The 144,179-nt window shown below is 38.0% G+C and overlaps 3 protein-coding genes and 2 long non-coding RNA genes across 6 annotated transcripts in view; all 5 read right to left on the bottom strand.

Moving 5' to 3' along the window:
- Positions 1-864, bottom strand: part of LOC100376511 (uncharacterized) — a 6,579-nt gene extending 5,715 nt beyond the window's left edge. Inside the window, exon 1 of the mRNA XM_002733407.4 lies at positions 711-864. The gene's annotated coding sequence lies outside the window, so the exon portion shown is untranslated. The remainder of the gene's footprint in view (positions 1-710) is intronic.
- A 9,137-nt stretch (positions 865-10,001) lies between these two features.
- On the bottom strand, positions 10,002-13,058 carry LOC146730616 (uncharacterized). Its single transcript, XR_014927425.1, has 3 exons — positions 12,969-13,058; positions 10,747-10,942; positions 10,002-10,309 (listed from the first exon to the last, which is right to left on the bottom strand). It is a non-coding gene; the product is annotated as an uncharacterized LOC146730616 (long non-coding RNA).
- Positions 13,059-41,300: 28,242 nt separating this feature from the next.
- Positions 41,301-63,001, bottom strand: LOC100373598 (palmitoyltransferase ZDHHC6-like). 2 transcript variants are annotated; one of them, XM_002741801.4, is made up of 9 exons: positions 62,458-63,001; positions 51,849-51,940; positions 49,921-50,077; positions 46,223-46,357; positions 45,390-45,443; positions 44,592-44,741; positions 44,051-44,092; positions 42,605-42,750; positions 41,301-42,050 (listed from the first exon to the last, which is right to left on the bottom strand). In XM_002741801.4, the coding sequence occupies exons 1-9, from the start codon at positions 62,695-62,697 to the stop codon at positions 41,909-41,911; spliced, it is 1,158 nt and encodes a 385-aa protein (XP_002741847.1). In that variant the 5' UTR covers positions 62,698-63,001; the 3' UTR covers positions 41,301-41,908. The 2 variants fall into 2 exon arrangements, with proteins under 2 accessions (XP_002741847.1, XP_085350220.1); XM_085494094.1 differs by having other exon boundaries at positions 51,849-51,937; positions 62,458-62,788.
- A 15,856-nt stretch (positions 63,002-78,857) lies between these two features.
- LOC146730615 (uncharacterized) lies at positions 78,858-81,614 on the bottom strand (the record flags this gene model as incomplete). Its single annotated transcript, XM_085493736.1, has 1 exon — positions 78,858-81,614. A coding segment is annotated over one exon (2,757 nt), but the record flags the coding sequence as incomplete, so codon positions are not given.
- Positions 81,615-81,662: 48 nt separating this feature from the next.
- LOC144343503 (uncharacterized) lies at positions 81,663-93,082 on the bottom strand. The gene is made up of 2 exons (XR_014927468.1): positions 92,994-93,082; positions 81,663-81,941 (listed from the first exon to the last, which is right to left on the bottom strand). It is a non-coding gene; the product is annotated as an uncharacterized LOC144343503 (long non-coding RNA).
- Positions 93,083-144,179: the final 51,097 nt, after the last annotated feature.

The raw sequence follows: 144,179 nt of genomic DNA, 5'->3' as shown, positions 1-144,179 counted from the left end.
TTAAAAAAAATCAAAAAAGTTGCCCCTTATCTATGCAGGGTTTTGAGGCGCGGGCGGGCTTGTCATTCTATTACTAGCTCAGTCTAGAAATGTGGCACCCAAAGTCGTTTATTCCAGACACTGTTGTCAGTTTCACTATCAATCTCTGTTGTTATTTTTAGTGCCTGTGTACATTCCAGGGGCGGGTCTCGCAATTTTCTAATGGAGTATCAACATTTGCTGTTACTTGCATAGAAGTGCAATACGGGTATTTGTGCCGCCCGACTGGGGTGTCATTTCACGTTATTTTGTTTAGAAGTGGGTAGTCATTTATCAATGGTTTGGTTTAGAAGTGTGTGGCATTTATTTACTTTTTCAGAGGTCCTTATATTCAAAGCCATATACTGGAAAAGGCTGAATAAAATGCATCGCCCGGATGCGCTCACTGGTTGCGAAAGTTGTGAGCTGGGTGTTTTTTTTGCTGAAAACACTTTAGAAATTTAGAATGTTTAGAAATGGGTATATAAATTGAAAAAAATGGTTTAGAAGTGAGTATGGTTTACGAGAGGTGGGCTGCACACCCTTACCCATTTAATGTGGAAGTAGTCTCCCCCCCCGGTCTGGTTGAGGCATCATTGGCACTTTTCTATCACCCATACACCTCGTCCTGGAATCACGTCCCGAATACAAGCACTATCAATAGTCGGCAATAGTAATGTTTTTAATCTTACCTGATACTAGGCCTAAGAGTAGGAGTTACCCGGTATCCGCTCCTCGACAACACGTACAACCTTTATATAGCTTAGCGCGAATGCAAACACGATACAGAATCTATTTCAGAGCAATAAGTATAATCGGGGATTTCCAATTTGTGACGAGATCTCGCGTGGAGTGAGGTTAGATGGTTCGGGATCAAATTCATTTGACAAAATTTCACTTCACTGTCATTGTTATCCACAGTAGCTACTATGTTCGATATTACAGAGAGCAAGGTCATCTAACATTTAATTTATATTTCTGACTTCTTCCGCATTGTCGATTGCTTCAACTTGAATACCAGTCGCCAAAGCTGTGTCACGTGATTTCAGAGAAAATACTAGTGGCGGATTTCTTCGAAGTTGTCGCGAGATTTTAAATAATATATGAGTCATATTCTGCTGCATACTGCAACACAAAGACGCGTGACAGAAAGTCAGGTCTACCTGTCATTTTTTTGCAAATGTTTGAGCATGGGTCCTTATGCACCAATTCGAGTGCGCCCGGGGTATGGTTCATTTCGTTTGAAATACTGACTCCGAATCGTGATTCATTGCTATAATTAAGGGCATTCTACTGTTTAATATGATAGTACCTCGTAATACGAATATGGATTTTAATTTTTTTTTTTAGAAAAAATTAAAAACTGTTTCGTTATAATATTCGGCACCTCGAATACACCCCCCCCTTTGAAACGTTTTCACTGTGTTTCACGCATTGCACCCCTAGACAAGGCGTTGTATCTGCACAGAAGGACGCCGACGGCGTCAATGGTCGACACCGTAGGCATTCTTAGTTTGATTTGGCCACGTGACTTTCAACTGAAACTTCCGAGATCGACACGTTTTGCGTTGTACAGTGCAAACCACACACAGTGCACGATATTTTGCACAGAATGGCAAAATAAATGAACCGCAAAGTCAGACATCATAGAAGTAGAGTCAAGTCTGCAATTCAGTGTGTTGTGTATTTTCACCGAATAAAATTATAATCAAAGAAAGCTTAGAAAGAACTCCCGTGTGCTGAGAGTATTGAAGACACATTAAAAATTAATTCAAAATTACTTGTACATGAGATATTTATGGAAAAGCTGAAAACTAATTATGTAAATCAGGTAACTAATATGAACAGAACAGAACAAAAAAATTGTGAATTATGCTAATTAGAGAATTAATTTTAATCAAAATTAATCAGGCCTGTCTGAACAGAACAGAACAAAAAAATTATGAATTATTATGCTAATTAGAGAATTAATATTAATCAAAATTAATCAGGCCTGTCTATTGTCCTAGAGAATTTATGTACCAAATTTTATTCAAATATGATGATCAGTAATTGAGATAACAGTGTTAATTATGTTAATTAGGTGATTAATAAGCATAAATATTTACCAAAAACTAATTGGGGTTCTGCATAGTTCTCTTTAAAAGTTTCATTAAAATCCAATTTGTGGTTCTTTATATATCAGTGGAACATTATGCAAATTAGGTAATTAATATCCAATTAAAACTAATCAGGTGTCTGCATAATCCTAGAAGATCTATGTAGCAAGTCTCATTGAAATATGATGATTACTACTTGATATATCAAAAGCTGAAAATTAATTAATTATGCAAATTAGCTAATTAATATGTACTCATATTACCCTAAAAACTATCAGGTCTGTGCAGTGTCCTATGACATCTATGTACCAAGTTTTATTGAAATGTGATGATTACTACTTGAAATATCAAAAGCTGAAGATTAATTAATTATGCAAATTAGCTAATTAATATATACTGATATTACCCTAAAAACTATCAGGTCTGTGCAGTGTCCTATGACATCTATGTACCAAATTTCATTGAAATGTGATTACTACTTGAAATATCAAAAGATGAAAATTAATTAATTATGCAAATTAGCTAATTAATATATACTGATATTACCCTAAAAACTATCAGGTCTGTGCAGTGTCCTATGACATCTATGTACCAAAATTCATTGAAATGTGATGATTACTACTTGAAATATCAAAAGCTGAAAATTAATTAATTATGCTAATTAGGTAATTAATATGTACTCGTATTACCCTAAAAACTATCAGGTCTGTGCAGTGTCCTATGACATCTATGTACCAAGTGTCATTGAAATGTGATGATTACTACTTGAAATATCAAAAGCTGAAAATTAATTAATTATGCAAATTAGGTAATTAATATATACTGATATTACCCTAAAAACTATCAGGTTTGTGCAGTGTCCTATGACATCTATGTACCAAATTTTATTGAAATGTGATGATTAGTACTTGAGATATCAGTGGAAAAGCCGAAAATTTATTAATCATTATGCAAATTAGGTAATTAATATTGCACAGATTTTTACCCAAAACTGCGCATTAGTTTGGAGCATCTGTGTGCCAAGTTTCATCAAAATCCAATGAGTGGTTCTTCAGATATCAGTGGAACAGTCATGGAACAGCTAAAAATCAGCTAATTATCATGCAAATTAGGAAATTAATATGCATGGATTTTTACCAAAACCTAATCAAATCTGCGCATTGGCCCAGAGCATCTATGCACCAAGTTTCATCAAAAACTGATGTATGGTTCTTGAGATATCAGTGGAACAGACGGACACACATACACACACACACACACACACACACACACACACACACACACACACACACACACACACACACACACACACACACATACAGACAAGCCGGTAGGCTGGTTGGCGATCCGCTCCGCTCAAAAACAAGCAACATGTTTTTGGCTGTTTCCATGGTGTGACATAAACGTGAAGCTAACGTCGGTTTATAACTAATACAAAGTTCGCAAACACCATTCAGTCTTTAGAAGTCACTTAGTTAATTACTAGGACCACAGTCACTCTCCTAGTAGAGTGACTGTGCTAGGACGTATTCTGCTTTTACATTTATTATTTCCAACCGTTTTGCGATAGCATTTTCTAAAATGAAGCGTTTCCTGTAAATGCTGGAAAGCGAAATAATGAAATAACGAAATGATAAATATTTACCTAAAGTACAGTGTGTTGACCTTCATAATAATATACTTCATAATGCAAAACACTAGTCACGGTGAGATATTTAAATATACGACTCCTAATCGAAAAATATGACCACAGTCCAGAATTTCAGACGGATATTAAGCAATGTAAGAGCATATCAGAAGCATTTACTCTAAAATATAAAAAAGAACTGCAGTCAAAAGTCAAGAATGCCAGCAAATAAAGAACTCTGTTCCACAATTCTTTGTGCGCGTTATTACGGACACGCGCAAAGAACTGTACCACGCTTGTCAAATCTGGGTCAAATATACAGTACGCTAATATCTTGCCACAGATTGTTTAGTACCGTAGTGGAGTGTTCGGTGACCATTGAATTAGCCAGTGATTCATATTTTATGTGTATTAATTTATTCATCAATTTTCGTGACTGACAGTACTGCCCACATTTTAGTAAAAAAAACGCAACTGGTGAAACAGAAGAGCATCGCCAGGCGATGGACGCGGGGCTCTTTGGCAACGACCGCATAGAGGTCAAAATACGCGTTCTATTTTTACGCGTTAAATTTGGCTATTGCGTTTTGCCCCCTCCGGAATGTTCTACTTTCGCAGCCTAATCGCACGTTTTTCGAAAAACGTCGAAAAAACACAGGAATTAGTAGAAATGTTTCTGTTTTGGGCGGATTATTGATAGAGAATAATGTCTTTATTACAAAAATGCTGAAAAACCGTGAGTTGTTGCCCTAGTTATTTTTATTGGCGAAAAACTGCGAACTCGGCAAATTTGGTTGCACAACTTCCCTTTATCATATACACCCAGCGACACCGATGCCAGCTGACTGTGTACCAAATTGGTAGGAGGTAATACATTTGGGGCGAAAGTATTGAAAAATCAGTTTTTGGATGTTGCAATGGCAGTGGTGGGCCAGGATTTTTTTCCAATTAGTGACGGCACGACCTACCTGTGAAGTATGAACAAAACCAGCCGAGCCGTTGCTGGTGAAAAGTTACCCCAACTTTGGGGTCAAATTTCTCGGTATTGAAAACAGATATTAAAAATTCAAATAGTAATTTTGTGCCCACACTCAAGCTGAGTAGAATGAGCTATGTCTGAAGTGTTTTATCCCAAATTTGTAGGAGGAGATACATTTGGCGCGAAGCTATGCAAAAACCAGTTTTTTGGCTGTTGGTATGGCAACGGTGGGCCAAACATTTTTTTCAGAGTTTTCACCCCCCCCCCCCCACACACACACACACACATCATCAATCTGATTAAAATAAGATCCTGGTTGGCTTAATTTTTTTTTTTTTATATAATTACTATAATTATTATTTATTTTAATTATTTACTATAATTATTATTATTTATTTTTAATTATTATTAAAAATTAATTTAATTATTTTTTAACGTTACAATTATTTTGCTGCAAGAATGGTTTTGTTCGTGAAAGCCACCTGGATCTGAACAACCCGCATAGGAACTCTCGTTCCAGTCTCGCAATTTACGAGAAAAACAGCAGCCAATCAAATTCGTTGCAACATGTGCAAGATTACGCGAGTGTAATTGTTTTTGTTATGGTCGCCAATTGATTTTTCGTCAGCGTGAAGATTTCGGAGTTGTTATTGGTAAGTATATTGTGTATTTATAGATTTGTTTCTTGGTAAAAAAAAAAAAACGACAGACAACTTTAGTCAACTGACAGTGTATGTATGACATGATATTGTGAAAATTAAAGCAATTTTGTTTGTATTCATTCGTAATGATGGATCTAATTCAATCACTTTTTGTTATTTTGCGTCGGAGGTTAGCTGCAGTTCTGTAGCTCAGTTGGTTTCGCTGTCGGGTATTTCGTTCCTCGTGGTGTTAACGCGAAATCAGAGAGCTACAGTTCTATCCTATGCGAGTTGCTCTATTTTACCCACAGGCGCCTGTGATTTTACCGACCTGAAATCAGCGCGGGCCGTAACAGCAGTTTTTTTCATTATTTTCGCCTCAAGTTTCTACTGTCGATGGGTTCCGAAACTTTTTCATCAATTATTTTGAGGACGATGGTTCGAAATTGGTCGATTTCACGAAGAAAACCGCGGAAAATAGGAAAACTACAGAGAAATCCCAGTGTTTGCCGCCATAATTGAATAATTTATCGTGACGTAACGTGAATTGGAGCTGTAAATACAAGTGAGCTAATTATTAATTTTGTTTTTCAGTTTCAGATTGTTAGCTACTATGTCGTATGTAGCTTTGGTTTTAAAAAGGAGTTTTTGAATAAAGCTGGAAACCTTGCCAGTGGATACACCAGAAAAAAATATTCTCCGGAATACAGATGAAATTATTGGATTGAAAAATGGTTGGCTGTGCCCAGCAGGGCTGATATGATATGTTTTTAGCCTGTTAGAATCAATTTTTGGTCAAAAAATAAAATGCAGTTGTATTGTCTACAAGGATCACCCTAGGTACATGGTTTTATAGTTCTAAATGTGTGTAGGAAACAAAATATAAAACTGTTTTCACAGCAATTAAGACACATTGGCAATTGTTAATAATTTATTAAAAAAATATAACTGATATCTCTCTCTGTACATGTTTTCCCAGCTTGGGGACAGATCCAATAAAGGAAATTTTGTACTACAAGTAATAATACAAGCCGGTAGGCTGGTTGGCGATCCGCTCCGCTCAAAAACAAGCAACATGTTTTTTGGCTGTTTCCATGGTGACATAAACGTGAAGCTGACGTCGGTTTATAACTAATACGAAGTTCGCAAACACCATTCAGTCTTTAGAAGTCACTTAGTTTAGTACTAGGACCACAGTTACTCTCTCCTAGTAGAGTGACTGTGCTAGGAGTATTCTGCTGTTACATTTATTATTTCCAACCGTTTTGCGATAGCATAAAAAGAACTGCAGTCAAAAGTCAAGAATGCCAGCAAATAAAGGACTCTGTCCCACAATCCTTTGTGCGCGTTATTACGGACACGCGCAAAAAACTGTACCACGCTTGTCAAATCTGGGTCAAATATACAGTACGCTACTATCTTGCCACAGATTGTTTAGTAGTGGAGTGTTCGGTGACCATTGAATTAGCCCGTGATTCATATTTTATGTGTATTAATGTATTCATCAATTTTCGTGACTGACAGTACTGCCCAAATTTTAGTCAAAAAAACGCAACTGGTGAAACGGAAGAGCATTGCCAGGCGATGGACGCGGGGCTCTTTGGCGACGACCGCATAGAGGTCAAAATACGCGTTCTATTTTTACGCGTTAAATAATTTTCCATTTCGCCCCCTCCGGAATGTTCTACTTTCACAGCCTAATCGCAGGTTTTTCGAAAAACGTCGAAAAAACACAAGAATTAGTAGAAATGTTCCTGTTTTGGGAGGATTATTGATGGAGAATAATGTCTTTATTACAAAAATGCTGAAAAACCGTGAGTTGTTGCCTTAGTTATTTTTTTATTGGCGAAAAACTGCGAACTCGGCAAATTTGGTTGCACAACTTCCCTTTATCATATACACCCAGCGACACCGATAAAACTGGTAGGAGGTAATACATTTGGGGCGAAAGTATTCAAAAATCAGTTTTTGGATGTTGCAATGACAATGGTGGGCCAGGATTGTTTTCCAATTAGTGACGGCACGACCTACCTGTGAAGTATGAACAAAACCGGCCGAGCCGAAACAATCACAGAGGAGTTAAAAGCCGTTGCTGGTGAAAAGTTACCCCAACTTTAGGGTCAAATTTCTCGTTAATGAAAACAGATATCAAAAATTCAAATGGTAACTTTGTGCCCACACTCAAGCTGAGTAGAATGAGCTATGTCTGAAGTGTTTTATCCCAAATTTGTAGGAGGAGATACATTTGGCGTGAAGCTATCCAAAAATCAGTTTTTTGGCTGTTGCTATGGCAACGGTAGGCCAAAAATTTTTTTCAGATTTTTCCTTATAACTAGGGTTAAGGTGTGACCTACCTGCCAAGTTTGAACGAAATCGGCCAAGCCAAAAAAATCACAGAAGAAATAATAGTGAACACTGGAAATGTACACACACAGACACACACACACACACACACACACAAAACGACAAAAGTGATTATAAGGGCAATCCTAGCGGAGCGGATCGCCAACATATGCAAGATAGAGCTTTTAACTACAATTTCTGTAGTCAATCACAAATAACATGTCTGACTCATACTGAGGACAAAATGGGTAAAAAAAAAGGTTTTACAAATTTAATTAGTTATTTATTATTGAAGTTTGTCAAAATCTACTTGGCATCGTATCAACATTGGATTAAAAATATCCCCAAAATAAGAATTTTCATATATTCAGAGATATTTGTTTGAATCTAGAGATCCTCATGTCACACTTTACAATTATGACATTGTGATCAATTCTTGTTTACCACTGAATAACATTATGAAAATGCTTATTCTTTAAATGTTTTTAATCAGATGACAATAAAATACAATGCCAATCTGATTATACCAACTTCGCACTGCTATTATCAATGGCACATTCAGTCCTCTGTACCAGTGCTTGATGAGCTATTCTCAATTATTGCAATAGACTCTATACTGTCACTGCTAACACTATCACTATCTGTATCAGCACAGTAATGAATAAGATGTCTTTCAATATAACTACTCTCATCTTTGCCATGTCCACATGAACACTTAGATACACAAATATCACAACAACTGTGATATAATATTTTGTCTTTCAATTGATTTATTTCCAGACTTGAAGAAAAATCTTCATAAAGTTTCACCCGTCTGCATACATTGTGTTTCTTCAGTATGATACAAAACAAGTCATTGAAAATGACACAGTCCCCGTTAAGTTCTCTTTGAGCTCGTCATATTAAAGCGGAGGGGTTGTCGCGAGCGTGTCCTTGAAACTTGAGTTCCAAGTGGCGTATACAACAGATTGTTTATTTACATCAAAACATGTGTTCCGTGTCATAGTAATATGGCCAAAATAAAAACAGCCGTTATTCAGCCATCTTTGATCTGATTATGAAACACACTGATATGTATGATGTATGTGCCAAATACGAATGAAAATGGTACATAAATTGTGGAAACATAGTAGTAAGGCCAAAAAGTCAGATGGCTGTTAATCGGCCATCCTTGACCAGATTTTGAAACAAATTGTCATGGATATGCATCCTAACATGTATAAAGTACATGTATGTGCCAAATTTGAATGAAAACTGACAGAGCACGTCCAAGATACCGCATAAAAAAACAAAAACAAGATGCCTGCCAGTCGACCATCTTTGATCCATCATGGACATGTATCCTAACATGTATAATCTATGTACCAAGTTTGAATGACAACTGACAAAGCATGTCCAAAATACAACATTTTCAAAAAACAAGATGGCTGCCAGTCGGCCATTTTGAATCGAATCACTAAACCACTGCATGTGCATATGTCCCACATGAGGTACTAGGCACATGCAAAGAATGAACGGAATCGGTCCACAGGATTCTGAAATATGACGTTGGATAGACTGACGCACGGACAGACTCAGGAACTCACGGACGGTCGGGGACATGTATTCTAACATGTATGATCTATGTACTAAATTTGAATGAAAACTGACAAAGCATGTCCAAAATACGTCATTTTCAAAAAACAAGATGGCTGCCAGTCGGCCATCTTTGATCCAATTGTGAAATAAATCATCATGGACATGTATCCTAACATGTATAATCTATGTACCAAGTTTGAATGAAAACTGACAAAGCATGTCCAAAATACAACATTTTCAAAAAACAAGATGGCTGCCAATCAGCCATTTTGAATCGAATCGCTAAACCACTGCATGTGCATATGTCCCACATAAAGTACTAGGCACATGCAAAGAATGAACGGAATCGGTCCAAGGGACTCTGAGATACGACTCCAGACGTCCGAACGGGGACTAATAACGAAATGAGATGGTTTGTCATCTCTCCCAAATTCCTGTACATACAACTCTATATAAAATGAAGGACCATAGTGAATAACATGATGAAAATTTTTCATATCAATTACCCGGTAATACCCATTCTAAGAGATGTTGTACAAAAAATAATATGCAACTCTGTATGCGACACTTTCGTCATTTCTTTTAAGTGAGACTCTTATACCACAGAATCAGTTTCGCGTGGTACATCCCAATGTAAGAAATTGAGGCAGGATATTCCCCTTCAAGGTAATCATATAATCTAGATGTATAATCAAGTGATGAACAGTAGACAAGTGTACGTGGAAACTGGTCAGTTTCATCTCTCAATTTATTAACCATCCAGTAAAAAGTTGAGGGGATATCACATACAATTTTCAAAACACCATATATAACATTAGCCTTATTGGGACAAACATTTATATTATTACAGTCTGAAATGGAGACTGTCCTTGATCTGTGACTGTAACAATTTGGATGCTGTTGCGGTCAATGCACATCAGGAAAATAGGATCATAGTTCTCCTAAATAGGAAAAATACTCTCTAAGTGCACATTCCTGCTCTTTGCGCCTGCCTTTGTTACTTTGAGCAATAGTCTGCTTTCCCCTGTAATGAGCAAAAATGAAGATACTCAACATGTGTAACTTGAGGATTTGAAACTTGGAAGGAGTGTGAACAAATTTTTGTAAAGCATTATTTAACTAATTTGTACCATGGCTGTCACAAATTGGGCAGTTTTGGCAAATCAAATAGTTATGCGTGTAGTTTAAAGTAGAGAATAATCACCTGCGCATGGCAGATGGCCATAGCGTGTCATTGTTCACAAATAAGCATCTACTCATAAGCCTACACATTTTTAACGTGTTGTTTATCATCACTTGGGACTCAATTCCTGCATGTGCACAGGTGACAATCCTCTCGCTTTAATTTGTAGCAAATTTGATGATGCCTATGCTTTGATCTCATATTCGATGGTTATGGCTTTAAACAACAAATTCTAAAACGCTGTGGTACAATGTGTTGTTAATCAGTGATATACTTACCACTTTGGAACTGTATGAACTTCATCAACCACTAATAAAATGATCTTGTTACCATGTTTTTCCTATAACATTTCAATATTTTGTGTATTCTTTAAGTAAGCCTTTGGCGACCAAAAATATATTTTGGCAGGTCAGCATCGAGATATAATTTTGTTATTGTTGCTGCTGACAAACCACAATTTCTGATGAAAAATATCTAAAGAAAAAAAGGAGCACATTAACATTAATTTGTAATTAATCAAGTTTGTATCAATCAATTGAATTATTTTTTTTAGGGGGAAGTAAAGTAGAATTCTACTAAAATCATTTTATTAGGTACATACCTGGTTTTTTATCAGGGACACCAAAGGTGATACAATTATGATTGCTCCATCAGTTGGTGATTATAACATTGAAAACATTTCCTATATCCAGTTGGCAGAATTGCAAGTACATCATTTTTACCTAAAAGATACTTTATAGCCAATTTTTGTTCTTCTTTCAACTGTGTGGGACTTCTCACAGACATTAAAATTAAATAGTAAAAAAATAACATAGGTCACAGTCATGTACCGGTATAAGTAATACCACTCGAGCAGTGTATTACCAGGTTTTTAATAAGACAATAACACGAATTGAAAGATAACTCTGACTACTATAGAACAGATGAGCATTGGTCAGATACATTTGTTTGGGGGCTTAACTTTGTAATCAAATAAACTGATGTGACTTTACCATAAGGGGATGTTTATTATTTTATTAAATGTTACAAGATACCAGGTAGTGTGAGATGTACACATTCTCTAAGACAAGCCTACGTCACAAACTGGTCAAAATCCCCCAAACATTGCCAGCAACCAATCACAGACTACTGTAAAGGGGGTAATTATTCACTGGGTTTTAATTTAGCTTATTTCGCTGACTAGAAAAGTGCGCTAAACTAAAACACAGTGAATATGTAAAATTTAGCATAGAACACATTATCTAAATGACGAAACCGTGAATTTAAAACCCACTGAATATGCCTGAAATGGTAAATCAGTGAAATTTAAACCCAGTGAAAATTAGTCATTTTACAGTAGCTTAAACAATAGCTTTCCTTGACGATAATACTTAGCAACGTTATTTCCCCCACGCTAACTTGAAAAATCTTTTGTTTTTGTCTCGTTTCCGTTTCCGGTCTGTCTTAGAGAATAGTCCCTCTATCCCTGGTCTGGAAATGAGGATAGAGGGATTGTGACAGGGAGTAGTATTAGTGAGATCCTAGTTTATTTCCTTTTTTTTTTGGTTAAAGATTGACAGTACTGGTAAACACTAGCCATTGTCAGATGCAGTAATACAAAATACTAGTAATTTGCGACTTGTGTATATTGAATAAAAAAGAAGAAAAAACATCAAAAACTGGGCGGACCTGGATTAAATTGACAACATCCCCTGGATTTTACTCATCAAGCTTTGCAAAATTTTAGTTTTTGTCTGGTAATTTAGGGTAGATAATCAAATTTACCTAATTTTTCCCTTTTAAATATCTATGAAAATACCCTTTTGGTTATAGGTATGCTAATGTTGTATTTGTTCAAGTAAGCTCTTGTAAGGGTTGAACTGGCTGGACAACAGGAAGTGCTCTGCCTGCCAAGCTTCAAATAATGACATAACATCAGTACTGTCTATCTTTAAATAATCTCCACAATTGCGACAAAACGTATGCAAGTTATTGCAGCTTCCTGTTGAATATTAAATGACTTCAATCGTTAATTGCGTGAGTATATCAAATTTTCATACGCAATGTCCACAAAAAAACTACGAAACGTTCACACAACACTGTCGACGCCATTTGACCTTTATATGCGAAAAATCAAAATAATGACAAATACTGCTATAAATTTGCTCACTATAGATATCGTAGACCAAAGTAGAAGATACTGAAAATGCTGCGACTCAGGCGAAAATTGGCTGACTTGAATGACATTACGAAATGACATTACGAAAACATATAAAACAGATGAATGCGAGTGCGTTCTGAAATCTTCGGGTTAACGTGTGTCAACAAACTAACAGCAAGTTCTGCCAAGGCACGCATCCTACGGGCGTACTACTAGTAATCTTAAAGTTTCAAGTCTGAGAAGCTAAAGTTACGCTGCAGGACAACAGCTACAAACAAGACAATATGTGAAGTATGCAAGGAAACAACGATTGTTTGTCAGTAACAATTACGAAATTCATCGAAACACGCATAAACCTACCTCGAACTTCACCTCTGCAGCAGTACATGTGTGGTCAGCCATTTTTTCATCAGGAGTTCTACGCTTGCGCAAAACACGCTTTGTAAGACGCTCTGTGTAGGCCTGGTTCTGGAACGAGAGTTCCTATGCGGGTTGTTCAGATCAAGGTGGCTTTCACGAACAAAACCATTTTTTGCAGCAAAATAATTGTAACGTCAAAAATAATTAAAATAAATAATAATTATAGTAATTATATAAAAAAAAAAAAATTAAAAAAAAATTAAGCCAACCAGGATCTTATTTTAATCAGATTGAGACATCATAGAAGTAGAGTCAAGTCTGCCATTCAGTGTGGTGTGTATTTCGCCGAATAAAATTATAAAAATGCAGTTTTCAACGTCTTTTTGATGTTAAATTTGTCATCTCTACTCAAACTCTCAAAACATAGCAGTGATGTTAGAAATACAACTCTTACTACTCTCGTTCGGCCGAGGATCCCAAATGGGAACTATTTACTCATATAAAGTGGTATTTAGTAACTTCTCAGTTCAGACGTGGGACCAGGTTCAGGTCATGCTCATTTATTTGTCTGTCCACCTGCAGCCCGTTAACTTATTATGCGACCTTTATTTTGTCCACGCACTTAAAATTTCCAGACTGCTTGTGGCAGAGTTACTATTGTGTAAAGCGCAAAGACTTTTGGGAAGGGGACTCAAGCTAGTTTTGTTGAGCGTGTTCCAAGGTAGGATTCGAAACCCCGCTGCATGTCGGGAGTTAAGGTATTTCAGATACAAAAAATAAATCAAGTTTTGACACCTGTATCTCGCAAACGCCATAACTGATTCCAATTCATAGAAATGAAAAATAAATAAATAAATAATAATGTAAAAAAAAACGGTTAAAATACACAAAATCAGTCTTGATTACTGAGATTTACAATTGGCTGGTTCCCGCCTCAAGTGTCATGGCGTACCAAGCCACAACTACCTGCCATTCGCAAAGGACGCCGGGAACCAGCGAAAGATTTACAAACGACTGCTTCAAAATGTTTCAGTAAACTTGTAAACAGCGCCGCCAAGCGGTAGTTGTTGTGCAATCCTCTTAGAAGCTGAGGTGCGACAAGTAGTTCAACTCTTCGGAAATTCAAAGTAAGTTGGTATGTTTACATGTATCTGTCAGTGGGAAAGATTATTATTCAAATAAAATGACTAACACGTACGCATTTGAGAGGAACTGTGATCGCTCGGACCGAAGTTCGGACATGTCCGGTTATGATCGGGTTGAATAAATTATGCAAATTTACCCTTCTTGTCACATGGCGCGCTAGTTTTTATCGCTCCGTCATCTTTGTGTGGCTTTAAAACTGTGAACGAGAGTGCAGAATTGGTGTTTCCCGACCAGGATAAAGTGTTTGGCGAAGACTGTACCTGCCGTTGGGAAATTGAACTGGAATTTGGAGTAGTTCGGTTCGGAACTCTTGTTGAAGATCCTGGTTGAACTTCAAGATGTCATGTTATTAATAATGACGGCGAACTTTTGAAAAAATCGAAAGGAATTAACAACTGGCATCGTACCCTTTTGAACTGTTTTCACCAAACTGGGCAAACTTACGCTGTACAGTTCAGCAGAATTTAACTGTGTGTCGGTTTTAGAGCACTTCTATCAATTTTGGTAGTATTTATTTAGAAGAGTCTTGAATTCATTCCTGCAGTACTGTGTGGGGCCAAAAGGCGATCCATCCGACGAACTGTGATAACCGATTACAGAATTGCCATCGACCCTAATCGTTATTTATGTTAAATGATATTGCATGATGGCAACAAAAAATATCAAGAAAGGTACGTTAATTTTGAGTATTTGAGATTGTTTTCAACCCGGATGGGAAATGAGCAAGTGTGTAGTTGACATAACGCCACCTACGATTGGTTCATTGGTTGATCGCGTCATCAGCAATTCATTGAATAGCCAACTTTTCCTTGCGCTGGTACCAAATGTAAAGATGTGTTCATGGAGTTTTAATGAGAAAAATGAGTTTTCCCGCAGTCAAGAAGGAACTAATGTGAATTCAGCCAACATGAAGCAATTATTACATTTTGTGCAAGACTGAGAATAATTTTGCAACTTGCAGTACACTTTAATTATGAAGTTTGAAAACGGCGCACTGCTGGAGTTCTTTTCTGCCACTGGGTGTGATATAGTGAATGCATTTTTGTATAAATAACAGCGCTTACCTCTGTTGAATTATGATGTAGATATACTGGTACATGACACCTAATGTCAGATAAAGAATCACTACTGTATTCTGTGGTTTTTCAATAGAAAAATGAATATTTAAAGCATATTCAAACCTGGTACAAGTGAATATTTTACATGCGTTTCCAATCAACACTGGAAAATAAGGCAAACTACACATGTATCTCGACCTATAATGTATAATTAGTCGCATATACACACAATTTCACAGCTTGCACATGCTGGAAATTGTAAGTTTTCATTTTTTTTGCAGCGTATACTAAGAACAGGATGTCAGCACACATTTTTTTTTCAGCCACATTTAAAACTGCATAATGCATGTATACACATTTTTCAGCATGTATGCATTATTTTACAGTCTATACACACTGACACACAAAGCTGCATGCATGTACACACATTTGTTTCAGCATATTTCACCGAAAAATGTGGCTCATTGTGATATATTCACAGCCTACGTGCTGAAAGTTCAGCGTATGCAAATTAGTTTCAGCCTGCACTGAAAACTACACATCAGTGGCATGTACTTGCATTTTTTTTCTGTTCATCAAGTGAATGCTTGGGTAAATGAAGAATATTCTTTCTTCTACGCATTAGGTTTCAGAAACCAAATATTTGGTGAAGAGCAGAACAAAATTTCAGCTCTGATGAAAAAATCCTTCTTGGAACAAGAGTATGCATCAGAGTATGAAAAAGACTGGAAACTTCAGAAAACTGAGGTTATTTCAAACGTGAAACTACTATCCAACTTCCTGACAGTGAAACTTGAAACCGACCGTGAAGAAGAACTTGGGTTTGTGCTACTTGGATCAGGATCATGTACAGATTTGGATCGTGTCTGTAACATAGGAAAGATTCCTTTACACAGTTTTGACAACACGCTTGGTGATCCAAAAAAGGGGATGAATTTATTAGTACATGCAGACGTGTGTCTTAAATGGGCAAAATTTAAGAATTTTGATAACCCCAAGCTTTTAGTGTACAAGGTTGGTATAGCATGATCTATCAAACAGTATCTTTTTTCTCTCATGTTAATAGCACAAAAACATGCATATAAAGTAGCAACATTTGCATATTTACACTTGGAGTGTCATGTGTGTGGAGTAGAATGTGTGGCTGCCTATAGTGAAGTGTTGGCAAAACCATTCAAATGAGGCAAACTAATTTGTATTACTTTGTTTCCCCAGTCATACATTGTGAGATTTTTAATGGGGATTTAAAATGCATTTTAATGGTAATTATACCCATAAAATTAAAATGCAAATGAATGCATACTTTGCTAACTGTGCTGGACAAAATAAAGTCGGCCATGTTAGAACATATTCTGTAGTATATATATAGTTTTCATGTTTTAATGAAGTCTGATCTGAGAACGCGATTGATCACAAGAAAGGTAACTAAGAGTTCTGTAGATCAGAGAATGGAACAAATGATATATTTAAACCTAATGTTTATAAAACTGAACTTAAAAACAAAAATGACGCAAATGTTCATACACTAACGTATACGTCAGCTGTGGGATTCCCTGCAGTAAATAGGAGAAAAGACATGGTATTGCTGGCCATGTTTCTCGGCTGCAAACTTAAAACTTGCCTGAAACTCCCAATGTTGAGGGGGTTGAGGTATTTATGTCAGAAAAGTTGTGAAATGTCAGGTTTTGTGTCAACAGATTGTGGAATTGGACATTACTGTAAAGGGATTTTAATAATTAATTATTCACTGTGTTTTAATTTTGCTTATTTTGCTGACAGGAATATGTAAAATTTAGCATAGAACACCTAAATGATAGAACCGTGAATTTAAAACCCACTGAATATGCCTGAAATGGTAAATCAGAGAAATTTAAACCCAGTGAAAATGAGTCATTTAACAGTAGCTTGTTTATGCGAACTGTTGACATTCCCCATAGTAACGCATTACATGCTGAAAGAAAGCTAAAATTGTTCGAAAAATGCTGTCAGCAGGTAATATGTTAAATCGAGAGATTGTCACCTGCGCACGCGCGACGATAACACGCGCTAAAAAACGCAAAAACTCATGGTTAGACGCTTGTTTGTAAACAATGACACGCTATGGCCATCTGACGCATGTGCAGGTAACGACTCTCCCGTTTTAAGTTGAAGCAACCAGTGTACAAGTAATGCTATAAGACCACAGTCAGCTGGTGCACAAGTGATAATAAAATAAATGCAATATTTACTATGTGGGGGCTGCCATCTTAATACGTCCTGAAGGTAAAGAGATAAGTTGTGAAGCGTGTTTGTCAGATTCCTACAAATCAGAAAAAAATGCAAATCTTTCACAGCCATATTGTAGTAAATAACTGTGGCTTTAAACTGAAATGGGCTAAGATGAGAAAAACTGTTGATATGAAACCTACAGCATTTACTGTTTTCTGAAAAGTTTTTGCTATAATTAATTGCTCACTTGACAAGCTATATATAAATAGGACTTTAAGTGTCAATGTAGTTAGTATGTTAACAATCTTTTTTGAATATGTCTGTGGGTCGAAATTGTTACTGTAAAATGACTAATTTTCACTGGGTTTAAATTTCACTGATTTACCATTGCAGACATATTCAGTGGGTTTTAAATTCACGGTTTTATCATTTAGACAATGTGTTCTATGCTAAATTTTACATATTCACTGGGTTTTAATTTAGCTCATTTTCCAGTCAGCGAAATAAGCTAAATTAAAACCCAGTGAATAATTAACCCCTTTACAGTAGTTTTAAACTACCACTTATGTCTTGAGGCAATCAAATCTGAAAATTGGTCTCAGATTTTGTTGATCATGAACATTAATACAGAAATCGCGATATTCTGCGTTCATGTGTAGATTTAGCAGTTGCATGAAAATCCAGAATCTAATGCGTCTTGGTAGCTGTGAATGTGATACATTGGCTACACAAGTTGCGGCCTGTTTTTAAAGACCAAGATGCCCTGGTGTAATAAACGGTGAATGTAGAAACACTGTTAAATTATTCCATTGAGGTATTATCCAGACCAGAACTCAAAATTAACAACCACCATGGAAACTCTTTCGACCAGGACTATTGTACGATAGTTATTATAACTACGTACGAACCAACACACATCCTGCCAGTTGTGGATTATAATTTGTAAACAATAGACCTAGTCACACAATGCAGTAGCGGCTAGTAAATTTTGTGAAATTAGCACCGCTTTGTTTGTAAATAAATACTTTCTGACGATAGATACAGTCCTTAAATTGGAAGCTGGAATTCTTTCAAAATCAATTCCATCCCAATATAACATGGTCAAAGCAGAGTACACTATCAGTTTACGCTACTCAAGAAGAAAAAAAAAAAAACGTTTATTGCGTGATTGGGAAAAATGCATTTTAATTGTTATCATCGCGAATCGTCAATCAAGACTTCTTTTACCTTTAAAAAATTGCTAATCATCTTTTGAAAACCATGCCAACACGTGCTATGACATCGCTTTACTTTCTCAATGCAATTTTTATAATCACAACCATTCGGAGAACTTCGGTTCTACCGGCATTACCATGTGGCATTCTGATTGGTTAATGGCATTCTTGACTCATTGGGTCAAAGGACACGTGCAGGTCAACTAACGCAACCGTCATGGCGGGTCTGTTTTTTAACGAAGCAATCGAGTGACAAAAAATAATAACTCCCGATAAAATTTTACTTTAATTTCATATAAAAACAAAGAAGTAACAATTTTTGCATCTCATGACTGATTAAAAGCAATTATTAGTCCCCGTTCGGGCGTAGTCCGAAAACAGGGACTTGTGGTTTGCCCTCCGTGCATCCGTGATCACCTGTATCTCGAACAGGCATGGACCAATTAAGTTCAAACATCACTCATACATCACACATTATATGGGACATATTCACATGCATTTTTTTCATGATCTAATTAACGATAGCCGAAAATGCATTGAAATCGCACATTTTCACCATTCCGGACCCAGATCTCAGTTATGCATGGACGGATTTTGTTCAAATTTGGTACATACATTAAACATAATAGGATCTTGATGCACGTCATTTTTTTTTTCCGGATCAAGTTCAAAATGGCCGACTGGCGACCATTTTGTTTTAAAGAATTCAGTTCCGTATCCGAGACATGTCTGGTTTGATAAAGTTCAAATTTCACACACACATGGTACATCATGTCACAAATAGATATGTGCATTTGTTTCATGATCCGCTTAACAATGGCTGAATGATGGCCATTTTAAGGCCGAAAATGCATCAAAATCGCGTATTTTCACAATTCCGGAACCGGATCTCAGTCATGCATGGATGGATTTTTTTCAGATTTAGTGCATATATTAAACATAACATAAGCTTGATACACACCAATTTTTCTTCGGATCAAGTTCAAAATGGCCAACTGGCGGCCACTTTGTTTTAAAGAATTTAGTTTTCGATCCATATCTCGGACATGCCTGGACAGATAAAGTTCAAACTGCACTTCATGCATACATTGTACATTATGGTACCTTGAATCACATTGTTTTGTTTTCCAAATCGGGTTTTAACTGATTACAGTTCAGCATCCATATCTCAGGCATGCCTGAACCGATCAAGACCACACTTCACACACACCATACAATGTGTTGTACATATGCAGGTGCATTTCGGATCAGACCACTGAAAGTGGTCTGAGATTTCGGTCATGATCTGCTTTGAATGTATATGTCACTCAAATATGAACGGAACGGGGACGTGTCATTGACAATGACTTGTTTGTATAACTGGTGTTCAAAATCCCCAAGTAATTAAGTTATGTCATGTCGTAACTGTGATAACTTTGTTCGTTCATTACTGTAAATGTAAACGTTTTATAAATTGATGGTATGAATATTAAATTACTACGATATGCCAAATAATTATGTGATCGATTTTTTTTTTTTTGAAGGAGAATGTTTTTGGAGTAAATAAGATCATGGAATTTGTGAACGTATTCCTGGCTGAAACGTTTCAAATGCATTTCATTTTACAATAGACAATAATATTTTAATGTAGCCAATAAGTCATGTCGAAGAATAGTTTGCTCGGTCACATTCATGAAAGTCTCATTGGAAAAGTAAAATGATGTTCAATAAACAGGTTTCAAGATGCGACGATCATGTTTTTGGTGTTTTTAAAACTACTACAGTCAAACCTGTGTTAACGGCCATGTGGATACAGCGGCCACCTGCCTATAGCAGTCACAACCGAACAGTCCCTACGAAATTTACATGTAAAGTACCTTGTATATAGGGGCCACCTGTCTAACGCGGCCAACAGCCAGGCTTTAGCGGCTGCAGTGATCAGTTGAACTGCATATAACGGACATAGTTCCCGGATGTCTTGCAGAGTACTGCCTTAAACCTCAGTCAACTAATAAGCTCCAAAGATCACAAAGGACAAAGTTAGCACGTTTTCACACCTTTCATTAAACCGATGGCTTTGTTTTATTTAGTTTACCACGGCCAGCACATCGTACCAATGGCCTGGGAATGCAAAAACATAATAATTTGAAAGTGTTCTGATAAAAACATTAATGTTTTGTTGAAATATGTATACCACGGGAATAACTTGGACAGAAGTGCTTTTTATCTGGGTTTTGTTCAATGAATTGAGCAACCACAACGATGACGACCCGCAAACGTTTTGTTTATCGCCGGGGCACAGTCCCTATGTGGCCGGGGTGAATCGGAATGCCGACTGTGAATCCCCGTTCGAATTGATTACCAACAAAAAACATAACTCACTTGTTATTTAGTATCGATATTTATTCACTTTGAACTCCTATAAATATCGACAAATACGCATGTAACTGGAACTGATAGCAAAAGGAAAAAATCAACGCAACGGCCATGCCTATTGTTTATCCATTCAAATAAATTATGCTAATTAGCCTTGCGCATGTGCGTTCTTGTTCTTCAGGGGTTATGATAACTCGGGTCAAAAAGTAGTCGCTTCCGTTACTGTGTATCTTTTACTGTGAGGGAATGTGTGTGCATTATCGTCTCGTTGTCCAACTAAATTCATTCAACAATTTTTTATTCGGTCGCTACTGCCTCGGTACATGTAACAAATTGACCTCAGTTCACTGGCCAAAGTCGCCAGGCATATTTCACATGTTTCTATTGTTGCATCAGTACAATGACATTGAAGTCGCACAGATTTCGATTGCGCAAAGTAATGTTTTGATTAGGGATCAACCATTTCGTAAGTGAGGTAGGTCAGGAAGATTTTTTAAAAAATAAACAAAATGTTAAGGGTATTGTGATTAGGGAGGAAACTTTCAAGTTGTGACGTAACTGGAAGAGATCCATCACTACAATAGATAAGTGTTCTTTTCGTATACATTGTAGGGATCAATAAATCACTGCTAACTGCCTCTCTCCCTTCTCATTGAAAGAATTTGCTATAGCCCAGAGACATTCTGATTTATTAGAACAGTTACTAAGTGTACGAGACACAAAGTGGCAATAATTATTATTATAATAATTAAGAAACATACAAATTCAGAATAGCTAAGCAAAGCAAGCTGAGTGATTTTTTTTCAGTAAGAAATGAGACTAAAACTGCTGCTTTTCGATACTACTCATTATTGTGCAATGATCGATTTTTGTCAAATGATTTTAATTTACATAATACAATTTAAAATTGAATAAAAAATCAACATACACACCTGTCTATAAAGGCCAAAATCTCAACGTTTCATGGGTGGCCGCTATAGACAAGTTTGACTGTACTCAAAAGAAATATGGATTACTTTAGTATTGCAACATCGGGGCTCATCCTGAGAAAAGGTGCGAACCATGTTCCATACGTTCGCCGGCCATGCACTCTGAAATTAATGCGAGTTTTCTTGTAAAAGCAGGAACCAAACAACCGTACCAATCACGATTATTATGCAATGAAATACACTTTTTACGTGCATATTTGTAATACCGTATTTGTCTTCAATTAGGCGCCACTTTGTTACACTTTCATTTCATGGTGGCGCTTATTTGTGGTTAAATTTGAGCAACTTTGTTTCAAATGGCGCTTATTTCAAGCACTTCAAGTTCTAGTACCGGTAACTGTTTCAAGCCATTGTTCTTGCTCCATTCTGGTGATAGATTATTGGCAATATTTTACATTACAGTCTGACGCTTAGTCACTGTAGCCTGTATTTTAAATACTGAGTAAATGACCCGTTTTCAGACAGTCTAGAAAGTTATACAAAATTTATGATCCTTTATAAAACATTCCTAGTTTGCTGTACGATCAACAGAAAAATAAAACAAACACAAATGCATCGCTTAGTAGTAAATGATCACGGTAGCAAAATCCGGTCATGCTGCATTCCACGGTTACGATTATTACTCAGTAGTAATTATAATAACGTACAAAAAATAAAATGCAAGTAAAATTCAACTTAATTTCATCGTAAGCGAATGATTATGGTCGCATGTAAACGCTCAATGTCGCGATGTCTGCCATGCTTCCTGTCTAGGACTTTACCTGAAACGTGTTCTTTGACCTGATAGGTCAAGTCGTTAATTAACCAACCAAAATGCTGGATGATGCCAACGTGATCAAATTACCATAGCTCATTTAAATAATGTATGAACACAATGCGGAAGTGATTTGCCGATTTGCATGATTTTTTTTCAAATCAAGAAATTAGTTATTTTTGGAAAGTAAACTGAATATTTAAAGAATAATTTAACACTGTTTACTGTGATAACAGCGCATTTGAAACAGAACATTTTCGCGTTGTTTTAATTTCGTTTTTATGGACTTGCTGTGAAATTAAAAACCACGTGAATATTTTCTACAGTGGACTAAAAAGACATGTTTCAAGAGATTATAGACCGATTTCTCAAAATTTGTTAGAAACAAAACCAATTGTTTTTTACATTAAAGTCATTCGTACAGTAACAGTGAGAGACTTCCGCGATCGCGTCTATCGCTACTAACCGGTAACCTGTAGTCGATCCGCCGGCGCCCAATTCACGATCATTACGTCCCAAAATTTCAACTCTGTCTGGCGCTTAATTGAGGTGTAAAATACGATGTTTTCGTGGCACTGGCGCCTAATTGAAGGTGGCGCTTAACTGAAGACAAATACGGTAAATGTCGTTGACGCCTGGTAAAAACACCCTGGGCCTACACTCGGGATACCTCAACCTGTTAAATGTCTAAAAACAGAGGGTGGGCTTATACTCTGAGAGGGGTTTATGCTCGGGGAAGTACGGTAGATGATCTGTGATAATGCGCAAACCCGGTTAATGGTAGAAATCTGCATATTAATTAGCCATTTTTCAGCTTATTCACTAATATATCAAGACCCCTCAGCTGATTTTATTGAAATTTGCTGCATAGGTACAAGTATTCTAATTTAGACATTGGGTGAGAGTGAAAGGCCTTGCACTTGATTCTGAAATGGGCATCACAAATAGTTGAAAAGTTTAGTCCCCTCCACACACACACACATGCACCGAATTGTCAGAATTATTGTGATAAAAAAAGTAGTGGAATGTGCATTGGCTTTAATTTTGTGATGTCATGTCACAGTAGTGTTATCTAGTTGCACTATTTCACAGACAAATAACTTGTTTTTGAGGTGTTAGAAAATTTGATTATTACTCAGTCATTCTAACATGCAAAAAAATTGATTTGTTAGTTGGTTGTGAAATGCAAGTAAAATTTGACTTGGTTTCATTAAAACAGAATGTGTTTGTATTCATGCGTTGCAAAACAATGTTTGTCAGGGTTTTTTTTCATTCGTGAATGGAATTCTGGAATTATTAATACCTAATTAGTTTAGGATAAGATTTTGTGCATATTAATTAGATAATTTACATAAATTAGCCAATTTTTTGTTGCTCTGTTTGTATCAGTTGAAATATGTTAATTAGCATAAATTTAGAAAGTTTGATTTTGAGAACCACTCATTTGATTCAAATAAAACTTGGTAAATCAGTGTTCTCGTGTTAATCTACAGATGTGATAAGTTTGGGTTGAAAAAAAAAAATTCAACAGTCCATACATGCACCTCTGACATGCCGAGACTGATATATTCAAAATTTACACACACAGTACTTGTGTCATGTGCACATGTACTTGTTTTCCAAACAGAGTTGAGAGGGCACCATATTCAATGCTTAGATTTATCAAGGCAAGTCAATTTTGTCACTGTTTCTGGAACTGTATCTATTGTGTATGAATGCTTTTCGTTCAAACTTGGTACTTTTATTAAAACATTAGACCGTGATTCACATCACATTGTTTTGCACATGGACTTCAAAATGGTAACTGGTGACTCTTAAAATTTGTTTTAATGGATGCTGTTTTGGGAGCCATATCACTGACATGTTTTGGCCGCTCACGTTCAAATTTTTTGTATTCATCATGTTCCCACATATACAAATGTAATAAAATTTAGTACATAGAACATTCTGATATACTAGTAATACACAGACCTCGCTAATTTTTGGTTGAAACTTGTGAATAACCTAATTTTCAGCTGTTCAATGATATCAAACAAGTATTGGGTATTCCATACATAATTAGTTATGGGTCAAAATCCATTCATATTACCTGATTTACCAATTAGCCAATTTTTAACTGTTCTACAAGTATTGCAATAACCAGCCATTAGATATAATTGAAACTTTTTATTTAGCTGCCCCGAGGTAATCTAGACGTGAGTAGTTTACGATAATATGTGCTTAAGGGGTAGTGGTCTTCGTGGCGTGTCGTGTTGCGCTGCACATGTGTGACATTTGTGTTGAACAGTGATTTCCCCACAATTCAATGCGCTCTTCTAATGACAAAGACAAATATGAGATTTGACCTGGGTGCAATGTGCAATAATTATTGCTGGTAACTTCTTGGATACCTTCCAATCACCAAAGAAATTATTTAGTTGAAGCTTGATAACGTCTGTTTGTTAGTCCCCGTTTGGACGTAGCATGGACGGATTTTGTTCAAATTTGGTACATACATTAAACATAATAGGACCTTGATGCACGTCATTTTTTGGGGGGATCGGGCTTGTAATGGCCGACTGGCGGCCATTTTGTTTTAAAGAATTCAGTTCATTTGTTTCATGATCCACTTAACAATAGCTGAATGATGGCCATTTTAAGGCCGAAAATGCATCAAAATCACGTATTTTCACAATTCCGGTACCGGATCTCAGTCATGCATGGATGGATTTTGTTCAGATTTAGTGCATATATTAAACGTAATATAAGCTTGATGCATACCAATTTTCCTTTGGATCAAGTTCAAAATGGCCAACTGGCGGCCATTTTGTTTTAAAGAATTTAGTTTTCGATCATGCATGGCGAGATGACAATCATCTGTTAATGATAAGCATTATGAATTAGGCAACTTTTTGATGTCTCAAGAACCTCTTAAAAATGTTCAATACAGTCTCACTTATGTGATTATTGGGCACACAATTCTAGTCTAGTTTGAATATAGTCTTGTGCGAGGGTGAACATAATGCTGATTTGGAGAATTTTTTTTTATATCTCAAAAATTTGGGAATTTTTCTTTTATATGTATTGAGTGAATTAATGAATCTCTGTAAAAATGATAGAAAATCTTAAATAAACATTTTATTATACTACCGTGCGTGCGAAATAAACAAGGGACTTATGACCCTTGTAGAAGCCCACTTACGACACAGGTGATGGTTGTCACCGGCCTGGGTTCAGAGCGTGGTGCAATGATTGACAGGTTCATTAATATTCCACCAATCAGTGTCAAAATTGAAATTAGATTCGTCCCGAAACTGGAACTTCGCACTGTTGCATTTCACATTTTTCTTGGAGGTTCTTTTCTGATGGCATTGCAAAACTGCATCAAAGGTGCACTAAAAATATTTGGTATACAGCGCTTCGAAAAAACTATCAATGGGTTGTTGATGTGTACACTTCTGTTTGCGCAAGTGTTGGTCAAATCAATCACTGACTGCCTGAATTTTCTGACTGGAATGAGTCTTGTGCTCAGTATTGACCAGTCTTCCAGGGTTATCAGATTTTTGTATTTTTGACCCTCATACAATGCAAGTGCATTCTCGAGTTCTCGCTGATACAACAGTTGTGAAGGTTGTTTTTTGTCAGTTTATATATGTTTCTTGTGGTATTTCTATTGATTGACAATAATTTGTTCAGTTGTGTGCAGTCCCAGGCTTATGAATTGAAATCAGTCCATCTGAGACTTTTTTCTAAACATTTGCTCCCTTGTTTCTTTTTTGATCAAATTTTAAGTATTTAAAGGGGAGCCGCTCAATCCCATGGATTGCACCACGTGCTTATGGGTAATTAACTCTGCCTCTGTTCACTAAGAAAATGCTTATTATGCTCGCTTACTCTAACTGTGATTGACAGGCATTTTGCATTCATTAGCAGTCATTTAAACTCATGATTTCTACATGTCGCGGTATGTTTCGAACAAAAACAACATTTATACATCAAAAGCCCAACCAGATGAGTGTAATTATGAGTACATAATCATGCCCCCGTAAAAATGTACTTTGAATCACAGCTTAATCTCTAAACATCGTAAATGGCACAATTCTCGGAGCTCCCGCAACGATGTTTGGATTAGCATACTAATTACGATGGCCATCTTGCCCCTACTTATAGTTTCGATTCCTCTTTAACTTTTATAAAAATACATGTGTGCAGATAAGTTTTTGACTCCCATGTGCGAAGCACATAATGGGAGTCTTTGCAGTTAGTGTGTGTGTGTGTGTGTGTGTGTGTGTGTGTGTGTGTGTGTGTGTGTGTGTGTGTGTGTATGTGTGTCCGACTGTTCCACTGCTATCTCAAGAACCATACATCGGTTTTTGATGAAACTTGGTGCATAGATGCTCTGGGCCAATGCGCAGATTTGATTAGGTTTTGGTAAAAATCCATGCTCGTTAATTACCTAATTTGCATGATAATTAGCTAATTTTTAGCTTTTCTATGACTGTTCCACTCATTGGATTTTGATGAAACTTGGTACATAGATGCTCTGAACATATGCGCAGATTTGATTAGTTTTTTGGTAAAAATCCGTGCATATTAATTATCTAATTTGCATGTTAATTAGCTGATTTTTAGCTGTTCCATGATTGTTCCACTGATATCTAAACAACCACTCATTGGATTTTGATGAAACTTGGTACATAGATGCTCTGAACATATGCGCAGATTTGATTAGTTTTTGGTAAAAATCCGTGCATATTAATTACCTAATTTGCATGATAATTAGCTGATTTTTAGCTGTTCCATGATTGTTCCACTGATATCTAAACAACCACTCATTGGATTTTGATGAAACTTTGTACATACATGCTCTGAACTAATGCTAGGTTTTGATTAGTTTTTGGTTATAATCCGTGGATACTAATTTCCTAATTTGCATAATGATTAGTCAATTTTCGTTTTTTCCACTGATATCTCAAGTACTAATTATCACATTTCAATGAAACTTGGTACATAGATGTCATATGACACTGCACAGACCTGATAGTTTTTATGGTAATATCAGTACATATTAATTACCTAATTTGCATAATTAATTAATTTTCAGCATTTGATATAAGTACTGATCATGACATTTCAATGAAACTTGGTACATAGGTGTCATGACACTGCACAGACCTGATAGTTTTTATGGTAATATCAGTACATATTAATTACCTAATTTGCATAATTAATTAATTTTCAGCATTTGATATAAATAGTTAGCATTACATTTCAATGAAACTTGGTACTTACATACTCAAGGACTATGCAGAGATTGATTGTTTTCGATAAATATTTGTGCATATTAATCACCTAATTTGCATAATTAGTTAATTTTCAGCTTTTCCACGGGTATCTCAAGTACTAATCATCGCATTTCAATGAAACTTGGTACATAGACCCTTTAGGACTATGCAGAGACCTGATTAGTTTCAGGGTAAATAATTGTGCATATTAATTACCTAATTTGCATAATTATTTTTCAGCTTCTCTACTGATATCTAAAGTACTAATCATCACATTTCAATGAATCTAGAATTATGCAGAGACCCAATTAGTTTTTGGTAAATATTTGTGCATATTAATCACCTAATTTGCATAATTAACCAATTTACAACTTTCACACTGATATCTCAGGTACTAATCATAACATATCAATGAATGTTTATACATGGATGCTGTAGGACAATAGACAGACCTGGATAATTGTGGGTTAAAATCTGTACATATTAATTACTCAATTTGCATAATTAACCAATTTTAAACTTTCACACTGATATCTAAAGTACTAATCATCACATTTCAATGAATCTAGAATTATGCAGAGACCCAATTAGTTTTTGGTAAATATTTGTGCATATTAATCACCTAATTTGCATAATTAACCAATTTACAACTTTCACACTGATATCTCAGGTACTAATCATAACATATCAATGAATGTTTATACATGGATGCTGTAGGACAATAGACAGACCTGGATAATTGTGGGTTAAAATCTGTACATATTAATTACTCAATTTGCATAATTAACCAATTTTAAACTTTCACACTGATATCTAAAGTACTAATTTCCATTTTAATGAAACTTAGTACAAAGATGCTCTAGGACAATGTACAAACCTAATTAGTTTGGGGTAAAACTCTGTTCATATTATTTCCCTAATTAGCATAATAATTCATAATTTGTTGGTTCTAATCACATTTCAATTAAACTTGGTACATAGAGTTTTTGTTACATTGCGCAGACCTCATTAGTTTTACAATCAAATCTGTTCATGTTAATTTTCTGATTTGCATAATTAGTTTTCAGCTAAGTAATTTCAAATTATATTTAATGTGTCTCCAATACTCTCAGCACATGGGAGTTCTTTCTAAGCTTTCTTTGATTAATGTCTATCAGCACATGGGAGTTCTTTCTAAGTTTTCTTTGATTAAAGTTTGTATGATTGTCATCAATTATTTCAACTTATTCTTTGTAGATTTACCAATGTTATTAGTCCCCGTTCGGACGCAGTCCGAAAACGGGGACTTATGTTTTGCCCTGTGTGCGTCCGTGCGTCCGTGATCACCTGTATCTCGAACATGCATGGACCGATTAAGTTCAAACTTCACTCATACATCACACCTTATATGGGACATATGCACATGCATTTTTTTCATGATCCGATTAACGATAGCCGAATAGCGGCCATTTTAAGGCCGAAAATGCATCAAAATCGCACATTTTCACCATTCCGGACCCGGATCTCAGTTATGCATGGATGGATTTTGTTCAAATTTGGTACATACATTAAACATAATAGGACCTTGATGCACGTCATTTTTTTTTTTGGATCGGGTTCGAAATGGCCGACTGGCGGCCATTTTGTTTTAAAGAATTCAGTTCTGGATCCGTATCTGAGACATGCTTGGATTGATCGAGTTCAAACTTCACACACACAAGGTACATCATGTCACAAATATGTATGTGCATTTGTTTCATGATCTCATTAACGATAGCCAAATGGCGGCCGCTTAAAGGCCGAAAATGCATTGAAATCGCACATTTTCACCATTCCGGACCCGGATCTCAGTTATGCATGGACGGATTTCATTCAAATTTGGAACATACATTAAACATAATAGGACCTTGATGCACGTCATTTTTTTTTTCGGATCAAGTTCGAAATAGCCGACTGGCGGCCATTTTGTTTTAAAGAATTCAGTTCTGGATCCGTATCCGAGACATGTCTGGATTGATCAAGTTCAAACTTCACACACACAAGGTACATCATGTCACAAATATGTATGTGCATTTGTTTCATGATCTCATTAACGATAGCCGAATAGCGGCCATTTTAAGGCCGAAAATGCATCAAAATCGCACATTTTCACCATTCCGGACCCGGATCTCAGTTATGCATGGACGGATTTTGTTCAAATTTGGTACATACATTAAACATAATAGGACCTTGATGCACGTCATTTTTTTTTGGGGATTGGGTTCGAAATGGCCGACTGGCGGCCATTTTGTTTTAAAGAATTCAGTTCTGGATCCGTATCTGAGACATGCTTGGATTGATCGAGTTCAAACTTCACACACACAAGGTACATCATGTCACAAATATGTATGTGCATTTGTTTCATGATCTCATTAACGATAGCCAAATGGCGGCCGCTTAAAGGCCGAAAATGCATTGAAATCGCACATTTTCACCATTCCGGACCCGGATCTCAGTTATGCATGGACGGATTTCATTCAAATTTGGTACATACATTAAACATAATAGGACCTTGATGCACGTCATTTTTTTTTCGGATCAAGTTCGAAATAGCCGACTGGCGGCCATTTTGTTTTAAAGAATTCAGTTCTGGATCCGTATCCGAGACATGTCTGGATTGATCAAGTTCAAACTTCACACACACAAGGTACATCATGTCACAAATATGTATGTGCATTTGTTTCATGATCTCATTAACGATAGCCAAATGGGGGCCGCTTTAAGGCCGAAAATGCATTGAAATGGCACATTTTCACCATTCCGGACCCGTATCTCAGTTATGCATGGATGGATTTTGTTCAAAATTGGTACATACATTAAACATAATAGGACCTTGATGCACGTCATTTTTTTTTCGGATCAAGTTCGAAATAGCCGACTGGCGGCCATTTTGTTAAAGAATTCAGTTCTGGATCCATATCCAAGACATGTCTGGATTGATCAAGTTCAAACTTCACACACACATGGTACATCATGTCACAAATAGATATGTGCATTTGTTTCATGATCTGCTTAACAATAGCGGAATGATGGCCATTTTAAGGCCGAAAATGCATCAAAATCACATATTTTCACAATTCCAGAACCGGATCTCAGTCATGCATGGATGGATTTTGTTCAGATTTAGCACAATGTGTTGTACATATGCAGGTGCATTTCGGTCATGATCTGCTTTGAATGTATATGTCACTCAAATATGAACGGAACGGGGACGTGTCATTGACAATGACTTGTTAACACAAGACATATTTGGGTCAGCTATGCTGTACATAATTTCAATATATTTTGGTTTGGAAAGCAAGTGATGTTAGCTTTAATCCAGTTTAAAACTAGCAAAATATTAAAGCACACTTGCAATGTACTGTACATATACAAATTAAATCTTGACATTTGATCCATGTGTATGTGGAGAACAAAACAGAACTTAAAGGGCGGCAGTCGTTGTGCCGCGTCATGTTCGATACGGGACTCATAGCGACATATACAATGCGTGTAAAATACATTGTTTATTTACATGAAATTCAAACACGCGCTGTGGACCACCATGCTTTAAGTTGCATGTAATTGTTCAATTCTTTCAGTTCATCATTATTGTTGAAATTTTGTCTATTTTTTTCTATTAGATGTTACGTGGACGCAAGATGGTGTTGAAAGCCTCATCATTCAATTACAGTTCCTATGTGCATCCTTCAATGGACACTGATTGCCAGGTATCCGACAAGGCTCCTTCTGTCGAGGATTCCATACAGCAACAATACAATTACTCTCAGGTAATCTATAGTTTATATTTCTGTATACATAGCTGTCTGTAAACTTGTATCATAACTGAATTGGCGAATATAAATTCTAGAATTTCTGTTGCTGTATGCCATAACCTGGTTAAGTATGGTATATTAGTCCAAAACACCGATATAAATATTTGACAAATTGACTACAATTTGATTGACCAAAATCTTCAGGCATGATACTGATTACTTAAATCATAGTTGATTGATGGTTACAGCACCTTAAACCACTTGCTTTCAAGGTTCATGAGGCATAACCATAACATGACTGTGACTAGTAACTAGTACTGTTGCCCCAGACAACAGGTTTGATTAATTTGAATATTCATATCAGTTTGATTTTGTAATTCAATTGTACTTTGTCAACTGATGTATAAAAAATTATAAAATAAAAAAATAAGTGTATAAAGCCAATACAACTCTTGTATTTCATGCAGACAAAGCAAGTGATGAAATTTTCACCATGTCAAGCTACACATTAATATACACCTAATGGCTTGTTTGCATTCTGTTAGTGATACCTTGCTGTGACTTGAAACATCACTGTCTTTGAAAGTGCATTACAAAGAATGACAAAAACGATTGATAAATTAAACTCGGCCTGCACATTCTAAAATATATTTGCTTCAATTTGACATGAAGTTTACAAACAATTGATTAATTTATTTATATGTGATTTAATGCATTACAACCTTTGAGATGTACTGGTAAATTTACCCTTGGTTATTTATAACACATGAATGATAAAACAACACCTAATTCGAAAATATCACAAGATTTATTGCAGATAACACTATTCATTTTGCAAATTCAAATAACAGTATCAAGGAACTGTGGTAATATTTTGGCTGCTTACTGCCCTTATTGAACAACAACAATAATACTGATTGAAGTACCACTGTCTCTGCACAGTATTTGTGCAGCTTTCAGGTTAATGAATACTATGAGGTTATTACAAGGATACCTCAAAGTATGCATGAAGACAGTACAGCAGGAGTATCAGCCGACACGCAGTGAAGGTCAATGTGATGGTGTACTGTCTGAGTGCATACTTTGAGGTATTCTCGTAATAATCTTATTATTATACATCTTTTCCTTCCAAGGTTGTGCAAGCCTAATATAGTACGCATTTTGTCTTTTTCTCAACAGATATATCTATACAAGTTTACCCCTAAGGGTCGTTTGACAAATCAACTTCCAAGTAACTGTCTACCATGGGCTATAATGTCATTTTCTTGCCAAACTACAGTTAAACAACTCATATTCAGTCCAGAGAAAGTAAAACAACCCCTGAAAAAGAAATATGGTGAAGAAATTTTATGTTCAAAAAAGGAGAGTGCAGGATCTGTTCCTGCAGGGAAAGCTGTTTCTGCAAAAAAAGCTGGTGGGAAAGGTGCCTCAGGTAAACCTAAGAAAACTGATTCTACAGATTGTAAAACACAGAACCCAAAGAGGAATCTAAGTAAAGAGGTGGAAGCAAAACAGTACATTGAAGGTAAAATGTTAACGCTGTCTGAAAGATGGGCCCAAACTAAGCGAAGCAAATTCCAAACAATTGCTGATAACTGGACAAAGAAAAGGTCTTTTGAAAGTGGCTCTTCTGGCACCTTGTCACCAAGATTTGATGAGGGTGAATCTAACAATCAAGGTAAAAACATAACAGACAAGGGAAAAATTGGAGCAGGTATAAGTAGCACTGATAAGTTTGTTGACAGTTTAGGAGCAGTACTCAGTGCTAAACAGAAGGTGATGGAAACATGGGCAGGGTGTAAACCAAGCAATAACCTAATAACCCCTGAAAAAACGGTACAGAAAAAAACCTGTGAAATTGAATCTTCTGTCAATTCACTAGTAGCTGAAAGTAAACCCGCCACTGAGGGTGAGAAAATCAAATGTGTAACTGGTATAAGATGTACTAGGCCTGATACAGTAACCACCAATATAAATAGTGACAGTTTAGGGACAACAGCGAGTGATAAACAGGAAATCATTGGAAAATGTTTCCAGACTGAATCAAATAACTCCCAAAAAGTTCCTGAAGCAAGAACAAAAAATAACTATGAACAGGATCCCTGCAATGAAATTTACTCAAATTTTGATTATTGTGGAGGATTTATCCCCCCAGAGGACAATGTGTCAGATAACAGAGGATATTTTGAAGCTAGTTTGAACATAGTCTGTTCTGATGTCTTTGCAAGTATTGGTGGTAACAGTAATCAGGGAGTAATGACAGTTGATGATCAGAGATTCAATAGAAGTTATTTACCAGTGCATGAATACAAGAGTGAAATTCATGCTTCAGGCGAAATAATGGATACACAACCAAGAACGAGTTTTAAGTTGAAGAAACTTGAAGATGAGATCTTGGAAAATCAAAAGAGGTTGAAGCAAGTTAGAGCGCTGAGGTTTAACAAAGGATTACATGCACTTGAGTCTACACATGAGTCTACAAGTAATGTGTCACAAAATCTGATTCAAAAGCCTTATGTAACTAGTGGCTTTAACAATCCTGTTCAGAAAGGTTTCCCCAGTGAAGTTTATATGAATACAGAGAAATTTGTATCGAATGATCACAGGCAGTTAAACAGGCAGCCATATTATGAATCTATGAGAAAAGATGGTGGTTTTGAGACAAACAGTGGTCAAGCAGGAAATAGTTTTGATGAAAATAGAAACGATCTTGTTTCTGTTAAGTCATGCAACCGAACAGATGCTAAACGAAAACCAAGTACACTGAAGAGAGAAGACTTTGGAATTGCAGCAGAAGTTAATAAAAAACATGTCAAAATGACTGCCAGTAATATCAACACATTTGACAACCAAAGCTATCCATCTTATCAGAGTAATCCCAATCTTGCTGTAAATAAACATTTGGCCGCTATTGCTGCATGCAACAAAGTGTCTGAATGGCTTTCAATGTCATCTTCAGTGGAGACTGACTGTATTCAACCATTGCACCAGGAGCATTCACAGCCTAATCCATTTGTAGAAGGTACTATTGACACTTCAGAAGACATGAAACTAAGAGATATGGATCTTGCTAGTGATCACTCTAGTGATAATGTGTTGTCAGAGTCTTCTAAAGCCTTGACTATAAAGAATCTTCAGTCACAGTTACCATTAGCATCATCCAGTCGAATGGCCCAGGCAATAAGAGATGCTATTGACTTGTTATCTTCTATGTCAAAGCCAAAGAAAGCTGAAGAACCTACAGGACAAGTACCCATGCATCATTCTAGAGACCCAAGATTGTTTGGGCAATCAAAGAGAGGTCCTGCATTGAAGGAATCTCCTGTTTCAAAGCCAAAACCCACATTGTGTGGAAGGAATTTAAGTGAATCTCAAGAAATACCTCAAGTAATCCCACTAGATTATGTAGGAAATGAAGCTCTGATAGATCCTAGAATTGAATTCTATGAAAAGCAGAAGCGATTTATTATCGGCGTCAAACGCAAAGCAAAGCGTGGAAATAATGGTAAACCATTAAAAATTCCTAGTAAGTGCGCATCACCTAGTTGTGAAGGCTTAAATAAACAAGCCCCTTCTAATACACAGAAACAACAAGAAAAGCTTCCAAGCAAAAATCATATCAGTCAGGAAGTTGAAAATGTACATTTCGGTCCTGGAGACGTCAAGGGTGGGTTTAATTGTCCTGATAATGCCCTTAAGCATGATATTAATGCAAAGGCTACAAAAACTACTAGATTAGGTTACTGGCCAGAAGAAAAGAAATATGCTGATAATAATGTACCCGGGCTAAACAAAGTACGCAAAACTAGATGGTCACCGGCAGATAATAATACTTGTTCATCGATTAGCAAGATAAAACAAAAATCCACCATAATGGCTTACCAGCAAGATAACGCAAATTTTCAGGCTTCAGCAGGCAACCATGGGAATCAAATTGATAATGTTGGAATTTATGATAATCAGAAAACAAATGTAGAGCTGCATGAATGGAACAATACAATTGTTCAGAAGGAAGTTGTATCTAATCAGTCTTCAACAGGAACTCCTCGCAGAAAGGCCTTAATTCAAGAATATCAAAAGATAGAGCAGCAAATAAATGACTTGGAAGCCTCCAAAGGCAAGTTACAAGTGAGGGATTCCCAAGATAGTGAGAAAATACCAAAAGGATGCAATACCGCAAAAGAATTAGAAACCATTGAATTGAAACTGGTGATGCTGCAGAATGTAAGGCAGGCCATGAAAACTACAATACAAAGTGGATGGCATTCAGAGAATGAATCAGTTGGACATGGCAATCCTAATACTGGGAAATGGCAACAGAGACAACCCTTGCTTCCCCTTCCAAAATCAACAGCCAGGCCTGCTGAGAGTATGCAGATGATGTCAGATCAGAACACATTCCACGGCTCTTTGGTTCCTATTTCAAGTTCAACAGCACATTTTAGATCAGAAGGAAAGCAGATGGTACTTGGTCAGAATACATCCCAAACCTCTTTGCTTCCTCTACCAAGATCGACAGAATATGGCGGACAAGCAGATAGTATGCAAATGGGACCCGGTCAGAACACATTCCAAACCTCGTTGCTTCCTTTGCCGAGATCAACAGAATATAGGAGACAAGAAGATAGTATGCAAATGTTATCTGGCCAGAACGTTGTAACAGAAATGAAGATGATGCAGCATAGCTTATTTGGAGGAGCTCCTTGTCATTCAAGCTGGAATGTGAATGGCAAAATAGATCTGAACCGAGGGGCAGTTGATCAGAGAAAAGATATTGGACCACAGGAGACAATCTTGACAAGTCAATTTGCACAAACATCAAATACAGTGTCTAAAATTAAGAGTGTTATTGGCAATGCAGGTTCGGAGGGGAATGCTTCTTTGTTTAACATTACAGAGGCTTATGGTTCTGTGGGTGGTGATTCATCACTGGATTCAAATGATTACACTCAATCTGGTGCCCCAAAAGAACCAGGCACACCTTGCAAAGATGAAATAACATGGCATGATGAAGCTAATGCGATTGTTCACAAAAATGAACAAGAAAATGAACAATCGAGCTGGGGAAGTGACTACAATGATGGTAAGAGAAAATACTCAGAAATTGAGAATGCAGAAATGATATACCAGCATGATAATCACCAGAGTAAGCGCTACAAAAATGATTCATCTACATCTTGTATGAACCTAAACCTGTATAGTAAGGAACATCAGAGTAGTGTACAAGAGCAAACATCAGATGACAGAAGAATGTTTGTGGGTCCCACTTGTGTGGATAATTATTCACCCCATCAAGTCAGAAGAAGCCTTTTGGAAGAATACGGACATGATTCTATAAGGTCTAATAGGAGAGTACATCAGTCAACATCAATGTCTATGCTTTCTACACATCCCGGCCAAAGTCACTCATATAACATTTCTTCTCTTCAACCTAAGAGAGGTGTATTCCAGTCATCATTAAATTCACTAGCTTCAACTTACTGCAAACAAGGTGTGCCTTCCTCATCAGAAAGACCAAGCATATCCCCATTAAACAAATCAGATGGGTACTCTCACAGAAGCAATTATGTTGGTAATAATTGGAATATATCCACGCATGTCACAAAACCTGATACAGCAAAAGGAGACGTTAATAGAATTCTGCCAGTAATCGGAAATATCAGAACACTCCATAAGGGGAAAGATGAGCCGAGGCAAGGGAGTTTTCAGGTTCACGGTTCTGACATGGGTAAAGGACAGTTCAGTGGTTACCAGAAAGATTCTGTTTATGATGCAAGGTGGAGGGATGGTCAAGTTGATTGGGGCCAAGACCAGAGACAAGAACGACAAAGATCTGATAGTCAGCAGTTTGATTATAAAATGAATGATGGATACAGCAGACAATGGTGAACACTTGAACCAAGGTTTGAATTAAAACTATACTTAATCTTTATTTCAGTTTGCACACATTATGCAGCTGCATACCCTTTCAGTGTTTTGCATTAAAATCAGGCATTCTTCACGGCAATTCTTCAAGTATGTGCATATTAAATAACCTAATTTGCAGACTTTTACAAAGATGCTGATGTATAATTGTAGGAATCCAAACATATGGGAGCCTTGTTATCATTTTCCACTTCTTTTTCTGTCTTGTCTGTGTAAACTACAACAAAATATGCCACTTTCATGACCCCCTAAAGGTCACACATCCTGGTACTTTCATGACCCCCTAAAGGTCACTCATCCTGGTATTTTTATTGGTATGACAGCATCACAAACCTGCACAATTGGGGCATTTTAACAAACATTTTACTCAAGCAGATGAAACAAATAGTCAAGTCTCGGAAATTGTGTTGAAATATCAATAGTATAAACTTATTTTTATACCAACAAAATGCCATGATGTGTAACCTATAGTGTTCATGAGTGACCTAATTGTAAATGTGAACTTGTGCTTACTAGGTATCATGTGACTAAATTTGCCTGACCTTTGAAATGCATGCCATGCAAGTATCTTGTGATAACATAAATTGTTCTCATAAACGTTATTTTTTTGTTTTTTCTAGACATGGTTATGAGGCAAACCAAGCACTTTTCCCGTTCAGTTTATATAGTTATATATATATATATATTGTGAATTTATTTTGTTAACTGCTGAAATTTAGCAAATTTACTTATTATGGACTGATTACTACATGGTCGTTGGTTGCTATGGATACTAATGTATCCGTTTGTTCAATTATTTCTGCTTACTGTGTGTTTTTTTTAACCTGAAAAATATAACTCTTTTCCATGTTTTTCCATGTCCAGCCATTTTTTCAAGGTCTACTCATTATTTTGTAGTTGGTTAATATTCACTCAAGTTGGTTTTGTAATTGGGTGTATTCAGTTAATACAGATAGTATGTTGCAAAACTATATTTTACAAATATAAATAAGTAAATTTTGCATATTTTTTCATGAATAAGAGGGGTTTCACTTTTAACCTATTTTTAAAATGCAGATTTTAAAAATAATTCAAAATAAAAAGTTCTCAGATGGTCTCAATATTCATGTATCCCACCTTGTGTTCCCAGAGAAGATATTTTTATCATAGAAACCAATTACTGAAAATGGTGTGATGACCTGACTTGTTTTGTGTCAAAATCTTCAACTGACTTCACCTGACAGTTTTGCAATTCCATCCTAACTGGCTTACTTTTCTATTGCAGTAGGAAAGTGATTAGAACTTTTTTGATGCAATACCTAAGTTTTTATTTCATTTATTCCTTGTTTGTTTGTTTCAAGAGCCACTTTATTGTTCTTTAGCTAAGTGTTAAACTGCTGTTTTCATAAAAAATTCTTCAATAGTTGTGAATTAATCATGTTTTCAAAATTTCCACTAATCATGTTGAAAATTATATATATAGCCATGCAAGTCTACGAGAAGAGGATTTCAATTTGACAGGTTTACAACTTGCAGCTTTTACTGTATTATAGACATTAGGGAGTAATGCATATATTCCTAAATCTGAAAACTTCCATGTTCATTTTCAAGTCTCTTCGAGGACTCAGATCACAGGAAGTGAGTGAGGACACTTAAAAAAAAAAAAAAAAGATCTTTTCTTAATAGATTACTACCTAGAATCTATACTTCTCTAATGCCTGGCTACAATGTTGTAATATCTCGCCATTGCCACCAAGTAGACTGCATGATGTAAAAAATTCCTGGCCTATGGTCTTGAAGCTGTATTTGATATCCTATAGTGTGTGCTGTTTGCATAAATCTGAATATGTAATGAGATATTACTAGCATCATATCTAGGCATGGAGTGGTGTATAGATCTTGGGGAAAGTGTTTATTACGACAGTTAAATTTTAGGAACAAATTGTCTATCGGCCCAATTGTATATGATCTTACAATTTGAAAAATTACATGTCTGGAAATCTGCAAATGATCTTTGGGAAGATGCTGGTATGATAGAAGAAAATTCTTAGTTTGTGCAAATTCAGTTGATGTAGAACAGCGAAAGTGGACATGTTTGCCCATTTCCACTTTGTGGAAAGTATGCTAACATAGTAGGTTGTGTGACATGTAGTACCTAATACAAAGTTGTATTTCACTTGCCTTCATTTTTAACTTATTTCACAGACTTCCCAGCAGTTCTCAATTAAGTGTTTATATTTTGTTGTTGATAGTTTGAACATTTTTAGCTCTGCATAACAGGAGCATTCTATATACCATAATCCTTCCATCACCCGTTTTTTTTTGACTGAAACATTTTTTTTTAATGGAAGGATTCACTATCATTGTTAGATTCGGAGAATATTGCAACCGAATGTGTTAAACATGGTTAGCAAGAGACCAAAATGCTACTTTTATAATGTGCAGGAAATACTGACATTTCATAAAGAACCGCTTCCACCAAGGCATGACACAAATTAGGTTTCATACTATGTACAACCGTTTAAGAATGTACATCAGAATTTTGGATGAGAAACTCAATCATTTTCAGCTCGACTGCTTGAAATGCAAGCTGGTAGCTCCAGCTTTCGTAAGGTTTATTTGGACTGTTTTAATAAATTAGGAAATTGTTATGCGATCATGCCCCACACCAGCATTGTAGTTTCACAACTTTTTTTGTGTATACAAACACAGGTGGTGGAAGGGAGACAATTTAAGTAGTTCATTGTTAAAACTTTATATTTTGTTATTTTAATAAATGAAACATTTTGTGAATGTCTGGTTCTATGTATAACTATTTGTAAATGGTTTCCACACATTTGTTAAAACTTTATGCTAGATTTAAAAATTAACTTTCTCAGACAGTTCAATATGGCCGCCTTTATGTTGACAGCTTATAATTGATACCTACTTGCAGTACACTTTTTTTTCTGATTGATATTTATTGAGGGTGGTGTGCCCATCTTCCTTATGATGGCATGAGCTTTCCTGGAGTTGAACAGGTGTAGTTGAATCCTTTCCTAAGGATTTGTCACAAAGCGACCCCAGTTAGGATTTCAAAGCATAGCCAGTTGATGTAACTGATGTTTGTTGACTTGATCGTTAAAATATTTTGACAAGATATGCCAGTCATGCAATTTACTCGAAAACATTGACAACTGATTTGTCGACATGTCCTTTCCTACATGAAGATAATCTCCCCTCAAAATTGGAAATTTTTATTTCCACAAGGACAAAGACATTTACAATTGTAAACTTAGTGTACCAGCTATGTTCCAGACCAAATGAGAAATTAGCCAACGCTCGTCTTATAAATGACATACTACAAAATAAACTGAATAATATACAAATTGCGTTTTTTCCAGATTCCACCAAATTGATGAAAACTTGTAAGTTACTTAACAGCTACTCACAACTGAAAGAATTACACTTTTAAATCTTCCAAAATACACCAATCTACTTTAATACTGGTGGTCTATTTTTCTATGCAGTTCATATAACTTCTGTCGAAACTGTTTTTTGTAATTTTTCATTACAAAAAAAAAAGATGTGTTGGGGGAAAAAAATCAATTCTAAAAAGAGTGGTAAATCTGCACACTCGCCATGAACACTTTCTGTTTTCTGAACATAAAGACCTCAGAAACAAAAGTTATATAAGCACCACTTTAATTGTTACCTGTTCTCAAAATCGGCATTTTACAGAGTCTTGATGAGAAACTCAATCAATACTATTAGTGACTTGAATAAATGGAAAGTAGCACGTGAAGAAAAAAACAACACTTAAAAGACAGTAGTCGACACGCTGCGCATGTGCAACAATTGTGTTGATAAACATTGTCAGTTTCTTCCAATCCAATGCGCTCTTCCAATGGAAATCCCAAGTACGTGGTTTGACCTGGGTGCGACTTGCATTAATTACCACTGACGACTCCGTCGATACCTCCAATCACCTAAAAAAATACCTAATTAAAGCTTGGTAACGTCTCAGTTTGTACTCATTGATCCGCTCAACAGTCAAAATCGCCATCTTTGTTTTTATGAGACGTATATCTCGTGCATGCCTGGCGTGACGACTACCGCCCTTTAACTAAAATACAGCTTACCATGGAAATGAGATTTGTTAAGAGCCAAGGAAACAAGAACGAAAAAAGACAAACTTTAAAAAATGGAAATCCAAGTAATTTGAGAATATAATACATATTTTAAAATACTAGGGTGATGGTAAAAAAGAAAAACATTCCTATGTTTCAAAAATTGTTATAATTCCTTTTTACCACCCACTGTCAAATCCATCCCATTATTAAACATCTCTTTAGCACATCGCCGTGGAAACCATCCGCGTACTCTTTGTTTGCCATCTGCATTCTCCATAATAATTTTGTCACCATATAACCAATACCTTGAAAAAAAAAAAACGAAGATAAATTGCACCACTAATGTTGAAAATAGAAATTCTTTTGTTTTTATGAAGCTTTGTAATGAATGACATGATTTTCGGCAGCTGCCAATAAAAGTTTCTCATAGTGCTATCATGTGCGTTTTTTTTTTTGTAAAAATTTTCAGAACTTTGCCATTAGAAAATTAGAACCGTAAATATACAAAATAGAGGAAAAATCTTGTGGTATCACAGTGCTTTGTTACTACATGTACGACTTGCAAGTGCTAATGATACATATTGCCATAGAAACCATATTCCATATTTGTTATTATGTGAAAGATGTGTGTGCAACTATCGTCCAATCATAATGACAGTTCAATGTGTCACTACAGCATCATCCAAGCCTGGTTGAATGCAAGCACCTGCAGACCTTAAAGGTTACTCCATTAATAAGTTCTCGATCAGTGGCGTAGCATCACCATTGAGTTGGTGGCAAACTTGCACAAAGTTGACCATGTTTTCTGTGTTCAACCCTAGAAAATATCGACTGAAATTCGAGACATTCGAATACTTACTTTTTCCATCTCGTCACTAAAATAATATCTCCTTTGTATAAAGTAATTCTGGGTTCATCTGTACAGGGCGCAGTTATACACGTTTTACAACCTTTAGTGATGGGGAACACTGAACCACTGTAATTTTCAGAGATGGTCAACTCCATCTGAAATGCGAGTGAAAAAAAAAAAACAGGTTGTAAGAAAATAAACAATCTGTTCATATACATGTGCATCATTTTATTTTACAATCCTTTATAATTATAATGGCTGATTGGCAGCCATTTTAATATTAAAGGTATTGCATCCAGGACCAAATATTTTATTGATATAGTTTTGCTGGAATTAATAACTGACTAATTCTTAGTATTTCATTTAAAAAAAACATGACAAAGAATTGTGCGATACCAACTAAAAATCTACTAAACTTCACTAAAAACCTCAAGATGAATTTGTAAAAAGTACATTATGTGTACAGGAAATGTTCACCATTTGTTGTTTTCCCGTTCTCAATTACTGTATTTGCTCTACTGTAAAATCTGTATTAGAAGCCGCAGTTTCTATTAAAATGGTACAATGCAACAGAGGGGATTCTATCAGAACATCTACACATATGAGAAATGGTGATTTTTGGTTCTCAATTGTTCAAAAAGAATGGGTGCGACTTCTATTAAGGATGCGGTTTCTAATACAGATTTTACGATATTAACAGTGCATACGCTTACACAAATAACAGCAGTGTGTCTATGACCAAAAAAATGATTCAGCATCCAACAAATACAATTGATTGTTAAAATGCTTCAAGATTGGAGCCACAAAATAAATATTTTATTTTGTAAACAGACAGCAAGTAAGTGTATCTGAACATGGGTGAAGACAGGCACATTCCGCCCTCCTTTTTTCCTTTCATTCAGATAAAAAAAACTTTTGGAACTGACATCCTTCTCAAACAGCATCGTCCAAATCGCACAGTCCTGTGTCTTCGATCTATAGGCCTCCACACGATACCGTGCGGGATCGCATAGGCTAATTGCGTATCTTAAAACAAGGCGCCCAATCAGCTTGGCTTACCAAATTATGAAACAAAATTCCACTTCCTGTTTTTGTCGCTATGAAGACATCCTTCCCACATAAAACTGCATCGATTGCCTGTACCTGATGAGGCTTGAGAGCACCAACACCGAAAACTTTCGCAATTTTATCATCACAAATATCACGATTCATGGGCGCCGCCATTTTGTTTAAAATGAAACGCCAAAGAGGGATTTGTAACACGCAAACTGATTGGACAATGATTAGCCACAACTGACTACTGGGGGCGCTGTTAGAATACGCATATTTGATGGTCATTCTGCCAAGGTCTGTTTAGAGGCTTGGAATAAACTTAGACCTTGGCTAGTGAAGATGCTCAACCAGAAACGGATTTACTTTTTTTTTTTTATTGGTCTAATGAAGATGATCACTCACAGTGCGGTTCCTTTTCTCTTCTTTCTGTTGTAGTTGTTCAATCTGTGAACAAATATAATATTTGGTACATGTTAAAAGTTGTATTAAAGTTTATAATCACTTGCAAAATCTGTTTTGCTGGATGGCAAAAATTGGTGTTTACAGTTTGACAGCAGTTAACATAATGTGATGATGCAGACGTCCTGTCTAAAAAACATTTTCCATAATTCATGAAATTCACTTTGAATTCTACAAGGAAAAAATACAAGGGAATTCACTTCAATTACATGAGGGAAAATTTCACAACAGTAAACATTTCATTGCTGTTTTTGTGGAGTCAATTTTATTTTCACAAAATTGCACGCATACTGACATCTTGACCATTTAAAGACAGTATGAATTTCACCTTTCACGAAATAAACTTAACAAAAGATGTAGCCAATGCTAAATGATGTCCACTTATTCTAAAATTAAAGAAATTACAGAATATTAAATAATATACAAAATATTGCTCCAAAAATGATTAAATAATGCAAAAATGAAAATTTACTGTAATACTCACTGTCAAAGTGTACTGATTGCATCCATTCACTACTGGCCATGTTATTCCATCCCCACGTGGCGTGCCTTCCCATCGGAATATCTCCAATAAATTACGTTTGCGACCAAGATCATAGGGATAAATAAACTCATCATCTCTAGGCCTATCCGCCTGCATACAAAGAAACACAGTTTATAGCAGATAGATTCATCAGATAAAACAAATGTTTGTGTCATGCAATATTTTAATGAGTTTGTACATTGTGAATAAAAAGTAAAAGAGGGAAATGAGGAGTAGAGTGCGTATTCACAGGTATAAATGATTGCATGTGTTGTCTAAAATAAACATGTGTAAGTAGCAAAATTAATATGTGAACTTTTTTTCAAATTTTCCATTGCAACAAACGCCTAAAATGATGTTTTTTTTCAAGTGTTTGTTTTCAAGTGGAAATTGCACATAGTTACTCAAATTACATAAACATTAGAAATGTAGCACTACTGTCACTTTCTAGAATCCAGATTTCAAAAAAATGAATTTTTCGTTCTGAGCAGGTGAGATTGTAACAGGTCACTCGTATCATTTTGTGATATCCACTATTTACTGTACAAGCATCAATTATTTGCTGGTTTTTAATTTCGCCTATTTCGCAGGTAAGTATAAAATCTGCTAAATTAAATCCATGTGAACACGAATCAAAAATAACAATAGAATTCATTGTTTCCCAGCCAAATTTGTGAATTTAAAACACAGTGCATTTACTCAAGACATCGAAATAGTGAAATTAAATGGCAGTGAAAATAAAGGATTTTACAATATTACCTTCTCTTTAATCCAGGTTTCAATCCCAGTCTCGTTGTACCATATACTTTGTAGCTAAAATCAAAGAGGGGAAAAGACAATATACAGTTACTGAAATGTATTAACCCTATTCATACTCAGTCTATGCTCTCATTAGTATCATAACACAACTATAACACACCATATCCAATTTCTGTGATCTGATTGGTCAATCCACTGTCACATGAGATGACACAATTTTACAATGTTCAAAAGAAACAGTTTTCAAACTGCAGCTCTAAAAAGACCTAAATCTTAGATACATTTAAAAACTATGAAACGGATACATGAGGAAAAATAATTAAATCATTCATAGATATTCCTGAGATGTCTTATGTAATATGTTAAGCTTTACCTAACAGGACATACATGTAATGTTATCTCCTGATATGACGTTCGCAGAGTTGCTGATACGAGTGACATCATTAAACCATATTAAGGTGAGTGTGGATAGTACAGCTTATGTAGTCCCCCCCCCCCTCTGAGTATTAGCAGCTCTACGAATATGACAATTCCAACAACAGAAAAATCATGATTTTATGGAACTATGCTTACGAATGATGTGCTAATTTATGCAAATTTGCCATGACGTCTAAGTGTGTCGGTGAACCCACATATGCAGTTACGACCGACATCGCTTTTTTAAATCAACGGAAATATTGCCCTTCGTAGCAATATTTTTTTCAGACTGATGACATTTACCGCGCATATAAGCTATGTTTAGTGTGAAATATGAGTTAGTAATATTTGACACTAAACACTACTGTGAATGATAGGGCACCATGGTCAGGTGTGAATACCAGGTGGATACTTACCTGGGCAAAGAAGAGAAAACCTACAGACAAGGTAACGCCTATAGCAAGGCCCAATGCAAAGAAAGTCAATATAAAAGAATACACTGTAAACGTTAACCAGGCTTTGGCCGACATCACATGGTACAAATAACGACTCTGAAAACAAAACAAGAAAATTCGCATTTATATTCTTTCAAGACACCAAGACTGGATGTATTCATACACAACAATGCTGCACAACTGTGTGTATCCTTCCATGCTCAAAAAAGAAAATAGTCCCCAGTGTTGTCAAAGTGACTATTATTAACCCTTGGTGGCCATTTTTTATTTATTCCATAAAAAGATACAAGAAATGGTCAGTGATTTGTATTTTTTTTTTCAAACCATATGAATCAGGTGGAATAACATTCCCAACCATAAATCAAACAGTGGAAAGTCAAATGGAAGAAACTACAATTTCAGGAACACAAACACAGCCATGCACAAAATATGATCAGTGAAATACAGTAACCTGACCCTGGAGGCACAGCACTATAAATTACCCAGAATTCTCTAAGATTTGTACCATTTGACATTGATTTCTCTAAAACTTCAACTTTTTTATTGGTTTACTATTTTTGACCTTTTTATATTTCTACAGAGTCTGCTATATTTATTATTCAAAAATATGATTTGCAAAGTCAAATTTACCTCAAATTTATAATTTATAGAGGTGCTAAAAATGTTGTGAATCGCTGGGAAATATTATCACCACCATAAGAACTCACCCTCATCACCTGGCAGCTAATTTGCATACTTATTTGTTTTATCCATTACTAATACATACAAGAATTATATAGCATGGTTATGAACTAAGTTTGGTTTACAGTAGACAAAATACTCTCAAGACTACTCCAATAAAACATCAAACTATTCATCATTTTGGAGAAAAGAAGAAAAAATAAAACATTTTGAAATGAAGTTTATTCGCAGATGGCATTTACCAAACTTTTTACCCACCAATATCTGTTAGTATATGCGCTTCTAATGGAGATGTACTTCTAATAAAGCTAATACTGTATTTGTAAAATTATAGAACATAAATCTGAGCAAAGTAATAAATGTGAAAACAACAAAGGCTCATTTCAAGATTTTATATTTCAACCACAACTCTCTGAAGATTATTCATCACAATTTGAATATCTACACAAAATAAGTGTAGATATTGAACTTTTAAAATTCAAAATGGCTAGCAAAGATGGTGCTAAAAAAAAAAATCACAAAACTAGCTTCCATGGAAACAACCCTTAGGAACCTCATTGATTTTAGTTTCATTATGTAACAATGATGGCAGCATAATGGACATACACAAATCATTTATACATTTGAGACGTACTGATGTTTTAGTAGCGCTACTTTTGTCACTCAAAACAAGGGTCAATGAACATCAGTTAAAACTGAATAATCAGTGTTTAAAAAAATGCAACAGAAATATTTTTAGTGTAATATACTATGAGGTTATGACTTGCTCAAGGAGTCGGTTGTTCTAAGTAACATCATAGGTTGGTAATATCCACCCACCAAAGGCAAGAGGGTAATAATAGCCCATGATTCCATGTGTATCAACTAGCATTACAAATAGGTGTTATATAACTGCATCATACAAGTTATTGTTGGTATCTAGTCCCAAATTATCACATCACTGTGATATCGTGTGTGATTCGAACAGCAACCGAATACTACCCGAATTCCATGATGATACAATAGATCAGATCGTATTTAATTCATTCTCATGTGAAATATTGCATTGAAGTCAATAATAAACTATGAATACTAAAGCTAAAAAAACACGGTCCTTACAGAATTGTTATCAATATTTCATAGTAACTTGCATTTATCTTTAGAATCTCTTGGGACGACAGGTCTCTGCATTCAAGATTGCAACATACTAGTATTCATTTTTGAAACAGTTTTTCGAGTAAACGCTAAATATTAATAGTCTAATTATGTTAACATATTTGTGTAGTATTAGTACTAAATCTGAGTTACCCCGGTATATAGCAATGTTTGGTTTATGTTTTTCGATTGGTGACTTTCTTGTATATAGCACATTTAAAAATAAAGATTTTTGTTCAAATTTCTACTTTTTTTTTGTGATTTCTGTGATGGAAAACGACCAAATATCAATAGAGTATGTTCCTATATTGCGACGTATGCAATATAAGTACCGGCATAACCTGTACACACAAGAAAATTGCAGATTGATTTTACTAGTCAAACATTTTGCCCAAATTTGACATTCTCACCAAAATATATTTGAAATTCGGTAATTTTTTTTTTCATACAACCATTTAGATTTTTTCATTTGTATTAGACATTCTATTATTTGAATGAAGCTTAATACTGAAATTCAGAGATGTGTGTTGATACTGTCAGCACCAGCTGATTGTACTGACCAAGTACTTTAACCTTTTCTCCACTAGAAATTTGTCTGCACTTTTTTCTTATATTTTTCAATATTTCTGGAAATGAACTCTAATTTTGCAAACAGACAAAAATTTAAGTCAATTTTCAGTTTCTACTCAAAAAACTTGTTTTGTTTTTCCAAACTATAAATGGGACTGTTTTGTGATGATAAGAGAAAACTGGGGTGAAAAGGTTAAGATATCTGTGGAAGAACAACAACTTTCTTAATCACTATGCAAATTGAATAATTAATATGGTTTTCAACCAAAACCTGATCAGGTCAGCATATTATTCCTGAGCACTATGTACCAACTATTACTGTAAATAAACAATATGTCATAATATGCACAGGACTTGTGTAACATTGCAACTCTTATTCACTATATTTGGATATAGCAAATGACAGACAATAATGACAAAGTTCACAAAAAACCTAATTAACCTAATGCTAATTTTCTCAAATGAATACACTGTTATGCAAATTAGGTAATTAATATGCACAGGAATTGTGCAACATTGCAACTCCTATTCACTCTATATTTGTATATAGCTAATGACAGACAATAATGACAGAGTTCAGAAAAAACCTAATGCTAATTTTCTCAAATGAATACATTGTTATGCAAATTAGGTAATTAATATGCACAGGACTTGTGTAACATTGCGACTCCTATTCACTCTATATTTGTATATAGCTAATGACAGACAATAATGACAGAGTTCACAAAAAACCTAATGCTAATTTTCTCAAATGAATACATTGTTATGCAAATTAGGTAATTAATATGCACAGGACTTGTGTAACATTGCGACTTCTATTCACTCTATATTTGGATATAGCAAATGACAGACAATAATGACAAAGTTCACAAAAAACCTAATAAACCTAATGCTAATTTTCTCAAATGAATACATTGTTATGCAAATTAGGTAATTAATATGCACAGGAATTGTGCAACATTGCAACTCCTATTCACTCTATATTTGTATATAGCTAATGACAGACAATAATGACAGAGTTCACAAAAAACCTAATGCTAATTTTCTCAAATGAATACATTGTTATGCAAATTAGGTAATTAATATGCACAGAACCTGTACAATATTGCAACTCCTATTCACTGTATATTTGTATATAGCTAATGACAGACAATAATCACAAAGTTCACAATAAACCTAATCAGGTCTACTAAATTTCTCAGAGCAACAACTATTCCTCACAATGAATAAATCTATATGCAAATTAGATGATTAATATGCACAATTCTACTTACCCTATATAGCTGATGATAGATAGTAATGATGAAAATTACAGCACCATGTATACACCCAGCTGGTGCAAAAAATAGAAAATATATAAATCTTGTATGGTTGGTGTGCCCACAACACGTGTTAATCCACGGACAGTGGTGATCCATCTTCATCACGCACCTGTAATCAGTGGAAAAACAGAAAAGTTGAAGTAGTAAAATTTGAATGAAATATTTCTATAGAAACATAAGATTATAATTGATAATTTAATTAATTTATTTATTAATTTCATTCATTAATATTGTTTTACAATTTCTGATATTGACCTGTAGACAATGGACAGTTTCAAAGGTACCCAAAAAAATCAAATAAAAATACAAATATACACTATAAGGTGGGAAACATGTCTGTGAGTAAAAAAACATGATATAATCTATGGACAACCTTGCCTGTGATAAATTGGCCACAAGTAATTGACAATGTTGACTACAACAACAGACATGATAGCCACTACACTTTCCCTTTCATTTAGTCAGCGACCTGTCTATCATTTTAGATACTCCTTATTAATTTAGAAAATTAATATATCTAACATGTCAACTTTTGATTGAACATTTCATTAACTTAAAATAGCAATGAATTATCAACAAAAATAGATTACTTATTAATGGCTAAAGACTACTGACTTTCATTTCAGTAATAATTTTAGACGGGTACTTATCATTTCTGGGTATAACCCTGATTACAGGCAAGTTAAAAACACTATCAGGCACCGTATATCATTACATGCAATTTGAGTAATTCAATTTGGAGTGTGGGATAATATTCAACGACAGTTTGTTGTCTAACTATTATGTACTCGTACATAGGGCGACGTAGTGGAAACTCAACAGACAACATTGTCGTCAGGATTCTCTAAGTATTACCCAAGTTTGCTGAGATTGAAGCAACTCTAATTAACAGTACCTTCCGCTCCTCTTACATGAAAGCAGCACAACTTTGAATTTTTGGCTCCAAAACAACAGGAGGTAGTGTTGTATCAGTGTCCATCCGTTCATTTGTGTTTGTGCGTCTGTGTGATGGTTGGATTGCAATGGAACTTTGTATGTACTACCGGTATATCATGATCCTGTAGCACTTACAGACTACATGTCAGTTGCTACAGTCTTTCATTTCAATAATGATTATAGACACACACTTTTCAGTTTCTGATTACAGGCAAGTTAAAACAGCGTAACAGACATAGTGTAACATTACATCTAATCTGAGATAATATTAACGACAGTTTGTTGTCTAACTATAATGCACTCATGCATGAGTAATGCAGTGGAAACCCAACAGATTACATTGTCAGCTGTATTGCCAATGTTCACAGAAAAACTTATTTGAAGTAGACCCAGGTACCTCCCCTCCCCATCCCATCCCATCCCTTCCATTTTTTATATGAAAGAAGCAGAATCTTTGAATTTTTGGCTCCTAAACAGGAGGGTAATGTTGTATTGTTGTCCATCTGTCCGCCTACTCGCCTGCCTGTGCGTCCATTTATGTTTGTGCATCTGTCAAATATGTTTCACAGATATCTCAAGAACCAATAGTTGGATTGCAATGGAACTTGGTACACACCTACTACACATGTACATGTAAATGACGAACACAAGACCTTATATTACATGTAGATCTTGTTTATGAATGTCATTGGTATTATTTTCAGATTTTTAGAAAGTTGATAAGGTTCAAAATACAAACCGCATATTCTTCGCCTGACCATATTGTAGAAATTATTAATACACTTGCTTTTAATAAACAACAAAAGCTTCATCCAAAAAAACAACAAGTCCTTGTTTTTGAAAATGAAACAATCAAATTTATTCCAAATGTAATACTTTTCATTTTCGCTGAGCTTTGACAAATTGAGAATGCCTCTTAAAGATGTCAAAAATGTTTACAGTACCTTCCACATTTTCTGCAGTGATGAGATCTTGGCGCTTTGTAACCCTCACAGATTTTACAAAATTGCAGAAACTTCTCATCTTCAGGATTCTCCTAAAACAAAACAAAACAAATGGTAAGTAAGGTCTAATGTCAAACTGAAAGACATCTCACTAAAAGATCACTACTTCCATTAAGTTGTAAAAACCACATGTCTGTAAATGTCAAACAACCTGAATGTCATAGAGCATCCCTAACCTCATGACAATTACTTCTATGTTGCAGAGCATCTTGTTAAAGAGCCCACCTAACCTCATAATCATTATCTGCATGTAACAGATTATCTCTACCTGCTCAACCACTTCTTGGGTTGCTAAGAATCCCCAACTTCACAATTAATTCATGTACACATTTTGCAAAGCCCCCTAACCAACCATATTATCAGACACAATCTAATCGTATAAACATTGTATGTTGTGAGGAAAGGATACAGAATTTTAATTTACCCAGTTTGTTTGTTTGTCTTTTTAAAACTAAAATTGATTAGAAAAAAGTTTTAAAATATTCACACAAACCCAATGAATCTCCTCTATATACACCCTAAACTCAACATTGAATGTTGCAGAACATCCCTAAAGTTGACATTAAATGTTGCAGAACATCCCTAAACTCAACATTGAATGTTGCAGAACATCACTAAAGTTGACATTGAATGTTGTAGAACATCCCTAAACTCAACATTTAATGTTGCAGTGTAGCCCTAAAGTCAACAATGAATGTTGCAGAGCATCTGGGATTCCCTAAACTCAACATTGATTGTTGCAGGGCATCCCTAAAGTTGACATTGCATGTTGTAGAACATCCCTAAAGTCAACATTGAATGTTGCAGAGAAACGCTAAACTTGACATTTAATGTTGCCGAGCATCCCTAAAGTTGACATTGAATGTTGCAGTGTAGCCCTAAAGTCAACAACATTGAATGTTGCAGTGTAGCCCTAAAGTCAACAATGAATGTTGCAGAGTATCTGGGATTCCCTAAACTCAACATTGATTGTTGCAGGGCATCCCTAAAGTTGACATTGAATGTTGTAGAACATCCCTAAAGTTGACATTGAATGTTGCAGAACATCTCTAAACTCAACAATTATTTTTTTCAGAGTACCCTATTCTATTCAACAATTATTTTTTTCAGAGTACCCTATTCTATTTAATTAGTTACATGTATATACTATGTGTTGCAAAGCATCTCTGACATGGAAAATTTATTTGGCTACACATGCATTCTCAATGTGATGCGAGTTATAGGTAGAAAGGCAATAATAATAATCATATTAAACATTTAATAATATTTAGTATGGATGGATAATGAGATATTAATTTTGAACAATGTATGTTCTACGTTTAGGATCGGTAGGCTGTTTTGAGCTTAGCTTCAATAAGTCAATCCAGTGTGAAAATAACAATCAACAATGCTTTATTACCAAATAGATTTATTTTGTTATTAGGGCAATTGGTTAATGTATTATTCAATGAGCTCCACTCAAAATGCAAGGAAGAATGTATATAAATTCTTCATCTAGCAAATTTTGTTATCTATCTTAGGATTAATTTTTTTTTTCATCTACTTCATTTATCCTCAAAAAACATTATTTTGATATTTACCAAAAATAGAAATTTCTGAACTGCAGAAGAATTAAAAATATTTTTTTTTTTAAATGGCAGTATTGTCATGAAATAAAAATAGTGATTGACAGAGGTTTGGATCAGATAATTAACTTTAAATTTTTATCAATATTTTATTTGGGAAAAAAGAAGACTATGAACTGAATTCTTTTGTAGACTGTGGCTGAAGTTGATTGGTGTTAAAGAATTAAGCCAAATTCCAAAGTGGCCAGTTGTAGAGTGCAGGCTGAATAAATATGACAAGACACTGTCCGCTGTTTTTACGATCTAGTTTGATTTTATGGCACGTTTTACATAGCATATATAAATAATTAATAACATTGTAAATTTATTATTTATAAACTATTTAAATAATTCATAATAAAAACAAATTGATACCCATTAAACCTACTCTGCTGCGATTTAAAAATCAAAGTTTAGAATTATTCTATTAAATTTTGCGATTTTAGGATTGAAGCAGATGTGATTGTCTCTACATGTTGTCATGTTTTAATTTTTATTTGAATTTCAAATGTCTGATACACTTTTTATGAGATACTCCTCTCGCTGGTGTAAATCTATTGCTCTAAAGTGAGGTGAAATACTCTATCATTTGGGATTTATTTTCTCCTCACAAATTTCCTGAAAAACTAATTTAACTACTCAAAAAAAAATGCACATTTTGTAGTAGTGTACATTTCATTTGGGATGTTTAAGACAGTGACTCACACTGACTTTTTCTGTGGTCCAAGGGAGTCAGTGACTTTCATTGTGGTTCTAGGGAGTCTCAACTAACTTTCGGTGCGGTCCTAATGAAGTCACGGTGACTTTCACTATAGTTCTAGGCAGTCACAGTGACTTTTTGGGAATTTTATTCACACAAAATCTCTCGGAGTATCAAATCATGACAATGGATACGATTCTTGGTCATTGTTCCGAAGAAATCCGCAATCATCTCTGCCTTATATTAAGCAGATTGTAAACAGCTATGTTTGTATTCATATGCAGAGTGTGATTGATATATAAACTTTTAAAGCGGGGAGGTTGTCACCTGTGCACACGCTGAAATTGAGTCCCAAACGACGATAACAACACACGCTAAAAACGCAAAGGCTCATGGGTAGACGCTTGTTTGTAAACAATGACATGCTATGGCCATCTGACGCATGCGCAGGTGATGACTCCCCAGCTTTAAACAAGCATGGTTTTCGCAACATAATAAAATTGTAAATCACATCTCCGTGTTGACAAGGAGTCTGCAAGTTGACAAGAAGATAAAGTTCTTTAACGATTGGAAAATTTGACCTAAGCTGAGTTTGAAAACAACATCAACCACAGCAGGTAGAGCCATTATTGGCCGAGTTACAAAATTCCAGTGGTTCTCGGCAAATTACACGCATTTCAATGTCACCTGGTATGCATTGTATCATCCATGATCAAATGACTAAGCGTATACCCGCATTTATGTGAATTCCATTCAGGACTGTGCATGGCTCAACATAACTACTGCAAAATGATTATTTTTCACTGGGTTTAAATTTCGCTGATTTAGCATCTTGGGCCCATTCAGTGGGTTTTAAATTCATGGTTTTGTACTTTGGATAATGTGTTCTATGCTAAATTTTACATATTCACTGGGTTTTAATTTGGCTCATTTTCCAGTCAGTGGAATAAGCAAAATTAAAACCAAGTGAATAGTTAACTCCTTTACAGTACTTGATGAGTCTGACAATTTTAAGGTTTTCGTCACTGCTGAAATTTAAACTTTAGTTTAACAAAAACGTTTTACGTTGGTTTACAAAAAAAACCTTGCTTAGGTTTGAATTATGCGAGTTACAAAAATTCAGTTTATCATGTAAACCAATGGCCACTTATTAGCTTTCCTGTACTTACCTTTCTATTATAATTAATCTAATTAAAACAAGTAACCTGAAGAATGCTGTGTGGATAATATTTTTATATTGATTTTTTGCAGCATTTGCAGCAAATAGTTACCAAACAATGAGAAATCTATAAGATTGGATTTATCTCTCGGCTGGCTTCAAATACATAGTTCAAGCCTGCCTAACCGGTGCTTATACCAGGATTTAGTTACAGCATCTAGATGGTCTGTGGTTACAGCTTCATGTTCCGAGTAATCGCAAGAAATTGACATTACAATAGAAAATAAAAGACTGGCACTCCCATACAATTAATAGCAAGTGAAATTCCTGAGATTGAAACATAGATTTTGAAGTCACTGATGTAGGCGATGAATAACTTCAAATTGGCATAAAGACGAGGTAGTTTATTTCATCAGTGCTGAACTAGAGGCTTAAATTATAATTAAGTTCGTTGTCATATAATTTGTTTATTTCAATTTCTCCTGAAGTCATATAGAATACACTGATGAAAGGATGTTTTGGGGTGTAGTTTACGTTGTGTATAGAGTGGTAGGGTTGGGTTTTATATAATTTGTTCATTTCCAACTCTCACAAAGTCACATAGAATTTCACTTAATTTAGTTTCGATGAAGTTTTCAAACATTACGTGTGAATCCAATTTTCACTGTGCCGTGTCAATTCTCAATAGAGTTTGAGGGAAATTTTCACTGGAATTTATTTTAGCGGAAAAATGTTTATATTGAAAATGTATTCCACATTATTACATATGTACTGCAGTTTATTTTGATTCGTCCCTGAAATCAAAATCGGTATCACCACACCCCATATTCAAATGAGGTCTGGGAGCAAACAAAGTAGTCTTTTCAAGAGTAGCGTTTTTCGAAACATCGCAGAAATAAACAATATTTAGAACTACGGTATTTTACCCTATGGGTACATGAATATAATTGCCGAGTGAAATGAAATTTGAACAACAGTAATGGAACTTCTAGGCAGTCACTTATTTTGACCACCAATGCAATAATCTTTTTGGTATTTTCATGATCAATATGCAAATGAACATGGTATTGGCGATCCGCTTCACTACGATTGCCATTAAAATCACTTTTGTGTGTCTTCCAGTGTTTTCACGTATAAATTCTTCTGTGTGTTTTTGGCTTGGCCGATTTTGCTCAAACTTAGCAGGTACATGTAGGTCACACCTTCACCCACTGTTGCCATAGCAACAAAAAAAAAAAGATTTTTGGATAGCTTCGCGCTAAATGTCCTGCTACAAATTTAGGATACAACACCTCAGAAATAGCTCATTCTACTCAGCTTGAGTGTGAGCACAAAGTTACTATTTGTAAAATCTGAAAACAAATTATGACCACAGTTTCCAGCCCAAAACTGATTTTTTGAATACCTTTACGCCAAATGTATCACCACCCTACATTTCTATGATTAAAAAGCACAGACGTAGCTCATTCTACTCAGCTTGAGTAGACGCTTGTTTGTAAACAATGACACGCTATGGCCACCTGACGCATGCGTAGGTGACGACACCCCTGCTTTAACTCCTCTGAGATTTTTTTGGCTTGGCTAATTTTATTCATACTTGACAGGCAGGTTGTACCGTCACTAATTGGAAAAACAATCCTGGCCCACAGCTACCATGGCAACAGCAAAAAACTGTTTTTTGAATACTTTCGCTCCAAATTTATTACCTCCTACCAGTCTTGTAATAGCTATGTTCAAATGATTATGCCTTTTATTTTGGCTACGTTGCACACTGGTAAGAGATCACCGGCGCCGACATTGTTACACTGTATCAAAGTAATCTCAACGCAACTTTGAACTTTGAGTGAAATGTAAATGCTGTCTCCAATCTAGAAAATACTATCGCAAAACGGTTGGAAATACTCGTAATATATCTAACGACAGAATACGTCCTAGCAATAAAATAAAGTGACTTCTAAAGACTGAATGCTTTTTTGCGAACTTCGTATACGGTGCCCGGTTTTAGTTATAAACCGACGTTAGCTTCACGTTCATGTCCTACATTGGCAACAGCTGATAACATATTGCTTGTTTTTTGAGCGGAGCGGATCGCCAACCAGCCTACTGGCTTGTTTTCATTGGCAACCGGACTATTTTTATTTTGTAAACAAATTTTTGTCTGCTAATTTTATCCAGTTCAAATCATTCAGCAACATTTTTGGCATATTAGGTGTACATCACATGGAATACTACGATTGAGAGAACTTGATGTATGTTGACTGAGTTTTATAAACCCTGAAGGGCTCTTTGAAGATCCACCCGCAGTAAAATTAGCGATTACCATGGAGGCGCGACCATCAAAATCAAAATACCAGGTGGTTTCTGCTGGCGATGTTGCGATGTTACCCAGTTCCAAATAAAGATTACCAATGCCAAAAGAGCAACATTTTAACTGGCAACCAAGGCTCATTCAATCCACGGCTAACAAGCAACATCACAAGCGAAGTTGTAGCGTGCAGCTCAGCAACTACCGCTGACGACGTAAATCATCCCGTCAGTGGAGTACCGCAGTAGCACGGCGTGTCTGCCTTCACCATTGTATTTAAACGAATCACCTGGTTTGCCGTTCTGCTTCAAACCCGAGATTCGATCAATAGGGGAGTTTCAGTAAAAAAAAAAACATCACAAATCATGCAAGTTCAACATTTTCAAACCAGTATACTAAAACAGAAATGCCCAATTACTCCTGTGTAAAATGGACTAGCCTCTTTTCATGTTGACATTCAGACTAAAATCACGTGACAGGCTGTTAAAATTGGCTGTTGCATACTCTTTCGCCAGTCTGGAAAATGTGTTTAATTACCTCTCATTCAAGCAACAATGCAGATTTCCCAGTGGGAGTGAAACTATTTCACTCTGCCATTAAAAAATAGGGGTGTTTTCAGCAAAAAAACTAATAACCCTGGAATGCACACAACATACTGAATTTCGGAACAAATCGTGCATTCTTACAGCGGCAGAATACCACAGAAATATCAGACGAAACATGAAAACACTGTATGTTGTATTTCATCCTGAACCCTCTCTATTGCAATTCCAGGAATTACCCCCATATATGCATCTATTTTCCACCTTGGTATCACCCACCCCTGAAAACAAACTCTTAATACCACACTGAAGCATTTGGTAACAATGCGTCTTGTTTCTAAGTTAAAAGCCACATCACCCTTTTCATCATCAGTTCCCTCTTTTCATCAAAAAATTCACAAGATTCAAAAGATTGGGATAAAAATAGCTAAATTTCAGTAAAAACTGAAAATATTAAAGAATATGAGAAAAAAATGACGAAAAATTTGGTCGATAAAGCTGGTGCAGTTCACACAAAATCATGTTCCATCTCCTATGTGTTAGTATGTATATCTTAATGTCCTAATTTTCAGTTGATACATATATTTACTCATAGCCGAAGCACTAAACTGAAACTCAAAGAATCTGCAAATTTAAATAATTAGAATTTGTTTTTTCACAAATTGATGAATTTAAATACCTTGTGAATATCCCTGCAACATTAAATCCACTTATATTAAACCTAGAGAATATTTCCCCTTCGACAAAAATGCAAACCTTTAAAAATGTTAATACCTTTAAAAAATTTGGTGACCTATTATTTTTAAACTATTCAATATTTAGAGTTAAAAAAAATATTTGAAACAGTTTTTTTTTACCATGTCATTATTCTGGGTACATTCATTAAAATGCGAGTTATTACATGCATGCTGTATCGTGCTTGATGCGGGTTCTATGCTACATGTACAAAGCGAGTAAAATACATAATTTATTTACACAAAATTTGAACATGAACTGACTATGACAGGCTTCATGTAATAGTATCTTTTCAAAAATGACTTCCATAACCACCATCTTTTATATTTGCTGATATTTTTTTATAATAAAAAAATCTTCCAGTGTGTGCAAAAAAATCAGAAAATTTACATCAGATTTGTGGAACTGCCATTGTCCCTGAATTGACACTGTTATCTAACTGTGGGCGTACATAGAGGGGGATAACAACCAAAACAATGTTCACAGCAAAACATATTTAGAGAGCTACTAAAAGACTGGTACGCATTTATATGCAGGGTAGTACATGCATGTACAATACATTTTACCAACCAAATTGTGTTAAGTATGAACATTTAGTTGGCAAAGGAAGTGCATTTTTTTCGCAATTTTTGTCGTTTTTGAATTGGTTTCTAGACATCGCACAGATTAGTTCAAAAAACATCACAACTTTTTTTCTACATTTTTGCACTATTTGAAATCAATATTTCCCGCAACCTGTATGCTAACAGCACAAGTCCAGATCATGTGACCAGACAACTAATCACTGTAGATGTTACATACCAATCATTTCGGCTGTCCGTGGCTTTTAGCAAGCAATGTGTTATGTAATGAGAGAGGTCCACATATAGTACCTATATATGTAATATCAAAGTAATCTGAGTTGTGGTTTTTAACAAGAAGTCAAAAATATCACTTTTTACCAAAACTGACAAAAATATTCATCAAAATTAGAGAATTGAAGATATCACGAAATGAAGAAATCTGGGAGAGGTCCACATATAGTACCTATATATGTAATATCAAAGTAATCGGACTTGTGGTTTTTAACAAGAAGACGAAAAAAATCACTTTTTACCAAAATATTCACCAAAAATATTCACCAAAAATAGAGAATTTGAGATTTTGACATGAAATGAACAAACCTGAGAAAGAACCATCCAAGGTACTTGCATATCAAATTTGAAAACATTCTGACAGTTTTGAAGAAGAAGTTGAAATTGTAAAGTTGACGACGACGGAAACGATGACGGACATGAATATGACGAATATGAAAAGTCAGCAAATGTCAGTTGCCCGTGCCATGAGAGCCGGCCACAGAACCAAAACAATTTGTCACCCTTCGCCGCCCACAGCATTGATTTTATATGGCATAGAAATGAACACTACATGCAGCTATCCCGATCAGCAATCAAATCATCAATCTTTATGAGTGATGTAACTGGTATTTCCACCTATTTGCTTAGTGGTCCGTAAGTGAATGTTGTCAAGTTCGAGAGTGTGTTTGAACGTACAGTAACGTGAACATTATTGCTACAATTTTGGGCTTGAACATGTTCTATATTCACCCAAAACAACGAACCTGAAACAAAAGTAACCGTCCGATCTAAATGACCCGAGTCTATGAAAATTAAGTCTCATCTCCCTTGCGCTTCCGATCGAGAGAAGGTTGCATGCTGCAGACGACCAAAGCATGTTGTTGTTGTTTACAAACAAGCATCTACCTACCCATGAACCTTTGTGTTTTTAACATGCGTTGTTATCGTCGTGTGGGACTCAATTCCCGCTCATGCACAGGTGATGACCCCTCGGCTTTAAAATTTTATCAAATAAACATTAATTAATCAAGATTTTTAAAATAATTTTATTGCACCATGTCATGTTCGGAATAGGACCCATGCGACATACACAATAGGAGTAAAAAATTGTTAATGTGACATTTGAACACGAGCTGCATGACGGTATTTTAATAGGTTTAGCAAATAACAGATGCATAGGTTATATTCTCCTGCACCCTATCTTCTAGAAAATGTATAATTGCTATGGTTACATATAAATTACAAAGTATCTTCCTCTTTCAGTACATTGTGTATGTCGCATCAGGGATGCCCACGGTATCAAATAGTAGACATGCATACAAATAATATGACATACTGTTTTTTCACATGATATCTACATGCACAGCATAGAATCTATACCAGACCACTGACACCGAAGTATATGTTGTACACCGCTAGTACATTTCCAATTTAAATTTATGCAAACGACGCACACACTATGAGAAGTCATCAAGTTATGAGAAATGAAATGCTCATTGATTAGTTTTAAAATGATGTGCATGGTATTGCCCACAATCCACATTCTCTGATAATTAACAATGATTCAATCAACTGCATTTTCATTCAACCAATCAAATGATCTATAGTCAAAGGCTGACTGTGATGAGATATTACTAGCATCATACCTAGGCATAGTTGATGACATTTTCAATCAACCAATCAAATTTACAGTCCATAGCTGACTGAGATGAGATATTACTACAACTGTACAGTAGCTAGGCATTTGTGGAATGGATTATAAGGATACAGCAAAACATAAATTCTAGGCAGTCACTTGTTACCATAACTAAATAAAGGTACATTTGTATAAGATTATAAATTGACCCTTTTATGCTACACTAAATCGCTTAATTTTCATTTCTAGGAATTTCCATGATTGGATTATTTTATGGCACTTGCCTTGACAAAATTTCACGAAAGTCGCTGACACTCCACATCTTACTGCCACAAAAAAATCATGAAAATATATCTCTCACTAAATTAATGCGATTTACATTTTCTCCTCTTATTTAGCACACAGAAGTAGTCAGGAGCAAATAGATTAATATTACATTCTACTTATGTAAAGAGCAACTGTGCTTGACATGTAGGCGTGATTGGCGCGCTCACCGCCCGACTGCATCAGACCCAAATAAAGCCTGACAGAATAGTGTATGTCTCACGGGCAGATCAATACTGCAATACTGAGTTTCAATAAATATTCATTTTGGTGGTCATGGTAACACCGTCAATCAAAGTCGTTTTTGCATTGTCGGCAATAATCACAGACTGTTTTCAACAAGATGATAAACATTGTGCGAAAATTTTCACACATTATGTCAACAAACAAATAAACTCTGCCGTGAATGGTTACTCTTTGATGGCTGTCACTATCTGACGTTTCTGCAATTTTATTGGTACCAACAGAAAATCATCAGGGAACTGAAAAACTACATCGTTCTGTCAGACGTGTGTAGAGTTCGGAGCACCACGGAGGGCGCAGCTTGTGCAAACTTGTCAGGCTACTGTAATTGTATGCAAGGTATACTATTAATTAGCTAAATAGATAAGAATTAGGATTTACACGGAGTTTAGAATTGCAAATATTGGTATATTCTAAAAACAAATCTACTGTAAAAAAAAAATATCAGGAAGTAGCAACACTTACTGGTTTCCATTTGAGTGGCACAAACCCAGGACCAAGAAACGCCGCTTGGAAGAAGTTGTAAAGAATGAGAAATATCCACATAAATATGGTACCTAGATGAATAATACTGCAAATATCGTCCATAGCTGGGGGCCACCATACCAAGGTACACACCACGGCCATTGATGTGACAAACAGGATGATAAATAGGGCCAGTAACGGACCCCAATGGATGAGTTGTTTGATTTTAGATATTTGCATCTTAACGCACTAGTCAGCTGATCTCCTCAAAAAATGTGGCTTCTGGCTTGTATCTCATACATCAAGCCTGCCTACCACGAAAAATATAGACTCGGTTAATACTGAAAAAAAAATGATGAAGATGATATGTTGGCGAGAAAATATGCCTTTTGTCCGTCAACTGTTGTCAATAAAGCTGTGGGGGAATTCAGCCTGCAGTGAGTCGAGAGCAGTCTTGATAAGGAATCGATTATGTTACGTTTGCAGGGGTAGATGGAAACTAGTGACAGCGTTGATACGAACTGGTGACGCGCGGAGGAGTATGTTCGTTGCAGGGTCACGGCGAACTATTTGCTCATTTCTGCACTAAGCAAAAGAAACATACACACTGGGGGAAGTCGTGCAGTGTGTTTGTTTGTTGCGTCTGTTCTCGGTTCATATAATTGCATTAGCCGTCGCATGCTGGCGCTGTTGTATCAACCGTGATAGAGTCCCGGGATAGAGTCCCTGACTTGTATGCATGTTTTTTTTTTTTGACATATTTTTTCCAAACGTCAACTACAACTAAAATTTTGAATACCTGATTATCGATGCACCAGTGTAGTCAGCGAACCGGAAGTTACGTAATTATGTGGAATGTGTTCTGTGTACCAGCATATTTTCTTGTCATGATATGCAAATAATTACCACGTGACAATTGTAGCGTTCAATTGTTGGTCACAGTCATTCTACGTTAGAGGGTAGGTATAAATGTGAGTGAAATTCGGTCACCGGGTCAGATAAGGAATTCGCTCGTTTTTCATAGTAAGCAACATTTCTCACCAAAAAATAACAACTTTTAAATAAATAGGGATGAGTTGAAGAAATTAGTTCCTATTTGTAACATTTATATTTAGAGGTCAAGTGAGTCTGAATAAAATCTTCTCTGAATAAAATATGGTAGTCAAGATGAAGTGAAAAAACGCGCAAAAGGGGTGTTATTTAGTTATTTGACGCGTGTACCGTGTTTAGCGTCGAATATTTTAAAATACATAAAAAAAGTGTGAAAAAAGAATCTCATGAATTCATGTTACCTCAACTTGGAAACAGTGTGATTTTAGTATGTATATAGGGTATCTATTTTAAGTTTCTGCACTTGAATAATTTCACGAAAATAAGTACGTGTTTAGGTTTTTTTGAAAAGCTATACTGGGCATGGGTACCAGGTCCGACTTGAAGTACCCCCCCGGGAAATGGGTGGTTTGGAAATACATATACCCTTATACTATGTCAGAAGGCGCACTTCGCGTGATTCTAGCACCATACACATGGAGTTAGAATAACTGTAGTGAAATTATTTAAAAAGCTTTTACATACCGAGATTATGACGATATTCTGTGTCACAGGTGATAGAGGGATTGTGACTGTGTCAAACTTATTAGCTTTCTCAACTCCCAAGCAAGCATACAACCGCGGTTGTATGTTCCCTTGGGAGTTTAGATAGAATGGGATAAGCACCAACTTCGTGAGTTCATACCGGGGTCCGATTCACTCCTGTGTAGAGAGAGGCAGTAGGAGTGAGGTACCTTGTCCACGATACAACATTATGGTATAGCCATGACTCGAACTCAAAACTGTGTGATTACCATGTCAGGGAGAGAGATAATTGTACAATGATGCCTGTAACTGCACTATTTGTTGTTGTTGTGTTTTTTTTTGGGGGGGGGGCTTTCATAATCTGTGTAATCTGATTGCTGATTTGTTTGTTTCATCTATCCATCTATCCGTAGCGGATTTTTGATAGTTGTGGCGTTGATTGCCCAAGGAGTACATACACTAGTCCTGCAACCAATATAGGACCCAGATGTTCAGGGAAGAGTTTTAACATCTAACCAATGTTCAGTTTTCGGCCCTTGAAGGTTTTATCGGTGATGGTTGATAGACGGTGAAAATGTCTAATAACACACCGTTCCTAAACGTCGCGCCCTCCAGCGACAAAGCGATTATGTGACGTGATGCGTGTAGCGTGTGCCATTCTTGCGAACTCCGCACAGTTACTTCTGATCATTGCACAAAACCTCTTTGCATACCTCTATATGACCCAAATTAGTCAAGGAATGTGGAATGTGTTCCAGCATTTCTCCCTCTTCTAATGACAACTGTCACTGTTTCACTCACATTTCCATTCACTTCAAAGCCACTTCCTTCACAATCACTAGCGTCACTGGGGGTATCCACAGAGATCGGAACAATATGATTCCCATGATCATCACTGTTGGTTGATGTGAAATGGTTATGGTCGGCTCTGTTTGTTATACCGCCCTCAACGATATTTGTTACTTTTCACAGGAATGTGGAGACTGGTCACCGGGCGCCGAGGCTGGGTTACAGTAGCGTTGCAGTAAGAGAGGGAACCGAGTCAAAGACAAATCATTTCATCAGGAAAAAGGGCATCTTAACTCCAGCTCTAACTCATACATGAAAAAATCTGAACCGCAGCTGAAATATTTATGAGAATAAAAGAGAAAATGTAATGTTTTTCTTTACGTGCCATACATTACTATATTTTGTCAAATTGAAACATTTTGTGTTTTGGAAATTGACGAAATGAGTCACGTTTACCCAATATCACAAAAATGGTTTTGTTCATGTTGTAAGCGGATGATCAGAAAATCTATCAAAAACGCATTAGGGTTCACGTGTGACATCTCTAATTAAAGCGGAGGGGTCGTTAACTGCGCACGCGCTGGAATTAAGTCCCAAGCGGCGATAACAACACACGCCCAAAACGAAAAGGCTCATGGGTAGACGATTGTTTGTAAACAATAACACGCTAAGGCCACCTGGCTCATGCGCAGGTGACGACTGTCCGCTTTAAAAGATGCAATATAGATTAGAACATGAAATTTTCATAACTTTGGTTGATTCCGTATTTTGATAAATACGTTGGATGATTTATTGCGACCTGTAAACACCGTGCTTGCAGCGCACTAGCTATTTTGATACGTACTGCACATGCTTATGATTTTTCATTAAACGAATACTGTTTCGTGTCATGCAAACGTAACATTTTTAGTTTATGGCTAATAATGATCTGATTTGGTCTATGGAGTATAAAAAGGAATATTTGTTTTCGTCCATATTGCATCTTTAATTATTTGTTAGTAATAAAACAACAAAAAATAGAATAAAAATCAGCATTGTTTTAGTCAATTAGTGGAAACAAGAAAATGTATTTAGCCTCTGGTGTAGTGGTGTGTTGTTCCAGTTCCTTCAATCTTTTAAAAACTCCACGACGAAGCAATACCGCAAGCTTGATGTATTTTGAAAATCAAGTGTTGTCAAAAAGGATTGTGTTATATTGGACGACTGCGGTTTTCGTCATGCCACTACTCGACGATTAGCCACATGAGCAAGAAATGGAAGTTATTTTTTTAAACACAATACAATCCACAATATAATGCCTTTGCTTCCGTTTCCGTAAGTTGGAGGTATAACGAAGAATTCTCATTCCGATTCACCGAGCTCGCTGCTGTTGCCGAGTCTTCAACTCAGATCGACGCCGACGGGCGTGGATACGTTTAATACAGTAACGTATACTGTACAAACAAAACGACCCTTTTCAGGTCCACCAAATATTTCAAAAAGAGAACTACCGCTGTCTTTACACAAAATACAAACTATATAACAATTTACACGCCTGATTTAAAAATGCAAGTAAAATAAAGATTATTTGATTATGTAGTGTCTTTCGGTGACGAGATATTGGAGTTGACTACGGTATTATCGTAACGACTAGTAAATTAGTGTGTTTTTCACAACATTTTGGGGGTTTTACGGAGAAAAATTATACACATTTTTGTTCTTTGTAAATTATAGTAGTAGTATAAAAAAATGTTTTATTCTGTCGGAGATGGTGCAAACTTGTGTTCAAATGACATGAAGTTATTCAAGCTTTGCTACCAACCGTCTGTGAATTGAATTGTTTCTACGCTGTCAGTTTATTCACAAACATTACAACTCGTGTGCCAAAATAGTTGATAAATTCGTACTTTGCCATATTTAGAAAGGTAACATAAAATATACAAATAATCAGCCTGCTCTTATGGGTTAACAAACAAATGTGGAACGACGTAAATGCCTTACTGGATTTCGTTTAAGTAAATATTATTTGAATTTTTTTCCCGCATACATATGGAATACATCGGAATTTGCCAGGGAGACACAGTTTTTTTCACTCGGGAAAAATCGAGATACGTATGGCAATAATCGGGCACACGCTCGGGATGTATCGCTTTGGATTCGGAATATGTCGACTGAACCCCCTATATATCAGATGAGATATATACGGGAGTGCATCTACGTGTAGGGGTAATTGACATTCAAGGGAGCGCACTGTACGGTACGAACACAATCAACAAGGTCATGTCCTCGACCTTGATTTGCCTGGCGCCTGACACTATCTCAATCCATTTGCTGACTCACAAATTTAACATATGTCTTCAACGTATGTGTTATTCCTGCCGAAACTGTTGAACATATTTGCTGTTGACCGTCCCGTCACTTTTGTTTCTGTCTGGACATATATTTTTTTTCAATAGAAAGAGGGTTTTAGAGGTTGTGTATTTTATCCAATCAGTTTTGAGCCATGCTTTCTTTTAACAATTTTTTTTACAAACGTGTGTGTTTTTTCAATACATTATTTTTCTAAAATTTTCCCTGAAGATTGTTGTTTCTAATATTTTCTCTGTGCAGATTTGCTTTCAAAATCACCATCTATCACCGCGTATTGCACTGATATAAGTGTTAGTAAGGCAGTCGTGAGAGAGATTGTTGTTAATTTACTTCAGTATTGACAGCTACTAACTCAGGAAAATCAAGAAAAATCATTTCCACAGAATTGATAGTAAGAAAAAAAATCTGTTATTAAAAAAAATTAATGTTCAGAAATGTTCTCAGGACAAATATCTCTGTCACAGTAGTATGAAAAAGGGTATGCAATTGAGCAATTTCGTCCAGTTCCCTCCCCAGATAAAAGACCAATATAGATTTTGGCTTGCATTATCTCCTTAGGCGACCCGAACTGTCTCTGACGGCACGAGGTCAACCAGCGGGCGTGTCGACAAACGTAATGCACACCTCTGGACTGTGACCTAATTTTTCCAAATACCTTAATGGGATTTGAATTCTGCCAAAGCTTCACAATTACCAATATACTTCTGTCATATTACAGTACATACAGATTAGACAAGCAGTTAGTCCCAACCCACTTGACAACGGACATTACAGTGGCGGCGGCACCGAGGGGGGTGGGGGTGGGGGTGAGGTTCGCCCTCTAAATCAAGCTGAAACCTTTTGTGTCAGCAATATGTGCCCCTTAAAATGCAGGAAATATCCATGCCAACTAGTCCCAACACAGTTGGTACTGCACATTAGTACCCATCAATGCCAACTAGTCCCCTACAGCTGGTACTGTACATTAATACTTACCCATGACGACTAGTCCCCCACAGTTGGTACTGCACATAAATACTTACCAGTGCCAACTAGTCCCAACACAGTTGGTACTGCATATTAGTACTCACCAATGCCAACTAGTCCCCCACAATTGGCACTGCACATTAATACTTACCAGTGCCAACTAATCCCACATAGTTGGTACTGCACATTAGTACTTACCCATGCCAACTAGTCCCAACACAGTTGGTACTGCACATTAGTACTCACCAATGCCAACTAGTCCCCCACAGTTGGTACTGCACATTAATACTTACCCATGCCAACTGATCCCAACACAGTTGGTACTGCACATTCGTACTTACCCATGCCAACTGGTCCCAACACAGTTGGTACTGCACATTAGTAGTCACCAATGCCAACGAGTGGCCACACAGTTGGTACTGCACATTTGTACTTACCAATGCCAACTAGTCCCCCACAGTTGGTACTGCACATTAGTACTTACCCATACCAACTAGTCGCAACACAGTTGGTACTGCACATTAGTACTTACCCATGCCAACTAGTGGCCACATAGTTGGTACTGCACATTAGTACTTACCCATGCCAACTAGTCCCAACACAGTTGGTACTGCACATTAATACTCACCAATGCCAACTAGTCCCCCACAGTTGGTACTGCACATTAGTACTTACCCATGCCAACTAGTCGCCACAGCTGGTACTGCACATTAATACTGACCCATGCCAACTAGTCCCCCACAGTTGGTACTGCACATTAGTACTTACCCATGCCAACTAGTCCCAACACAGTTGGTACTGCACATTAATACTCACCAATGCCAACTAGTCCCCCACAGTTGGTACTGCACATTAGTACTTACCCATGCCAACTAGTCCCAACACAGTTGGTACTGCACATTAATACTCACCAATGCCAACTAGTCCCCCACAGTTGGTACTGCACATTAGTACTCACCCATGCCAACTAGTCGCCACAGCTGGTACTGCACATTAGTACTCACCAATGCCAACTAGTGGCCACATAGTTGGTACTGCACATTAGTACTTACCCATGCGAACTAGTAGCCACATAGTTGGTACTACATATTAGTACTTACCAGTGCCAACTAGTCCCCTCACATTTGGTACTGCACATTAGTACTTAACCACGCCAACTAGTCCCAACACAGTTGGTACTGCACATTAGTACTCACCAATGCCAACTAGTCCCCCACAGTTGGTACTGCACATTAGTACTTACCCATGCCAACTGGTCCCAACACAATTGGTACTGCACATTAGTACTCACCAATGCCAACTAGTCCCCCACTGCTGGTACTGCACATTAGTACTCACCAATGCCAAATAGTCCCAACACAGCTGGTACTGCACGTTAGTACTCACCAATGCCAACTAGTGGCCACACAGTTGGTACTGCACATTAGTACTTACCAATGCCAACTAGTCCCAACACAGTTGGTACTGCACATTAGTACTCACCAATGCCAACTAGTCCCCCACAGTTGGTACTGCACATTAGTACTTACCCATGCCAACTGGTCCCAACACAATTGGTACTGCACATTAGTACTCACCAATGCCAACTAGTCCCCCACTGCTGGTACTGCACATTAGTACTCACCAATGCCAAATACTCCCAACACAGTTGGTACGACATATTAGTACTTACCAATGCCAACTAGTCCCCCACAGCTGGTACTGCACATTAGTACTCACCAATGCCAACTAGTGGCCACACAGTTGGTACTACACATTAGTACTTACCCATGCGAACTAGTAGCCACATAGTTGGTACTACATATTAGTACTTACCAGTGCCAACTAGTCCCCTCACAGTTGGTACTGCACATTGGTACATGCCAATGCCAACTAATCCCCCACAGCTGGTACTGTACATTAGTACTCGCCAATGCCAACTAGTGGCCACACAGTTGGTACTACATATTAGTACTTACCCGTGCCAACTAGTCCCCTCACAGTTGGTACTGCACATTGGTACATGCCAATGCCAACTAATCCCCCCCAGCTGGTACTGCACATTAGTACTTACCCATGCCAACTAGTCGCTACACAGTTGATACTGCACATTAGTACTCACCAATGCCAACTAGTCCCCCACTGCTGGTACTGCACATTAGTACTCACCAATGCCAAATAGTCCCAACACAGTTGGTACGACATATTAGTACTTACCAATGCCAACTAGTCCCCCACAGCTGGTACTGCACATTAGTACTCACCAATGCCAACTAGTCCCCCCACTGCTGGTACTGCACATTAGTACTCACCAATGCCAAATAGTCCCAACACAGTTGGGACTGCACATTAGTACTTACCAATGCCAACTAGTCCCAACACAGCTGGTACTGCACATGAGTACTCACCAATGCCAACTAGTCCCCACAGATGGTACTGCACATTAGTACTTACCAATGCCATCTAGTCCCCACAGCTGGTACTGCACATTAGTACTTACCAATGCCAACTAGTCCCCTACAGCTGGTACTGCACATTAGTACTTACCCATGTCAACTAGTCCCAACATAGTTGGTACTGCACATTAGTACTTACCCATGCCAACTAGTCCCCTCACAGTTGATACTGCACATTAATACTTACCCATGCCAACTAGTCCCAACACAATTGGTACTGCACATTAGTTCTTACCCATGCCAACTAATCCCAACACAATTGGTACTGCACATTAGTACCCACCAATGCTAACTAGTGGCCATACAGTTGGTACTGCACATTAATACTTACCCATGCCAACTAGTCCCAACATAGTTGGTACTGCACATTAGTACTCACCAATGCCAACTAGTCCCCCACAGCTTGTACTGCACATTAGTAATCACCTATGCCAACTTGTCCCAACATAGTTGGTACTGCTCATTAGTACTTACCCATGCCAACTAGTCCCAACACGGTTAGTACTGCACATTAGTACTTACCCATGCCAACTAGTGGTCACACAGTTGGTACTGCACATTAGTACACACCAATGCCAACTAGTCTCTCACAGTTGGTACTGCACATTAGTACTTACCCATGCCAACTAGTGGCCACAAAGTTGGTATTGCACATTAGTACTTACCCATGCCAACTAGTGGTCACAGTTGGTACTGCACATTAGTACTCACCAATGCCAACTAGTCCCCCACAGCTGGTACTGCACATTAGTAATCACCCATGCCAACTTGTTCCAACACAGTTGGTACTGCTCATTAGTACTTACCCATGCCAACTAGTCACCCACAGCTGGTACTGCACATTAGTAATCACCCATGCCAACTTGTCCCAACACGGTTAGTACTGCTCATTAGTACTTACCCATGCCAACTAGTCCCAACACGGTTAGTACTGCACATTAGTACTTACCCATGCCAACTAGTGGTCACAGTTGGTACTGCACATTAGTACTTGCCCATGCCAACTAGTCCCAACACGGTTAGTACTGCACATTAGTACTTACCCATGCCAACTAGTGGTCACAGTTGGTACTGCTCAATAGTACTTACCAATGCCAACTAGTCCCAACACAGCTGGTACTGCTCATTAGTACTCACCAATGCGAACTAGTCCCCACACAGTTAGTACTGCACATTAGTACTTACCCATGCCAACTAGTCCCAACACGGTTAGTACTGCACATTAGTACTTACCCATGCCAACTAGTCCCAACACAGTTAGTACTGCACATTAGTACTTACCCATGCCAACTAGTCCCAACACGGTTACTACTGCACATTAGTGATTACCAATGCCAACTAGTCCCAACACAGTTAGTACTGCACATTAGTACTTACCCATGCCAACTAGTGGTCACAGTTGGTACTGCACATTAGTACTTACCCATGCCAACTAGTCCCAACACGGTTACTACTGCACATTAGTGATTACCAATGCCAACTAGTCCCAACACAGTTGGTACTGCACATTAGTACTTACCCATGTCAACTAGTCCCAACAGTTAGTACTGCACATTAGTACTTACCCATGCCAACTAGTCCAAACACGGTTAGTACTGCACATTAGTACTTACCCATGCCAACTAGTCCCAACACAGTTAGTACTGCACATCAGTACTTACCCATGCCAACAAGTGGCCATACAGTTGGTACTGCACATTAATACTTACCCATGCCAACTAATCGCCACACAGTTACTACTGCACATTAGTGCTTACCAATGCCAACTAGTCCCCCGCAGTTGGTACTGCACATTAGTACTTACCCATGCCAACTAGTCCCCTCACAGTTGGTACTGCACATTAGTACTCACCAATGCCAACTATTCCCCACTGCTGGTACTGCACATTAGTACTCACCAATGCCAAATAGTCCCAACACAGTTGGTACTACATATTAGTACTTTCCCGTGCCGACTAGTCCCAACACAGTTGGTACTACATATTAGTACTTACCCATGCCAACTAGTCACAACACAGTTAGTATTGCACATTAGTACTTACCCATGCCAACTAGTGGCCACATAGTTGGTACTGCACATTAGTACTTACCCATGCCAACTAGTGGCCACATAGTTGGTACTGCACATTAGTACTCCCCAATGCCAACCAGTGGCCACACAGTTACTACTGCACATTAGTGATTACCAATGCCAACTAGTCCCCCACAGTTGGCACTGCACATTAGTACTCACCAATGCCAACTAGTGGCCACACAGTTGGTACTGCACATTAGTACTTACCCATGCCAACTAGTCCCAACAGAGTTGGTACTGCACATTAGTACTTACCCATGCCAACTAGTGCCCTCACAGTTGGTACTGCTCATTAATACTTACCCATGCCAACTAGTCCCAACACAGTTGGTAGTGGACATTAGTCCTTACCCATGCCCACTAGTCCCAACACAGTTGGTACTGCACATTAGTACTTACCCATGCCAACTAGTGCCCTCACAGTTGGTACTGCACATTAATACTTACCCATGCCAACTAGTCCCAACACAGTTGGTACTGGACATTAGTCCTTACCCATGCCAACTAGTCCCAACACAGTTGGTACTGCACATTAGTACTTACCCATGCCAATTATTCCCAACATAGTTGGTACTGGACATTAATACTTACCCATGCCAACTAGTCCCAACACAGTTGGTACTGCACATTAGTACTCACCAATGCCAACTAGTGGCCACACAGTTGGTACTGCACATTAGTACTTACCCATGCCAACTAGTCCCCCACAGTTGGCACTGCACATTAGTACTCACCAATGCCAACTAGTGGCCACACAGTTAGTACTGCACATTAGAACTTACCCATGCCAACTTGTCCCAACACAGTTGGTACTGCACATTAGTACTTACCCATGCCAACTAGTGCCCTAGCAGTTGGTACTGCACATTAATACTTCCCCATGCCAACTAGTCCCAATACAGTTGGTACTGGACATTAGTCCTTACCCATGCCAACTAGTCCCAACACAGTTGGTACTGCACATTAGTACTTACCCATGCCAACTAGTCCCAACACAGTTCGGGTACTGGACATTAGTCCTTACCCATGCCAAATAATCCCAACACAGTTAGTACTGCACATTAGTACTCACCAATGCCAACTAGTGGCCATACAGTTGGTTTTGCACATTAATACTTACCCATGCCAACTAGTTCCAACACAGTTGGTAATGCACATTAGTACTCACCACGGCCAACTAGTGGCCATACAGTTGGTTCTGCACATTAATACTTACCCATGCCAACTAGTCTCAACACAGTTAGTACTGCACATTAGTACTTACCCATGCCAACTAGTCCCCACAGCTGGTACTGCACATTAGTACTTACCCATGCCAACTAGTCCCCGAACAGTTGGTCCATATTGCATTGAACATGCAAGTGAATCGGCTGGATAAACGTTCCTGTCTCACGTGAAACACGTTATTGGTCCTTGTATAGTCAATCCTGTAGTACGTACTTACCCATATTCCACACAATAATGGGTATTTGTTATATAAACCGTTGCTACCTGATGCACATCTTTGCTTATTCAAGAAATCCGCTCCTCTGAAAAGTAAAACATTTTTTTTCGGCTGTTGTCATGGTAATAGTAGAACAGATATTTTTTTCAAAATGTGTCCACCTAATTAGAATGCCGGTATGGTCCAGCCTTGACACGCACTAAATTTTGAAATATTTGGTGTAATTTGGTGCAATGGTGATATCCACACGGGGCCAGATGTACTACGTCATACGTGGTCATCTTGTAATTAACCTCAATGAATGATGCGATCACTATGCGATTGCATGGGGCATGAAATCAGAGTCCAAGTGGTACACATGGTTGTATGATCGGAATAGAACATTTTTGAACGTTTTGACTTAAAAAGTAAAAGTAAAAGCACTGGCGTCAACTCAAAAACAAAATAGTAACTTTAGGCACACACTCAACCAAATTAGAATGAGATATGTCCGGGGTGTTGACTCAAAGATTTGTACAAAGTTTTCGGCCGTTGTCATGACAACAACAGGACAAAACTACTTTTTTTTTCAAATTTGTCCACATTCATCGAGTGTAGGTGTGACCTGCCTGTCAAGTTTGGCCAATATCCCCCCAATCACGGACAAGTCGTATGTGGCAAAAAATTACCCCAGCTTCGAAGTCAAATGTCTCAACAATGAAACCAGATATGCAAAAAGCTTAGTACAACGAGATATGTCCGAGATTGTTATACCAAGATTTGTAGGAGAGATATTTGGCTGTTGCCATGACAATGGTCGTCTAAAAATTGACCACCTAACTAGAGTGAAAGTGCCAAGTTTGAACGAAATCGGCCCAGCTAAAAAAAATCACAGAAGAGTTAAGACGACGCACACACAACAGTTATGAGGGAAAACCTAGCGGAGCGAATTGCCAATAAATTGGCCATCTGTAATGAATACGGATTTTCTGAAAATACAAATTCCATGTGTAACACCACACACAAACACACACACACACGCACATGCACGCACTCACATTGCAGACTAATCTTAGCTCTTAGAAGTCGATAAGAAATATATTCCACAAAATCTTACACATTTTTAATTGGATTTATTCAAAATCAATTACTGAAAGGTCAGCCTGAGTGAGCATTGACCTAAAAAGGGAAATGTCACATAAGATAAGGTGTCACATTACAACTAAGCAGCATAAAGATTACTTGGTAAAGAACACAAATACACATTTGCATTGTTCGTAATTGAGCGTAGGTCCTTAGAGGAACACTCCTATGATAAAAATAACGCTCTTAAAAAAAGAGCACCGAAAATGATTCAATACCACGAATTAGCCAGACACATAGATCATGTGAACACGCAGAAATGAAATTATCAGACCCTGACCGGTTAACAAAGCGAATTTAATAATCGACGAGAAAGACATTTTAATGATATGATAGGACTAGCGCTCATTAATTCAACGTGGGTGGGCTTAAAATCATATGTTTAAAGAAACTGATAACATGGCCCTATTTGTTGCTGGGACAACTACTGGCAGACGTTAATAATAGATTATACATTTATTATCTGTCCAGGGTCGGAATAAATGTTCAACCGGAATTGGATAAAAATCTACAAAGATGTTATTCTTGGTATTGCAAAATTCGTTTAATTCAGTTTATCGTTAAATATTTTCTATATGTTGCTTGGCAACTGTTGCTGTGCAACAAACCTATTCCGGAAGCGTTTATAAAATATAGAATATACAAGGCCGGAACTTGCAGAATATTATTAGATGAAATAAACAATAAAAAATCAATTACATTGCCGTGAAAACAACTATATACAGACGCTTCATTATAATATTGGCACTTTCGCAAATATATATGCAAATTTGAACACTTAATATGATATGCCATAACACTTTTTTTTTCCAAATCAATTATTAAAAAATAACAATCCATATTTGTTTTGAGAAAAAGGAAAGAACCAGATAATATTAGTAACGAGAAATTTAGATATGAATTTACCATAAGCAGTGTTAAATTTCTATGTTGTATTATATAATAAAAACACACGAATCTACCGCTATGTACCAACACAGAAATGATACAATACATTCGAGAACGACGTCAATACAGTTACTGAGGTAGCTAAGACGAGGTAGCTAATAACGTGAGGTAGCCTAGACAACGGACAATACACGAATTTCGCTGTGTTTTCACATTTATCTATCTGATAACGTGCCTCCCATGCCTAAGGGAATAAAACGTGCACGTGTATATATATACAAGTGAGATATATAGCAACGATCGTTTAACATGAAATATGTATGTTTTTTTTTTTAGCTTCACAACAATCCTGACGTAGATATATTTCGTTATATGCAACACAGTATTAAATACCTACTAGGGCGCTAAACTATAGTAGTTTGAACGTAACTATATCAGTATAAAATACGAATGAAATATCATTCACAAATCAAATAATGACGCTATTTAAATGTAAAATTAATGAAGTATACAAGAGGTCTGTGACACCAAAATGGTAAAACCTCACTCAAACAAAACAAAGAAATGAACATAATATTGCAAACGACTTCTAACAAGTTGATGAGGTACAAGTTGAAAGGTAGAATTGTTGTTGAGGTAATTTACACCCGTTTCACAAAGTATAATGTAGATTTATCAGCGGAAAAAACAGTATATTTCACCCTGTCCAACGAAAATGTGATATACGTAACATCTGCGCGAACTAGACAAAGTAAAGCTATTTATACGAAATCTCAGTATATATTTAAATCTCAAACATTCGCATGTCATGGTCTACAAATGTGTCATTTTCAGTCCACTGCGGGATCCCATTTTATTATGAGATCGAACGTAAAAACGGGACAAGCATCGCTTAGGATTCGATGAACGAGAAAGTATTTTTGTGATATTTTCATGCTTAATAAACGTGCTAGACGCATTTGATAATGGTCCATTTTGATGAAAAGGATTTCGGGATTTATGCAGTGAACGGAAATTCATCTAGGTGCAGAAAACGATGTGTTCAAATCAAATAGAAATACAAATACTAACATACAAACTCCTCACGGGAGATAGTAAAATTCATCACAGATGAATTCGTCACTTATGAATTGAGAGTATATAAACATTCCAATCCTGGCATATAACCTTATCTTTTATAAAATTTACATATCTTGAAACAGTGAACCAATTAGTGAGTACAATGTGCCTAGGTATAATCACACTGCAATGAGGTATATGTCAACAATGAGAATATTTAGAGGTAAAGACAAATATAGTGATAAAATGTCCATGAATATTAAATTACATTACATACACGACGTATCATTTATTTTAATTCAATTTTTTGAGTGTGCGCTACGTGTCCAAGTTCGCCTACACAACTAAATGAGAAGCAGTCCAATTCCACAGTTTCTTCGTGTCACTGGATGTCTTTGATACGAGGTCCCTGGAGGACATATTGATGATGGTACTGTCAATATATCACTAAACTAAGCCACATCTTTTTCGCCATGAGGTCATTTACTGTGAACAACATTCTAATATAGCCTAATAATTAGTACCAATCATTTGGAGGTACTCAATTCCTTTGAAGATGTAATGTCATTTTCAATACTGTTTGCTACTGTTTATGAGTACAGTGCATTTTATTTTATCATGAAATATATAACATACGCTATTATTCGTTTGGTTTAATGCGCATGCGTATTGATATATTTTTCATACGTATAATAACAAATGGTGCACATGTACAGAATTTGTTTCTCATCGAATGAATACTTTTGTGTGCTGCAAAAGACAAAAAAAACAAAAACATGTTTTGTGGAGGTTCATATCGTAATCTAATGCAGCGTCAGTCTAAATAACATTAAGCTAAGCAATATCAAAATTCACATTCATCAAATGGAATTTACAAATTACATTTCCTAGAACGTTAAATCAAATGACAAGTAAACTACAATCCACAAAACTATTCAAAGGCACAAAATGAAACAAAAAGAAAAAACAACAACAACAACAACAACAGCTGACAAATAAATCACAATACAAAGTTAACAAATACATGTTCCCGTCCACACAGGACTTGTAAATACCATAGCACATTGTGAGTTTTCCCGACATTACAGTGCGGGCATCATCAGCAAAATGAACAGCAACAGAAAATGACGTTTGGTGTGCCACGATTCTGAAAATAATCAAAATACAAAACATAACATTAAGAACGTTCACACAATTATTGTATATGAAATATTCCTTACACACTCTTCTATTTTCCTTGTAATTGAAAACTAAACAGTAACTGACCCAACCCGTTCATGAAACTTCTAAAATAAGTGGCATCATTATCCCAAATCAAAACGTTATTCTGTGCCCGTAGGACAAACAAACATGGGAGAAAACGAAAATGAGAAAGAAAACAAACAAACAATCAACAATAGTAATTACAGGCAGATTATTAAAGTTACCAAAATGAAATGAACAAAGTTTAATTTGCATGGTAAAAACAAAAACAACTTTCAACATGGGAGGGAGACAGGCGGTTTTCCTATTTGAGTCGGTGACACAGTGGCCCAAAATAAGCCTACATATTCTCATGCCTAACCAGAGCGTTAATTCTTGAATGTGATATTATTCAAATGCATTATTCGAAATTTCCAATAGGTGACGATAGTGCAATCATTTATACTAAATGCAAGTCTAGAATGTTTAGAATGTTTGTATAGCTTACATTATACTGTTAGCCTACGTGATCTGTATTACCCATACTCAGGTCTAGTGGTTCACATTGCAGCTCACAGATCTCTTTGGTAACATGACGTTTAGGTAAAGTACCATCCTGTGCATCATGCGTCTGCATTGGTTGTTGAACTAACCCATCTGTGCTATCTTGTATCAATATTTCTGTCTTTTTTATCTCGTCTTCCACTGGAAAATTCAATTCCCGATAGGCATACTTAATCTGCTTCTCCATGAAAGCCATCCACAATGGCTTAGATGAGAATTTCCCATCATGTTTTTCAGTTGTTTCCTGTGATTTCGCATGCGTACGAGTGGCATCTATAATTGGAGTAAAACTCACGTCCGGTAGATCTCTATTTTCTGCAATCCATCTTCCGGAATCTTCACTGATGCTGACTTCACTCCTGTCACCAATTTGTTTGTTTTTCTGTTGCTTCGTAACATTTGTATGTATATTCCTCTCTCCTGCTTTCCACTTCTGTTCTATGACAGCATCGTTCTGCAGTGCCGTGACAGAACCAAGTTTGGGTAGTTCGCCAGTTAGTGCTTTTGAAACTACCGTGGCTACAAACTGTTCAAGGGTTGTTTCTACATACGCGGAAGTAAATTCGTTATGATGAGGATTCCGTTTTTCTTTTATTTGGTCACTGTTGAATTCTTCTTCCCCCAGTAACTGAATGTTTGTATTTTTTAAGAATAGTGCTTCCATGCCGTGTGGGGATTTCTGAAGATTCCTCTTAGTTGTAGAACAGTGGTTAGTCTCACTTATTTGCGCAGGTACCTCTTCCAATTGACTCAATTCGTCAGGGCATACAGAATTGTGAGCATCATTTTCTGCATTCCAGGTGTCAACATCTACATCTTCTTTGTAATTCACACTTGGACATGGTTTAGCAGTAACAACAGAGTTTTCACGTTCGGTAGCTTTTTCTATTTCTGGTGATTCTGTCATTAAAGTCTTTCCATTTCTACAAGCATTCCCACCTTTCATGATAGAATCCATGAAATTATCAAAGGTTCTTTTAAAAATCTGTTTTTGGTCAGTCTGACATTTTCTGGTATCAGTTTTACATTCCAAAAACTGATGATTTGGTGTACTTTGTTGGCAAGTATTATCATTAATAGAATTATCTCTGTTCAACAATGACCGCAGACAGCCTCCACCACTTTCTGTCCTGGCTGGAGTCTTTTCAGAATGATCAAAGTAGGAAAAAGAACTTGCACTGTCTCCTTCATATCCAGACCCATCACTGTCATGTATGTTTTTGATGTTGCTAATATTTCTTGCACAAACAATACACTCTGAGTTATCATCATTATGACAGTTGTGTCTCATCTTTTGAGAGTTGCTGTGATGCTCAGTTTCTGCGCAATGTGTCTGTTCATATCTCTTCACAGTTTGATGCCTCATAGGACAGTTAGTCAACTGGTGACGCTTAAGTCCACAATATAGACGATATCTTCTTCCACAGTCAGGACATTCAAGTGACTTCTTAACATGCTGCTGAATACAATGCATGTGTAGTGCATGTGGGTGAGGAAAGCTGACATCACACGATGTACATTGGTATATGGATGGGTTTTGTGAAGCTGAAAGAGTCACAGTCGTTGGTGGAGAGGAATTGCATGTCACATTACTTCTCCTATCATCATCAGGCACACTTTGTTGCGACTTTGAGTTGCCTAGTAATTGCTGAAATTCTTTCCAATGCAAATCTGTAGTACTTTTTGCACTTTCATCCAGATGCAGTCGTGGTTCCTTGGTTTTTACCTCTTCCATTAAGCTGTGGTACATGTGTGGTGGCAATGGTCTCTTTTTCGGTAAGCGTTTAGCACTATCTTCCATCGCTTTGGCACCATCTTGTAGCATACTATTAAGCATGTGCTGTTTAACATAAGATCCCTCTGGAGATGATGTAGTACTAGACATTCGCGGATGAAGATCATCCTTATGTGGTTTCCATTCTGGTGTGTCCTTTTTGAACGTGCCAGTATCAGTTATTAGCGGAAGAGGAGATGTTTGGGATGGTTTAACATTAACATGACACATATCATATTCAGATTCTGACTTATCAATGGGAAAACATCTCTGCTTCTCTGGAGATGACAAAGGAATACTTGCACCTTGCTTCATCATTTCCTGACTCAACTGGGTGTAGTAACCAACTCTTGCCTTGTTCAAAATAGGAGGAGGAGATCTCATAGCAGATGCACCTACAGATATCTGACTAGTACTTCTGGGTGAAAGACTTGGAGTACTATCCTTTGAAACGCTGCTGGTGTTCATAGCTGAATTTGTATTACTTATTTTTTGCAAATCTGTAAAGAACCGCTTTTGGATGTAGTCCATTTTATCGGAATCTGAATGATCACTACTTGGTGAAACTAAGTCACTTAGCCTATCCTCAGACTGTGCGGTGTTTTGCAGTCTAGTATCATCTACTGATTCATACTTTGAGATATTGCGATTGACACCACTCGCGCTGGTTTCTATACTTTTTGAGCTGGCAGACTCAGATTTGTCATCATCACTCCTGGCTGTAGTTAAAATGTTTTTAAATGCAGTAAGATTTGCAAGATGGACCAGTGCTTTACTGAACGTACCGAGTTTACTATTTGTAGGGGAATCGGCAACTGTAGTAGGAGGATCTTGATGATGTCTCCTTAGACTAGTCTCACGCAATACACGACTGAATTTAAATATTTCCTCTGATTGTCCTGCTATGAACGTATTCAAGTCAGGTGATCTTTCTTGATTTGGCAATGTATATGTCTCTGTTTTAAGTGAGTTGAGTTCAGCTGATTGTTTTTCTTTGAAGTCCAGTTTTGTCTTGTTATTGACTTTAGAAGAATAACCACGTGCGAAACGAGCTGACCTTGCTTCAGTTACATCGCTATTTGGTGCGTCATCAGAGTGGTCACTGATGACGATTCTTGTGTTGCTTCCTGTACTTTGTTGATTGTCGCCATTAAGTAAAGGTGTACCACTATGTTGATTTAATCTGATTTCCATCATCACAGGCTACGTGACATTTGTTTGACTACATTCTTACATCGACTGTATTACTGGCGACCCGTCGATCTGAAAAACATAATACATCAAAACCAAATATTATTTATTAATAATCGACTAAGTTCCTGGTATTTACTTTGCTTCCAAAAAAATGATTAAATGACAAGTGCTGGTACCCAATACACTGACTCAATAATACATTTATCTCCAACAACTTTTTACTTTTAGCTTCAATCTTCATGGTCCAACATTTCGTTACTGGCATTTCTGGGTATTTTGGAATGAGTACATCATATCCAATTCTATAAATAATCGAACAACAGCATGCTGTACACATGGGATGTCATGCAGCGAAAAACAACCCAGGTACTTAAAGCGGGGGGGGGGGGGGATTCGTGGCCTGTACATGCGTCAGATGGCCATAGCGTGTCATTGTTTACAAACAAGCGTATACCCACGAGCCTTTGCGTTTTCAGCGTGTGTTGTTATCATCGCTTGGAACTCAATTACCGCGCGTGCGCAGATGACGACCCTCCCGCTTTAGGAATATGAACAGCTTGATCAATATAGTAGTACTAAAGTAACGAATTCTGATAACAGTGATATTTTAGTTGTCAATATATCGACAGTTGTCATATGAAAAACGTGACAAGCACATACCTACAAATATCAAAGAGTTCAAACCATGATGCCTCGCACTTGGCCACCGATTTGGAAACAGATGCTTCACCCATTAGTAACTAAATGACACCCCCTGTCTTATAAGCACATATGACCCAGAGCTGCGGCCAAGTGCTGACAAATAGCATCACGTATGTCTAATGCGCACATAGATAACATCTATAAACTTAGGTTAGACTAGAAAAAGTCAACTAAACAGTCATCCTGTAGATGACCCGTTTGTCACACCCCATTGGGGAATTACATTAGTACATAATAAAATATTTATATATAACTCATAAAAAAAGAAATGAACAAATTAATGACTAATTATAAGAGGTTGGATGGAATCGGAGTCAATAGTTTAAGTCGATTAGATATAATACAGATAATGTGTAAACTGACAGGACATGAAACTACCATTGTGCTATTAAATTTATTTATAAACAGTGGCACTGTTTTTTCGGATTGCAAATTATCTCTCACACCTTGTTAAGTAGCTGTTGTGTGCCAACACTAGTTATCAGGGCCGCAAGACATTGTCCTTGGTAACTTCCCCTATGATTTATGATCAAGTCTAAAGGTCCGCCAGTCAAGGTCACTGGTACGACCTAGATTGATAGGTACATATCTGGGTTACACACTTGTATGTACAATAAGCAAACTGTTTGAAATTGTGACATAGTTTTGCCAGTTGTTTGATAGCGCTCATACGAGAAGGCTGATCGTTAGAATACTAGAGAACTCAAAGTACACGAATCCAATATACAGGACATTCAATTTGAATTTGAAATTTAGTCGAGCGAGCGTATACATCAACAAATCACGCCCTTTGACAAGCCTGTCTACACTTACAGACAAAGTTCAAACACCATTCTGTAAATATCTTCAGAAATTCAAAACAAATATTATATTAATATATGGGAAGCTTGTTACAATTTTGAAAATACCATCTCCTAGCAACAAGCTTAAGTTATGGGATGAGATAATAGATGAAAATAAATGAATTTAATCCAAGTGCGCCTATGCCTACAAGTAGGACTACATCTAGACAAAAATAGTAGCAACAGGGCAGCAGGCATGTATGACAATAATACAAACTTCAGGTCGACAGAAAAAAACAATACCACGTGCATAACACAGAAGTATCACATGATGACAATAAGAGTACAAACCATACAAATAATTTGTGTTCCTGAAAATTAAAGCAGAATTTGCATATGACAAATATCCGAATACAATTAACTGACGAAACTCAGATTAAGTGCTCACGTCCTTCAAATTGAGAAAAGGGCAAATGTAATAACATAAATGATAGAACCTGCTCAGTTTGTGAACCAACAGGAAATAGAAAATAAAAAACAATTTCTTATCAAATGCAACCTACTAGTATATAAAAAGCGAGAAAACATGGCTAATTTGAGTAAAACCAACCCCATGGCAGATTATGAATCTCTAGAAGATCTGCTAAGAAGTAAAAATAACAAACAACCGTCGAGCGAGCTAAATTCATCCACACTTGTTTCAGAATGAGACAAGACAAAATCCTAAAATACCAGCTGCCTCAACCAACCAACGCTTAAGGAAATCGTTTCATTCTCGTGTACGTTATCGCACATACACAATACTAAAATTTAAATACGTGCGAATAGACAAATAGCATAAGATCTTGGATTTGTATTTACTTCATTTTGTGTTGCCACGCAGCTATTCCGTCACTGTGACATTCTAAGCCGATTAATTCTAATGTTCAATATATATGCCTATATATACATATATAATTATACTCATAGAAACAAGGAATTACGAATTAGAAAATTAAGCTTTTAACCCGCACACACACAATGGTGAATTATATCAATGACGCTATACCCTTAGGTGATGATCTCTTATTAAATGAAGTAGAGATTAAATGACATCGGTTTCCATAACGATATCATAATAATACTATAAATGACATAGACCCCCATCAATAATTGTCAAGTTAGTTTTCAACTATGACATTTAGAAATTGTATGAAGTCACTGAGATGAAGCTGAAAAACAAAGATTTTAGACAGTAACTGACAACCATTTATGTACTTTCCCCGAAAACGGGAACAACTGCATGCATAGAATATTATATTATTGGTATGTTCGAAAATTGGCACTGGAAAATATTTTAAGTACTAGTAGTATCAGTGACACGTCATATAAGGAAAAAGTGAACGAAATATTACTTTTCTGGAAAATATAAAACATTTCGACTTCCGGTTCTGAAGTATAAGTTGAAAATATCAGTTTTACCCAAAACAGAACATTTTCATCAATTCTAATGTACATGCACGGTGGTGAATATGAAGCATTCTGGTAAACAAAGATGTAATTAGAAAAATCATAAAATGAAATATATGTAGTGTGAGCAAATGCAAACTAAAAAGAAGAGCCGCGCACTGCAACCTGGTACATTTTTTCTCAAAAAAGAGATAATCAAATACAATTTTAAGGACAACGTTGACTGAAAATAATAACTAGGCCAGTTTTAATAAACAGAGAAATCTGAGAACCATTTAAGGCATGATGATTATGGTTTTGAGTTCAAAATATCAGTTCAGTTTTTACCACAAATGAACAATAATTGGTTAAAAACTGGCTCAGGTATCATCTTGACCTGGCTTCCCAATTAAAAATCGACACCATAGAACAGCATCAAAGACGACATCATCGTTCTTGATAGCTCATTTTCATAATTTTGTGGCGCCGGGCCAACTTCTCACGAACAAAATCCTAGTTACTGTACACGAAACTCAATTTTATGAATTGGCCCACGGCCCAATGAATGAATATATAGTCATCGGACGGGTGAGTGAACTTTTCTGGGACATAGCATAATCGTTCTGTTTTGGTTTTTTTCGTAAAAAAATATACCTCGAAGATGTTTGAAAATTGTTGGACGAAGGCACAGTTCCTCAAAGCGCAATCCTGTTGCAAATGTAACATTGGCTACGTCAGAACCGTTATTATTATCGGTAATAAGCAATTTTTAATGAAAGGCGGACTTTATTAATATTTACCCTTTGTGAGTGCATACGGCTTTATGTACGACCGGGCGAAGAGAGAGCCAGTAATACACAAATACTTCGATTATGTTGATCACTCATTGAGAACGTGACAACACGTAATGCGGTTACTATGCTATATATGTCAAAGGTCAAACCTTGGCCGTTGAATGCACTCGGTGAAAACAGGCATGAACTTACACACGCAAACCAGTTCATTTTAGCGCGTTCAATAAACTTAGGACAAACCATTATTTCTGACATAGAGAGGTCGTAGGGAAAATACTAGAATAATGCGTACATATACATGAAGGTCCAACTGAAACGTCAGGTCATTCATTTCTCGCTGATCGGGGAATTTAAATATCAGAGACTGGGAACAGAATGTACAATCAAACACAAATGGTAACCCCTAGTGTACTTGTCGCCCTACCTCACAACACAATACATCGACGACAGTCGATTGTTTGTCTACAGCGCCCGCGGCATGACTAATCTAAATACTGTCGATGAATGTATTAAATCGGGGTCATCCGGGGTCACTGCCACATTATGGGACCTGGCATGGGTGTCTATTCTCGGCCCCTAACGAGAAAAATACTGAATAAAACTTGATGGTCAATGGTAATAATGCATTGACCCTTTGAGCGCAAAAGTCGACTTCAAACACCATCCACAAAATTACAGAAAATGTTAAAAAAAATAAAACAACCTCGAATTGAGTTAAAGCGTGGTCGTCGCGCAGCGCTTGTTCGAAATTCATGGAAATAAACAATGTATTTTTCACGCGTTGTATACGTCGCTATGAGTCCCATATCGAACAGGACGCGGCACGACGACTGCCGCCCTTTAAGTCTGCCGACAAGGATTCTCTGTTTGATCTAAATTATGTATATGCGTTTTAGATAAATGACCATATGTACGTCAACACACACCCCTACCACCCCGGACAAACAACGAATATAAGAATAGTTGTCGGCCCAGTTAATGATTCAACAACTTGATTATTTCTTTAGAAAACAATACTAGAATATATCCTTCAATTTAGTTTCAAATTTTCTGTGAATAATTTTGATTATGAATTTAATATTGTTTTGTCAATGAACGCACTACACTAATTGGGACATAAATTGACTTGTTATTCGCGTCGCAGCGATAACAGTACAGTAACTACAACAGTTCAAACACAAAATACGATAACATCAACATATTTGGCAATGTGCCAAGAGTCAGAGGTTATGTCATGACAGGGGTTATCAAGATTTCTTCAGACAAGCTCGTGGTTCACGTCTGTTGTCGTCTGGATCTTTTATCGCAGTAGATCTTAAATTGTCAATTTGTTTGTCAAAACAACAAAGAAGTAACATACGATCTTGGGCTGCAAACGACGTAGCGGGTGCCATCCGTAAACAATGTGAATGGTATACAGTCTGGAAGTTCATTTTCTGTTACAGTCAAAACAAATTAAATTAGAAAGAACTTGGTGGTTATAAATAGAACGCTGCTCATGCGTTTCCGACATGCGCACATATTTTAACGCATATACAAGTAATCTTTGAGACATTTGTTCATGTATATGTCAAAATAACAGGGTAGGACGTGGTAAAAATTGATGCGATTCAGGCATTCTCTAAATGTTACTAAGCATACTACTTTAACAACCAAAACACCATCTTGAAACTTAGATATTCGTAATAATGTTTGATGTTAACTGACAGACAATTTCGCTAATATGTGTTTTTTTTCTTCAAAACAAATGATTAACAAAACAACTGGCGCTTTCACAGTGTATTATACGTCAATTTCTCCACAACACAGAACGGCGACATCGATCCAATAATGTTATTCAATTTTTCTTAATTATAACATAAAACAGAAAATCTACAAACATTAGGGAAATAACATGGTGTTTATAGTATTGTCAATTAATATTAAAATCATTTCATTTCACACATATATAGATGAAAATTAAGATTTTTGTCTGCACTTATTTTCAGTATTTCTGGATATAGACCCTAATTTTGGAGCCAACAGTAAGTTTTCAGTTTTTACTCAAAAATCGTTGGCCATTTTTGTCCCAAATTTCCGAAGAAAAGTGCAGACTATTTTGTGGAATATTTTGTGAATTTGTGATGAAAAGTTGGAACTGGTGTTGTAAATGTGAAGTTAATATTCAGCAATTTAACACTGCAATTTGTGACAAAGGATTCCTGGGATTCCTAGGATCCTGGCCGGTGCACGATTCAGCGAGTTTCCCTTATGCCCGATACGCCGTCCGATTGCGTCACCTAATTGTAGGCACGTTCGTTGTTGGTTCATAACGCGAATGATCATCGTCTCGAGCAGATCAGTAAACAAAAGAGAACAAAGTGATCGTCGCGCAACGCATGCGCGAGATATGGATGGCGACTTAGACTGTTACGCAGAACAACGAGTACAAACTGAGATGTTACAAAGTGTGATTAGGTGATTTCTTTGGTGACTGGAAGGTATCGAAGGAGTCATCGACGGTAATTAGTGCATGTCGCGTCCAAGTCAAAACTCGTAATCGTGATTTCATTAGAAGAGCGCATTGGATTGTGGGATTTAAAGCAACTCAAGACTTTTTTAGTCATTATTACACGAATAGCTACGAACGCGACAGCAATGCCACGTGATATTGAAACCTCAAAGTTGTCTACTGAACAACTTAGTAGGAGTGCATTCATACATCATAGGTCACATACAATGTTATTAGTCACGTGACTTTATTCACGCATATTAACAACACCTTCTTTACGAACCGATTTACTTACACTTCAGTGAAAAATGACGTTAGTTCAGATGTCTGGCCATTTTATTAACATTTTTTAATTTCAACAATAAATATATACCATATCATTTGCCCAGGTGGTATATGTGGTCAAAATGACAGCGATAATTAAACTGTTTATGAAAACAACACTAACCACAGTAGATCTCGCGGGAATTCTCGAGATTTGCAATTGCGCGTCTTCCTACTCCGACTCTCAAGTATCTTCAATGTGTGTATATACTGTTGGATGCTCGGCATACAACTATTTTAAAAAATCTGTTCGGCATGGCGGCAAGGTCAGCATCGGGTAACAAAACTAAGTAATGCAAAATTCTGCCTTGAACACAGACTGGAATGTAACTACGGGGATACGTGACACAGACAAAAATGCTTCTAAAAATTGAGACTTTCGCTCAGCATGGTATCCCTAACGTATTACAATATTTGTTAAGCGATACAAGAATATTCTTGACTTATTTATATAAGCATGAAACCTGTTTGATCTGAATGACGCGGATGTGTCATGCGCAGTACAGTGCATCCGGGTCTCTTGTTTCCTCGGTTCGTATTTCACAGCGAAAACCACCAAGATTTTGTCATTGAGATTACTCTGAATGTTATAAGATTAGAACAACTGATTACATGTTCACATAGTTTATATCAGTCATAGTGATCTAATCAATTAATAAACGTCAACACCAGTTATCGATATCGAGAAAAAAAAAACATTTAGGGAAATTATAGAAAACTTTTCACTGAACGAGTTTACCTAATTTTAAACATTAAGAACGTCCGACCCTACGGAGTGGAATTTTGTAACAACAACAACAACAACAACAACAACAACAACAACAACAACAACAACAACAACCAGAACGTCATAATGAAAAAGTGATGGCGATACTTTATTGAATCAAAACAGACGAGAAACATATTATTTTGATATCGAAATATATGGTATCAATTTCTGACAACATGATTTTAGTTCGTGACATGTACGTCTGTGGGTCACAACGTGCAAACATTAATCTATTTATTTCCGGTGCAATAGTAGGTAGTATAATCCCTCCAATTAATAACGACGTCACCTCTTGTACATCATCGGCATCGCGCGAGTTTGGAATTACATCCCAGAATACTCAAATGCTTGACAGTATTTGACAGTTTCCAGTTCATCAAATCTAGGCAATGTTAAAATCAGTAAGACATGACGAAAATAACCGACATTTGCCGAAAATGTTGACTGGGAAATTATGAATGCAGCAACATGATCAACAAAGCAAAGAGTCGAGGCCCCGGGACATGTATAACTAAGGTTACGGTGAATTTTCTACGTTTCATAAATTAGCGGGTCATTTTATTCAAGTAATATAATACACGTTGTGAAGTTTAACACAAATCTGCAAAATCCCAGGGACGGGGAAATTCAGGACCACGCCGCGTTTTTTGTTGAATTATTTGCAGCCACGGGCAATCCTGATTTCTGGATAGCATTAATTGTCACGCCACAAGATTCACGGATCCCCGTTTGAAAACCGTTGGTTGTATGGGTGGTGCTGGAGAGAACAACAAAACTAAAACATAATGTTAAATAATTTGGAAAAAAAACAGAATATTTGCCACAAACCAATTTTCCCCAGCCCCCAGTTTCAAACGTGAAACCCATTATTATTCCAATACATTAAGCGACTAGGTGTCGTAAAGAGGTTACGGTTTACGGCGCTGGTACGGCCTTCCATTTTCTTACAATGAATAATCTACAAGAGCTGGCAATCATCGTTGATCCGGGCGAGGGAGAAACCATCATAAACTCACTGCATTCAAAGCTCATAATACAGTAATTGTGTTAGAAGACGATCTACTACAATTCACAGGTCCAAGACCAACTAAATTCCATGACTGCATTTAGTAGCTAACAAAGGAAAGTAGATCAATTCACGGCGGGAGATAAGGAAGAAAGTACACTGTTCTTTAATATGAATGCTCGCTCTTAATTGCACTGGAACCGCCTTTTCACAATTACCGACAAATCGGGCAGTATTTTCAAAATGGCGTCCCTGTATTTGATAATCAGGTAATCATAACCAGGTGTTTTCTCAGAAAAACAACAACGCCCCCTTGTTCTAATATATTACGTCAATTATGAACCACGCCTTTACAAGAGGTCATAGTTGGGGCATGACAACATCGGAGTCATCCAGGCGGCATGGTCGCACGAATGGCAGCGATTTGAAGACAACGAACGAACAAAAAAACGCAATCTATAAAAATGCCGATAACACGGATAGGGAACCGCCCATGCTACATACATATGCATAATCATACAAAACAAGAAAGAACAGCAAACATATGTTTTCACCAATCGAATGGAATTCAATATGCTGGGGGTGAAAACAATTTGTAAATCGATCACGGTGAGAGAAGTTCCTGCTAAAACCCTTTATAAAGCATAACGGGTGGCAAGATGCCATTTTGGGAGAAATAGGGAGAGAACAGATCAATACAAACATGCCTCCTTTGCCTAGAAACTGATTTTTCGCTGCCATATCACAGAGTAACACGCAGCTTGCACAGTTACCCCCCAGCTTCCGACCGCCGCTCCTGACGGGTAAAATCAACCCTTGCCTCGCAACACACTTAATCAGAACAGTTACCCGCGCCCGCGCCGAACAATAAAACAACCAACAATTTAACGACATGGACACAAGTTAACGCGAGTTGCTATGCAAGGAACATAAAGATAATGAAATATACCACGGCATTCTTTGCAAAGCTAGGACACAGTTCAAGTCCAGAGAATAAACATTCAACTTGTTGACGGATCTGCTTTGCCAACCAGCATACTCACCCCCTTGTGATAACAACATAAAAACAATATTACAGGCATTCACGCATCGATATATGCATCACCATCATCTACGCAATGTTGATTCCAGTAAATATGATCAACTTTATTTATTTAAAAGAATCTTCGGTGCCAAGTGTTGCTATCGCGGACTCTGGAACCGTGTTTTACTAAGTATCTGTCTGGGTGTCTGTAAAATTACTGGAAGGGCATGATCTGTCTGGGTCGCGGGTACGAATTGGCATTTATTCGTTATGGTCGTTATCTAAGCAAACTCTAATTACAAATAAATGGACTGTTAAAGAAAAACATATTTTCGCATTTTTTTTTTCAAATAGTTCCTTTATTTTCATAACATTACACGTTCAAATTATGAATTTAACTTTACATATTTCGTCGTGCAGAATTACGGATCGCTTTATACCAAAACGAATTTGAAAAATAATACACAAAAACAGTTGTATTACGTCAATGTACGTAACAATCAGAGTGACACTGATTAATGGCGGCAAACTGTTTACAATCCTCTCTAACACCTTTGGACAATGATAACCTACATGCACGTTGTAATTACTAGTATATCACACTATTAAATATGCCGCCTCAATTTATCGATTATGAAGTCATTTTATTACCGACTCGATGTTTGGAATAACGGGATTTGAAAATGTTGTGTGGACTTCGCAACAGTTGAAAGACGCTCAAATGAATATACCACGTGTATATTAGCAGTGAGTGACATTATGCGACAAAACCATGCCATTGAAAGCGATATATCAGTCAACAAATATGTAAAAAAAGTTTAAGCACCTGCAATCATGTGAATGTTTCCCCCCCCCCCCGAGTATTCAAAGTAAAAACATTTAATGAGCGAAATCAGAAGATCACATTGTAACCATTTCTTTGATGCGTAATTATCTATTTTGTCAATTTTCATACGAAACGTAGGGTATTCAAGCGTTCATTTTGATTAGAAAATTCCTTATACTGCCCAATGTGAAGGTGTGCGGCCATCTTCTAATATATCGTGATTCGCGTAATACCTTGGCACAAAATTCCTTATTTTGAAACCAATATTTGTTACGGATTATACTGGACTTACAAGAACGGAGCAAAGCCGTTAAAGCGCAAATTTGCCAACATAGTAGTCCTAATGATATTTCAATGTCATATAAAATAACGATAACAAACTTGTAGCCCGGGTGACTTGCTGCTACTTTTAACAACCGATCAGTAACACAAAACGAACATGTGCAATACTGAAATTCGAACAAAAATCGGGGAGAAGGTCAAGAACACATACCTAGGTGAGGTTCCTTGCTTGAGCGTAGAGAAACAAGCTCCCATTACAAAATACGCAATGAGAGTCGATTTCACCTATGTGCAATCTGACTCACCTTTGCCACTTTAAACTTCTAATTGATCCAGTTCATTTGACGCGGGTATAGAAATCATAACACCATATTTGGTTGACAGCTGCCAACTACGTCCCCAACCATACGCACTTGAAGGATGCTCTGATTCACTGGAGCATAGTGCGCTAACTTACATTACAAAATAAAAAAACAAAACCGCGGCACGTTTGTCTAGACTAAAGGTCGCATAAGGTCATATATGCAGTACGTAGCCAACCCGGGGTTAAGGTCGGGGCTAGTTGATATGCCCATAACACTGCGGCGTTTAAACCTGGAGCATCACCAAGATTCACGAACGAAAGTTAATGAACGTACACATGTTCCCGAAATTAATTATAAATAAAACAGAGTAGTTAAACGATTTACCTACACGTTAAAGGTAGACTCGGTATCATGTGACTGCGTACGACGACAGCACCGCCATGATGAAATAATGGCTTTGAAGTTGCACGCGGGCCACCTAACTCCGTATATATATATCGCTATGGCTACCTATCTTTTCGTTACAACAACCAACTGTTGTGCGGCAATGCGCCAACTGGAGAACAATTGAAACTGAGTAGCCGGTGTCCACGTCTGCTTGTAAGCTGAGATAATTTAGCGTAACAACGCAACTCTTTTTAAATTATTAATAAAGAACTGTTCTTCACAGCTTTCGAAAAGTGAAACAACATGCCAAACTATTTTCACGCCAGTTAATGGTCCTTGACTATAAATAATGCTACGATTGCGCAAATACCACCCGGCACACAGGACGGGTGAAACATAAAATAAGCATTGAACGGTGAAGATAAAGGCTCTTGTGCGACTTGACCAAGCGTGGCTTAGTGTTTGAGTAATAAACCGACAGACGTCATTAAACAGACCAGTAAAAAATTACGACCAATTCAAAACTAGCGTGTTTTTTTCTAAGATCCTCGGCAGTACCCAGACAACATTTAACTCGAATAATTATACTTATACATCGGCATTAAGAACATATGCTAACCAATAAAATGCAAATGAAGCATGACCTGGCCTAGTTACTATGTCATTGCTATGACCGAGTTCTGACCTATACAGCAATCGGTTTTCATCGTGTACTTACGTAGGCCATTTGTTGGGCTGGTAAATCTGATCCACATATTCAACAGGGTGTCAACGGATGAATGAATTATAGTTCTAACTTTTGTTACATTCATTAACAGAATTATTTTATTTTAATCATTGTAGGTTGCATTTCACTGATCAAGTTGTATACACAGCGTGATATTAATATCAGTTACCCAGGCAACGTCGACGTACTGACTAGAACGAAATATTGAGCGAATATCTAGACAAGATTTGATTACCAGAATGGAAGCAGTGGTTTATTTTTATTTTTAGAAGATGGTGATCTCAAACGTCAGCAATACAACTACATTGTATTTTCACTCAATTTTGTTTCCACCGGCAACTGTTGATATTGTATTTCAAGCGTATCTGCAACACTTGTGCTGGCATTTTGCCAATTTCTCTACTGAGTTCGAAAGTCACAGGTAACAGATTTCGTGTACGCATCAATGGCCAGGGTTTAAATCTAACTCTTCTACTAGTAGCCAAGCACCAGATTTGAATTTATTTCTTTAACAATTACGGCATCCTTTCGATGCAATCATTCAACAATGAGTTATAAATATTCTCTTGACGCAATAAATGCATACATTTATCTTTATAAATATATATAACATCCAATGGAAGTTGAATCAAATCAGCCAATCAAAGAGCAAGATTTTAAATGTTATTCGATCAACCAATAGAAACCTCTCGTTTCAATTTGAATTGTGAAATCTAAAAAATATTATAATGATGAATGAAGAATTCCTTTGTTGTGCCGAGAGTATATGTAGTTCTTAGGCGAATCTCCTGGTCAGAATACAACCATTGCTTCCAAATCAAAACAGTACAGGAAGTAATTTGGGTTGAAGGGTGGCAGTCTTCGCGCTGCGCATGTGCGACATTTGTGTTGATAAACATTGATTTTCCCACAATCCAATGTGCTCTTCTCATGGAAATCACAAGTATGAGGTTTGACCTGGGCGCGACATGCACTAATTACTGTCTCTGACTCTTTCGATACCTTCCAATCACCTTAAAATTACTTAATTAAAGCTTGGTAACGTCTCAGATAGTACTCGTTGATCTGCGCAACAGTCAAAGTCGCCATCTTTGTTTGTATGAGACCCATATATCTCACGCATGCGTGGCACGACGACTACCGTCCTTTAAGATAGAAATCTTTTTATAATTCTTTGAGAACATAGCCCATAAAACACATGATAACATTCATCGGTATATTATGTATAATTGTGAAGCTCAATGATAACTTGAAGCGGCACTGTTGACTAACGGTACCGTTTTTTTTATTAGCCAACGATAAAAAACGGTTTTGTAAATTTGTAAAACCCAGATTGTTGTGAAAACCAAATAATTTATTATAACAAAATTACTCCCCTACAATATATAAATTGTTCACCTCGTGTCACCAGTCTACAATTTGGGATATGGCATAATATCTCCTCTATACTTGTAAAACACATCCCAACGCTGACAAAATGGCTTCCGTTTCTTAAAGTATCGTTTCTAGGAAAATAAATAGGCTGGTGATTCCAAACTTATATAAAATCATTGTTCTTATATTAACGAGGGGTACATTTTTTTGCATACCCATTTTAAATCATTCAATATCTTTCTATTTTAATTACCACGATTATCTGATTTTAAATCACTGAATATAGTCTTTCCAACATTCAATGGTCGGTCAATAAGTAGTCTCTTCTGACATTCTAGACCAATAACCACCTCTGTAATTCTATTTACACATATAACCGGAATTCCTTCAACACTCAACGCTAATTCAATGTAGTCCTTTAGTAATCAGTCAACATACATTTATACAGGAATTCAATCACTCTCCGACCAATTATCGTGAATTCAGTTTGGTTATTCACATCAGAGCAGGAGTCCAATATATTTGTAATGTTGGTTTTCGCCAATCACTCTTCGGCCACCAGGACGCTGATGTATTTGTTTCTTCAATGACCATGGACATCACCGGGAATCCAGTGTAAATATTTACATATTTATTTGTATATGTTTGTTCACCCATCACCAGGAATATAATACAATTCACTTAGAACCCAAAGTGATTTTCAACATACTGCTGGGCCAAAGGTTGCATCAATCACTAACATTCCTTCAATCACTGGGCTTCTTGGACAACGTAGGGGGAATTGCATCTTATCTTTATGCAAGATGTCGATGGAGATCAACGCGCTCAGTCGCTTCTTTATTCGGCAAGGAAGTGCTAATACAAGTATTCAAATACAGAAGCCAACCATAGGTGGGCATATTCATCTATGTTTTGGGTTCAGTTCCATGTGCCTCATTACAGCACAGATATGGCGTGAATACCTCGTTGGAGAAGTTGTCTGGAAATCCAGCTTGAAACCTAGTCCCAGTTTTCAAGATCAAGTGAGGGTAGACCTTGTGAGGTTTCAGTTCAATAACCTCAACTATTCACCAATAATTTAAAGTTATTTATCTCCAATCACCAGGAATGTATTGTGCCTTTTCACCAATCACCAAGAACCACCTCACATATCTTCAGCAATCTCTAGCAGTCACCATAAACTCAATTCCATTGAAACGCTGAGAAAATTTGCATTATTGTGTTGATTTTTGGTAAAATTATTTGTTCATAACTAAAAATTGTGCTCAGTAGCGATGCCATATTTTATTATCGATTTGAAACCTAATATGTAAAATCAGTTAATTGTTCTGGTATGGTATTAGTTTTTATTATAAACAATGTAAAGTTTATTCCCATAATGCATTATAAATATGCAGTAACTTGCTCATTGGTGGAAAATTTGAATTCGGTTCAAAATGTTTCAATTAAAACTTGTTTCAAACAAACAATTAATTAATTAATATCGATGATCCGTTAATTTAGTCACTAAGATTTTGATTTTTAACTAATCCTTTAATCACCAGGAATTCAAATGCACTACACCGAATGAGATCAATTTCGTTTGTTCTACAAGATATAAAATAACTAGAAGCATACGAATCATTCCAAATAATTCACCTGCGCCATCATTCTTATATACCAACCCAATAAAGCTCAGCACCATTTTCGACAAAATCAATATGACGTGCAGCATACAGCCTCGTCGCATGAATATATGACAATTGTTATTTATATAATCTCACTCAAATTGAGCAATCAGAAAATGATTTAGTGGATTCATATTTGACAGTGTTGATATAAATACATTTGACAAGTTCAACACATGTATTCAATCATATTCATAGTCACAAAATGTCATGAAACAAAAACAGTATTTACTACCCTTATATTAAAATATGTTTTGATATTTAAAGAAGTAATAAATTTTCACTTCAGGTAAAAAAAAATACCACGAATATTGACTTTTGAGATATAATTTGCCAGAGCAACTGCACATAATGACACAAAAAACATTAAAGCGCGATAGTCGCCGCGCAGCGCGTGTTCGAATTTCATGTAAACCAACAATGTATTTTACACGCGTTGTATACGTCGCTATGAGTCCCATATCGAACAGGACGCGACGACTAACGCCCTTTAATTCTCAACACGGGACCAGTTACAGCGACAGAGCTATTCACTTCGAAAGCTACTCACCGCTAAAGCTACTAGTTAGTTCACTAAAATAAATATGTTCCATACGCATACAAGCGTTGACATATGGCTCAAAAGGTAACATCTGTCTAACAATTATTTAATTACTACTAGATGACCTTCCACTGACCTCAACCACCTAACGGTCTAGTTGAACTGGTTTCTAATGAATCAGAATTCCATCTTAAGCCACCACGCAAAACATTGAAATGTGACATATCATCACCATAGTAACCAATGACCAAAATGTTGTACAACTATAAAATCGCCGCCCATGTCGACGTCTGTATAAATAACCAACATTTTCTCGAAATGACCCTCAATTTGTTTACGGCAGTTAGACAAATTTGAGATATACTTTACTTTAAGTAGCAGACATCTACTTTAAAGGGCGGCAGTCGTGCCGCGTCCTGTTCGACATGGGACTCATAGCGACGTATACAACGCGTGTAAAATACCTTGTTTATTTACATGAAATTCGAACACGCGCTGCGCGACGACCACCGCGTTTTAAGTCGGAAATACGCATAACAGGAATGACATAATGAATTATTAGAGGTTTCATTGATATTTGATTATTTTATTTATTTATTTCTGAATAAAAGTCAAAGGTTTTCGAGAAACTTCACATTTCAACACTTTCCCATGGCGAAAAAGCACGGGGAGTATACGTCACGCCCGAAACACGGTCTTGTGATCGAAATGCGGCTGGTATTTATGTCATTTATTTCAGGCGATTGCCTATGCAGCAGTAAACACGTCTAAATGCCCAGAATTGTTGCTTTCCACTCTTTCGGTAGAAAACTCGTGAATGTTATCGTTTCGTTTTGAATAAAATTGGTAAGAATGGTTACTAATATAATGTATCCCGGCGCCATTGGAAGTTATATTTATTCTACCATAGGTAAGCAAGGGGTCGTCACGTTGAAATCGACCATTCATCGATTTCACTTTTAGCAGTGTAGTGGTGTGAAAAGTCGGAAAACGGGACCATGATAAACGTTATTAAATTCTATTAAATGGTAGTGTTTCAATTTTCCGCCATTAAGTGATAGTGGGCGTTTGACACAAACCGGTAATATGTAACACTAAGAATAATTTGTTTAGTTTTGTGCGCGATGAATTTCCTCTGAAACCAATTTGCATTAAAATTGATAAATAAAACCCACATTTTTATCAATAGCGTTTGTTTCAAATGGCGACACTTAGCAATACGTCAGTTAATTAATTATTTACGATGACTTCGATTCGAACACAGGAGTAAACAAAAACAGAGACATGCATATTTATGCATAACTGTTATGGCGTTAAACTAATTCCTCAAGGGCTTTGTTTGGACAATAAACTTCCTTGGAATTCACAACAAATCACCGAGAATCAAGACAAAGTACGAAGTTGGGGCTGAAATGTATTGTCTGAACACGTGGACCTCATCTGATCTCTCCCGTGCGCTATACACTGATTTGTAGTTACGCCATTTCTATTTTTTAAGTAAGATCTCGCAATTGTGGCATTTGGTGCAAATAAATAACAAAATAATTATATAAAAATGTGTCAATTGCTCTGCCAGAATGTTTTGGCGGGAGGAGGGGGGTGATGTTGTTCAAGGGATTAATCCATCATGGGGAGACCAACGCCTAATTAGTCCTACCACAATGTGGTTTATAGACGCGTGAGTTCAATTGCGTCAGGTCTCGACCTATTTTCTCTGACAAATTGATCATTCACTCGGAAATTAAACCAAACTGTGAAGCCAGTTCCATTGTAGTCCACAAATAGATCTGAATCATCAATCACCGTGTGCCACATACGCAGCCCTGGGTTCTAAAATCTAACCTGCCTGTCACATATATAACTGCAGTTATGTGGCCTAAGTCAGTAGCGTTTAGTTTCGTTGTAGTTCGTTTTTTTTTCACTGTCGGAGCTAAGGGAGCGACCTCATGAAATCATGGAGGTGGCTGGAAGATTTGTTTTAAAAACAAATTCAAGCCAAGCACAGAGAGAAATAAGTTGCATGAAAGTTGTTGCAGTTGTGCAACATTGTGGCACCTTGAAGAAAAAAATACCTACAGTCAAGACATTGCACTGTTCTCGTTCTTCCAGTCACCCCCAATAGTAATTAAAATGGTTTACCCCTAACCCACACAAACCGGTCGGCTCACGACGCTCAGGCAATACCGGGAGAAAATGGGGCTGCCCCTAAAACACTTCTGTCCTGGTGTTGACGAAGCACGGAGTATTGGAGTATTTAATCAGATACAATACATAGTGACATTGCAGTGAGCTATATTACGTCATCATTTGTGCAACGCAGGCAGGATATTTAAGAGGAGAAAAACGTTCGAGTGGAGTAATTTTATCTCACTCACTCAGCATCGATCTGTTATCCGTGATAGCATGCTTGAAATAATTGCCCTACTTTCAGCGACCCTTCTATGACCTCCGCTGTCGCGCCCAAACGAGACACGGCATTTATACCTCGTACTTTGCCTGTCTATATGAAAGGTCACCACGGGTCACATCGTCACTGTGGATGCGCCGTGAATTGAAATTAGTTTTAGAGTACCCTTAAGTGAGTGGTAATTCCCAACGCTATTGACTGCACCCAACTCAACAATAAACAGTCCTGCCTATAATACACGCCCCGCTGGTCTTTTACAAGAGCGTATTATTATAAAAGGAACTTGAACATAATGTGGGAGTTGTCCACAACGTCTGTGTATGTCTGGGAATAATAAATGGTAAAACATACCAAGTTTGTGGGGCTTGAATATTTAAAAATAACATCCCCCGTACAACTGCAATGTATGCTCGGCGAATGAGTTCTACGCAACCAGACTATGATTTTGCCCCCTCCCATAGAGCGTACAGGCAACAATTGCGCTGCAAAGTGATCGTACCGATTTCAGACTAAATTAGTGGTCTGTGTACCAATCACCTTCGACGGTGTCACTATTTTCAACTGATTTGAGAAAAAATGTATAAATAATTATTTGTATTAACTATGAAGTATATTAACAGCTGCCGGTGCGACACAGCTGTGAAAATACGAGATATAACTCACGTTCTGCTTCGTTTGACAATGAACAACACGACGCCTGACTTGACGGGTCAAGTGTCATCACCAAGACGCTGCTTGGTCAACGTTATGGTGTCATTACCCAGATAAAAAAACATACGAAAAACATGTGTTTTTCCACCATAATTCCATAAATGGTACTTCCCTCTGCCAAATACGGAACTGACTATTAACAACTCTGGGCGTGATAGATTTAAAGAAAATCGGCACATATACAATTTGGAGCAGCATCATCAGAGGCAAAAATTATGTACAATCTTACCATCCCGGAAGTTCTAAAGAGGGCAAAAAGAAACCCATTAAGAACAAAGGCCAACATTTGTAGAAATTGGAGAAACATATCATATATTTTATCTGTTTTTTTCGTGGGTTTGTATTTTGTTTTTGTGAACAAAATGCGATTCGAGTTCCCTGGTAGAGTGCGTGTTAATACACACCCTTGATGTTAATATCGCAACGTGGGAGAGTGTGATCGGTCGTTTGTGAGAACGTTTCCAGCAATTCAAAAACTCTGAGGGAGGGGTTCAGAACTACTGTGAACATTTCTGTAATTTTCCCTGCAGAACTTTTTTTTTATAAATGTTTTATCTGTGCAGATTTTATTCTTCAACATCCATCATCCCTACCCGTTGCTTTCTAGTGGTCAATCCCTAAATATAGTTTTATCCTTGTTTCTCTTTGTATGCCGGAGTGTACGCATAATTACCAAGTAGTCTCGTCTCCTGTCTCAATTTCAACGCCGAGGGTGGTTAAGAAATTAACAGGGCAGGGCACCAGACTAGGATACCAAATTGACACAAATTATATAAAATTTATATAATAAATATTTCGTAAACGTTTAACGTGGATGTCGTCTAATTACTCTATATAAAACATTTTAAATGCCACAGTTTTTCCCGCCAAAATTGTGTTGCATCATTTTGCATATTAGAATGTACATTTCTACAATGTTTTAATCTTATTTTGGGCCAAATGGACATAATTTCTTACTTACTACAGGTAATTTTTGCACATTTTAGACCAAAAAATGAAAAAAGTTTACTTTTGTGTTTAAAGTTAATTTGCCAAATAACATGCTTTGTTAGGAATTTAATGTTCATATTCAATTGGACTCATTCATGGAATAGTACCCGCCATTTATGACAAAACACCAATACATCCGACCCCGAGGAGGCAATTTTCACTGTTATCGCGGGAAGTATTCCGTGTCGGGAAGATAGGGTTAATTAGGGGCCGGACATTTGAAGTCTTGGGGTGGAAGAGTGCGATCAGTACAATTTTATTTTTTGAAGTATCTTGTCCGTACATTTTTATTTTTCTTGAATGTTCAAACATTTTCCTGTTTGGATTGAATTTTTTTTACACACATTTTCTATCCACCTCATGATTTAAAACGACCCCTTATTACATTCACCCATCTCCGACACACTCCACATGGTCGTTTTGTCTGTGGTTCCAACTTGAATCGATTTATTTCAGGACGTATCGAAAACGCACAACGCTCACTACCGCATTGTTCTTTATCCGAAAACTGTGTTGGTGTGTTTCCACAAAGACTGGATCAACATATTCGCGAAATCATCCAAGATCGTAAAGATGATTTCAAACCCATTTTGGCATGCTCTTGGTGGAGTTACTTCCAATGTCTTGCACTTGGCTGTTATACCACGTGCGTAGTGCAATCCGATACATCACCATGACAATCAGCAACCTGGGACAACCTGATAGTCTGCCGGGCACTAATGTTTCGGCGGCTTAGTGTTCTATTCCTGATTCTTCAATTAAATAACACAAATTAATACTGCAAAATACTTTATTTTCGCTTGGAATTAATTTTCGCCGAAGGAATAATTCAGTGAAAATAAAATCCAGCGAATATACCCTTGTTCTTATATTTTACATTCAACATGTCAGAAATCAGTGAAAAATAAATTCCATACAAAACTTTTCAGCAAAAAATAATTCCAGCTAAAATAAAATAAAATATGGTACTGTTTCCTAATATTATAAAAGCTGGAATTAAAAAAAAAAGTCACACCAAAGGGTACTATAAATATAATCATTTCTAAAACGGGACGGTACCAGCAACACAGACATTTAATCGGCAGCGGTTGGGTGAACAGTTCAAAGTATACTAATTAAAATAACGATGTCTCTCCACAAATATCAATACCATGGTTCAAAAGTTCATTAGTTCCCCAATCTCAATTCTATAAAAGGGACGCCCGTATAGGTAATATTAACATGGGCACGTACATCCTAAAACGTTACCCCCCATGTATATTCATGTGTTAAATCTATCATGAACAAACACAGATCGGTGTGGCTCGGTTGTACATGTACACACACATTGAAATACCCGGCTCAGGACTCTTAAGATTTATTAAAAAAACAATATTATCTCAAAAGGTTGTTACTTATGACCTTTTTGATGAACAACAGTCAACGACGTTATTCGGTACACATACGTGGATCCGACAGATGTAAATTCGATTTAACCATGTGAAGGTAAAAACATTTCTATTTTCCACCATGGTTCACCTGCCATTTTTCGGGTCAATGGCCGACGTGCACTGAATACTCAAGCTTCGGATCAATAGTCAATTCACATTAGCTCGCTAAAACTGCTTTTAATACACCATTCGCATAAGTTGCGCCCTCCAACGATGAAAGGTTCCTGTGACGTCAAAATGATGGATTCAACTTGATGCAATGTGTTCCAAATAACTATATTTGATTGTGATTTCGTTCGTCGTTAGAATATCGCAAATTTCTTAAAAACTGCTATTTGTATTGACATCAAAACACAGATCAGCAACATCAAATGCGGTGCAAATGCCTTTGTCTAAATGTAGTGACCAAACTTATGGCCACAGTAAAACTTGGCGAATGATACCCGGTTTATTGTAGATTATTTGACCAGAGGACGTATTATTTACATCTTGTACATGCTGGAGTACCCACTTTTGTTAAAGCGGCGGGGTCGTCACCTGCAAACGCGCGAGAGTTGAGTCCCAAGCGACGCTACGACGCACGCTAAAAACGCAAAGGTCCATGGGTAGACACTTGTTTGTAAACAACGCCACGCTATGGCCGACTCGCACGCTTTAACTTTTTTTACGATGTTTCACCCATTCTTTTATATATATTTTAGGCACAGAATTGATGGCTAATAGACCTTATAATTGTATAATGGAGAAGGGTCATCCTTTTTTCTAATCTATTTCCCAGGGGTCAGCATAATTTACATTGTTGACCAGTGGGATCACATATTTTGTGACAATCTCATCCAGAAATCATGAAAAATTAACCGTCACTTATCCAACCTCGTTGAATTATCACACACAATGTTGAACACGAGTTGGCTTACTGGGAACATATATTGATAAACTCCTGTAAGAAACGACTTCTAAATTGCCAACATTAAAGCGGGGTTGTCGTCACCTGCGCATACGTTAGATGGGCATAGCGTGTCATTGTTTACGAACAAGCGTCTACCCATGAGCCTTTGCGTTTTAGCGTGTGTTGTTATCGTCGCTTGGGACTCAATTCCCGCGTGTGCACAGGTGAGAACCCTCCCGCTTTAACGTTCACCGTTTATTTGACTAACATGCCCCAGTTACACTTCTTTATTGAGTTAATAAAACAAATAAAAAAAAAAAAGTAACGACGCTCCGTAAATGATAAAAATAAGGTATTCCTCTAATTACAAAAATGAGAAAATATTATCCTCCAGATTTCAAATGGGAAATACCAAACAGAAAGTAGCAGTCAATCATGAGTCACCCTGTAAACGTATTCACGCGTAAGTTAAGTACATATTTGTTTCTGCTACATTATTCTCTAGAAGGCCAATTAGTCTGGGTATGTGCATGCTCACTTTAGAAGAGACGCAACTCGTTTCTCACTTTTGGCCTCTAAAATTATGTAACATTCCCAGGCATTAGTTACAATTTCTGACAATAAAATTAGTTCACCCACAGAGGCGGCGACACGAAATGTTGCATGATGGGGCGAGATCTGAAATCTAGACCCTCTGAAACGCTACTTCCTGCATTTTGAGGGGCAAATTGTGCTGACACGCGTCGCCCCCTTAACATTTCCCCCCGGGGCGACCCCTTCCCCCCCGGTGGCACTGCCACTGATTCCTCTAGCCAACTGTTTTTTAAAACCTGGGCGACGGTACTTTAGTTACTAGTAGCACGCTCAGCTCGCACCAGAACGATTGTGATAATATTTACTCAGCAGTTTGGATCAGAATACGGTCCGCCCTGCTTCCAAACACGTTCAGGAGACTGCGTCAGAAAACAGTGACCTCAATATAGTCAGGAAAAAATGTTACAGTACAGTTTTCAAATTGTTCAAATATTGCCACGTCTGTAGCCACGTTCAATATCTATTGAATTGCCGTATCTAGGCAAACGACACAGCGATAATTAAGTTCAAGAGTTGAGAAAAAGAAGAGCACTGTCTACAGTAATATCATAGGGGTGAAAAGGTACGACCGATGTACACCAGCAGACATAGTCTACATCTGATTGCCACAAACGCAACTGTCACGATAATTCAATTAGCCGTAAATACAAAGGGCACAATTGCGTGTTCATTGCACGTACGCTGTGAGGGTAGAGACGCATGTAACAACACATAGGTTGTCTTAACGCTGACAACACACACCGCCCACGTGCCTGATCACTTTTGGCAGTCAGCACGTGCAAGAAACAGTCATGTTTTCCTCCCATTGATTGTAATTCAAAGAGAACGATGATATATATCAATGTTAAGATATGTAGCACATCCGAGGGTTTGTTAATAGATAGCTCGACGTTTATGACTTGGAGGAACGGCGAATTCTTGATGAGCTATTGCCTAAGCCAAGCAGTACTACCACAACATTTCACAGTACTATCACACCATTGCTCAGTTGCATCATCTGTTTATTCAGTTAAATACATCATATCCTTCCTTCGTTGTATCATGTGTGTCTTCAGTACAAATATTCTACCAGGGGTCCAGTACAAATATTCTACCAGGGGTCCAATACAAATATTCTACCAGGGCTACAACACAAATATTCTACCAGGAGTCCAATACACATATTATACCATAAGTCCAATGCAAATATTCTACCAGGGCTCCAACACAAATATTCTACCAGGAGTCCAATACAAATATTCTACCAGGAGTCCAATACAAATATTCTACCAGGGCTCCAACACAAATATTCTACCAGGGCTCCAACACAAATATTCTATCAGGTGTCCAACACAAATATTCTACCATGGGTCCAATACAAATATTCTACCAGGAGTCCAATACAAATATTCTACCAGGGCTCCAACACAAATATTCTACCAGGGCTCCAACACAAATATTCTATCAGGTGTCCAACACTAATATTCTACAAGGGGTTCAATACAAATATTCTACCAGGGCTCAAACACAAATATTCTACCAGGGCTCTAACACAAATATTTTACCATGGGTCGAACACAAATATTCTACCAGGGCTCCAATACAAATATTCTACCATGGGTCCAACACAAATATTCTACCATGGGTCCAGTACAAATATTCTACCAGAGGTCCAACACAAATATTCTACCAGGGCTCCATCACAGATATTCTACCAGGGCTCTAATACAAATATGCTACCAGGGCTCCAACACAAATATTCTACCAGGTGTCCAACACAAATATTCTACCAGGGCTCCAACACAAATATTCTATCAGGTGTCCAACACAAATATTCTACCATGGGTACAACACAAATATTCTATCAGGAGTCCAACACAAATATTCTACCAGGGCTCCAATACAAATATCCTACCAGGGCTCCACCACAAATATTCTACCAGGAGTCCAATACAAATATTCAACCATGGGTCCAACACAAATATTCTACCAGGGCTCCAACAGAAATATTCTACCAGGGCTCCAACACAAATATTCTACCAGGAGTCCAACACAAATATTCTACCAGGGCTCCACCACAAATATTCTACCATTGATCCACACCCAAATGTTCTACCAGGGCTCCAACACAAATATTCTACCATGGGTCCAACACAAATATTCTACCATGGGTCCAACACAAATGTTCTACCAGGGCTCCAACACAAATACTCTACCATTGATCCACACCCAAATGTTCTACCAGGGCTCCAACACAAATATTCTACCATGGGTCCAACACAAATATTCTACCATGGGTCCAACACAAATGTTCTACCAGGGCTCCAACACAAATACGCTACCATGGGTCCAATACAAATATTCTACCAGGGCTCCACCACAAATGTTCTACCACGGCTCCAACACAAATATTCAACCATGGGTCCAACACAAATATTCTACCATGGGTCCAACACAAATATTCTACCATGGGTCCAAAACAAATATTCTACCATGGGTCCAACACAAATATTCTACCATGGGTCCAACACAAATGTTCTACCAGGGCTCCAACACAAATATTCTACAAGGAGTCCAACACAAATATTCTACCAGGACGCCTACACAAATATTCTACCAGGGGTCCAACACAAATATCTACCATGGGTCGAACACAAATATTCTACCAGGGCTCCAATACAAATATTCTACCATGGGTCCAACACAAATATTCTACCATGGGTCCAGTACAAATATTCTACCAGAGGTTCAACACAAATATTCTACCAGGGCTCCATCACAGATATTCTACCAGGGCTCCAATACAAATATGCTACCAGGGCTCCAACACAAATATTCTAGCAGGGGTTCAACACAACTATTCTACCATGGGTCCAACACAAATATTCTACCAGGGTTCCAACACAAATATTCTACCATGGGTCCAACACAAATGTTCTACCAGGGCTCCAACACAAATATTCTACCATGGGTCCAACACAAATATTCTACCATGGGTCCAACACAAATATTCTACCAGGGCTCCAACACAAATATTCTACCAGGGATCGAAAACAAACATTCTACCAGGGCTCCAACACAAATGTTCTACCATGGGTCCAACATAAATGTTCTACCAGGGGTCCAACACAAATATTCTACCATGCGTCCAACACAAATGTTCTACCAGGGCTCCAACACAAATATTCTACCATGGGTCCAACACAAATATTCTACCATGGGTCCAACACAAATGTTCTACCAGGGCTCCAACACAAATATTCTACATGGGTCCAATACAAATATTCTACCAGGGCTCCACCACAAATGTTTTACCACGGCTCCAACACAAATATTCTACCATGGGTCCAACACAAATATTCTACCATGAGTCCAACACAAATATTCTACCATGGATCCAACACAAATATTCTACCATGGGTCCAACACAAATGTTCCACCAGGGCTCCAACACAAATATTCTACCATGGGTCCAATACAAATATTCTACCAGGGCTCCAACACAAATATTCTACAAGGAGTCCAACACAAATATTCTACCAGGACGCCTACACAAATATTCTACCAGGGGTCCAACACAAATATCTACCATGGGTCCAACACAAATATTCTACAAGGGGTTCAATACAAATATTCTACCAGGGCTCAAACACAAATACTCTACCAGGGCTCTAACACAAATATTTTACCATGGGTCAAGCACAAATATTCTACCAGGGCTCCAATACAAATATTCTACCATGGCTCCAACACAAATATTCTACCATGGGTCCAGTACAAATATTCTACCATGGGTCCAACACAAATGTTCTACCAGGGCTCCAACACAAATATTCTACCATGGGTCCAACACAAATATTCTATCAGGAGTCCAACACAAATATTCTACCAGGGCTCCAATACAAATATCCTACCAGGGCTCAACCACAAATATTCTACCAGGAGTCCAATACAAATATTCTACCATGGGTCCAACACAAATATTCTACCAGGGCTCCAACAGAAATATTCTACCAGGGCTCCACCACAAATATTCTACCAGGGATCGAAAACAAACATTCTACCAGGGCTCCAACACAAATGTTCTACCATGGGTCCAACACAAATGTTCTACCAGGGGTCCAACACAAATATTCTACCATGGGTCCAACACAAATGTTCTACCAGGGCTCCAACACAAATAGTCTACCATGGGTCCAACACAAATATTCTACCATGGGTCCAACACAAATGTTCTACCAGGGCTCCAACACAAATATTCTACCATGGGTCCAATACAAATATTCTACCAGGGCTCCACCACAAATGTTCTACCACGGCTCCAACACAAATATTCTACCAGGGGTTCAACACAACTATTCTACCATGGGTCCAACACAAATATTCTACCAGGGTTCCAACACAAATATTCTACCATGGGTCCAACACAAATGTTCTACCAGGGCTCCAACACAAATATTCTACCATGGGTCCAACACAAATATTCTACCATGGGTCCAACACAAATATTCTACCAGGGCTCCAACACAAATACTCTACCAGGGCTCCAACACAAATATTCTACCAGGTGTCCAACACAAATATTCTACCAGGGCTCCAACACAAATATTCTACCAGGAGTCCAACACAAATATTCTACCAGGGCTCCACCACAAATATTCTACCAGGGATCGAAAACAAACATTCTACCAGGGCTCCAACACAAATAGTCTACCATGGGTCCAACACAAATATTCTACCATGGGTCAATACAAATATTCTACCAGGGCTCCACCACAAATGTTCTACCACGGCTTCAACACAAATATTCTACCATGGGTCCAACACAAATATTCTACCATGGGTCCAACACAAATATTCTACCAGGGCTCCACAACAAATATTCTACAAGGAGTCCAACACGAATGTTCTACCAGGACGCCTACACAAATATTCTACCAGGGGTCCAACACAAATATCTACCATGGGTCCAACACAAATATTCTACAAGGGGTTCAATACAAATATTCTGCCAGGGCTCAAACACAAATATTCTACCAGGGCTCTAACACAAATATTTTACCATGGGTCGAACACAAATATTCTCCCAGGGCTCCAATACAAATATTCTACCATGGGTCCAGTACAAATATTCTACCATAGGTTCAACACAAATATTCTACCAGGGCTCCATCACAGATATTCTACCAGGGCTCCAATACAAATATGCTACCAGGGCTCCAACACAAATATTCTACCAGGGGTTCAACACAACTATTCTACCATGGGTCCAACACAAATATTCTACCATGGGTCCAATACAAATATTCTACTATGGGTCAAATACAAAAATTCTATCAGAGCGCCAATACATATATTCTACCAGGGTTCCAACACAAATATTCTACCATGGGTCCAACACAGATGTTCTACCAGGGCTCCAAAACAAATATACTACCATGGGTCCAACAAAAATATTCTACCATGGGTCCAACAAAAATGTTCTACCAGGGCTCCAACACAAATATTCTACCATGCGTCCAATACAAATATTCTACCAGGGCTCCACCACAAATGTTCTACCATGGGCCCAATACAAATATTCTACCATGGGTCCAACACAAATATTCTACCATGGGTCCAACACAAATGTTCTACCAGGGCTCCAACACAAATTTTCTACCATGGGTCCAACACAAATATTCTACCATGGGTCCAACACAAATGTTCTACCAGGGCTCCAACACAAATATTCTACCATGGGTCCAATACAAATATTCTACGAGCGCTCCACCACAAATGTTCTACCATGGGTCCAAAACAAATATTCTACCAGGGCTCCAACACAAATATTTACCATGGGTCCAATACAAATATTCTACCAGGGCTCCAACACAAATATTCTACAAGGAGTCCAACACAAATATTCTACCAGGACGCCTACACAAATATTCTACCAGGGGTCCAACACAAATATCTACCATGGGTCCAACACAAATATTCTAGAAGGGGTCCAGCACAAATATTCTACCAGGGGTCAAACACAAATATTCTACCAGGGCTCTAACACAAATATTTTACCATGGGTCGAACACAAATATTCTACCAGGGCTCCAATACAAATATTCTACCGTGGGTCCAACACAAATATTCTACCATGGGTCCAGTACAAATATTCTACCAGAGGTTCAACACAAATATTCTACCAGGGCTCCATCACAGATATTCTACCAGGGCTCCAATACAAATATGCTACCTGGGCTCCAACACAAATATTCTACTAGGGGTTCAACACAACTATTCTACCATGGGTCCAACACAAACATTCTACCAGGGGTCCAACACAAATGTTCTACCATGGGTCCAACACAAATGTTCTACCAGGGGTCCAACACAAATATTCTACCATGGGTCCAACACAAATGTTCTACCAGGGCTCCAACACAAATATTCTACCATGGGTCCAACACAAATATTCTACCATGGGTCCAACACAAATGTTCTACCAGGGCTCCAACACAAATATTCTACCATGGGTCCAATACAAATATTCTACCAGGGCTCCACCACAAATGTTTTACCATGGGTCGAACACAAATATTCTACCAGGGCTCCAATACAAATATTCTACCATGGGTCCAACACAAATATTCTACCATGGGTCCAGTACAAATATTCTACCATAGGTTCAACACAAATATTCTACCAGGGCTCCATCACAGATATTCTACCAGGGCTCCAATACAAATATGCTACCAGGGCTCCAACACAAATATTCTACCAGGGGTTCAACACAACTATTCTACCATGGGTCCAACACAAATATTCTACCATGGGTCCAATACAAATATTCTACTATGGGTCAAATACAAAAATTCTATCAGAGCGCCAATACATATATTCTACCAGGGTTCCAACACAAATATTCTACCATGGGTCCAACACAGATGTTCTACCAGGGCTCCAACACAAATATACTACCATGGGTCCAACAAAAATATTCTACCATGGGTCCAACAAAAATGTTCTACCAGGGCTCCAACACAAATATTCTACCATGGGTCCAATACAAATATTCTACCAGGGCTCCACCACAAATGTTCTACCATGGGCCCAATACAAATATTCTACCATGGGTCCAACACAAATATTCTACCATGGGTCCAACACAAATGTTCTACCAGGGCTCCAACACAAATTTTCTACCATGGGTCCAACACAAATATTCTACCATGGGTCCAACACAAATGTTCTACCAGGGCTCCAACACAAATATTCTACCATGGGTCCAATACAAATATTCTACCAGCGCTCCACCACAAATGTTCTACCATGGGTCCAAAACAAATATTCTACCAGGGCTCCAACACAAATATTTACCATGGGTCCAATACAAATATTCTACCAGGGCTCCAACACAAATATTCTACAAGGAGTCCAACACAAATATTCTACCAGGACGCCTACACAAATATTCTACCAGGGGTCCAACACAAATATCTACCATGGGTCCAACACAAATATTCTACAAGGGGTCCAGCACAAATATTCTACCAGGGGTCAAACACAAATATTCTACCAGGGCTCTAACACAAATATTTTACCATGGGTCGAACACAAATATTCTACCAGGGCTCCAATACAAATATTCTACCATGGGTCCAACACAAATATTCTACCATGGGTCCAGTACAAATATTCTACCAGAGGTTCAACACAAATATTCTACCAGGGCTCCATCACAGATATTCTACCAGGGCTCCAATACAAATATGCTACCTGGGCTCCAACACAAATATTCTACTAGGGGTTCAACACAACTATTCTACCATGGGTCCAACACAAACATTCTACCAGGGGTCCAACACAAATGTTCTACCATGGGTCCAACACAAATGTTCTACCAGGGGTCCAACACAAATATTCTACCATGGTCCAACACAAATGTTCTACCAGGGCTCCAACACAAATATTCTACCATGGGTCGAACACAAATATTCTACCATGGGTCCAACACAAATGTTCTACCAGGGCTCCAACACAAATATTCTACCATGGGTCCAATACAAATATTCTACCAGGGCTCCACCACAAATGTTCTACCAGGGCTCCAACACAAATATTCTACCATGGTCCAATACAAATATTCTACCAGGGCTCCAACACAAATATTCTACAAGGAGTCCAACACAAATACTCTATCAGGACGCCTACACAAATAATCTACCAGGGGTCCAACACAAATATCTACCATGGGTCCAACACAAATATTCTACAAAGGGTTCAATACAAATATTCTACCAGGGCTCAAACACAAATATTCTACCAGGGCTCTAACACAAATATTTTACCATGGGTCGAACACAAATATTCTACCAGGGCTCCAATACAAATATTCTACCATGGCTCCAACACAAATAGTCTACCATGGGTCCAGTACAAATATTCTACCATGGGTCCAACACAAATGTTCTACCAGGGCTCCAACACAAATATTCTACCATGGGTCCAACACAAATATTCCATCAGGAGTCCAACACAAATATTCTACCAGGGCTCCAATACAAATATCCTACCAGGGCTCAACCACAAATATTCTACCATGAGTCCAATACAAATATTCTACCATGGGTCCAACACAAATATTCTACCAGGGCTCCAACAGAAATATTGTACCAGGGCTCCACCACAAATATTCTACCAGGGATCGAAAACAAACATTCCACCAGGGGTCCAACACAAATATTCTACCATGGGTCCAACACAAATGTTCTACCAGGGCTCCAACACAAATATTCTACCATGGGTCCAACACAAATATTCTACCATGGGTCCAACACAAATGTTCTACCAGGGCTCCAACACAAATATTCTACCATGGGTCCAATACAAATATTCTACCAGGGCTCCACCACAAATGTTCTACCACGGCTTCAACAATAATATTCTACCATGGGTCCAACACAAATATTCTACCATGGGTCCAACACAAATATTCTACCATGGGTCCAACACAAATATTCTACCATGGGTCCAACACAAATGTTCTACCAGGGCTCCAACACAGATATTCTACCATGGGTCCAACACAAATATTCTACCAGGACGCCTACACAAATATTCTACCAGGGTTCCAACATAAATATCTACCATGGGTCCAACACAGATATTCTACAAGGGGTTCAATACAAATATTCTACCAGGGCTCAAACACAAATATTCTACCAGGGCTCTAACACAAATATTTTACCATGGGTCGAACACAAATATTCTACCAGGGCTCCAATACAAATATTCTACCATGGGTCCAACACAAATATTCTACCATGGGTCCAGTACAAATATTCTACCAGAGGTTCAACACAAATATTCTACCAGGGCTCCATGACAGATATTCTACCAGGGCTCCAATACAAATATGCTTCCAGGGCTCCAACACAAATATTCTACCAGGGGTTCAACACAAATATTCTACCATGGGTCCAACACAAATATTCTACCATGGGTCCAACACAAATATTCTACCATGGGTCCAACACAAATGTTCTACCAGGGCTCCAACACAACTATTCTACCATGGGTCCAACACAAATATTCTACCATGGGTCCAATACAAATATTCTACTATTGGTCAAATACAAAAATTCTATCAGAGCTCCAATACATATATTCTACCAGGGTTCCAACACAAATATTCTACCATGGGTCCAACACAAATGTTCTACCAGGGCTCCAACACAAATATTCTACCATGGGTCCAACACAAATATTCTACCATGGGTCCAACACAAATGTTCTACCAGGGCTCCAACACAAATATTCTACCATGGGTCCAATACAAATATTCTACCAGGGCTCCACCACAAATGTTCTACCATGGGTGCAATACAAATATTCTACCATGGGTCCAACGCAAATATTCTATCATGGGTCCAACACAAATGTTCTACCATGGCTCCAACACAAATATTCTACCATGGGTCCAACACAAATATTCTACCATGGGTCCAACACAAATGTTCTACCAGGGCTCCAACACAAATATTCTACCATGGGTCCAATACAAATATTCTACCAGGGCTCCACCACAAATGTTCTACCATGGGTCCAAAACAAATATTCTACCAGGGCTCCAACACAAATATTTTACCATGGGTCCAATACAAATATTCTACCAGGGTTCCACCACAAATGTTCTACCACGGCTCCAACACAAATATTCTAACATGAGTCCAACACAAATATTCTACCACAGGTCCAACACAAATATTCTACCATGGGTCCAACACAAATGTTCTACCAGGGCTCCAACACAAATATTTTACCATGGGTCCAATACAAATATTCTACCAAGGGTCCAACACAAATATTCTACCATGGGTCCAACTCAAATATTCTACCACGGGTCCATTACAAATATTCTACCAAGGGTCCAACACAAATATTCTACCATGGGTCCAACACAAATGTTCTACCAGGACTCCAACACAAATATTCTACCATGGGTCCAACACAAATATTTTACCATGGGTCCAACACAAATGTTCTACCAGGGCTCCAACACAAATATTCTACCATGGGTCCAATACAAATATTCTACCAGGGCTCCACCACAAATGTTTTACCACGGCTCCAACACAAATATTCTACCATGGGTCCAATACAAATATTCTACCAGGGCTCCAACACAAATATTCTACCATGGGTCCAACACAAATATTCTTCCATGGGTCCAACACAAATATTCTACCATGGGTCCAACACAAATGTTCTACCAGGGCTCCAACACAAATATTCTACCACGGGTCCAATACAAATATTCTACCAGGACGCCTACACAAATATTCTACCAGGGGTCCAACACAAATATCTACCATGGGTCCAACACAAATATTCTACAAGGGGTTCAATATAAATATTCTACCAGAGGTCCAGCACAAATATTCTACCAGGGCTCAAACACAAATATTCTACCATGGGTCCAATACACATATTCTACTAGGAGTCCAACACAAATATTCTACCAGGAGTCCAACACAAATATTCTACCAGGGCTCCAACACAAATACTCTACCATGGGTTCAATACAAATATTCTAACAGGAGTCCAATACAAATATTCTACCAGGGCTCCAACACAAATATTCTACAAGGAGTCCAACACAAATATTCTACCAGGGCTCCAACACAAATATTCTACCATGGGTCCAATACAAATATTCTACCAGGGCTCCACCACAAATGTTCTACCAGGGCTTCAACACAAATATTCTACCATGGGTCCAACACAAATATTCTACCATGGGTCCAACACAAATATTCTACCATAGGTCCAACACAAATATTCTACCATGGGTCCAACACAAATGTTCTACCAGGGCTCCAACACAAATATTCTACCATGGGTCCAATACAAATATTCTACCAGGGCTCCACCACAAATGTTCTACCAGGGCTTCAACACAAATATTCTACCAGGGGTTCAACACAAATATTCTACCATGGGTCCAACACAAATATTCTACCATGGGTCCAACACAAATATTCTACCATGGGTCCAACACAAATGTTCTACCAGGGCTCCAACACAACTATTCTACCATGGGTCCAACACAAATATTCTACCATGGGTCCAATACAAATATTCTACTATGGGTCAAATACAAAAATTCTATCAGAGCTCCAATACATATATTCTACCAGGGTTCCAACACAAATATTCTACCATGGGTCCAACACAAATGTTCTACCAGGGCTCCAACACAAATATTCTACCATGGGTCCAACACAAATATTCTACCATGGGTCCAACACAAATGTTCTACCAGGGCTCCAACACAAATATTCTACCATGGGTCCAATTCAAATATTCTACCAGGGCTCAAACACAAATGTTCTACCATGGGTCCAATACAAATATTCTACCATGGGTCCAACGCAAATATTCTATCATGGGTCCAACACAAATGTTCTACCAGGGCTCCAACACAAATATTCTACCATGGGTCCAACACAAATATTCTACCATGGGTCCAACACAAATGTTCTACCAGGGCTCCAACACAAATATTCTACCATGGGTCCAATACAAATATTCTACCAGGGCTCCACCACAAATGTTCTACCATGGTTCCAAAACAAATATTCTACCAGGGCTCCAACACAAATATTTTACCATGCGTCCAATACAAATATTCGACCAGGGCTCCACCACAAATGTTCTACCACGGCTCCAACACAAATATTCTACCATGAGTCCAACACAAATATTCTACCAGGGGTCGAACACAAATATTCTACCATGGATCCAACACAAATGTTCTACCAGGGCTCCAACACAAATATTTTACCATGGGTCCAATACAAATATTCTACCAAGGGCCCAACACAAATATTCTACCATGGATCCAACTCAAATATTCTACCACGGGTCCATTACAAATATTCTACCAAGGGTCCAACACAAATATTCTACCATGGGTCCAACACAAATATTTTACCATGGGTCCAACACAAATGTTCTACCAGGGCTCCAACACAAATATTCTACCATGGGTCCAATACAAATATTCTACCAGGGCTCCAACACAAATATTCTACAAGGAGTCCAACACAAATACTCTATCAGGACGCCTACACAAATATTCTACCAGGGGTCCAACACAAATATCTACCATGGATCCAACACAAATATTCTACAAGGGGTTTAATACAAATATTCTACCAGGGCTCAAACACAAATATTCTACCAGGGCTCTAACACAAATATTTTACCATGGGTCGAACACAAATATTCTACCAGGGCTCCAATACAAATATTCTACCTTGGCTCCAACACAAATAGTCTACCATGGGTCCAGTACAAATATTCTACCATGGGTCCAACACAAATGTTCTACCAGGGCTCCAACACAAATATTCTACCATGGGTGCAACACAAATATTCCATCAGGAGTCCAACACAAATATTCTACCAGGGCTCCAATACAAATATCCTACCAGGGCTCAACCACAAATATTCTACCATGGGTCCAACACAAATGTTCTACCAGGGCTCCAACACAAATATTCTACCATGGGTCCAACACAAATATTCTACCATGGGTCCAACACAAATGTTCTACCAGGGCTCCAACACAAATATTCTACCATGGGTCCAATACAAATATTCTACCAGGGCTCCACCACAAATGTTCTACCATGGGTGCAATACAAATATTCTACCATGGGTCCAACGCAAATATTCTAGCATGGGTCCAACACAAATGTTCTACCAGGGCTCCAACACAAATATTCTACCATGGGTCCAACACAAATATTCTACCATGGGTCCAACACAAATGTTCTACCAGGGCTCCAACACAAATATTCTACCATCGGTCCAATACAAATATTCTACCAGGGCTCCACCACAAATGTTCTACCATGGTCCAAAACAAATATTCTACCAGGGCTCCAACACAAATATTTTACCATGGGTCCAATACAAATATTCTACCAGGGCTCCACCACAAATGTTCTACCACGGCTCCAACACAAATATTCTACCATGAGTCCAACACAAATATTCTACCAGGGGTCCAACACAAATATTCTACCATGGGTCCAACACAAATGTTCTACCAGGGCTCCAACACAAATATTTTACCATGGGTCCAATACAAATATTCTACCAAGGGTCCAACACAAATATTCTACCATGGGTCCAACTCAAATATTCTACCACGGGTCCATTACAAATATTCTACCAAGGGTCCAACACAAATATTCTACCATGGGTCCAACACAAATGTTCTACCAGGACTCCAACACAAATATTCTACCATGGGTCCAACACAAATATTTTACCATGGGTCCAACACAAATGTTCTACCAGGGCTCCAACACAAATATTCTACCATGGGTCCAATACAAATATTCTACCAGGGCTCCACCACAAATGTTTTACCACGGCTCCAACACAAATATTCTACCATGGGTCCAATACAAATATTCTACCAGGGCTCCAACACAAATATTCTACCATGGGTCCAACACAAATATTCTTCCATGGGTCCAAGACAAATATTCTACCATGGGTCCAACACAAATGTTCTACCAGGGCTCCAACACAAATATTCTACCATGGGTCCAATACAAATATTCTACCAGGACGCCTACACAAATATTCTACCAGGGGTCCAACACAAATATCTACCATGGGTCCAACACAAATATTCTACAAGGGGTTCAATACAAATATTCTACCAGAGGTCCAGCACAAATATTCTACCAGGGCTCAAACACAAATATTCTACCATGGGTCCAATACACATATTCTACTAGGAGTCCAACACAAATATTCTACCAGGAGTCCAACACAAATATTCTACCAGGGCTCCAACACAAATACTCTACCATGGTTTCAATACAAATATTCTACCAGGAGTCCAATACAAATATTCTACCAGGGCTCCAACACAAATATTCTACAAGGAGTCCAACACAAATATTCTACCAGGGCTCCAACACAAATATTCTACCATGGGTCCAATACAAATATTCTACCAGGGCTCCACCACAAATGTTCTACCAGGGCTTCAACACAAATATTCTACCATGGGTCCAACACAAATATTCTACCATGGGTCCAACACAAATATTCTACCATAGGTCCAACACAAATATTCTACCATGGGTCCAACACAAATGTTCTACCAGGGCTCCAACACAAATATTCTACCATGGGTCCAATACAAATATTCTACCAGGGCTCCACCACAAATGTTCTACCAGGGCTTCAACACAAATATTCTACCAGGGGTTCAACACAAATATTCTACCATGGGTCCAACACAAATATTCTACCATGGGTCCAACACAAATATTCTACCATGGGTCCAACACAAATGTTCTACCAGGGCTCCAACACAACTATTCTACCATGGGTCCAACACAAATATTCTACCATGGGTCCAATACAAATATTCTACTATGGGTCAAATACAAAAATTCTATCAGAGCTCCAATACATATATTCTACCAGGGTTCCAACACAAATATTATACCATGGGTCCAACACAAATGTTCTACCAGGGCTCCAACACAAATATTCTACCATGGGTCCATCACAAATATTCTACCATGGGTCCAACACAAATGTTCTACCAGGGCTCCAACACAAATATTCTACCATGGGTCCAATACAAATATTCTACCAGGGCTCCACCACAAATGCTCTACCATGGGTCCAATACAAATATTCTACCATGGGTCCAACGCAAATATTCTATCATGGGTCCAACACAAATGTTCTACCAGGGCTCCAACACAAATATTCTACCATGGGTCCAACACAAATATTCTACCATGGGTCCAACACAAATGTTCTACCAGAGCTCCAACACAAATATTCTACCATGGGTCCAACACAAATATTCTACCATGGGTCCAACACAAATGTTCTACCAGGGCTCCAACACAAATATTCTACCATGGGTCCAATACAAATATTCTACCAGGGCTCCACCACAAATGTTCTACCATGGGTGCAATACAAATATTCTACCATGGGTCCAACGCAAATATTCTATCATGGGTCCAACACAAATGTTCTACCAGGGCTCCAACACAAATATTCTACCATGGGTCCAACACAAATATTCTACCATGGGTCCAACACAAATGTTCTACCAGGGCTCCAACACAAATATTCTACCATGGGTCCAATACAAATATTCTACCAGGGCTCCACCACAAATGTTCTACCATGGGTCCAAAACAAATATTCTACCAGGGCTCCAACACAAATATTTTACCATGGGTCCAATACAAATATTCTACCAGGGCTCCACCACAAATGTTCTACCACGGCTCCAACACAAATATTCTACCATGAGTCCAACACAAATATTCTACCAGGGGTCCAACACAAATATTCTACCATGGGTCCAACACAAATGTTCTACCAGGGCTCCAACACAAATATTTTACCATGGGTCCAATACAAATATTCTACCAAGGGTCCAACACAAATATTCTACCATGGGTCCAACTCAAATATTCTACCACGGGTCCATTACAAATATTCTACCAAGGGTCCAACACAAATATTCTACCATGGGTCCAACACAAATGTTCTACCAGGACTCCAACACAAATATTCTACCATGGGTCCAACACAAATATTTTACCATGGGTCCAACACAAATGTTCTACCAGGGCTCCAACACAAATATTCTACCATGGGTCCAATACAAATATTCTACCAGGGCTCCACCACAAATGTTTTACCACGGCTCCAACACAAATATTCTACCATGGGTCCAATACAAATATTCTACCAGGGCTCCAACACAAATATTCTACCATGGGTCCAACACAAATATTCTTCCATGGGTCCAAGACAAATATTCTACCATGGGTCCAACACAAATGTTCTACCAGGGCTCCAACACAAATATTCTACCATGGGTCCAATACAAATATTCTACCAGGACGCCTACACAAATATTCTACCAGGGGTCCAACACAAATATCTACCATGGGTCCAACACAAATATTCTACAAGGGGTTCAATACAAATATTCTACCAGAGGTCCAGCACAAATATTCTACCAGGGCTCAAACACAAATATTCTACCATGGGTCCAATACACATATTCTACTAGGAGTCCAACACAAATATTCTACCAGGAGTCCAACACAAATATTCTACCAGGGCTCCAACACAAATACTCTACCATGGTTTCAATACAAATATTCTACCAGGAGTCCAATACAAATATTCTACCAGGGCTCCAACACAAATATTCTACAAGGAGTCCAACACAAATATTCTACCAGGGCTCCAACACAAATATTCTACCATGGGTCCAATACAAATATTCTACCAGGGCTCCACCACAAATGTTCTACCAGGGCTTCAACACAAATATTCTACCATGGGTCCAACACAAATATTCTACCATGGGTCCAACACAAATATTCTACCATAGGTCCAACACAAATATTCTACCATGGGTCCAACACAAATGTTCTACCAGGGCTCCAACACAAATATTCTACCATGGGTCCAATACAAATATTCTACCAGGGCTCCACCACAAATGTTCTACCAGGGCTTCAACACAAATATTCTACCAGGGGTTCAACACAAATATTCTACCATGGGTCCAACACAAATATTCTACCATGGGTCCAACACAAATATTCTACCATGGGTCCAATACAAATGTTCTACCAGGGCTCCAACACAACTATTCTACCATGGGTCCAACACAAATATTCTACCATGGGTCCAATACAAATATTCTACTATGGGTCAAATACAAAAATTCTATCAGAGCTCCAATACATGTATTCTACCAGGGTTCCAACACAAATATTCTACCATGGGTCCAACACAAATGTTCTACCAGGGCTCCAACACAAATATTCTACCATGGGTCCATCACAAATATTCTACCATGGGTCCAACACAAATGTTCTACCAGGGCTCCAACACAAATATTCTACCATGGGTCCAATACCAATATTCTACCAGGGCTCCACCACAAATGTTCTACCATGGGTCCAATACAAATATTCTACCATGGGTTCAACGCAAATATTCTATCATGGGTCCAACACAAATGTTCTACCAGGGCTCCAACACAAATATTCTACCATGGGTCCAACACAAATATTCTACCATGGGTCCAACACAAATGTTCTACCAGGGCTCCAACACAAATATTCTACCATGGGTCCAATACAAATATTCTACCAGGGCTCCACCACAAATGTTCTACCATGGGTCCAAAACAAATATTCTACCAGGGCTCCAACACAAATATTTTACCATGCGTCCAATACAAATATTCTACCAGGGCTCCACCACAAATGTTCTACCACGGCTCCAACACAAATATTCTACCATGAGTCCAACACAAATATTCTACCAGGGGTCGAACACAAATATTCTACCATGGGTCCAACAAAAATGTTCTACCAGGGCTCCAACACAAATATTTTACCATGGGTCCAATACAAATATTCTACCAAGGGTCCAACACAAATATTCAACCATGGGTCCAACTCAAATATTCTACCACGGGTCCATTACAAATATTCTACCAAGGGTCCAACACAAATATTCTACCATGGGTCCAACACAAATATTTTACCATGGGTCCAACACAAATGTTCTACCAGGGCTCCAACACAAATATTCTACCATGGGTCCAATACAAATATTCTACCAGGGCTCCAACACAAATATTCTACAAGGAGTCCAACACAAATACTCTATCAGGACGCCTACACAAATATTCTACCAGGGGTCCAACACAAATATCTACCATGGGTCCAACACAAATATTCTACAAGGGGTTCAATACAAATATTCTACCAGGGCTCAAACACAAATATTCTACCAGGGCTCAACCACAAATATTCTACCATGAGTCCAATACAAATATTCTACCATGGGTCCAACACAAATATTCTACCAGGGCTCCAACAGAAATATTGTACCAGGGCTCCTCCACAAATATTCTACCAGGGATCGAAAACAAACATTCTACCAGGGCTCCAACACAAATGTTCTACCAGGGGTCCAACACAAATATTCTACCATGGGTCCAACACAAATGTTCTACCAGGGCTCCAACACAAATATTCTACCATGGGTCCAACACAAATATTCTACCATGGGTCCAACACAAATGTTCTACCAGGGCTCCAACACAAATATTCTACCATGGGTCCAATACAAATATTCTACCAGGGCTCCACCACAAATGTTCTACCACGGCTTCAACAAAAATATTCTACCATGGGTCCAACACAAATATTCTACCATGGGTCCAACACAAATATTCTACCATGGGTCCAACACAAATATTCTACCATGGGTCCAACACAAATGTTCTACCAGGGCTCCAACACAGATATTCTACCATGGGTCCAATACAAATATTCTACAAGGAGTCCAACACAAATATTCTACCAGGACGCCTACACAAATATTCTACCAGGGGTCCAACATAAATATCTACCATGGGTCCAACACAGATATTCTACAAGGGGTTCAATACAAATATTCTACCAGGGCTCAAACACAAATATTCTACCAGGGCTCTAACACAAATATTTTACCATGGGTCGAACACAAATATTCTACCAGGGCTCCAATACAAATATTCTACCATGGGTCCAACACAAATATTCTTCCATGGGTCCAACACAAATATTCTACCATGGGTCCAACACAAATATTCTACCATGGGTCCAACACAAATGTTCTACCAGGGCTCCAACACAACTATTCTACCATGGGTCCAACACAAATATTCTAACATGGGTCCAATACAAATATTCTACTATTGCTCAAATACAAAAATTCTATCAGAGCTCCAATACATATATTCTACCAGGGTTCCAACACAAATATTCTACCATGGGTCCAACACAAATGTTCTACCAGGGCTCCAACACAAATATTCTACCATGGGTCCAACACAAATATTCTACCATGGGTCCAACACAAATGTTCTACCAGGGCTCCAACACAAATATTCTACCATGGGTCCAATACAAATATTCTACCAGGGCTCCACCACAAATGTTCTACCATGGGTGCAATACAAATATTGTACCATGGGTCCAACGCAAATATTCTATCATGGGTCCAACACAAATGTTCTATCAGGGCTCCAACACAAATATTCTACCATGGGTCCAACACAAATATTCTACCATGGGTCCAACACAAATGTTCTACCAGGGCTCCAACACAAATATTCTACCATGGGTCCAATACAAATATTCTACCAGGGCTCCACCACAAATGTTCTACCATGGGTCCAAAACAAATATTCTACCAGGGCTCCAACACAAATATTTTACCATGGGTCCAATACAAATATTCTACCAGGGCTCCACCACAAATGTTCTACCACGGCTCCAACACAAATATTCTACCATGAGTCCAACACAAATATTCTACCAGGGGTCCAACACAAATATTCTACCATGGGTCCAACACAAATACTCTACCATGGGTTCAATACAAATATTCTACCAGGAGTCCAATACAAATATTCTACCAGGGCTCCAACACAAATATTCTACCAGGGCTCCAACACAAATATTCTACCATGGGTCCAATACAAATATTCTACCAGGGCTCCACCACAAATGTTCTACCAGGGCTTCAACACAAATATTCTACCATGGGTCCAACACAAATATTCTACCATGGGTCCAACACAAATATTCTACCATAGGTCCAACACAAATATTCTACCATGGGTCCAACACAAATGTTCTACCAGGGCTCCAACACAAATATTCTACCATGGGTCCAATACAAATATTCTACCAGGGCTCCACCACAAATGTTCTACCAGGGCTTCAACACAAATATTCTACCAGCGGTTCAACACAAATATTCTACCATGGGTCCAACACAAATATTCTACCATGGGTCCAACACAAATATTCTACCATGGGTCCAACACAAATGTTCTACCAGGGCTCCAACACAACTATTCTACCATGGGTCCAACACAAATATTCTACCATGGGTCCAATACAAATATTCTACTATGGGTCAAATACAAAAATTCTATCAGAGCTCCAATACATATATTCTACCAGGGTTCCAACACAAATATTCTACCATGGGTCCAACACAAATGTTCTACCAGGGCTCCAACACAAATATTCTACCATGGGTCCAACACAAATATTCTACCATGGGTCCAACACAAATGTTCTACCAGGGCTCCAACACAAATATTCTACCATGGGTCCAATACAAATATTCTACCAGGGCTCCACCACAAATGTTCTACCATGGGTGCAATACAAATATTCTACCATGGGTCCAACGCAAATATTCTATCATGGGTCCAACACAAATGTTCTACCAGGGCTCCAACACAAATATTCTACCATGGGTCAAACACAAATATTCTACCATGGGTCCAACACAAATGTTCTACCAGGGCTCCAACACAAATATTCTACCATGGGTCCAATACAAATATTCTACCAGGGCTCCACCACAAATGTTCTACCATGGGTCCAAAACAAATATTCTACCAGGGCTCCAACACAAATATTTTACCATGCGTCCAATACAAATATTCTACCAGGGCTCCACCACAAATGTTCTACCACGGCTCCAACACAAATATTCTACCATGAGTCCAACACAAATATTCTACCAGGGGTCGAACACAAATATTCTACCATGGGTCCAACACAAATGTTCTACCAGGGCTCCAACACAAATATTTTACCATGGGTCCAATACAAATATTCTACCAAGGGTCCAACACAAATATTCTACCATGGGTCCAACTCAAATATTCTACCACGGGTCCATTACAAATATTCTACCAAGGGTCCAACACAAATATTCTACCATGGGTCCAACACAAATATTTTACCATGGGTCCAACACAAATGTTCTACCAGGGCTCCAACACAAATATTCTACCATGGGTCCAATACAAATATTCTACCAGGGCTCCACCACAAATATTCTACCAGGGCTCCAACACAAATATTCTACCATGGGTCCAACACAAATATTCTACCATGGGTCCAACACAAATGTTCTACCAGGGCTCCAACACAAATATTCTACCATGGGTCCAATACAAATATTCTACCAGGACGCCTACACAAATATTCTACCAGGGGTCCAACACAAATATCTACCATGGGTCCAACACAAATATTCTACAAGGGGTTCAATACAAATATTCTACCAGAGGTCCAGCACAAATATTCTACCAGGGCTCAAACACAAATATTCTACCATGGGTCCAATACACATATTCTACTAGGAGTCCAAGACAAATATTCTACCAGGAGTCCAACACAAATATTCTACCAGGGCTCCAACACAAATATTCTACCATGGGTCCAATACAAATATTCTACCAGGGCTCCACCACAAATGTTTTACCAGGGCTTCAACACAAATATTCTACCGTGGGTCCAACACAAATATTCTACCATGGGTCCAACACAAATATTCTACAATTGGTCCAACACAAATATTCTACCATGGGTCCAACACAAATGTTCTACCAGGGCTCCAACACAAATATTCTACCATGGGTCCAATAGAAATATTCTACCAGCGCTCCAACACAAATATTCTACAAGGAGTCCAACACAAAGATTCTACCAGGACGCCTACACAAATATTCTACCAGGGGTCCAACACAAATATCTACCATGGGTCCAACACAAATATTCTACAAGGGGTTCAATACAAATATTCTACCAGGGCTCAAACACAAATATTCTACCAGGGCTCTAACACAAATATTTTACCATGGGTCGAACACAAATATTCTACCAGGGCTCCAATACAAATATTCTACCATGGGTCCAACACAAATATTCTACCATGGGTCCAGTACAAATATTCTACCAGAGGTTCAACACAAATATTCTACCAGGGCTCCATCACAGATATTCTACCAGGGCTCCAATACAAATATGCTACCAGGGCTCCAACACAAATATTCTACCAGGAGTTCAACACAACTATTCTACCATGGGTTCAACACAAATATTCTACCATGGGTCCAATACAAATATTCTACTATGGGTCAAATACAAAAATTCTATCAGAGCTCCAATACATATATTCTACCAGGGTTCCAACACAAATATTCTACCATGGGTCCAACACAAATGTTCTACCAGGGCTCCAACACAAATATTCTACCATGGGTCCAATACAAATATTCTACCAGGGCTCCACCACAAATGTTCTACCATGGGTCCAATACAAATATTCTACCATGGGTCCAACACAATTATTCTACCATGGGTCCAACACAAATGTTCTACCAGGGCTCCAACACAAATATTCTACCATGGGTCCAACACAAATATTCTACCATGGGTCCAACACAAATGTTCTACCAGGGCTCCAACACAAATATTCTACCATGGGTCCAATACAAATATTCTACCAGGGCTCCACCACAAATGTTCTACCATGGGTCCAAAACAAATATTCTACCAGGGCTCCAACACAAATATTTTACCATGGGTCCAATACAAATATTCTACCAGGGCTCCACCACAAATGTTCTACCACGGCTCCAACACAAATATTCTACCATGGGTCCAACACAAATATTCTGCCAGAGGTCCAACACAAATATTCTACCATGGGTCCAACACAAATGTTCTACCAGGGCTCCAACACAAATATTTCACCATGGGTCCAATACAAATATTCTACCAAGGGTCCAACACAAATATTCTACCATGGGTCCAACTCAAATATTCTACCATGGGTCCAATACAAATATTCTACCAAGGATCCAACACAAATATTCTACCATGGGTCCAACACAAATGTTCTACCAGGGCTCCAACACAAATATTCTACCATGGGTCCAACACAAATATTCTACCATGGGTCCAACACAAATGTTCTACCAGGGCTCCAACACAAATATTCTACCATGGGTCCAATACAAATATTCTACCAGGGCTCCACCACAAATGTTCTACCACGGCTCCAACACAAATATTCTACCATGGGTCCAATACAAATATTCTACCAGGGCTCCAACACAAATATTCTACCATGGGTCCAACACAAATTTTCTACCATGGGTCCAACACAAATATTCTACCATGGGTCCAACACAAATATTCTACCATGGGTCCAACACAAATGTTCTAACAGGGCTCCAACACAAATATTCTACCATGGGTCCAATACAAATATTCTACCAGGACGCCTACACAAATATTCTACCAGGGGTCCAACACAAATATCTACCATGGGTCCAACACAAATATTCTACAAGGGGTTCAATACAAATATTCTACCAGGGGTCCAGCACAAATATTCTACCAGGGCTCAAACACAAATATTCTACCATGGGTCCAATACACATATTCTACTAGGAGTCCAACACAAATATTCAACCAGGAGTCCAACACAAATATTCTACCAGGGCTCCAACACAAATACTCTACCATGGGTCCAATACAAATATTCTACCAGGAGTCCAATACAAATATTCTACCAGGGCTCCAACACAGATATTCTACCAGGAGTCCAACACAAATATTCTACCAGGAGTCCAACACAAATATTCTACAATGGGTCCAATACAAATATTCTACCAGGAGTCCAACACAAATGTTCTACCAGGGCTCCAACAAAAATATTCTACCAGGAGTCCAACACAAATATTCTACCAGGAGTCCAACACAAATATTCTACCAGGGCTCCAACACAAATATTCTACCATGGGTCCAATACAAATATTCTACCAGGGCTCCAACACAAATATTCTACAAGGAGTCCAACACAAATATTCTACCAGGACGCCTACACAAATATTCTACCAGGGGTCCAACACAAATATCTACCATGGGTCCAACACAAATATTCTACAAGGGGTTCAATACAAATATTCTACCAGGGCTCAAACACAAATATTCTACCAGGGCTCTAACACAAATATTTTACCATGGGTCGAACACAAATATTCTACCAGGGCTCCAATACAAATATTCTACCATGGGTCCAACACAAATATTCTACCAGGGGTTCAACACAACTATTCTACCATGGGTCCAACACAAATATTCTACCATGGGTCCAATACAAATATTCTACTATGGGTCAAATACAAAAATTCTATCAGAGCTCCAATACATATATTCTACCAGGGTTCCAACACAAATATTCTACCATGGGTCCAACACAAATGTTCTACCAGGGCTCCAACACAAATATTCTACCATGGGTCCAACACAAATATTCTACCATGGGTCCAACACAAATGTTCTACCAGGGCTCCAACACAAATATTCTACCATGGGTCCAATACAAATATTCTACCAGGGCTCTACCACAAATGTTCTACCACGGCTCCAACACAAATATTCTACCATGGGTCCAATACAAATATTCTACCAGGGCTCCAACACAAATATTCTACCATGGGTCCAACACAAATATTCTACCATGGGTCCAACACAAATATTCTACCATGGGTCCAACACAAATATTCTACCATGGGTCCAACACAAATGTTCTAACAGGGCTCCAACACAAATATTCTACCATGGGTCCAATACAAATATTCTACCAGGACGCCTACACAAATATTCTACCAGGGGTCCAACACAAATATCTACCATGGGTCCAACACAAATATTCTACAAGGGGTTCAATACAAATATTCTACCAGGGGTCCAGCACAAATATTCTACCAGGGCTCAAACACAAATATTCTACCATGGGTCCAATACACATATTCTACTAGGAGTCCAACACAAATATTCTACCAGGAGTCCAACACAAATATTCTACCAGGGCTCCAACACAAATACTCTACCATGGGTCCAATACAAATATTCTACCAGGAGTCCAATACAAATATTCTACCAGGGCTCCAACACAGATATTCTACCAGGAGTCCAACACAAATATTCTACCAGGAGTCCAACACAAATATTCTACAATGGGTCCAATACAAATATTCTACCAGGAGTCCAACACAAATGTTCTACCAGGGCTCCAACAAAAATATTCTACCAGGAGTCCAACACAAATATTCTACCAGGAGTCCAACACAAATATTCTACCAGGGCTCCAACACAAATATTCTACCATGGGTCCAATACAAATATTCTACCAGGGCTCCAACACAAATATTCTACAAGGAGTCCAACACAAATATTCTACCAGGACGCCTACACAAATATTCTACCAGGGGTCCAACACAAATATCTACCATGGGTCCAACACAAATATTCTACAAGGGGTTCAATACAAATATTCTACCAGGGCTCAAACACAAATATTCTACCAGGGCTCTAACACAAATATTTTACCATGGGTCGAACACAAATATTCTACCAGGGCTCCAATACAAATATTCTACCATGGGTCCAACACAAATATTCTACCAGGGGTTCAACACAACTATTCTACCATGGGTCCAACACAAATATTCTACCATGGGTCCAATACAAATATTCTACTATGGGTCAAATACAAAAATTCTATCAGAGCTCCAATACATATATTCTACCAGGGTTCCAACACAAATATTCTACCATGGGTCCAACACAAATGTTCTACCAGGGCTCCAACATAAATATTCTACCATGGGTCCAACACAAATATTCTACCATGGGTCCAACACAAATGTTCTACCAGGGCTCCAACACAAATATTCTACCATGGGTCCAATACAAATATTCTACCAGGGCTCCACCACAAATGTTCTACCATGGGTCCAATACAAATATTCTACCATGGGTCCAACACAAATATTCTACCATGGGTCCAACACAAATGTTCTACCAGGGCTCCAACTCAAATATTCTACTATGGTCCAATACAAATATTCTACCAGGGCTCCACCACAAATGTTCTACCAAGGGTACAAAACAAATATTCTACCAGGGCTCCAACACAAATATTTTACCATGGGTCCAATACAAATATTCTACCAGGAGTCCAACACAAATATTCTACCAGGAGTCCAACACAAAAATTCTACCATGGGTCCAATACAAATATTCTACTATGGGTCAAATACAAAAATTCTATCAGAGCTCCAATATATATATTCTACCAGGGTTCCAACACAAATGTTCTACCAAGGGTACAAAACAAATATTCTACAATGGGTCCAATACAAATATTCTACCAGGAGTCCAACACAAATATTCTACCAGGGCTCCAACAAAAATATTCTACCAGGAGTCCAACACAAATATTCTACCAGGAGTCCAACACAAATATTCTACTATGGTCCAATACAAATATTCTACCAGGGCTCCACCACAAATGTTCTACCAAGGGTACAAAACAAATATTCTACAATGGGTCCAATACAAATATTCTACCAGGAGTCCAACACAAATATTCTACCAGGGCTCCAACAAAAATATTCTACCAGGAGTCCAACACAAATATTCTACCAGGAGTCCAACACAAATATTCTACCATGGGTCCAATACAAATATTCTACTATGGGTCAAATACAAAAATTCTATCAGAGCTCCAATACATATATTCTACCAGGGTTCCAACACAAATATTTTAACATGGGTCCAATACAAATATTCTACCAAGGGTCCAACACAAATATTCTACCATGGGTCCAACTCAAATATTCTACCATTGGTCCAATACAAATATTCTACCAAGGGTCCAACACAAATGTTCTACCAGGGCTCCAACACAAATATTCTACCAGGGGTCGAACACAAATATTCTACCATGGGTCCAACACAAATGTTCTACCAGGGCTCCAACACAAATATTTTACCATGGGTCCAATACAAATATTCTACCAAGGGTCCAACACAAATATTCTACCATGGGTCCAACTCAAATATTCTACCACGGGTCCATTACAAATATTCTACCAAGGGTCCAACACAAATATTCTACCATGGGTCCAACACAAATATTTTACCATGGGTCCAACACAAATGTTCTAGCAGGGCTCCAACACAAATATTCTACCATGGGTCCAATACAAATATTCTACCAGGGCTCCAACACAAATATTCTACAAGGAGTCCAACACAAATACTCTATCAGGACGCCTACACAAATATTCTACCAGGGGTCCAACACAAATATCTACCATGGGTCCAACACAAATATTCTACAAGGGGTTCAATACAAATATTCTACCAGGGCTCAAACACAAATATTCTACCAGGGCTCTAACACAAATATTTTACCATGGGTCGAACACAAATATTCTACCAGGGCTCCAATACAAATATTCTACCATGGCTCCAACACAAATAGTCTACCATGGGTCCAGTACAAATATTCTACCATGGGTCCAACACAAATGTTCTACCAGGGCTCCAACACAAATATTCTACCATGGGTCCAACACAAATATTCCATCAGGAGTCCAACACAAATATTCTACCAGGGCTCCAATACAAATATCCTACCAGGGCTCAACCACAAATATTCTACCATGGGTCCAACACAAATGTTCTACCAGGGCTCCAACACAAATATTCTACCATGGGTCCAACACAAATATTCTACCATGGGTCCAACACAAATGTTCCACCAGGGCTCCAACACAAATATTCTACCATGGGTCCAATACAAATATTCTACCAGGGCTCCACCACAAATGTTCTACCATGGGTGCAATACAAATATTCTACCATGGGTCCAACGCAAATATTCTATCATGGGTCCAACACAAATGTTCTACCAGGGCTCCAACACAAATATTCTACCATGGGTCCAACACAAATATTCTACCATGGGTCCAACACAAATGTTCTACCATGGCTCCAACACAAATATTCTACCATGGGTCCAATACAAATATTCTACCAGGGCTCCACCACAAATGTTCTACCATGGGTCCAAAACAAATATTCTACCAGGGCTCCAACACAAATATTTTACCATGGGTCCAATACAAATATTCTACCAGGGCTCCACCACAAATGTTCTACCACGGCTCCAACACAAATATTCTACCATGAGTCCAACACAAATATTCTACCAGGGGTCCACCACAAATGTTCTACCACGGCTCCAACACAAATATTCTACCATGAGTCCAACACAAATATTCTACCATGGGTCCAACACAAATGTTCTACCAGGGCTCCAACACAAATATTTTACCATGGGTCCAATACAAATATTCTACCAAGGGTCCAACACAAATATTCTACCATGGGTCCAACTCAAATATTCTACCACGGGTCCATTACAAATATTCTACCAAGGGTCCAACACAAATATTCTACCATGGGTCCAACACAAATGTTCTACCAGGACTCCAACACAAATATTCTACCATGGGTCCAACACAAATATTTTACCATGGGTCCAACACAAATGTTCTACCAGGGCTCCAACACAAATATTCTACCATGGGTCCAATACAAATATTCTACCAGGGCTCCACCACAAATGTTTTACCACGGCTCCAACACAAATATTCTACCATGGGTCCAATACAAATATTCTACCAGGGCTCCAACACAAATATTCTACCATGGGTCCAACACAAATATTCTTCCATGGGTCCAAGACAAATATTCTACCATGGGTCCAACACAAATGTTCTACCAGGGCTCCAACACAAATATTCTACCATGGGTCCAATACAAATATTCTACCAGGACGCCTACACAAATATTCTACCAGGGGTCCAACACAAATATCTACCATGGGTCCAACACAAATATTCTACAAGGGGTTCAATACAAATATTCTACCAGAGGTCCAGCACAAATATTCTACCAGGGCTCAAACACAAATATTCTACCATGGGTCCAATACACATATTCTACTAGGAGTCCAACACAAATATTCTACCAGGAGTCCAACACAAATATTCTACCAGGGCTCCAACACAAATACTCTACCATGGTTTCAATACAAATATTCTACCAGGAGTCCAATACAAATATTCTACCAGGGCTCCAACACAAATATTCTACAAGGAGTCCAACACAAATATTCTACCAGGGCTCCAACACAAATATTCTACCATGGGTCCAATACAAATATTCTACCAGGGCTCCACCACAAATGTTCTACCAGGGCTTCAATACAAATATTCTACCATGGGTCCAACACAAATATTCTACCATGGGTCCAACACAAATATTCTACCATAGGTCCAACACAAATATTCTACCATGGTCCAACACAAATGTTCTACCAGGGCTCCAACACAAATATTCTACCATGGGTCCAATACAAATATTCTACCAGGGCTCCACCACAAATGTTCTACCAGGGCTTCAACACAAATATTCTACCAGGGGTTCAACAAAAATATTCTACCATGGGTCCAACACAAATATTCTACCATGGGTCCAACACAAATATTCTACCATGGGTCCAACACAAATGTTCTACCAGGGCTCCAACACAACTATTCTACCATGGGTCCAACACAAATATTCTACCATGGGTCCAATACAAATATTCTACTATGGGTCAAATACAAAAATTCTATCAGAGCTCCAATACATATATTCTACCAGGGTTCCAACACAAATATTCTACCATGGGTCCAACACAAATGTTCTACCAGGGCTCCAACACAAATATTCTACCATGGGTCCATCACAAATATTCTACCATGGGTCCAACACAAATGTTCTACCAGGGCTCCAACACAAATATTCTACCATGGGTCCAATACAAATATTCTACCAGGGCTCCACCACAAATGTTCTACCATGGGTCCAATACAAATATTCTACCATGGGTCCAACGCAAATATTCTATCATGGGTCCAACACAAATGTTCTACCAGGGCTCCAACACAAATATTCTACCATGGGTCCAACACAAATATTCTACCATGGGTCCAACACAAATGTTCTACCAGGGCTCCAACACAAATATTCTACCATGGGTCCAATACAAATATTCTACCAGGGCTCCACCACAAATGTTCTACCATGGGTCCAAAACAAATATTCTACCAGGGCTCCAACACAAATATTTTACCATGCGTCCAATACAAATATTCTACCAGGGCTCCACCACAAATGTTCTACCACGGCTCCAACACAAATATTCTACCATGAGTCCAACACAAATATTCTACCAGGGGTCGAACACAAATATTCTACCATGGGTCCAACACAAATGTTCTACCAGGGCTCCAACACAAATATTTTACCATGGGTCCAATACAAATATTCTACCAAGGGTCCAACACAAATATTCTACCATGGGTCCAACTCAAATATTCTACCACGGGTCCATTACAAATATTCTACCAAGGGTCCAACACAAATATTCTACCATGGGTCCAACACAAATATTTTACCATGGGTCCAACACAAATGTTCTACCAGGGCTCCAACACAAATATTCTACCATGGGTCCAATACAAATATTCTACCAGGGCTCCAACACAAATATTCTACAAGGAGTCCAACACAAATATTCTACCAGGGCTCAAACACAAATATTCTACCAGGGCTCTAACACAAATATTTTACCATGGGTCGAACACAAATATTCTACCAGGGCTCCAATACAAATATTCTACCATGGCTCCAACACAAATAGTCTACCATGGGTCCAGTACAAATATTCTACCATGGGTCCAACACAAATGTTCTACCAGGGCTCCAACACAAATATTCTACCATGGGTCCAACACAAATATTCCATCAGGAGTCCAACACAAATATTCTACCAGGGCTCCAATACAAATATCCTACCAGGGCTCAACCACAAATATTCTACCATGAGTCCAATACAAATATTCTACCATGGGTCCAACACAAATATTCTACCAGGGCTCCAACAGAAATATTGTACCAGGGCTCCTCCACAAATATTCTACCAGGGATCGAAAACAAACATTCTACCAGGGCTCCAACACAAATGTTCTACCAGGGGTCCAACACAAATATTCTACCATGGGTCCAACACAAATGTTCTACCAGGGCTCCAACACAAATATTCTACCATGGGTCCAACACAAATATTCTACCATGGGTCCAACACAAATGTTCTACCAGGGCTCCAACACAAATATTCTACCATGGGTCCAGTACAAATATTCTACCAGGGCTCCACCACAAATATTCTACCACGGCTTCAACAAAAATATTCTACCATGGGTCCAACACAAATATTCTACCATGGGTCCAACACAAATATTCTACCATGGGTCCAACACAAATATTCTACCATGGGTCCAACACAAATGTTCTACCAGGGCTCCAACACAGATATTGTACCATGGGTCCAATACAAATATTCTACAATGAGTCCAACACAAATATTCTACCAGGACGCCTACACAAATATTCTACCAGGGGTCCAACATAAATATCTACCATGGGTCCAACACAGATATTCTACAAGGGGTTCAATACAAATATTCTACCAGGGCTCAAACACAAATATTCTACCAGGGCTCTAACACAAATATTTTACCATGGGTCGAACACAAATATTCTACCATGGGTCCAATACAAATATTCTACCAGGGCTCCAACACAAATATTCTACCATGGGTCCAACACAAATATTCTTCCATGGGTCCAAGACAAATATTCTACCATGGGTCCAACACAAATGTTCTACCAGGGCTCCAACACAAATATTCTACCATGGGTCCAATACAAATATTCTACCAGGGCTCCAACACAAATATTCTACCATGGGTCCAACACAAATATTCTTCCATGGGTCCAAGACAAATATTCTACCATGGGTCCAACACAAATGTTCTACCAGGGCTCCAACACAAATATTCTACCATGGGTCCAATACAAATATTCTACCAGGACGCCTACACAAATATTCTACCAGGGGTCCAACACAAATATCTACCATGGGTCCAACACAAATATTCTACAAGGGGTTCAATACAAATATTCTACCAGAGGTCCAGCACAAATATTCTACCAGGGCTCAAACACAAATATTCTACCATGGGTCCAATACACATATTCTACTAGGAGTCCAACACAAATATTCTACCAGGAGTCCAACACAAATATTCTACCAGGGCTCCAACACAAATACTCTACCATGGTTTCAATACAAATATTCTACCAGGAGTCCAATACAAATATTCTACCAGGGCTCCAACACAAATATTCTACAAGGAGTCCAACACAAATATTCTACCAGGGCTCCAACACAAATATTCTACCATGGGTCCAATACAAATATTCTACCAGGGCTCCACCACAAATGTTCTACCAGGGCTTCAATACAAATATTCTACCATGGGTCCAACACAAATATTCTACCATGGGTCCAACACAAATATTCTACCATAGGTCCAACACAAATATTCTACCATGGTCCAACACAAATGTTCTACCAGGGCTCCAACACAAATATTCTACCATGGGTCCAATACAAATATTCTACCAGGGCTCCACCACAAATGTTCTACCAGGGCTTCAACACAAATATTCTACCAGGGGTTCAACACAAATATTCTACCATGGGTCCAACACAAATATTCTACCATGGGTCCAACACAAATATTCTACCATGGGTCCAACACAAATGTTCTACCAGGGCTCCAACACAACTATTCTACCATGGGTCCAACACAAATATTCTACCATGGGTCCAATACAAATATTCTACTATGGGTCAAATACAAAAATTCTATCAGAGCTCCAATACATATATTCTACCAGGGTTCCAACACAAATATTCTACCATGGGTCCATCACAAATATTCTACCATGGGTCCAACACAAATGTTCTACCAGGGCTCCAACACAAATATTCTACCATGGGTCCACCAATACAAATATTCTACCAGGGCTCCACCACAAATGTTCTACCATGGGTCCAATACAAATATTCTACCATGGGTCCAACGCAAATATTCTATCATGGGTCCAACACAAATGTTCTACCAGGGCTCCAACACAAATATTCTACCATGGGTCCAACACAAATATTCTACCATGGGTCCAACACAAATGTTCTACCAGGGCTCCAACACAAATATTCTACCATGGGTCCAATACAAATATTCTACCAGGGCTCCACCACAAATGTTCTACCATGGGTCCAAAACAAATATTCTACCAGGGCTCCAACACAAATATTTTACCATGCGTCCAATACAAATATTCTACCAGGGCTCCACCACAAATGTTCTACCACGGCTCCAACACAAATATTCTACCATGAGTCCAACACAAATATTCTACCAGGGGTCGAACACAAATATTCTACCATGGGTCCAACACAAATGTTCTACCAGGGCTCCAACACAAATATTTTACCATGGGTCCAATACAAATATTCTACCAAGGGTCCAACACAAATATTCTACCATGGGTCCAACTCAAATATTCTACCACGGGTCCATTACAAATATTCTACCAAGGGTCCAACACAAATATTCTACCATGGGTCCAACACAAATATTTTACCATGGGTCCAACACAAATGTTCTACCAGGGCTCCAACACAAATATTCTACCATGGGTCCAATACAAATATTCTACCAGGGCTCCAACACAAATATTCTACAAGGAGTCCAACACAAATATTCTACCAGGGCTCAAACACAAATATTCTACCAGGGCTCTAACACAAATATTTTACCATGGGTCGAACACAAATATTCTACCAGGGCTCCAATACAAATATTCTACCATGGCTCCAACACAAATAGTCTACCATGGGTCCAGTACAAATATTCTACCATGGGTCCAACACAAATGTTCTACCAGGGCTCCAACACAAATATTCTACCATGGGTCCAACACAAATATTCCATCAGGAGTCCAACACAAATATTCTACCAGGGCTCCAATACAAATATCCTACCAGGGCTCAACCACAAATATTCTACCATGAGTCCAATACAAATATTCTACCATGGGTCCAACACAAATATTCTACCAGGGCTCCAACAGAAATATTGTACCAGGGCTCCTCCACAAATATTCTACCAGGGATCGAAAACAAACATTCTACCAGGGCTCCAACACAAATGTTCTACCAGGGGTCCAACACAAATATTCTACCATGGGTCCAACACAAATGTTCTACCAGGGCTCCAACACAAATATTCTACCATGGGTCCAACACAAATATTCTACCATGGGTCCAACACAAATGTTCTACCAGGGCTCCAACACAAATATTCTACCATGGGTCCAATACAAATATTCTACCAGGGCTCCACCACAAATATTCTACCACGGCTTCAACAAAAATATTCTACCATGGGTCCAACACAAATATTCTACCATGGGTCCAACACAAATATTCTACCATGGGTCCAACACAAATATTCTACCATGGGTCCAACACAAATGTTCTACCAGGGCTCCAACACAGATATTGTACCATGGGTCCAATACAAATATTCTACAAGGAGTCCAACACAAATATTCTACCAGGACGCCTACACAAATATTCTACCAGGGGTCCAACATAAATATCTACCATGGGTCCAACACAGATATTCTACAAGGGGTTCAATACAAATATTCTACCAGGGCTCAAACACAAATATTCTACCAGGGCTCTAACACAAATATTTTACCATGGGTCGAACACAAATATTCTACCAGGGCTCCAATACAAATATTCTACCATGGGTCCAACACAAATATTCTACCATGGGTCCAACACAAATATTCTACCATGGGTCCAACACAAATATTCTACCATGGGTCCAACACAAATGTTCTACCAGGGCTCCAACACAACTATTCTACCATGGGTCCAACACAAATATTCTACCATGGGTCCAATACAAATATTCTACTATTGCTCAAATACAAAAATTCTATCAGAGCTCCAATACATATATTCTACCAGGGTTCCAACACAAATATTCTACCATGGGTCCAACACAAATGTTCTACCAGGGCTCCAACACAAATATTCTACCATGGGTCCAACACAAATATTCTACCATGGGTCCAACACAAATGTTCTACCAGGGCTCCAACACAAATATTCTACCATGGGTCCAATACAAATATTCTACCAGGGCTCCACCACAAATGTTCTACCATGGGTGCAATACAAATATTCTACCATGGGTCCAACGCAAATATTCTATCATGGGTCCAACACAAATGTTCTACCAGGGCTCCAACACAAATATTCTACCATGGGTCCAACACAAATATTCTACCATGGGTCCAACACAAATGTTTTACCAGGGCTCCAACACAAATATTCTACCATGGGTCCAATACAAATATTCTACCAGGGCTCCACCACAAATGTTCTACCATGGGTCCAAAACAAATATTCTACCAGGGCTCCAACACAAATATTTTACCATGGGTCCAATACAAATATTCTACCAGGGCTCCACCACAAATGTTCTACCACGGCTCCAACACAAATATTCTACCATGAGTCCAACACAAATATTCTACCAGGGGTCCAACACAAATATTCTACCATGGGTCCAACACAAATGTTCTACCAGGGCTCCAACACAAATATTTTACCATGGGTCCAATACAAATATTCTACCAAGGGTCCAACACAAATATTCTACCATGGGTCCAACTCAAATATTCTACCACGGGTCCATTACAAATATTCTACCAAGGGTCCAACACAAATATTCTACCATGGGTCCAACACAAATGTTCTACCAGGACTCCAACACAAATATTCTACCATGGGTCCAACACAAATATTTTACCATGGATCCAACACAAATGTTCTACCAGGGCTCCAACACAAATATTCTACCATGGGTCCAATACAAATATTCTACCAGGGCTCCACCACAAATGTTTTACCACGGCTCCAACACAAATATTCTACCATGGGTCCAATACAAATATTCTACTATGGGTCAAATACAAAAATTCTATCAGAGCTCCAATACATATATTCTACCAGGGTTCCAACACAAATATTCTACCATGGGTCCAACACAAATGTTCTACCAGGGCTCCAACACAAATATTCTACCATGGGTCCAATACAAATATTCTACCAGGGCTCCACCACAAATGTTCTACCATGGGTCCAATACAAATATTCTACCATGGGTCCAACACAAATATTCTACCATGGGTCCAACACAAATGTTCTACCAGGGCTCCAACACAAATATTCTACCATGGGTCCAACACAAATATTCTACCATGGGTCCAACACAAATGTTCTACCAGGGCTCCAACACAAATATTCTACCATGGGTCCAACACAAATATTCTGCCAGCGGTCCAACACAAATATTCTACCATGGGTCCAACACAAATGTTCTACCAGGGCTCCAACACAAATATTTCACCATGGGTCCAATACAAATATTCTACCAAGGGTCCAACACAAATATTCTACCATGGGTCCAACTCAAATATTCTACCATGGGTCCAATACAAATATTCTACCAAGGGTCCAACACAAATATTCTACCATGGGTCCAACACAAATGTTCTACCAGGGCTCCAAAACAAATATTCTACCATGGGTCCAACACAAATATTCTACCATGGGTCCAACACAAATGTTCTACCAGGGCTCCAACACAAATATTCTACCATGGGTCCAATACAAATATTCTACCAGGGCTCCACCACAAATGTTCTACCACGGCTCCAACACAAATATTCTACCATGGGTCCAATACAAATATTCTACCAGGGCTCCAACACAAATATTCTACCATGGGTCCAACACAAATATTCTACCATGGGTCCAACACAAATATTCTACCATGGGTCCAACACAAATATTCTACCATGGGTCCAACACAAATGTTCTAACAGGGCTCCAACACAAATATTCTACCATGGGTCCAATACAAATATTCTACCAGGACGCCTACACAAATATTCTACCAGGGGTCCAACACAAATATCTACCATGGGTCCAACACAAATATTCTACAAGGGGTTCAATACAAATATTCTACCAGGGGTCCAGCACAAATATTCTACCAGGGATCAAACACAAATATTCTACCATGGGTCCAATACACATATTCTACTAGGAGTCCAACACAAATATTCTACCAGGAGTCCAACACAAATATTCTACCAGGGCTCCAACACAAATACTCTACCATGGGTCCAATACAAATATTCTACCAGGAGTCCAATACAAATATTCTACCAGGGCTCCAACACAGATATTCTACCAGGAGTCCAACACAAATATTCTACCAGGAGTCCAATACAAATATTCTACTAGGGGTCCAAAACAAATATTCTACCAGGGGCTCCAACACAAATATTCTACCATGGGTCCAATACAAATATACTCCAAGGAGTCCAATACAAATATTCTACCAGGAGTCCAACACAAATATTCTACAATGGGTCCAATACAAATATTCTACCAGGAGTCCAACACAAATATTCTACCAGGGCTCCAACAAAAATATTCTACCAGGAGTCCAACACAAATATTCTACCAGGAGTCCAACACAAATATTCTACCAGGGCTCCAACACAAATATTCTACCATGGGTCCAATACAAATATTCTACCAGGGCTCCACCACAAATGTTCTACCTCGGCTCCAACACAAATATTCTACCATGAGTCCAACACAAATATTCTACCAGGGGTCCAACACAAATATTCTACCATGGGTCCAACACAAATGTTCTACCATGGCTCCAACACAAATATTTTACCATGGGTCCAATACAAATATTCTACCAAGGGTCCAACACAAATATTCTACCATGGGTCCAACTCAAATATTCTACCACGGGTCCATTACAAATATTCTACCAAGGGTCCAACACAAATATTCTACCATGGGTCCAACACAAATGTTCTACCAGGACTCCAACACAAATATTCTACCATGGGTCCAACACAAATATTTTACCATGGGTCCAACACAAATGTTCTACCAGGGCTCCAACACAAATATTCTACCATGGGTCCAATACAAATATTCTACCAGGGCTCCACCACAAATGTTTTACCACGGCTCCAACACAAATATTCTACCATGGGTCCAATACAAATATTCTACTATGGGTCAAATACAAAAATTCTATCAGAGCTCCAATACATATATTCTACCAGGGTTCCAACACAAATATTCTACCATGGGTCCAACACAAATGTTCTACCAGGGCTCCAACACAAATATTCTACCATGGGTCCAATACAAATATTCTACCAGGGCTCCACCACAAATGTTCTACCATGGGTCCAATACAAATATTCTACCATGGGTCCAACACAAATATTCTACCATGGGTCCAACACAAATGTTCTACCAGGGCTCCAACACAAATATTCTACCATGGGTCCAACACAAATATTCTACCATGGGTCCAACACAAATGTTCTACCAGGGCTCCAACACAAATATTCTACCATGGGTCCAATACAAATATTCTACCAGGGCTCCACCACAAATGTTCTACCATGGGTCCAAAACAAATATTCTACCAGGGCTCCAACACAAATATTTTACCATGGGTCCAATACAAATATTCTACCAGGGCTCCACCACAAATGTTCTACCACGGCTCCAACACAAATATTCTACCATGGGTCCAACACAAATATTCTGCCAGCGGTCCAACACAAATATTCTACCATGGGTCCAACACAAATGTTCTACCAGGGCTCCAACACAAATATTTCACCATGGGTCCAATACAAATATTCTACCAAGGGTCCAACACAAATATTCTACCATGGGTCCAACTCAAATATTCTACCATGGGTCCAATACAAATATTCTACCAAGGGTCCAACACAAATATTCTACCATGGGTCCAACACAAATGTTCTACCAGGGCTCCAAAACAAATATTCTACCATGGGTCCAACACAAATATTCTACCATGGGTCCAACACAAATGTTCTACCAGGGCTCCAACACAAATATTCTACCATGGGTCCAATACAAATATTCTACCAGGGCTCCACCACAAATGTTCTACCACGGCTCCAACACAAATATTCTACCATGGGTCCAATACAAATATTCTACCAGGGCTCCAACACAAATATTCTACCATGGGTCCAACACAAATATTCTACCATGGGTCCAACACAAATATTCTACCATGGGTCCAACACAAATATTCTACCATGGGTCCAACACAAATGTTCTAACAGGGCTCCAACACAAATATTCTACCATGGGTCCAATACAAATATTCTACCAGGACGCCTACACAAATATTCTACCAGGGGTCCAACACAAATATCTACCATGGGTCCAACACAAATATTCTACAAGGGGTTCAATACAAATATTCTACCAGGGGTCCAGCACAAATATTCTACCAGGGATCAAACACAAATATTCTACCATGGGTCCAATACACATATTCTACTAGGAGTCCAACACAAATATTCTACCAGGAGTCCAACACAAATATTCTACCAGGGCTCCAACACAAATACTCTACCATGGGTCCAATACAAATA

This window comes from Saccoglossus kowalevskii, chromosome 19, assembly GCF_978046115.1.
Source record: "Saccoglossus kowalevskii chromosome 19, keSacKowa6.1, whole genome shotgun sequence".
Classification (NCBI taxonomy): Eukaryota; Metazoa; Hemichordata; class Enteropneusta; family Harrimaniidae; genus Saccoglossus; species Saccoglossus kowalevskii.
This window is presented reverse-complemented; position numbering and strand designations above follow the sequence as displayed.

Coding starts and splice junctions, on each gene's coding strand:
- LOC100373598 (XM_002741801.4), bottom strand. CDS start 62,697: ATGCAAATATCTAAAATCAAACAACTCATCCATTGGGGTCCGTTACTG. Junction 50,078..51,848: donor CACTGCAGAAAATGTGGAAG/GTACTGTAAACA, acceptor CACTGATTACAG/GTGCGTGATGAAGATGGATC. Junction 44,093..44,591: donor GCAATCAGTACACTTTGACA/GTGAGTATTACA, acceptor ATTTGTTCACAG/ATTGAACAACTACAACAGAA.